Source organism: Bubalus kerabau, chromosome 1, assembly GCF_029407905.1.
Source record: "Bubalus kerabau isolate K-KA32 ecotype Philippines breed swamp buffalo chromosome 1, PCC_UOA_SB_1v2, whole genome shotgun sequence".
Taxonomy (NCBI): Eukaryota; Metazoa; Chordata; class Mammalia; order Artiodactyla; family Bovidae; genus Bubalus; species Bubalus kerabau.
In genome coordinates this window covers 99123589-99267767 of record NC_073624.1, presented here as the reverse complement: position 1 = coordinate 99267767, position 144179 = coordinate 99123589, and the positions used below count along the sequence as shown (strand labels likewise).

At 40.1% G+C, this 144179-nt stretch overlaps 3 protein-coding genes, 2 long non-coding RNA genes and 1 pseudogene across 11 annotated transcripts; 3 read left to right on the top strand and 3 right to left on the bottom strand.

Moving 5' to 3' along the window:
- Positions 1-32085: 32085 nt before the first annotated feature.
- Positions 32086-48395, top strand: NUDT4 (nudix hydrolase 4). Of its 2 annotated transcripts, none has more exons than XM_055585615.1 (5): positions 32086-32570; positions 42600-42710; positions 43542-43586; positions 45337-45424; positions 45610-48395. In XM_055585615.1, the coding sequence occupies exons 1-5, from the start codon at positions 32472-32474 to the stop codon at positions 45810-45812; spliced, it is 546 nt and encodes a 181-aa protein (XP_055441590.1). In that variant the 5' UTR covers positions 32086-32471; the 3' UTR covers positions 45813-48395. The 2 variants fall into 2 exon arrangements, with proteins under 2 accessions (XP_055441590.1, XP_055441597.1); XM_055585622.1 differs by having other exon boundaries at positions 32087-32570; positions 45340-45424.
- A 6195-nt stretch (positions 48396-54590) lies between these two features.
- UBE2N (ubiquitin conjugating enzyme E2 N) lies at positions 54591-96709 on the bottom strand. 3 transcript variants are annotated; one of them, XM_055585633.1, is made up of 4 exons: positions 96552-96709; positions 57485-57731; positions 57160-57300; positions 54591-56338 (listed from the first exon to the last, which is right to left on the bottom strand). In XM_055585633.1, the coding sequence occupies exons 1-4, from the start codon at positions 96579-96581 to the stop codon at positions 56298-56300; spliced, it is 459 nt and encodes a 152-aa protein (XP_055441608.1). In that variant the 5' UTR covers positions 96582-96709; the 3' UTR covers positions 54591-56297. The 3 variants fall into 3 exon arrangements, with proteins under 3 accessions (XP_055441608.1, XP_055441628.1, XP_055441618.1); XM_055585653.1 differs by lacking the exon at positions 96552-96709 and adding an exon at positions 58375-58401; XM_055585643.1 differs by lacking the exon at positions 96552-96709 and adding an exon at positions 57867-57911.
- On the top strand, positions 57265-58696 carry LOC129655355 (uncharacterized). Its single transcript, XR_008715918.1, has 2 exons — positions 57265-57391; positions 58424-58696. It is a non-coding gene; the product is annotated as an uncharacterized LOC129655355 (long non-coding RNA).
- On the bottom strand, positions 77747-79807 carry LOC129655325 (hsc70-interacting protein-like; annotated as a pseudogene).
- LOC129655349 (uncharacterized) lies at positions 81434-84540 on the bottom strand. The gene is made up of 3 exons (XR_008715914.1): positions 84438-84540; positions 83989-84083; positions 81434-83432 (listed from the first exon to the last, which is right to left on the bottom strand). It is a non-coding gene; the product is annotated as an uncharacterized LOC129655349 (long non-coding RNA).
- Positions 96710-111294: 14585 nt separating the features above from the next.
- MRPL42 (mitochondrial ribosomal protein L42) lies at positions 111295-139579 on the top strand. Of its 4 annotated transcripts, none has more exons than XM_055585577.1 (7): positions 111295-111394; positions 112130-112204; positions 112798-112957; positions 118278-118341; positions 119866-119950; positions 127183-127346; positions 139203-139579. In XM_055585577.1, exons 3-7 carry the CDS (start codon positions 112888-112890, stop codon positions 139246-139248), a joined length of 429 nt encoding a protein of 142 aa, XP_055441552.1. In that variant the 5' UTR covers positions 111295-111394; positions 112130-112204; positions 112798-112887; the 3' UTR covers positions 139249-139579. The 4 variants fall into 4 exon arrangements, with proteins under 4 accessions (XP_055441552.1, XP_055441569.1, XP_055441560.1 ...); XM_055585585.1 differs by having other exon boundaries at positions 111305-111394; positions 112127-112237; XM_055585567.1 differs by having other exon boundaries at positions 111306-111394; positions 112127-112204.
- Positions 139580-144179: the final 4600 nt, after the last annotated feature.

Genomic DNA, 144179 nt, shown 5'->3' with positions numbered 1-144179 from the left:
AACTCTGGTGGGAAATGTCAAATTGCATGAAATTTCCTGATTACACCATGTGACCCAAGCGCATCCCACTGAAAACGATTTGAATACTCAAAATCACTTACCCTAGACCCCAGCTGCCAGTTCTGTTCCCATGGCAGACAGATGGGTGGGCCTCCCCCACTTTGCAGGCAGTGTAGTGGGAGTTCTAGGAATAAGACAGACCAAAATAAAGAGTGGGAGAGGATTTGGAAGAAAGCTTGGGAATCTGATATTTCAGATTCTCTTTCATGGTACTGTGCACATCCCTAAGTTCTCTATAAGGGAAGGAAAGTAGCAAAGCTTTTAAAGAGAGGCATTTAAACTTCTCTGTCAATTAAGCAGCCTCTGAGTCAGCAAACTCATCTAATAACCTGAGTAATATTTGTGATAACATCAGAGGATTGAAAAAGTATGGGCAGAATCAAGAGCTAGGCTGGTTTATGATCTGAAGCAGAAAGCACAATGATATGACAAAAGCAACAATTAACATTTAAGTCACTATGTGCCAGGCCCTGAAGGAATTATTATTACCCGTCTTGCACAGATGAGAAAATTGAGGATTCCTAGAGGATTAAGTTAGGTCACAGAGCTAGAGAGTGGCACGGTTACAGACCAGTCCCATGGGTCTGTCAGAATGTAAGAAAGTGGTTGGTGAGAAAAGGTGAAGAGCTACAAGCTGCAAATGCCAGAACCTGAGCATGCCAGGTGCCTCCCTGTGGCATTTCTTCTGAACAGAGGACAGAGATAAGGCTGATAGAAGTGACTGCTTCATGAAGAAGGGAGCATTTGCCAAAGGCAATGCGGTATCCTACCTTGGATCTTGAAACAGAAAAAAGACGTGTCTGAAATATGAAAATGCCTGGGGTTTAGTTAATCGTCGTGTTCCAGTGTTGGCTTCTTTGTGGTGACAAATAAGTGAGATGCAGGTAAGGGATACAGGGGAATGCTCCATGCCATCTTGCAACTTCCCTATAAATCTGAAATTATCCTAAGATTAAAGGATTATTTTAATTTATTTTTTAGAAAGAAAAGAGTATTGGTGATAGATTCACAAACAGTCTTCAGAACAGTATCATTTAAAATGGAAATGGCCAGGACAGCAATGCATTTCTGGGGCTGGTTGTATTTCTCAGCAGACAAGATTATTACTAATGACAATCACAATGACTAATACTGTTGAGCAGTCATCACTCCAGCCTCCATCCAAAGGATGCCACACACAAGCCTGCATGTCATCTTCAAGACAACGCTTATAAATTAAGCAGGTGCTATTATTATCCCAAGCTACAGGTGAGAAAAACACTTAGGATAGTGCCCAGGATTTCTGGTAGGCACTATTTTTTATTAAATTATAGAAGCTAAGAAATCAGGTCAGCTTGTGAGCAACAGAGTAACTCTAAGTGTGTGAGTCGCTCAGTCGTGTCCTACTTTTTGTGACCCCACGGACTGTAGCCCACCAGGCTCCTCTGTCCATGGAATTCTCCAGGTGAGAATACTAGAGTGCGTTGCCATTCCCTTCTCCAGGGGATCTTTCCCACCCAGGGATGGAACCCCTATCTCCCGAATTGTAAGCAGATTCTTTACTGTCTGAGCCACCAGGGAAGTTCACTCAAACCAAACCCTAAAAGGTTTCCCTTTACTAACTCTATGACTTGGGCAAGTTTGAAAATCAAACCAAAGCTAATCCAGGGGAGTGAATTTTAAAGTTTGTTGAGAGTTGCATCATATCAACTTAAGTTTACAAAACAGTTAATGGCTTATTAAGTATCTCAAAATCAATGAGCTGAATTTAATTAAATGATTTGAAGATACCCAGGCTGTGTAGTGCTTTTATTGAGGTCAATAAAAGGGAGCTAAAAATTACCTTTCTCAAGAATCTTGAAATAAGAACCAAGTAAGGGCAAGCAGAGACAATAAGGAGACAGCCAGCCCCTAGGATCAATGGGACCCACTAGGAAAAGAGTTTCCAGATCTCCCTGGGTCAAATGACCACAGCTCACTGGACCAGGCAGATTCCCCTAGTGAGAAGCATTCCCTGAGAGGGGAAGCTGGAAGAGCAAATTAGGAAGACAGCATTCCTATGATTGACATGAAAATGACTGGGGGGAGAAGGTGGACGGCTGGTCAGCAGCCCTTGCTCATCCACTTTCAGTTCAACCCCACGCACCTTCATTTAGCATTTTCGTAGTGTTGGGGATGATGCTAAGCTCTGGGAAGCATGCAAAGTTGAAAAAAATAAAACAGTGCCTATCCTCCTGAGTTTACACCTGGCAGTGTGTTTCACCAGAAGAAAACCCAGTAACCATGTGGCACAGGGAATTCAAACCCTGAGTTTGAGTCTTCACTCCACTCCTCACGTGGTGCCTGGCCCGAGTTGTAGGCTCTCTCTGGACCTTCATAAGAATAATGGTGACTAATATTTGCCTGGGAAGATTGTTGTAAGGATGGAAAATGAGGTAAGTGTCTATAACAAATGTCTGACACAGAAAATGAAGAGGAGTCCATGATAAATCCATGTTGCTTTCCTTTACTTACCCCCAGCAAGAAACAGAAATCTCTTACTTACACCCTCAGTCTCCCACATCTTCATTTCAAACTAGACCTTGACCTCAACTATTACAGCAAAAGGGAGGTCACAGCAGAAAAGTTAAGAAGCAAATTTTTGCCTCCAGAAACTACAGAAGCCCAAGTCCAAAGAGTATAAAGACAACTTGGCATGTATAAAGTATAAAGACAACTTTCAGGATGGACATTAGAGGGACTTCCCTGGTGTTCCAGTGGCTAAGATTCGGTGCTCGCAAGGCAGGAAGCCCAAGTTCAATCCCTGGTCAGGAACTAGATCTCACAAGCCGCAAAGAAGAGTTCATGTGCCTCAACTAAAGATCCCAAGCACCACAACTAAGACCAAGTGTAGCCAAGTAAATGAATACGTTTTTTAAAAAGAAGAAGAGTGGACTTTAGAACCTGACCACATTCTTGTTATCCACCTGCCCCCAGCCTAGGGATAAAGATGGCAGTGCTGTAAAACAAGCACACTTGTTGACAGAAAGCTGCTTAGAGCCTGAAAAGGGAGATGCCCTTTTCTAATCCATCAGCCCAGATCTGGAGCCACTTCTAATTTGCACAAGAAATTAGGCCAGCAGCAGCTTTGTCCTTCCCCACCCCTGTGCTTAAAATGTGACACTGTTGCACTTCTAGCCCCAGTTTGAGAAAACAACAAAATCCTAAACCTGTAGTCACATAACTTATTCATTTATTCAGCAAGTATTTACTCAGCCCCTACTGTGTGCTCTGGAACATTTTCTACGCCTTGCATCCCCTGGGCTGCCTTTAATCTCTCTGTTCCACCCCTATGTGCCCTGCAAGCCTCTAGTCTACAATCTATTTACTGTTTCTTAGCCAGCATCCACCTCCTGACAAGCGGGTCTGCCATCCTTTTCCTCCAGGATAGAACATTTTTCTATACTTCCCTGTCCCCCAGGCTTTACCTCTTTCTTCATGGCTTAATTCGAAACCCTTCATCCTTTTAGGGCTCAGTTCCTCTTGCTTCCTTTCCCTCATTTCCCATATTCTATCACCAATATATGATCTCAACTCCTCACACAACAGCCTCTGGAGAGAAGAAAGGAGGTTGAAAGAAAGTAATTCATTTGCTGTGGTTACCCAATTCATGAGTAGTTCAATTCAACAAATTGTGTACAAATAGTAATGGTAATGATAATACCGTTATAATACTCACTTGAAACTGAGATGAGGGAAGGGTCACAGTTATTGATAGAGGACAAGTCTAAGGATTGACCATGGGAGTGAGTGCCATGAGGTGGGGTTGGGGCAGGGTCACGGGAGGAGACAATCCCACCCACCCCAAAAAAATAAGAAAAGATTTGAAAAAATAACCCATGAGGTTAAAACAGCCATCAGGAAGTTTGACAGGAGTGATGTGGGAAAGCGGGATCTGGAGCCATACGCTTAAGGAAGGAAAGTGTATGTATGAAGAAGGACATGGCAAAAGACAACCAAGTGGGAAACAGACGAATGGCTTGAGAGCGAGAGCTAGTGAGGAGAGCTGAGGGTGGGGTTAGAAATGGTCTGGAAGTAGTCCTGAGAATACCTCTGGTCTTAATCTGTTTAGGCTGCTATCACAAAACTGCCAGAGCCTGGGTGGCTTATAACAAAATTTGTTATAGAGTCTGAAAGTCCAAGATCCAGGAATCAGTGGATTTGGTGTCAGGTGAGAACTAGCTTCCTGGTTCATGGATGGCTATCTTCTCCTGTGTCCTCTTAAGGTGGAAGGGACAGAGGGAGCTCTCTGGGGTCTCTTTTATAAGGGCACTAACATCCATAAGGGCTCCACCCTTATGACCTAATCACCTCCCAAAGGCCCTAATACCATCACACTGGGGATTAGGTATTAATGTTAATTTGTGGGGGTCACATTCAGTCCACTGTATGTACCCTGCTTGTAGGCTCAAGTGAAAAGGCGCAGGACCCTGTGGTCTCTCCCTATCAAGGTCTTCCACCTGCCTTTTGTCTGTGGAAAAACTTCAAAGAATAAATTTAATCAGAGAAATGAGAAAATGCAGAAGCAAATAAAAATAGTCCAATAAGACTAAATAATAATAGTTTAGTCAGTAAGCAAAGTCCTTCTCTAAAGGAACCTTTAGTTCCTTCTCAAGGGCTATAGATAATATTCTGAGCCATATCCTGTGAGCTGTCTTATAGATACTGAAACTCCAACCAGGCGGAAGAAGTTAACTACACAATGACCAGACTGTTGTACTTAGTCATTCAAACATGTCTGGCTCTTTGAAGCCCCATGGACTGCAGCCAGCCAGGCTCCTCTGTCAATAGAGAGTCTCCAGGCAAGAAAACTGGAGTGGGTTGCCTTGCCTCCTCCAAGGAATCTTCCCAACTCAGGGATCAAACCCATGTCTCCTGCATTGCAGGCAGATTCTTTACTGACTAAGTTACCAGGGAAGCCCAAGAATACTGGAGTGGGTAGCCTACCCCTTCCCCAGGGGATCTTCCTGATCCAGGAATTAAACCGGGGTCTCCTGCATTGCAGGTGGATTCTTCACCAGCTGAGCTACCAAGGAAGAAGATTAGACTGTAGCCACGACATAAACTGCCACAATTCCGAAAACTGGCCTCAAATAAATGGAAACAAACTGACCTTGGAACTGAAGATTAACTGCACGTAAAACAATCAAGGTGTCACTGGTCAGACCACCAATGACCAGTTTCAAGATGACTGTCAGAGCTGACTGTGCTGTTTCTGCATGTAGCCCCTTCCCTCTTGCCCACTGATTGTCAGTTGGGAGAGTCAACCTTTGGACAGGGCCTGCCCTCCTCTACCCAGTTGCCAGCATCCACAGTAAAGCAAGCTTTCCTTTCCACCAACCTTGCCTCTTTATTAGTTTTTGAGTGGTGAGTAGCCAGACCCCACTTTTAGTTACACAAGGAGTGTTGGAGAGAAAACGGCCAACACCTGCAAAAGAACCAGTGTCCTGGGGAGAACCAGATCTCCAGTGTAGCAAGAAGGTGAAGAGAATATTCAGAGAAGTGAGGTATAGAGGGGATGTTGTGATGCTACCATGGAAGGGTTTCAAAAGTTGAGGAGGAGTGAGATATAGAGTCAGAAAATGGATAATGTGGCCATGTGGAGATCAGAGTCCGAAGGATGAGAGATGACTTGGGAGATCGGAGCTGACATAAATGGAGAGGAAGGCAAGGTGGATCAGTGCAGGACCCCAGGCAGATAGTAGTGGCGCAGCTGTGGATGGCGGGAGCCAGTGGGTGAGGGTTGGCCGGGAGCACTCAGAGTTCTTGCCCGTTGCAAATTTACAATCTGTTGGAGGAAACCCATATAAAGTGACAGAACAGTGCACCCCGGATTACCTTTGGGATTCAAAAACTGTGGAAGCCTATAGGAAGGTCACCCAACTCAAATAAGGAGAGCCAAAGAAAACTGAGGGGGGGCAGGGAGGGAAAGAGAGAGAGAATAGAAATAGAACTCCATGAAATTACTGACACTTCCAGAAAATAATTGAGATACTTCTACAGCAATGAATCTTTGTACTACACATGATCTTAGCCAAAAGGCCAAGTAGATATGAAGTGAGTCTTTGTACAAATGAACCATAAACTTAAAAAGTTGTGCAATACTTCATATTCACATTATTTGAATAGCCTTTGATGTTGCCAGAGTGAAATTTATTGCCTTTGGCTAGAGAACTTTTCAAGATTTACACAGCAAAGGGTGAGTATAATATAGTCTTTAATATAAGTTGTAAAATTCTAAATAGATATAAATTAGAGATTGTCTGAGTGTAAAACAATAGAAAACATTTTAAAAGCTAAGAGTTTAATACAACCCTCTCTATTACTTGAAATGTCTAAAATTATCTCTGGTATTTAGGGTGATGGTTATAAATAATCAAATTGATGGAAACTTCCTCAACTTCCCTATCTAAATTAGCTGTCCTCTTTCTATGTCAACATTTGTTGAGTGCTTAAATGTACCTTCTGTAATCCTCATAACAACCTGAAAGATAATAATTTCCATTTTTAGATAAAATAACCTGCCGTGTTCCACAGCTAGTGAACAGCTAAAGCAAATTCACAACTGTCTGTTAACACCCCTGCCTCTTCCCTTACACTGTGATGCAGTAACATTTTCAAGATTTTTTAATTGCAAAAAGCTATTCATGTTGTCCACACTAGTCAGTGATCCACTAACCACTTTCAGAAGTCTCAAGGAAAAATACTATTGATTAGATCCAAGAAGCTTTTTATATGACTGTTAATACATAAAGCAGAATAAAATATAATGGCAAGAATCTCCCTCTCAGGAACTCTGCAGATCACTGGCTAGTTTAGTGAAGTGAATCTGGTTGGGTTCAATAGAAGGAACACACTGGAGATAGGCTGACAAGGCTGGCCAGCAAGAAAACCCTAATGGGAACACTCATAATACCGTATCTACAGAGCTGGTGTTGAAAGTAGACTTAGTCTACAAAGCATCCTCGTAAAGCAAACAAACAAATAAAAAAGATATCTGTCAGCCCATAAAGATGGATTGCTAGTCTAATGTAGAACATTTATTCATCCTAAAATAAACCCATGAGATTATGTTTTATAAAGACAAAAAGTTTCAATCAGAGGTGACTTGAGACAGTGATGTATCAATCTTCATCAGCATCTATAAAGTTCAGACAAAATATTTGCAAAGCCCTAATTCATGTTAGATGATAAACCCCAAGGTTTTGTGCAACACAGTTTAAACAATTAAAATTATGTATTACTATCCTTTGCATGGCTGTTCTGTTATTTAAATAATTCCCTCTATGGGGGCATTTAATTAGTTTCTATTTTTCTCCAATGTATACAGTGTTATAATCAATGCCCTTTTACATTACATACATTTTGGCATAATTCTTTGTTTCTTTAGGATAAATTCCTAGAAATCTGGGTCAAAGCACAGACACTGTTCTGAAGCTTTTGATAGATAGATATTGCCAAAATGTCCTCTAAATATTCAAATACACAATGTTCAGATTTCTAGCTCAATGAAAGTTTCTAGGATTCTTCTAAGGAAGATATTAGATCCAGAATCATGGGTTTGAGCCCTATCTTTACTGTTTGAGCTGTGTCACCTGAGTCAAATTACTCAATTCTTCTGTTTCTGTTTCTTGATCTATAAATTGGTTGTGTGTGTGCACGCGCATGCTCAGTTGTGTCCAACTCTTTGCGACCCCATGGACTATAGCCCACCAGACTTCTCTATCCATAGAATTTTCCAGGCAAGAATACTGGAGCAGGTTGCCATGTCCTCTTCCAGGGGATCTCACCCACCCAAGGATTGAATCTCTTACGTCTCCTGCACTGGCACGCAGATTCTTTATCACTGTGCCACCTAGGAAGTCCATCTGAGAAACTTGGTTATAATATCAGTATTCAACTCATAGAGTTCCTTTATTGTTGTTCAGTTGCTAAGTCATGTCCGACTCTTCGCAGCTCCGTCAACTGCAGCATGCCAGGCTCCTCTGTCCTCCACTATCTCCTGGAGTTTGCTCAAATTCATATCCATTGAGTCAACCACACTATCTAACCACCTCATCCTCTGCTGCCCCCTTCTCCTTTTGTTTCACACTTTCCCAGCATCAGGATCTTTTCCAATGAGTAAGCTCTTTGAATCAGGTGGCCAAAGTACTGAAGCTTCAGCTTCAGAGTCAGTCCTTCCAATGAATAATCAGGGTTGATTTCCTTTAGGAATGCCTGGTTTGATCTCCTTGCTGTCCAAGGGGCTCTCAAGAGTCTTCTCCAGCACCATAGTTCAAAAGCATCAATTCTTTGGCACTTAGCCTTCTTTATGGTCCAACTCTCACAGCCAAACATGACTACTAGAAAAACCATAGCTTTGATGGTATGGACCCCTTTGACAGCAAAGTATTCACTATCTAGGTTTGTCATAGCTTTCCTTCCAAATAGCAAGCATCTTTTAATTTCAAGAATTAAATAAATCAATGTCTGTAAATCTCTTAGAACCAGGCCTAGTAAGAAGCCTTGCATAAGTGATTGCTATTATAATTACCCTTGGATCTTATATTTTTCTACTTCAAAACCAATTTTTAAAAAAGAATTAAGGGAATATGAATTTGCCTTTTTTTCACTTTTCCCAAATTAAAATATTTTTTAAAACCCACTACATAAACAGCACTTCATAGAAAAGATTATATTTTAATAACACTAAAATTTAGGAAGAACACAATGTCAGAATAAATGACTTTTATTCTTACATTTAACTTTAAGATGAAATTTTTATTTATACTTGTTTTTCTCATTTCTCCATGGAGCAGTGAATACGTTATTTGTTCACTGTGTTTGAGAACCACTAGACAGCCATATTTTCCAAAACCCCTACATTTCTATTTTTTTTTTACTAATTCATAGGTAAAGGTTTTAAACTTAAAAAAAAAGTGAATCATAGGATTTAAACAGTAACTTTTGTGAACTATGCAAATAGAAGATAGTAGAATCATAAGATCAGCTTTCTGACTTTGCAAGATGCAAATAATAGAGAAAAAAAACATTATTTTTATATGGTTGTAAGAGAAAATAAAAGTGAAGCTTAAACCCATTCTTTGGCCATGAAGCTTGACACTGCTACTTCTATTCTGAGAGGAATTCATATAAAGTTCTTGAAGTAGAAATGAAATTTCTGAGCACCTAAGAGCCAAATCATTTGTGAAAGATCCAGACCTTGAATTAACTCCAAGCAAGACCTAGAAAGGAACACAGAATTCTTAGGGAAACCACATGAACTAATGGCAGCAAAGACATTAACCACCGATGTCTCCATCCATAATTGTCTCCATCTTGAAAACAATTTGTCTGGGATGAAGGATGCTATTGCATGATTTGTCAATCAGTTTTCCAAGTCACTCACTAATTGTCAGGTACATATTTACCAAAGAGCTAATGGTAACAACTAGCATTTGATGAGCACACACTAGGTGTCCTGCAGTGCTCCTGGCCTCCTCTCCTTTTATCATCACGGCTATTCTCTATGACACAGCAATATTGTTCTCATTTCTATTTTAAAGGGGGCGGAACTGAAACTTGGAAGACATTAGAAACTTGGCTCAAAGTTTACACAGGTGGAACCAGATCACAAACCGCGACAGCTAACTCCATGGTCTTACTCTTAACCGTTGTGCCACACTATCTTTCCAGATCCTATCTTATTGTTTTTAAATCTTAAGGGGAAAGACAATAATACTTCCTCATCTCACAAGAAGAGAAAGCATGCACCAGTCATAAATGAGCATCCTGGAAACGACCTGAACTCAGTAAATCTTCCATCACAGGCCAGGCTCCCTACTTTGTTACCCTTGGCAGATCCCAGCCTTGGCGTTCTCAGTTCTCTCTTTTTAAAATGAGTGATGTCTGAACAAACAAGGAATTCATAGGGGCAAATGATTCAATCAATTTTTCTTTCCTTAAATTCAAAGTTGGCTCCTAGTTAACAATTTAGATGGGGGATAGTGTAGGAAAGGAAGAAGATGCTAAGATTCTTAAGTATTATTTTAGGAGATTGGCAATTATTTCATTTCTTTTATTAATTATACAGTTAGTAAGGCCATTGTTGCTGCTAAGTCACTTCAGTCGTGTCCGACTCTGTGCGATCCCATAGACGGCAGCCCACCAGGCTCCCGCATCCCTGGGATTCTCCAGGCAAGAACACTGGAGTGGGTTGCCATTTCCTTCTCCAAGTAAGGCCATAGACCCAATCAAAAAACGGACAGAAGACCTAGAAATACATTTCTCCAAAGAAGACATAGACGGCCAATAGGCACATGAAAAGATACTCAACATCGCTAATTATTAGAGAAATGCAAATCAAAACTACAATGAGGTACCACCTCACACCCGTCAGAATGGCCATCATTAAAAAATCTACAAATAACAAATCCTGGAGAGGGTGTGGAGAAAAGGGAACTGTCCTACATTGTTGGGAATGTAGGTGCTATAAAAATGTAGGCACTATAAAAAACAGTATGAAGAGTCCTCAAAAATCTAAAAATAGAATTGCCATATGCTCCAACAATTCCTCTCCTGGGCATATATCCAGACAAAACTATAATTCAAAAAGATACATGCACTTCAATGTTCACAGCAGCACTATTTACAATAACCAAGACATGGAAGGAACCTAATGTTTATTAAAAGGTGAGTGGATAAAGAAGATGTGATATATATATATAATGGAATACTACTCAGCCATAAAAAAGAATGAAATGATGCCATTTACAGTAACATGGATGGACATAGAGATTACCACACTAAGTGAAGTAAGTTAGAAAGAGAAAGACAAATACCATATATCACTTACGTGTGGAATCTAAAATATGACACAAATGAACATATCTATGAAACAGAAACAGACTCACAGACATAGAGACTTGTGATTTCCAAGCGGGAGGGAGAGTGGGGGAAGGGTGGATTGGTAGTTCAGGACTATCAGATGCAAACCATTATATGTAGAATGGATAAACAACAAGGTCCTACCATATAGCACAGGATATATCCAATATGCTATAATAAACCATAATGGAAAAGAAATTTTTAATTTTAATTAAAAAAATAGTAAGGTCATCAGAATGACAGGCACACATGAAGAAGAAATTTATTTATGAATTATGGTACTGACAGCCAAGGACTGTGGAGGTTCTGAGATTATGCCCTGCAAATTAACCTGTAAGCCTGCCATGGATTCATGAATGATGGTACAAACCATGATACTCCTGAGTAAGACACAAAAGAATTTACCACTCAGACCAATACCGCTAACCAAAGTATCAGCACATTCTTGCACTGGTTCCCAGAGTCCCACAGTTCCACAGGATGACAGGAAAGGGGCCAGATGCCATCTGCACAAGCACTGGTTTGCATGACAGGAGAGGAGCCCTGGCTCTTTCATACCTTTCATTACATTGTGTACTCTGTCATGTCAGACTCTTTCACGACCCCATGGACTATAGCCTGCCAGGCTCCTCTGTCCATGGGATTTCCCAGGCAAGAATACCGGAGTGGGTTGCCATTTCCTTCTCCAGGGGATCTTTCTGACACAGGAAGTGAACTCGTGTCTCCTGTATCCTCTGCATTGCAGGAAGATTTTTTACCTCTTGAGCCATTGGAGCTTCTAGAATCTTTCATAATTGGCAGCAAATAAACATGTTCCTTTGCTGCAGGAGGTAGTACTTCTATTTTTCAAGGCCATTTACTATACAAATATCTTTGAAAAGAGGTGCTGGAACCAGTACAATCAATGCCTCTGCTCACAAGACATGCAGAAATGTGAGCGACCCATGGGAAACTATCACCCAACAACCATTCTGCTTGTTACAAAAGTATATGTTTGAAGGCTGTATCTTGTTTAGACTCAAGGACTTTTCTAAATGCTGCAGCACCCAGAAATTATTTGCCAGGCTCTTGGACTATTCCTTTTCGAAAGGGTCTATTTTGCCACTACACTTGTATTTTATGCAGATCCTAATGAGTCAATGGATTCTAGAAATAAAATGTTCACATAAATGCAGTGTGGAAACTGATCCAGAGCATTCCAAGTTAACATGCTGTAAATGTACAGTGTAGGTGGTTATACCAAGAAGACTGTTGTATACAATATTCAATAGCAAAATGATCACAATAAACAGTGATGAGGCTCTTTTTTGGCCCCATGGTGTGGCTTGTGGGTTCTTAGTTCCCTGACCAGAGATTGAACCTGTGCCCCTTGCACAGGAAACATGGAGTCGTAACTACTGGACTGCCAGGAAAGTTCCCGTGAGGCTTTTTTAAAAAGTATGATTCTTAAAGTCCAGATTGGGGCATACTGAATCCCCATCTACTCATTATCTCTTTTGAAAGATCAACTAAAAACAAAAGGAGTATCCTCTCTTAAGACCAGTTTTCTTATAAGAATCTAAAATTTTGAGCTATGATATATATTGCCTACTCTACCCTTTATATGAACCAGAAATTAGACCTGCATTTTACAATCATTATGCATAATTATGAATAAGAACACTATAAACATATTGTTCCTTTATCATAGACCAAAGTATCACAGATCTATCTCATAGATGAGATTGCACAGATTTGTCCAAGTGAATAAAATAAATATTCTTTTCTTGAATTGTATCGACAGTCTCATTTATTTATTCAAGTCATACCACACAGCATGCAGGATCTTATTCACCAACCAGGGATCAAACTCACATCCCCTGCACTGGCAATACAGAGTCTTAACCACTCGACTGCCAGGAAAGCCCCAATAATGATGATTCTTAATTGCACTCAAGTCAAACTAAATTTTGGGCAAAATACATTCATGTTAAAATGACATGGAAAGGCAGATGGTGGTTGTCAGTGTCGGGCCATGGGGTGGGAGAGGTGAAGGTGGTCAAAGGGTGTAAAATTTCCGTCATGGGATAAATATATACATTACATTGGGATATAATGTACAGCATGGTGACTATAGTTAACTGTTTTACACATTTGAACGTTGCTAAGAGAGTGGATCTTAAAAGTTCTCCTTACAAGATAAAAATTATAACTGTTATTGTGGTAATCATTTTGCTATACACATATATCAAGTCATTATGTTGTACACCTACAACTAACACAGTGTTATATGTCAATTATATCTCAGTTTTTAAAAAAGAAAGAAATAGAATGTATAATGGTAATAATATACCAAAGCCTATCAGTCCCACTGGCATTTTTTCAGATTGACCACAATCCAGTAAAGGGCCTCACACATGGCTGAAGTAGATGGTTGTCAAACGAGGGAAAATATTGATATAAATGAACAAGCACTCCTCTCTGTCATTTATACCTTGTTTACTCCATTTCTTCCTAAGGAATATTGGTTTCTTTTCCTCTCACCCATCAACACGATCCTCACCCAGAAAACTGCACTAGTTCCTTCTTCCCAATGGCTCACATGATTGAGTCTCATAGAACCATCTTCCAGTACGTAAAAGCTTAGTATAATGAGTTTCAGAGATCTATATTCAGAACATTCCGTGTAAGTATTTCTTTTGCCTGCGGTAACTCTAGATAGCAGACCTGAATTACAAAAAGCAAAACAACCAATGAAGCTTGAAGGCAAACCATTCTGTTCCTCATATCCATAGGTTTATAGCTGAACTCCATGCAAGGCATTTTCATTGTCATATCTCTAAGTTTTTTGAATGTTGTTCTAAGTCTTATACTTTCCCATTGATTCCCACATGCCAATGCCCCACATCATTCATAAAATGAAACAGTAGCAAAGATTTGCTGCTTCAAAATGAGGACATACTGACTTTTCCGCAAATTCATTTTATCCAGGTATAAATACCCAAATACTGACAAAAAAAACATGGGAAAATGTGCCGTGATATAGAATTGCATCTCAAATATCATTTTTTGATGATGTTTGTCTGGCAGAGTCCTATATATCTGTGTTTCTATAGTTTGGGATACACAGCCCTACAAAATGTGAAATAGAATTGTCTCCCAATTTCAATAAGGCCTGCTTTGGCAAATTGTCAGAAATAAACCCAAAACGTGACTGAAAGACAATTTTTTGATGTTTTAAGAAATGTAACATTCAATGGAATCAGAGGTTGGTCTCAAAAGAGATGTCATTCTCCTTCTTCGAGTCTCATAAAACACAAACACACACAAACATAAATATACACCCTGGAGAATACTTACCAAGAGCTAAGCTCTAAAATTAAAGAATCTGTAGAAAATACAATGATGCACCTGAAAATATTGCTTCAGTATTTCAGTATTCAAAAGTTTTCATTCTCTCTTTTGTGTGAAATTCAGTTACACAGAAAGAAAACAAATGGAGTAACCAATAAAAATGGCATATGGGATTTTTTTCAATTACTATAAACTGCACTCTAAAATAAAAAGACCATTTATGTAGCAATTGCATCTAATGGTGTGCATTTTTCTCCTGTCAGGCTACCTTTGATTTTAAAAACACCTTCTTTGGAGCCTGAAAGCACTAAACCCAGCCATTAACTCCTTTATAACAACAAATTATTGCTCCCCGTAAATGCAAACAATAATAATCTTGCTCTAATCTTGACATTTCTGTCAAAAAAAAAAAAAAACTTTTTAAAACTTTGACATTTTACTAAGAAAGACTAAGGTATTTACATCTTTCTAGAAGTATTTCATCGAGCCCACTGTGAAGGATCTAAAACAGCAAAAAGGAAAAGTATGAATCTTATTGCTTTAACTTAATGTATTGCTTTAGAATAAGAAAAAAGAAGCTACTCTTATGTACAAATGCAACACTGATAAAAATATCAAAGCATACATCTATAAGATTAATCTTCTAGAAAATTAAAATACTAAAATTCTTCTTTAGATTCACTTAAATGGCAATATTTAGGAGATGACTCAAGAACAATTAAAATTTTGCTCCAGAAGATGAAAAAAAACTAATTTTACACATTTAGATAGAAACTCTACATAACTCTCTCCATATAAATATATATAACTATATATGTAACTCTATATTCTATGTGTATAGAGTACATGCAACTGTAATGATATATTTATATAAGCAACTATGCATTATATAAGTAACTATATATTTATATAAGTATAGATAATATATAAGTATATAGTCATAAAAGTATTTATATATATTTATATTATACATATAAATTAAATATATATCAGGGTTCGATCCCTGGGTTGGGAAGACCCCCTGAAGAAGGGAATATCCACTCCAGTATTCTGCCCTGGAGAATTCCATGGACTTTCCATGGGGTACCAAAGAGTCAGACACAACTGAGCGACTTTCACTTTCAAGAATATATATATGTATATATATTCACTGTCTAACTTATGTCATTTGAGCTTGAACTGGTAAGGTTATCAAAACACTTACAATAGATGCCCCACTCTCCCCCCCAAAATTTCACATTTTAATAGGAAACAGTCCTTTGAGTCAAAAAGAACTTAAATATCGATGACAAGCTAGTGGTGACATTTGAAACTCTTCTGCCACATGGAAAGCAGACTCTAGCACCCACCTTCTCCCACACCTCAGTACAGTACTACGTACCTGCAAAAGTTTTGGAGTTCCACCCATATACACCTGACACGATGGGGCAGTCAGATAACAGATGTCACTACCTGCCAGTCCTCCTCCTGGAGATCATGCAATGTGGTACAAAGAGCAATGGGCTCTGGAGGCCACAAACCTGGAATCCAATCCTTTTGCTAATGTTGAATCTTGGACTGTTAGTTCAGTTTAGATGCTCAGTCGTGTCTGACTCTTTGTGACCCCGTGAACCGCAGCATGCCAGGCCTCCTTGTCCATCACCAATACATCATCACCTTGTCCATCCCAGAGTTTACCCAAACTCATGCCCACATCCAGCCATCTCATCCTCTGTCGTCCCCTTCTCCTCCTGCCCCCAATCCCTCCCAGCATCAGAGTCTTTTCCAATGAGTCAACTCTTCGCATGAGGTGGCCAAAGTACTGGAGTTTCAGCTTCCATCAGTCCTTCCAATGAACACCCAGGACTGATCTCCCTTAGGATGGACTGGTTGGATCTCCTTGCAGTCCAAAGGACTCTCAAGAGTCTTCTCCAACACCGCAGCTCAAAAGCATCAATTCTTCGGTGCTCAGCTTTCTTCCCAGTCCAACTCTCACATCCATACATGACCACTGGAAAAAACCATAGCCTTGACTAGACGCACCTTTGTTGGCAAAGTAATGTCTCTGCTTTTTAATATGCTGTCTGGGTTGGTCATAACTTTCCTTCCAAGGAGTAAGCGTCTTTTAATTTCATGGCTGCAGTCACCATCTGCAGTGATTTTGGAGCCCCCAAAAATAAAGTCAGCCACTGTTTCGACTGTTTCCCCATCTATTTGCCATGAAGTGATGGGACCAGATGCCATGATCTTAGTTTTCTGAATGTTGAGCTTTAAGCCAACTTTTTCACTCTCCTCTTTCACTTTCATCAAGAGGCTCTTTAGTTCTTCTTCACTTTCTGCTGTAAGGGTGGTGTCATCTGCATATCTGAGGTTATTGATATTTCTCCCAGCAATCTTGATTCCAGCTTGTGCTTCCTCCAGCCCAGCATTTCTCATGATGTACTCTGCACATAAGTTAAGTAAGCAGGGTGACAATATACAGCCTTGACATACTCCTTTACCTATTTGGAACCAGTCTGTTGTTCTTAGATACCACCAATTCAAGAGGGTGGGTTAGTTAGAAAGAAGAACCTGCAAAGGAGTAGAGAAAGATTTCTATTAATATAACCTTCCAGATAGAGTGAGGGAATCAGACTTATTTTATATTTGATAATATGAATAACCAATCTAAAAGTATCAAATATAAATTAGAATAGAATGATGAATGATAAAGTGATGTTTATTCTGTTTGATTCTATACATTCCTGATTGTGTTGATTGTGGTGATGATGATAGAAAATAATAGAAATTACCATATCCTGTGTCTTTCCTATGTGTCAGGAAATGATTTAAGTGCTTAGTATTTACCTTTCACAACAACCCATGAAATAGACAGTATTATACCCCACTTTAAAAATGAGCAAATGTAGAAACTGAGAGGATAAGGAACTAGCTGAAGGTCACACAGATAGTAAGTGATGAAGCTGGGTTTCAGACCCAGAACTGCCTACAACTCCAGAAACTTCACTCTTTCTTACTGAGTATATGCTAACCGGATTTCTAAATGGCTCTGTGGACATTCCAAAAAACAAGAACTTAACAAAGTGCTATTAACTAATCTTTATTATCACATAAATATTACTAACATTACTATGAATGTGATAAATTTCTATATATATATTAAGAGCTTTAGGTCTCAAAGTGACCTTTGAGGTAAATTTAATCAACCCTCAAATCTACAAACAAGGATCTGAGCTATCTCAAGTTTCATTAAACAATAACAAAACCACCAGTGGTTCTCATTAGTGCTAGACAAAGTGAAACTCTTTGTTTATATTTGTTGATAATGATGATAATTACAGTTTGAAATAAAATGACAATGCACTAACAGGATAGTATCTGCTTACTCTAGGATTTGACACAAAAGGTTGAAAAGTTTTCAAACCTCATTAACTAACTTTGTTGCTGAACAGTATGACAAAAATCAAGGGGCTTCCTGGACAAAGGCTATTTGGCTCTCTCTTAATCATTCTGGAATTATCAAAGGTATGTTCTGGTTTAAATTATCCTTGAGTTCAGTTCAGTTCAGTTGCTCAGTCGTGTCCGACTCTTTGCGACCCCATGAATTGCAGAATGCCAGGTCTCCCTGTCCATCACCACCTCCCGGAGATCACTCAGACTCACGTCCATCGAGTCAGTGATGCCATCCAGCCATCTCATCCTCTGTTGTCCCCTTCTCCTCCTGCCCCCAATCCCTCCCAGATTCAGAGTCTTTTCCAATGAGTCAACTCTTCACATGAGGTGGCCAAAGTACTGGAGTTTCAGCTTTAGCATCAGTCCTTCCAAAGAACACCCAGGACTGATCTCCTTTAGAATGGACTAGTTGGATCTCCTTGCAGTCCAAGGGACTCTCAAGAGTCTTCTCCAACACCACAGTTCAAAAGCATCAATTCATTGGCGCTCAGCTTTCTTCCCAGTCCAACTCTCACATCCATACATGACCACTGGAAAACCCATAGTCTTGACTAGACGGACCTTTGTTAATTTTTATTAAGAAATCTGGTTGTCCAAAATTGAATTTATTTTTCTCTCAAGTAAAGTGTTTCTAAAAGTAATTGAAAATAAAAGCATTATTGAAAAAGCAAAAACTAATCAAAATCAATTACAGAATAAGGCCAATATCAATCATTTTAGAATAAGATCATTGGCTAAGAGAGAAAATTTGACTCAGTTCAGTTCAGTTTAGTCGCTCAGTCATGTCCGACTCTGTGACCCCATGAATCGTAGCACGCCAGGGTTTCCCGTCCATCACCAACTCCCAGAGTTCACTCAAACTCACGTCCATCAAGTCAGTGATGCCATCCAGCCATCTCATCCTCTGTCGTCCCCTTCTCCTCCTGCCCCCAATCCCTCCCAGCATCAGAGTCTTTTCCAATGAGTCAACTCTTCACATGAGGTGGCCAAAGTACTGGAGTTTCAGCTTTAGCATCAGTCCTTCCAAAGAACACCCAGGACAGATCTCCTTTAGAATGGACTGGTTGGATCTCCTTGCAGTCCAAGGGACTCTCAAGAGTCTTCTCCAACATCACAGTTCAAAAGCATCAATTCTTCGGCGCTCAGCTTTCTTCCCAGGCCAACTCTCACATCCATACATGACCACTGGAAAAAACCATAGCCTTGACTAGAAGGACCTTTGTTGGCAAAGTAATGTCTCTGCTTTTGAATATGCTATCTAGGTTGGTCATAACTTTCCTTCCAAGGAGTAAGCGTCTTTTAATTTCATGGCTGCAATCACCATCTGCAGTGATTTTGGAGCCCTGAAAAATAAAGTCTGACACTGTTTTCACTGTTTCCTCACCTATTTCCCATGAAGTGATGGGACCAGATGCCATGATCTTCGTTTTCTGAATGTTGAGCTTTAAGCCAACTCTTTCACTCTCCTCTTTCACTTTCATCAAGAGGCTCTTTAGTTCCTTTTCACTTAGTGGCTTTTTAAAATTATTATTGATTTGTTTTTTAATCCCTCCATCTTTAATAGGATAATTTTTTTCCCATAACCAGTTTACTAGTTATTTGGAAAATGTATTTTTTAAGAAAAAATTTACTATCACTATAAAATGACAAAATTAAATCCCCAGAAGTTTTCAACCTCATTAATAATAATAAAAGACTAAAATGAGATACCATGTTTATGCTGTGAAATTGACAGTGATAAAAGACTCCCCCCCCACCCCAAATTCTTTATGTTGGTCAGGGTGTGAGAAAAGAAGTTTATGTGTTTTAATAATACTAGGAAATAAACTAAGGCAGTCTTTCTGGACTCCATTTGGCAATATTCCTTACAGTGTGTTTTTTCAAAAATATGTACTTTATACAACAATTCCACTTCTAGGAATGTGATCTCATGTTGCCTTGTGTGCAAAGTCTTGCTTATAGTGAGAGTAATATCTGGGGTGTTCATTATAGCAAGAAAGAAGGAAGGAGGGGAGGCAAAGAGGGAGGAAGAAAGGAAGGAAGAGAATTTAAAAAATCAAAATACTCATCAGTAGGAACTGCTTAAATAAATAAATATAGTGCAGTGCATTCATAAAAAATCCACATTATTTTTCTATTAAAAGTGATATTGTGGATAAATATTATTGAAATAGAAATGACTCACCTATGTTACTATTTTTAAAAAAATACAAAACTCAATGTAACTGTATGCTTCCATTTATATGAATTTCAAGAACAGGCAAAACCAGTCTGTAGCAATAGATATCAGAAGAGTGTTTGCCTAGGAAAGTGGAGAGCAGGTGAAGAAAGCAGACTTATTTGCAAAGAGGTAAGTGAACTTTCTGGATTGGTGGAAATGTTCCAACCTCGGAATATAGCTGGAGAGGGAGGAAGAGGAACAGGGTAAGTACATATGGCTTAAGACTCATCAAAAGGTATGATGATTTGGAGAGGACTTTTGGGTGGTGGAATTATGTTTGTTTAGCTTCCTTTTTTTTCCAAGCTTGTCAACCAGCATTTTAATAGTTAAAATAAACACAAATATACAAATGTATTCAAATAAGCATCAATGACCCTGAAAAGAGAAAGTGTTAGTCACCCAGGCGTGTCTGACTCTGTGTGACCTTATAGACTCTAGCCTGCCAGGCTCCTCTGTTCCTGGAATTCTCCAGGCAAGAATAGTAGAGTGGGGAGTCATTCCCTTCTCCAGGGGATCTTCTGTCGCCCTTAACCCAGATATACCTTCCCACCATCTCAACGGGTACTATGTAGATTACCCAAAGCATCAAGGAGCTACTTGAGGTTCGCAGAGCCCTACGTTTCTGTGGAGGGATACCACTGAGTATACCTGCTGGGTGGAGGTCCTTCCTGGTTTGCACTCGCCAGTCATTTGTTTCATCTTCCAGATAGCTTCACACGCCCAAGTCACATAAGAATTTGGTCATTTTGAGGCATGCTTTAAGTAGATCTTATTAATAGAACCCAAACTCCTCTTAGGTCCAGAGGAGAAACCTTCAAATTACTGAAGGCAATGCAAATGCTTTATGGCCCAGAGAAATTCTTTCACAGGTGTCCTACAAGCTTCTAAGTATGATTTTGCCATTAGTTTCAGCACCATGAACAGCTGAGCCTGAGCTCCAGCCCCTCCAGTAGAGGGGCCTATTACAGACAAATTAGCCCATCTTTACCAGACAGGGAAGCCTTCTGTGCCAGATGTGTTCAAGGCCAAGGCTGGGTGTCTGCCACTTCTTGCTGGCAGACGTGTTCACATGCAGCCCACAACTCTCAGCCTGGGCTGCTGGGTGGTTAACCATGCAGTCACAACTGCCTCCTAGCAATAATAGCACAAACAACCTTGGGGACAGGTGGAAGAGGGAGGGAATAGTCACAAGAAGATGAAACGTGATTGCATTCCTCCTCCTTAAAACCTCTACAGGATGGATACAAATTGAGAACTGAGGTATGTAGAGACAAGTGAGAATGGAAGTCTAGCGTCTCCTTGGGATACAGCCAAGGAAGCTGGTGAACAGACAGAATTAAGAGAAGCTTGGGCTCAACAGTGTGGCTTGGATCTGGATCAGGATGTCCACAGGATCTATCTCACTAGCCCGCTAGACATCTTGCCCACAGGACCTTAGACTTCCCTGGTCTCAAATTGAACATCCCTGCATTGCCTCTGCCCTGCTACTTCCTTTGCAAAGCCATCTCAGTGAATGATACCCTAATCTACCACTTTATCAGAGAAAGAACCTAGAAGCCATTTTAGACTTCCTCCCTCATCTTCCACACCTGATCAGTTACCAAGTCCTATAGATTCTATCTTCTAAATAATCTTTTTGACCAGCCTTTCCTTCCAGTTTGTGCCACCAGCTGTCACAAAACTTGTTCTCTAATGTATGCCTAACCTTATTAAATTACAAATTGGATCATGCCATTGTCCTAGTCCAGTCTTTCCATGGCTCTCTATCATCTACCTAGAGGTTTCTTGAGACAATGCCTTCTGCTGCTGCTGCTAAGTCGCTTCAGTCGTGTCTGACTGTGTGTGACCCCATAGACGGCAGCCCACCAGGCTCCTCACTGCCAGGTATTTAAATGTGCAAAGTTAATGATATGATATAGCCAAATAGGACGCAGTATGGACCTGGAAAAGACCTATCCCACTTAGAGGCATTCAAGCCTAAAGCTAGTTTACAACAGCTGCGCTGGCCCAGTAAAACTCTTTCTGAGGTCATTTTGATACTCCTGTCTATACAACAGAGTCCAAACTCCTTAAGCTCCCTGCATTTAGCTCTGTGAGGTAGCTAGTATCTGCTTCTTCAGCCTTGTCTTCAGCTATTCTCAGCAAGTAGCTTTCATTTTCCTAAAGATTCTTTTGCACACAGCAGTGCCTTTGAACATGATCTTCCCTTATCCTGGGCCCCTCTTCTTCCCCTATCTTGCCTGGAAACTCTCATTTTAAGACCTCTGCTGCTGGCCTTCTGGAGTCCCAGAGGGGATAGTACTCTGGACATACATCTGTTATTGTTCTTCTTTCTCAACTTACAAATATTTATTTTTATTCCCTACTAGACAGTACTTAGGGGACTTGTCTAAATTGCACAAATTATATGTTACAAAATAAACAGCAAAGGCAAAATTTTCTAGAGACAGTTTTCCTCCACAATATTTTAAAGGTTGAAAAAATATTGCTTGAATATCACAGAACACTTTTATTTATTTATTTATTTGGTGTTAATTTTGACTATATTTAGAGAGTTAATGGAGAATTTAAGGGGCTTCTGAATATGCACTACTCTATGACTTCAGACAGTCTCTGCCCACAAAACTTTATTGAATATGATATTGCAACAATCTCTTTCTTAAACTTACTACTTTGTACCCAGGTATAGCCGATTAACAATGTTGTGATTGTTTCAGGTGGACAACAAAGGGACTCAGTCAGACCATATGCATGTATCCATTCTCCCCCAAACTCCCCTCCCATCCAGACTGCCACATAACATTAGATATTGCAAAAATCTTATGCCAGAAAAGCTGCTTTAGGCCTTGATCAGTTTCACAAAATGTTAACAGGATAATATTAATTATTATTGTGAATTTTTAGTGTTCAAAAGAAAGAGAGGAAGAAAGAAACTGTTACAAGTTCCAGTGCCTTTTAAAAAGTTACTTGAAGAAATAAAAGGGAACTCAACTCCACTCCCACAACTGGGTCACAAGCTCCATTGGCAGAAGTAGTTGAGTGCTCAGTCACATGAAATAGTTCTATTTCTCAGAACTTGTCCAAAGGGACTTCTCCTGCCTGCAGAGATAGAAGTAAGGAAAAAAGAATCTTTCCCATACCTTTAAGTTTGACCTGCTTCATTTTTTTCCCTCCCTTCCTGCCCATTGATTTAAGTCATTGGAGAGACATGGAAATAAAATGGGAAGTTGGAAAGGAAAGATATAGTGAAGGATGAAGTGGGGGGCAGTAATGGGGTCTTTCGAGGTATCCATGCCTGCAGTGGCTGAGGTTAAATGAAGTCTATCACAAAGCTACAGTAACCTCGCCACTTCCTACCTTGCACATAACAGACTGAGCTCTAGCACTGACTTAAAGGTGAATGGTCTGGAGTGAACTCATTCATTCATTGTTCACCAAATCCTCCCAGAATTCTTTTTTAATAATTATTGTTAAGATTATACATGATTTTATTCTTATTAACCAATGTGAAAGTGATTAAGATTTGGCTGGGAAAAAAATACAAAGGCATTCTATTCTAATATAAACATGCTAACGAAAGAAAATTGGGAAAATATAGAAAAGCATGCAGGAAAAAAACCCACCTATATTCAAGGATCTGTATATAATTATGACTGTATTATATGTACTTCATACACTTTAACTTTGTTACAAGTTCTTGCCTTGTTTTTAGAAACTACTTAGTTTTTTAAAAAATAGTTACATAGTAAAAAAAAATAGTTACATAGTAAATTTTGAAGTGGATATTGTAATTTATATAACCATTTACAGACATTTGTTTTTTTCAAAGATTCTGGAATAGCAATATGGATTTAACCCTTTTAAAAGCTCTCAGTACCAGCAATGGGTAAATAAGAATGCCTCCAAGATGGTGTAGGCAGCAGTAGGAGAAAGATTTAGAAAGTTTTTAGCCATTGGTTTCTTTTACCCAAGAAAAACAGGTACAATATCATGAATTACAGACAAAAGCAGGAAATACTCTGAAATTTCCTCAAGAAAAATGTACTTAAGTCTTTATTGACTTGAAGTTCCCACCTCTAGCAAGGCTTTGGGGGAAGAGAGGAATGTTAAACAAGGAGTACAGATAAATGAGAGGTGGTGTAAAGATATGAAGTTGGGAAAAAGAAAACACAGGCTCTTAAGTGACACCCTGAAGAGTTTTTCTCCCATTGCTGCCTTGGATGGTGACTAGACTATCTGATAAGCTTGCCACAAATCCTTAGGTGGAACCCTTTCTTAAAGAACTTTAACAACCATTTGTTAACAGTAATCTCCTTTCTACCCTAAGTGTCTTTTCTCCAAATCATTCATCTTTTCCCACGCTCTTTATACTTTACTAGCAACAGAGTAAGGGGCAGATGTTTCACAGAATGCATGTGGCTGGAATCACCACTGTGGGAAAGAATGCTTTGAAAGTAATAGAGAATTTAGAGTCTCCCTAAACAGAATTTTCCTGGACTTTTGTAGCAGTCTGGGGGAAACATGCGACTATTGTTATACTTTCATTTGATTTTCACTTAAATCAAATTTTTTCTTAGTTATCTTAAGGGACTTCCCTGGGAGTCCAGTGGTTAAGAATCCGCCTTCCAATGCAGGGGATGTGGATTCAGTTCCTGGCTGCGGGACTAAGACCCCACATGCTGCGGAGCCTGTGCACCACAACTAGAAAGAAGGCTACACACCGCGATGAAAGGCCCACCTGCCACAACTAAGACCCAGCGCAACCAAAGATAAATAAATATTTTTTAAAAGAAGTTTATCTCCAAATTTTGAACTCATTCTGTTTTGCCAAAAGTGTTTTTAATTATTATCGCAGTTTGTCCTCATGAAACTCTGAGAGATGGGTGGGCAGGTATTAATACTTCCACTTCAAAAGGAAAACAGTTGACGATAATAAAGGAACTGCCATCAGAACCCAGAGAGCTTGTCTTTCAGCCCAGTGTGCCGTTCCCTATAGACTAGACTGTCACAGTGGCTTTGGCAAATGGCATTGTTAGAAAACCTATGGACAAATGGCTCGTGCTTCTGTGATCAGGTATCTCACAATTTTGTACTACAGTTTCAAACCTAACATAAACCCTGAGAATTGTTCTCAAGTACATATTGATGTATTCTGTCTTAAAACCTCCCTGTGCACATGTACTACATCAGTTCAGTTGTGTCCAACTCTGTGCAAACCTATGGACTGTAGCCCGCCCGGCTCCTCTGTCCGCGGGATTCTCCAGGCAAGAATACTGGAGTGGGTTGCCATGCCCTCCTCCTGGCACTCTTGCCCACCCAGGAATCAAACCTGCATCTCTTAAGTCTCCTGCATTGGCAGGAGGTTCTTTACCACTAGCGCCACCTGAGGAGCCCCAAACCTCCCCTAGTTTCTTCAAATATGAATTTTAAAAATCTCTTATCTAATGAACCCACATATAAGTAGAAACCAAAGATAATTTTATCATTAATTTTTCCAAAAAGTTAAAAGAGATAAAGACAAGTCTTCACATATAGTACCATATTTGAAAAACTATGGTTGAGATTTAAATGGTAAGCAAAGCTATGAAATGCAATTGTGTCTCTTAAATGCCGAAAAACTACACTATGTGTGGCTTAAATAAATAGTTATCCTGACATTACCTGACTCTGTCAAATAAAGTAGAACAATACTTTTTTTCGATGATTAGATATATAAATGTTCAGCCTGATATTTGCCTTTTAAACTAATGTGACTTGATAAAACACTGGAATACAGAAGACCCCTGAAGAATATAAAACTGAAATAGAAGATGTCTTCTAACACAATACTTTAATGTATTACTAATTTTCTTTTCAAAAATTAAACTGATAATGAAAGCTACCTTCACTAGAGATAGGGGGAATCTGTGTATGCATGTGTGTATGCATATGTGTGTTATTGTCAAACAGCAATTTTCAAGAGCCCTCAGCTAGCCTCTGAATATGGTTGTAATTTAGCACCTGACTACCCTGAATTAAATGCTGTACTCTATATGGAAATACTACTTTGTACTGTTTCATGTTTCCTGAAAAGACTGCAAGTGTCTTCAGGTTAAGAACTCGGTCTTCTATTTCTTTTGTATCCTCCACAAAAGTATTGAATTTAAAGAAATAAATTCATCCAGTGTTCCATCAACCAGTCCAACTAACCATCCAATCTTTGAAATAAGTTATTCTCATTCTCTAAGCTACAAAACCCAAACCAAATGCTATCATTATTATTTTGTGGAACATCTTGACCCTACAGTAATCTGCATTTGTAAGATATGGTTTCAAGTATGATGATGATGGTGATGATGACTTTTCTATGGTCACTCCCTAAAGGTTTTAAAGCCTCAGACATATTTGTAAATGTAATGAAGGTGGTAAGGCAGTAACTGAAAGCAGGGAGTCCATCATCCTTGAATCTCTTGTAAGTTGTTCACAGCATGTGGAGAGACCTCTTAGGAAGGAGAGTTGGAATAATCACATAGTTATCTGGGAGCTCAGCCACATTAACTCATATTGACCTATAAGTATTACTGGAAAAATTCTTGTCTTACCCAAATCTAAAATCAATTCCTTTTCATGTGACAGGTATTTACTAAAACTGCCTTTGCTGTGTTCTATCTGGTTCTAGACAATTTCTGTCCCTACAATCTGAATTTTTATTTACAAGCTTATGAGCAACTCATGACTGTAATATCTTATTATTGAACCCCACATCTGGACTGACAGTGTCACCTGATTCCAACTTTGACTCTAGCTTCCTAATAAAAAATTCAGACTCCTTTTGCTCTTGTCTGGGACTTATAGGTGGGTCTGCTTCAGGTAGTGGTCCTTAATCTTTTTGAGGGGTTCCCTGAAAATATATGAAAACTGTGAACTCATCTCCTCTAAAAAAGATATATATGTTCACAAACACACAGAGATTTGCATACAATTCCAAGAGGTTCATGATCCTTTAGAGGCTCCTTATACAGAACATCTACTGGTAGTAACCTACAGTGTGAAAGAAAAAAACCAAACCCTACAAAAGCAATGCACATCTGTATAATCTAGGATTGGTTTTTATATCTATCAATGAATAACTTCCTTTCGACTTACAGATATAAGGGAGAAAGAGATAAACTCAGCTATGCAGAACCAAATTAATGAACTTACATGGATCTGACCTACAAGTTTTTAAACAGCCAGAAAAGGTCAAAGACCTCCTCTGTTTTAGTCACTACAGATACAATTAACCTTTGCTGGAGTTTGATAAAAGCTAGTTCTTGTCTTTATGACTTCCAAGATTTTCCTCCTAAAAAAGTCACCAACGTGATATATGTATGTTGTAGAAATGTTGGAAAGTGAGGAAAAGCATAAATAAGAATTTTTTAAATCCCTCACGATCCCAGCAATAAAGACACCGAACTGTCAGTATTTTAATGTACTAATTTTCAGTCTTTTTTATTTATATGTTAGAGTTTCACAACCTCCTTCCTTCAAATTCTCCTTCACTTTTATATAAGAACCTGTTGTGCATTCAAAGACTTAGTTCAACCTTCAGGCATATACAAAACTTCCAGGTGGCCTAGGACTTGTCCCAGGCTGCACACTTTTGAGCTCTGAGTGCAAAGTCACCTCCCAGTTATCTGTATCTAAACAAAGCATGGTCTCTAGCAGAAGGTTAGGCATCCATAAGAGACTGCTATTGTGTCTTCTGTTTATCAGCTCTGCATCAATGTTTGTCACTGTGATGATAATTACAGTTCTGAGATCCTGAGTTCAACTCTTGTGTCCACTGCCATCTTCCAGTTTTGTGAACCAGATAAATTACTTAGCTCATCTGTACTTAAATATTCTCGTCTGTAAATGAGCACCTGGAAAGTGTGTAGAGCAGACTCGCCAGGAAGCACTCGGCGGATGCTCGCTGTCACTGCTGTCATTCATGCACTGGTGCTGTCTCCATTCCTCTGTGATGTGTTCTGTGCTGTGTTAGTCCTGCTCTCACTTTTGATCAAAGAGGTAAAGACTCCCCTTTTTAAACATGATCATGGCCCCCAAAGTAACAGTAATTACTTAGTATCATAAAATATTCAGTGTTCACACTTCCTAATTGTCTTCTAAATGTCTTTTGTTGTTTGACTCTAGAGCAAAACAAGGTCTGTATATTGCAACTGATTAACATGGATTCTCTTATGAGCAGACATCCTTTTTTTGCCTTTATTCCCAAACAAAATTGTAAAATTGTTGGGTAGCAAAAACAACCCTCCTCAAATGAAGCAGAAGTTCAAAATGCTGTCCTGGAGGAGTAGGTGAAAATGTCAAGTCATTGCCTTTGCCGAGGAGATAAGCACTCGGTGTATACCTTTCTCTGAGTGATAAAGACGGAAAGGAGGAAGTGTGCTTCCCAGTAAACTTTTTTATTAGCCACAGAGAACTGCATTACAAACATGATGCTCATGAAACAAAGTGCTCCACAGTAAGCAGGAATTGAGGAAATAGAAAATGGATTGCAAATCTGGAAACCATTCCTTTATTTCAGTGAAAGAGAAGATTCTAAATGGTCAAAACAGTCTACTTTTAAAGTTCTGCAAATGGGGGTTGGATTGATGAATCCTGCTGCTGCTGCTAAGTCACTTGAGTCGTGTCCGACTCTGTGCGACCCCATAGACGGCAGCCCACCAGGCTCCCCCATCCCCGGGATTCTCCAGGCAAGAATAGTGGAGTGGGCTGCCTAGGATTTTTAACCCTAAAGCTCGAACCTATTAAGGCTTTTCCATTTTCAAACTTTTCTCACTCCATTCTAGTCTGTCTTTGGTAAAAGAAAAAAAAATCACTTTAGGTGACAGGAAATTAATCCAAGAGTTCCACTTTCATTGTTAAGACTGTCTCTTCCAGATTCCACCTTAAACAAAGCTCCCTTTTCATTTTAAAACAGAAAGAAACTCCAGTGTTAGAACACAACACACACGAAATAATTATCATGTAATAGAAGCAAGATAAGCACACAGTAATATAGTGCAGGGGTTAAGAAGCTGGACTGCAAAGACAGAACACTGCCCTCTGTTTCTTTGCCTGTAAAATGGGGACAATAAATAGGAATTGCTTCATAGAAGAGCTGCTGCTGGTGTCTCTTACATGAGATCACGAGAAGCACCCAGCACTGGCTAACACTCAGTAAAGACTGGCTGTTCTTATGATGAGAAAGACTCAGGAAGGGATCTTTTGTCATGACTGGTTTTATCACAGAAGGAGTTTACTTCATGGTAACATTGTGAGTCAGTTACCACAGAAGGCAGCAAGCTCCCTGCACAGACATTGTTAAAAGAACCCAGGTCAAAGAAGTATTCCATACAGGCAGTGTTAAACTGTTTCCCTCTCTGGGGTTCCAAACATTTGAAAATAGTACAAGAAGAGGCTCTGTGTATAATAAGTTCTAGGTAAGACAATACTGTGGTAAGTGAACTAAACAGCGATTAACTTGAAATTGGACTCTGATCCCAAAGGGAACCAGCCAGAGTAGCCCAGTCCTAACTGGCCCTGAGGAGGAAAAACAAGCTTGCATCTATCTCAACTATGATCTGGCTAGATATGATCTAAGCTTTGAACAGTGCCTTTCAGGTGGATAATACACATTAGACAACACTAAGGAGGGAGCTTTGAGCTGGGGTGTGAGGAACCGACACAGGGAAATGAAGACCTAACATATGTCACACAAGTTTCCTTTTCTGTTAGGTTTCTCTCAAATAATTGCAATAATGTATTGAGTTAATCAGTTAACAAAAAGGGGTGGCAGTTGCTATTCACAGTATCAAAGCATTCATTTTCAATGATTTGTTGCAGAATTCCTCTTAAATCAAGTTCCCTCCCTAATAATGCAAAAACCCAGAGCCCTTCCCAAGGCCCTCTCCATTACTCCTCAAATCCCTGAGGAAAGGGGGGAGAAAGAGATCTTCAATGAAAATTTCCTTATTAATACCTTAATCTCGTTTCTTTAAATGCTTTCCAGTTTTAAAGGACTTTTGGATCCACGCTTGTAGCTTAGTTAAGCTCTGTACAAGATAGTATAAATACTACATTTGAGAGGTGAGGAAAAGCTACCTATTGTAGTTAGGCACGTGTGAGACTTGAACTCTAGATGTTTTCAACCAAGTCCTACAGTCTGGAGCCAGAAGCATGTAACCCTGTGCTCACACTCACTAGTTTTGTGCTGCTGCCTTTCTTGCCTTTGGTGAGCTGGTTCCGTGCATCTTCCTCTTTCCTCCCCAATTAATCTTGATTGGTGTTTCACCTCACATAATTACTACATAGGAAGGACTTGAGGGAACCAACATTCACCCAACCAGCATTTATTGAAAGCCAGCTAGAAGCCAGACCTTTGAAGAGTTTTAAGCAGAGAGAAACTTAGTCTTCCTTGTCACTTAAAAAGACTACAGTGAGATTAATCACTGTATCAATTTGAACCAATGATTTAAAAATAATATTTGCATGTTAGCTGAACTGGGGTCCCTACCTAGCTGTGCTCTGTCCCTGTTTGTAAATCTGGAAATAAACTTCAAGTGGCTTCTCTAAGAAAGTTAAGGCCTAGAAAATGTCTCTGCACAGCCTTGATAAGGTTTCCAATTGTGTCTTGGTAAAACCTAATTTCTCCTTATTCAACATTAAGTCATTGTACAATCTTGCACCTGCTAGGTTCTGAGGGCAAGATGATGAGTTACACGCAGTAGTTCTTAAACTAAAAGAGGTCAAGGCCTAGAAAAACAAGACTAATGCCCGCTCTGAGCTCTCCAAAGCCCTCCCCCTCCTCTGAATGGTCAATCCGCAGTTCCCTGGGCCAGAAGGGGAACCCACCTCCCCGAACCCGTCTGCAGGCACACTAGTCTTTTTCTTTCATTTCTGAGGACTCTCCTCACTACCCCCTCTTTGTTCTTCTCGTAAGTCCCAGTTCCCTCCGCCTTGAAAATGCTCCCGGTCTACTTAGCTCCTCCTCCTCCTTCAGCCTCAGCTCTTGGCCTGCTGCTTTTTCTGACTTGCGGATCTGGTCAAATCTCCCCATAAAACCCTCTATCACCTGAGACCTAGTCACATTTGTCATTTTACATGTTCTTGGGTGATTGCTTAATATTTGTCTGCTCTCAGGTGCCTACGCTCCGGGCAGGGCAGGGGCTGGTTTGAGATGCCAGGGTCTGGCACTCAGGAGGCCCTCCAGGAATGAAAACTGAACTGTCAGCTGGGGCTGGACCTAGGCGGCCCGGGCCCTGTGGAGGTGACAGGATGGAGCGGGGTGAGGGGCTCCCCTGGGCGTCCTTACCAACCTCCTTAACATTAAGGTAGGTCTCCTGGCTCCTATCCTGGCGCTTGTGTGAAAACACAAAAATCGTTTGTCCCAAGTCCCGGAGAGACTGAGCGCCCCTAGATAGTAGACATTCCATTCTATTTGGTGATGGCGGCCCCAACACCTGGCCATGTCTGTTACTTAGCAAGAGATACACTCAGAAGATATTAGCCGTAGCCAGCATTGATGAGTGCATTCTGGAGGGCAGGATAAAATGGGAGCCGTTATCCAGGGCTTCTAACAAACGTCTAAGCTTGAGTTGACTCTTTAAAGAATACAAGCGACGCTACCCCCAACCAAAGATTAAAAAATAAAAAGGAAATGTGCTTTCTCCCTTCCCCTGGAAAACAAAAACAATAAAACGTCTTCATCAACGTCTTCACCTTTCCAGGCCTCACTCGTCCGCCTCGCACTTGACGGGCGCTCTCTGGCCGTCTACACAGTTACTACAGAGGCTGCCAGCGCAACGGGGCCTCCAGACGTTTTCTGACCAGGAGCGATTTTGCCGAGGAGGAATGTGGCTAGGCCCTGCTCGTGGAGAGGCTATTTAAGGTCCTCGCAGGTAATATTACGGGACTTATAAACACGGGGGGAGACGTCTTTGCTTCTTTCCATTCGCTGGCACCTACCTAGCAGCCCGGTTCTCCCGCGCTGGGGCGGAGCACCAGCCCGCCCGCCCCGGCGAAATCCTGCCGCCTGAAGGCTGAGGCCCCGCCCCCGCTGCAACGGTTCCGGGCGCGCAGGCGCGCAGGGCGGTGCGCCGGGAGGGGGGGGGAGGGGGGCGGGGCGTGCCCGGCCCCTTAAATACGGCGAAGGGGGCGGTGCGAAGCTGCCGCGGCGCTGCTGCCCAGTCGGCGCCAGTTCCTGCAACTGTCTCCTCGTGGCGCGAGCCTGGAGCCTCGCTTTCTCCGGCAGCGAAGGCGGCAGCAGGAGGGAGCGGAGGCGAGCGTGCGGCGGGCTCCATGGAGAGCGGCGGACGCCCGAGCAGAGGCGGCGCTTCCACCCCGGCACCCGGGCTCCAGTGACCGACGCTCGCGCTCTGCCCGGCGTCGCTGCGGTCGTCTGCTCCGGGACTGACCCGGCCTCGCTGCCCTTCCCCGCGCCGCCTCCTCGCTTCCCTGCGTCCCGATTCGCCCTCGACCCCACTGCCCGGCGGGGTGGCGGCGGCCGGGGCAGCAGCGGCAGCAAGAACCCGCCTCTATGATGAAGTTCAAGCCCAACCAGACGCGGACCTATGACCGCGAGGGCTTCAAGAAGCGGGCGGCGTGCCTGTGCTTCCGGAGCGAGCAGGAGGACGAGGTGAGGGCGGCCGGCGCGCTTGGTCCCCTCCGCTAGGGCGCCGGGGCGGGGTTGGTGTGGGAGTCCGGGCTGGCCGGGATGGGAGGTCTTTGCCCTTGCCCTTCCCTGTCTCCATCCCCTTCCCAGCAGACCCTCCGTCTAGCCTCAGGGCTGGAAGGGATTAGCCCCCTCCCTCCTTCCCTCCCGCCCTCCCTCTCTCTTTCCTTCCTTTCTCTGGGTTGATTGTGGAAACAAAGGGGCTCGCCCAGCCCTGCGCTCTCCCACCGGGTCGTGGTTAGGACGGGAGGCCGAGACGCCTCCTGGCCCCCTGGAGGGTCCCGGGCCATCTTGGTCCCGCCTGGCGGGAGTCACCACTTTAACCTGCAAATGGAGCGTGAAACCAAATAAAACCTTGAGTGCTAACAGAGAGTAGAAATGGCGTGAATGCTGCAGCCCCAGCCCTTCTGCCTCTTATTATATTTTCCTCTCCCCTGAAATAGCAGTTTGTGGCTTCAGATGAATGTAGGCATGATTATGGAATATCCAGACAGTCCCCGTGCTTTAAAATAAAAACCCATTCGGTCTGGTTCTGTCAGTTCCACTTTTCGGTGGATCCTTTAGTTTACAAGCACTTGGCGTATTTATACTGGATTAAAAAAAAAACCCCTCCTCTTTTAAAGTTTTTTGACTATAGAATGATGGGTAGTGAAAAACGTGGAATCACCGGAAGGGAGAAGGGGGACTAGAGGTGGGCAAAGTTGCCATTTTCCGACGGTAGTCTCTACCTCTGCATATTTATCAGAGCTTTTTTGCTATGTTTTTCTTGACATCTGGCGAGAAGCAGTCTTTCTTGTTCTAAGAGGAAGCAGCAGTCTTCTGTTAATTCACTCATCAGCATTGGGTTGATAGTAAGGCCGTTGAGGTTTTTCTGGAGAACAGTTTATACTTGCTTCTGTTTCGCTTATTTAATTTAAAAATGGTTCAGTAGTTTTATTTTGCGTGGAGCAATAGTAGTAGTCGATTGGTAGCTGATAAAATCTTGTAGCATTGCCACTTCTAAATGGTTAGACAGGAAAAGCATTGAATTCTGCTTCCATATCCAATTATGTCCAATAAAATATTAAGCTAAAGCTGGAGGTGGGAATTTAATGGCTTCCTTATTGCTAGTCCCTGTAGTTAGGATGAGTATGACATAGTGTACTCTCAGCGGCTTATATTGTCATGCTAACAAAAATCAAAGTACCTCAGAATGGTGCTTTTCAGACTCTTTATTTTTTGAAAAGAAACCTAGCCTTTTAGTGCTGATCCCTTGCTCAGTTGGGGGTCTCTATTGGAATTTAAACTTAAATTCCAAAGGAGTTTTCTAGAGAAGTTGATGTTTTGGGGCTGGGCCTGTTTAGGAGAGCCAGAAAGTAGAGAATGGCTTTTAGCATTTACAAAGTCAAAGGGCTTTTTAAGTGCATTCTGTTAAAAAGATTAGAAGGTCCTTGAGGGAAGGACCACTGTTTAGCACAAAGCAAACTTTAAATATAAAATAATACACTTACCAGAAGTGATCAAGATAGGTCAAGAATCTTATCTGATTGGCTCACTATTGTGTAATTATTTTCTTAGTTGAGTGCTTACTAGGTGCTTGGCACTGCCTGAAGACTTTTAAGTTTGTTACATTTACTCTTCTTACTGCAGGTGTATAGGTGAGGAGACAGTTGCAGAGCAGAAGTACTTTGCCCAAATGAGGTAATTAGGAAATGGTAGAGTCGGAATTCAGCATCTGGTCCCTGCTGATGCTGGGCTCTGGGCACAGGGCTAGGCCCAGAGCAGTTGGGTACACAAGATTTGCTGAATGAGTGAGATCGTCCGAGGCTGAGTTTGGAAGACTTTTCAAAGTAGTGACTTTGAAGTCTTGCCATAATGTGAACGTGGAATTCAGGCTTTGTAAAAAACGAAGGTTCCCAGGGGAAAATATGGGAAATGGAAGGAAATTGAAACGGTCTGTATTGTGTGAATGGTAAAGCAAGAGTCTGAGGATAGCATCAGATGTTGATCGTAGCAGATAAATGAGTTGGTTTTCTGCTTTGAAATTGTTTTTACAGTAATAACGGAGAAGGCAATGGCACCCCACTCCAGTACTCTTGCCTGGAGAATTCCAGGGACGGGGGAGCCTGGTAGGCTGCCGTCTATGGGGTCGCACAGAGTCGGACACGACTGAAATGACTTAGCATTAGCAGCTACTGTAATAAATGCTAGACTCCTAGCCTCTAGTGGAATCAAGAGACCAGTGCCATTATAAAATAAAGAGCAAGATTTGAAGAATTTATTAGATAAGCTTATTACGTAAAACTTTGTAAATCTGATAACCTGGAGGTTGCGAAACCAAGTCAATCAGTTTGTTAGAGAATATGCTCTGAGGGAAGGCTCTGGAATTCTTTAAATAATTCACAGCCAACTTTAACGTCTGGTTTAGATCTTCAGGATCTTCGTTTCTGTAGTTGTGTTTATAGAGTGTAAAGTGAAATAAAATAGTAATTGCTTTTTGACCCTCAAGCTGTGCAGTGTTCCAGTCTGGCTCTCTACTTAAGGGGTTCTAAGTAGACTTTAGAATAGGTTTTTGTAGGACGGAAGGGTGTCCTCACAGCAGTTTTTATTCTTTGGGGTGTGGTTTTATGTATTTTCCCATTGCATCTCTTTCTTCCCTGAGTTAGATAATAAACATTAGCATCTGTAAAGGAAGAAATTAGGCAATGGAACTTGTCTCAAGGTCACAGAAGCTGGCAGATCATTTTGAACCCAGGCCCTTTATTTCTAAATCTCTTGTTCATTTGATCCTCTCCAACTAGTTATTTCTATGGGGAACCACCCTAACTTTTGACAGCTGGGCTTCCAGTCAAGACAACAAATAAGAATTCCATAGAGGAGCTGGGATCTCTGCCTTTGCAGTGAAAGTGGGCAGTACATTCACAAAAGGGAACCTGAAATGGATTCCATTGAATGTATTTGCATATATGATGGTTGGAACCAGGCTGCAAGATGACAAGTGTCGGCTCCTAAGGAACATGCTCTGTATAGCAGGAGGTTAGACAGATGACTGATACAAAAAGAAAAAAAGGTCGTATCCGACGCTTTGCAACCCCATGGACTGTAGCCCTCCAGGCTCCACAAAAAATTCTCTAGGCAAGAGTACTGGAGTGGGATGCTGCTATTCCCTTTTCCAGGGGATCTTCCAGACCCAGGGATCGAACCCGGGTCTCCTGCATTGCACACAGACTCGTTACCCTCTGACCCATCAGGGAGGCCCATAAAAGGTAATAAAGTGCTGGTGAAGTACTGTCGGACTTCCCATCTGGTGCTAGCGGTAAAGAACCCACTTGCCAGTGCAGGAGACAAAAAGACATGGATTAGATCCCTGGGTCAGGAATATCCACTGGAGTAGGAAAGGGCAAAATTAGTATTCTAGTATTCTTGTATTGCTAGTACTCTAGTATTCCTGCCTGGAGAATCCCATGAACAGAAGAGCCAAGAGCACTACAGTCCACAGGGTTGCAAAGAGTCAGACATGACTGAGCAACTTAGCATGCAGGCAAAAGTACCGTGAGGTGCTCCAGAGTTAAGATGCAGAATGAGTCATTCGGAGTTGGATTTCAGTGAGTGGGTAAGGAAGGACCAAACATCATAAACAGAGCAAGACTTGGGGCTGTGGTCTAATTGAACTGTAGCTTTAGGAGAGCAGAGAAAAAATAGTGGCTGAAAAACGAAGAGCACCTTCAGTGTAAGATTAAGGAGTTGCTTGCTGTATTTCAATTTTAGATGTATTCAAGTTTGGGGATGATCTGGCAGCAAAATAGGATAGAATTCTAAAGAGAGAAACAGAATGACTTGATCCTGGGTGGAATCCAGGCACAGTTGCAAGTGAGAAACATACAGTCTTAAGAACTTGCATTTGGACTTTTTGTTGTAATTGGCTTGTGAGCTCGCTGAGCCAGTCGTCTTGAAACCTGTGGAACTCTAAACCAGAGCTCTAATAAACAAAAACTAAGCCTTCCCTGTAGCTCAGATGGTAAAGAATCTATCTGCAATGCAGGAGACCCAGGTTCCATCCTCGAGTCAGGAAGATCCCCTGGAGAAGGGAGTGGTAAATGACTCGAGTATTCTTCCTTGGAGAATCCCATGGACAGAGGAGCCTGACAGGCTGTAGTCCACGGGGTTGCAAAGAGTTGGACACAACTGAGCAACTAACACTACTACTAAGAAATATTACGGCTTCTCTCTACTAGTACTTTAACCCCTAGAATCAATAAGCCTTTTCAGACATGTATGAAGAGCGTTGAGTCCCTAAAGGTTCTTACTTCAAATAGAAACCACTTTCATCAGAATTAACTATCCAAAGGTGGCCTTTTCTAACTGCAGGGAGATGTCACCAGCCTCCTTCATCTGTGCCTGCAGCTTTCCTAGACCTAGAGAAGGGCTGCTTAGCCTACCCAATCAGCCACTTCTTCAAGGGAAGGCCCTCATGTACGATTTGCATCCGTTTTTATTCTTATAAAAATTTTGGTATATCACCAAGGCTTTCTCCAGTTTTGTGAAAGTTTATCCCATCACTTCAGAACATTAACATGCTGGGAGAAAAAAGTCATGGTCAACCCAGCTTACCATGATCTACCAATCCATATAATCTGGGTTAAATATGTTTTCACAGAATGTGTCTTTATTTCTGATCTGACAGCACTCTGCCTCTGTAGCCCAAAAAGTAGTACCAGTTTGCTGAGTAATAGAACTTGGTAGTGGCTAGTGGATATATTAACTATTATTGTAACTTACTACCTTTTAAAATGTATGTGTGCGTAGTGGATGTTCCTAATATACTGCTGCACTAATTTTGGCCAAATGCCTATGAAACCGTTAAGTACAATCGAGATAGTTTTAACCATTCATGTTGTTCTTGTTAGTGATAATGTGGGAGAGAAAGACCAACAACCCCAAAACAGCTTCCAAATATACAGATACAATTTGCAAAATAAAATTCTTTATTCTTATATTTAGGGATCACTTAAGGGGTTCTCTGAATAACTTTGTTTTTTCTGAGAAAGATGTGGTAATTTATAGTGACTACTTGTTCACTTCCCTGGTGGCTCAGATGGTAAAGAATGCACCTTCAATGTGGGAGACTTGAGTTCCATCCCTGCGCTGGGAAGATCCCCTGGAAAAGGGAACGGCTGCCACTCCAGTATTCTAGTCTGGAGAATTCCATGGACAGAGGAGCCTGGTATGCTAGAGTCCATGGATTGCAAAGAGTCGGACAGGACTGAGCAGCTTTCACTTTCTCTTGTTCCTGGAGGCAGGCTGTGACCAAGAGCCACTGTAAGGGTAAAAGCTGAACCACGAAGGGCAATTTGGGGCCCCTTGGTGTAGGAAACCAACAGTCCCATGTACCTCCCGCCTCTGAGGGCATGGCTGTATTATGTAGACATCGAACAGCATATCCTAGTTTACACGCTTTTACACATCCCTCAGTGAGGAGGACTTGGGTGATATAGAGTAATATTATAGAATATTATTGGAATATTATTCCAATTTACAGACAAACCTTTGTCCAGCAAAATTCAGGGCTGGTTCCAAGTTGACTATCACTATACTATTGCTACTAAAAGTGAGAAATACCTCTATTCCAAATCTTGAAACATTGGGTATCTAAGAAAAACACATATGAAAAATAACTTCTCAACAATGCCAAGTGAATAGTATTTTATTCTGATAATTGACCAATACATGAAAAGAGGGATAAGCTCTGATAGTGTAGTAGGAGGAATCCTGATATGAAGGTGGCCAGGTCCAATTGGGTAAGAAGTGTCTTCACTTTTCACCACTCTAATGCCATTGGCGTTGGGGTTTGAATGTGATTCAAGTCTAATTCTGCAACTTGGTGGGTTGACTAGCCTCCTTTTTATAAATCTTTCCTTTGGTCTCAGCTCTGGCTTATCTGGAAAGTTAAGTGTCTACTTCCGTCTTTGTCATCTTGTCAGACGCACAAAATCTAATAGGTCTAGAAAAGTAGTTGAAAGAGAATTTAAAACCTATGAATGACAATGTATGGACCTGTCAGCTGTTAGTGTATCCTCTTATTGAAAGAGTTTTTGTAACCTATCTTTTGTTACTGCAGTAGTACCATTTATTTTAAAGCTTTGGTCATTTCTTTCATAAATAACAGTACTATTGGGGTTGGAAGGAAAGCTATGACAAACCTAGACAGCATATTAAAAAGCAGAGGCATCATTTTGCCGACAAAGGTCCATATAGTTAAAGCTATGCTTTTCCAGTAGTCATGTACAAATGTGAAATTCGGACCATAAAGAAGGCTGAGTACCGAAGAATTGATGCTTTCGAACTGTGGTTCTGGAGAACATACTGGAGAGTCTCTTAGACTGCAGGGAGATCAAACCAGTCAATCCTAAAGGAAATCAACCCTGAATATTCATTGAAAAACTGATGCTGAAGCTCCAATACTTTGTCCACCTGATGTGAAGAGCTGACTCATTGGAAAAGACCCTGATGCTGGGAAAGATTGAAGGCAGGAGGAGAAGCGGGCAACAGAGGATGAGATGGTTAGATAGTATCATTGACTCAATGGACCTGAATTTGAGCAAACTGGGAGATAGTGGAGGACAGAGGAGCCTGGTGTTCTGCAGTCCCTGGGGTTGCAAAGAGTCAGTCATGATTTAGCAACTGAACGACAACAAATACTGGCCAGAAGTATTTTGTTTGGATTTTTACGTACCATCTTATGGAAAAATCTGAATGAACTTTTTTTCCAACCTAAAACATAAATATATTCTTTCGCATATATATATATATTTAGTGGCAGATATCAATAGACTTACCTCATAGCAGCTGCACACCTTTTGTCTTGCACAACTTCCAGCAGATTTCACCACTTTCTCTCAGATTTTGCATCACAGACATCTAAGAGCCAACCTAGCACTGTGAAGCCAGTAAAATTATGGATACTTTTTAGTTGTCTGAGAGTAGAAAGAAGTCTGTAAAGGTTAATGCAGCTATAGAATTTAAAAATTGTGATAAGCATTATTTTGAGACAAAAGTGTGGATAGTCTGAGAACCCTCCTCTAGAAGTTTTTGTTTTTAGAAACACCTTTCTTAGAGCATTAGTTTGTATCCTAAAGCTGCATTGTAGATCTAGCACACGGGGGTTGTTACAGAATGTTAAGATGGCTTTGCAGGAATTGAGAGGGAGATACTGAGTAATAATACTCTGTGGTGTGGGTTTAGATTCTTCCAGTCTATAGTAGGGGTTTTAACTGTCCTTGTCTCTGCTTATACTGTTCAGATTTCTTTTCTTAATCCCACCCACCCCCTTCCCCTACCACACAGCCTTGACCTCATCTGCACTCCCAGGTACTCAAGATGAGTAGGCAAGTACTTAATAACATACCAGTTTCCAAATCTGTACCATCACCAAAGGCTCATTATCAGATCTCTTAAGCTAGTTGTTTAGATACTGATCATCTAAACATTTGGATGCTATACCTTAGGTATTACTCATTTAAAATTGATCATTTGGGGAAAGATACATTTGGAGTTAATGGCTTGATAAAATTTAATCACTTTGGAATGTCAGAGGACTCTTGCAGCACAATTTCTTGGTTTCTCAGCTAAATCATTTGGAAGAGAAGTTCAGTCATATGACAGTGATATCCTGTAGATAAAGATTTGGTTTTAAATTGGAAGCTTAAGTGTTAGTTCAAAAACAGACACAGACTGTACTAATGGTTTTTCAACATTATTAACCTTATGTAATTTAGCTCTTAAAGACTGTTGTGGTCAAATAGGAACATATTAGTCATTGACCTAGATACATGACACTGAATTTCATTTTTTTTTTCAGAACTCAAACGTTATGAATATTGATGGTTTTGAAACTCCCTGTTTACTCATTGAAGATGTACTTTTCTGATGGCTAGTTCCCTGCACCACCCTGTTCCATTATGAAGGTGATCAAGGAGGTTCCTTTTTGAGCATAGAATTAGGCAGTAAGAATTTTATCCAGATACTAGAAACCAGTTTATCCCTAACTCATGCCTAGGAACCAGGAAAAGAAGCCTCCAGCTCTGTGGTCAGAACTGGTGGTTACCATTTACTTTTTCCATAATACAGGATATAACACTTTTGTACCTAAACATTTTTTGTTTTAACTTAAAAACATATTCATTTGCCAGTCTTGATACAGGGTCAAAGCCTTTGAATACCGTAGACAATTGGCAAGTATACTTTTTGAATAAAATCCAAAGGCAAAATCTGATTTGCAGTTCACTTTGTATAAAGTAGGATTTTAACTTTCTAGATTTAAAAAATTTCCTTCTTCCAGTCTTTTTTTTTTTTAAGTAATCTTAGCCATACTTAATTTGATAGCAACTTTTAACAACCCATCTTTAATGGATTTTTGCAGAGCCTTTTTGATAACTACTTCCTGCCCTTGTTTTATCATTAACATTCAGTGATTACAAAAACAAGTGCAACTGGCAAAATCTGGGGAACAAGCTTGTCTTGACAGATGAATCCAACTCAGTTGGTGGGAAAGCAGAAGATCCAGCTGTGATGGCCAGCAGTACTCACTGTAGTGAGTACAGGGAGGCCAAGTGTGCTTGGCCTACTCAGGTAGGCTAGGGTCTGAGGTATGTTATACTCCTTAACACTCAACAGCCTTGCAAGGATAGTTACTTCTTTTTACAGAGGAGGACATTGTAACTAAGAAAGCTTAAATTTAAGGCGGTCTTACATTTCACTTTACCAGAATTTCTATATTTGGACTTGGTGCCCTCAGTGTCAGCCATTAGTACTTGGGGTGCTCAGTCAGGTCTGATTTCTTTGTGACTCCATGGACTGTAGCCCACCAGGCTCCTCTGGCCATGGGATTTTCCCCAAAAGAATACTGGAGTGGGTTGCCATTTCCTCCTCCAGGGTATCTTCCTGACCCAGAGAGCGAACCTGTGTCTCCTGCATTGGCAGGTGGATTCTTTACCAGTGAGCCATCTGGGAAACCCCATTAGTACTTTAGCTAAGGCTTTGTCAATTGTTAATTTACAGTGCTTTCTCTGGACTTGCCTCTTTTCTGCCTGTTATATACTTGGAGGAGTGTTGTAGTAAAGGCCTGTCCAGATCAGAATTGAGAGAAACAGTGCTCAGGTCCCTTGAGCGTTAGTTGATCCACCACTATGGGGTGATGCTATGTCTATAGCCAAGGCGTGCTGCCGCTTTTCAGATTGAGGGGAGTTATGCACTTGAAGTTATTCCCTCATCTCCCAACCCAATTTTCTTGAGGTTTGGGGGAAAGGTGGGACTTGTAAACTGGTGTCAGCCTGGAAGTTTCCGTTTGGGCAGATTGGGTTCTGAAGCTTACTCTTGTAGGTGAACCCTGGGCTGGCTATAAATTCCCAAGGGCCAGCCCTTTATCTGGCAGTAGGGACAAAGCTGGGCAGTCAGTTGGCACAGTGTCAGAAAACCAGAATCTGCACTGAGGATCAAGCTTTGCTCTCAGCTGATTAATTTCTGGAGAGAACTGTTTGCGTTTGCTTGAAGGCAATATACTAAGTAATTTTGCAGACATTTCTGTTCAAGTTGGTCAAGACGCCTGCACTTTCATAAACATCATTTGGTTATTTATCATAGTCTTTCCCCACCCCCGTCCTCTCAACTTGGGTAAATTCCAACCTAACCTAGTGCACAAATTTTCACTTATAGGATGGATGTTTACTTCTTGTTTCAGATACTGTTAAAAAGTGAACTGGCAGGATACTACTCTGTATTAATACAGTATATGGGGTTTTTCGTTTGTTTTATAACTGTGTGCACATTTCAAGCTTAATGCTGTTCTTGACCTGGATTTTCAGGGTTTCCTATAAAGGCCAAACAGTATTTTAGGCTTTGTGGGCCATACAGTTTCTGTTGAAATTGCCCAACTCTGCTGCTGTAGCATGAACAAATAAATGTGAATGTCCGTAGTACTTCTGGGGCTGGGGTTTACAGTTATGGTCGGGCTTGCAGGTCCTGTTGGTGAGCAGCAGTCGGTATCCAGACCAGTGGATTGTCCCAGGAGGAGGAATGGAGCCTGAGGAAGAGCCTGATGGCGCTGCTGTGAGGGAGGTTTACGAAGAGGTAAGACGGAGAGTTGTGCATCCTGGGTAAGGTTCACAAACGAGGCAGTCTGCTAAGTACACCGAGGAAGAGGCATGAGGACAGGCAGGTCACACAGTGCTGTTTGGTTGTCTAACTCAATATTTTCAAGCGTGTGACTACAGCTAGCACTTTGGTAAGCAGATTATTTTTTTCTACCTGGTAAAATAGTTAAAAATCAATGTGGAAATCCCCCAGAGCTGAATAACACACAGTTACATAACAGTTAGTCTCATCAGTGATCAATATATAACGTGATGGCCTTGCCCCAAAGCAAGGTCAGTGTTAACCGAGCAAAAATGCAGAGAAAAAAATTCATCATGTGCATCAATTCATTTTCAGACATACATACAGGAAGCCAGTAGCTCTTATTTTACTAGCTTTGTCTTAAAGTTCAGTGAAATGAGGGCACACACATGCACAGATGCACACTTGACCTGCTTGTCTTCTCACAGCTGAGAGGAGATGGAACTTGCTTTTACTCAGGAGCAAAACAGCATAGATCAAGTGCCATAAAAACTTCTTGAACAGCAGTTAGGGCATAATGAGAAGTGAGTGATGAGGTTCTCACTGGGTGTTGGTGTGTAATTGAAAAGGTTTTCTAGAGACGAGTCTTAAGGGATAAGCATTCTCAGAGAAAGCACGTGCCAGCCTGTTAGTTTTCATTCTGGGTTTGTGGCGCACACTGAAGTTCCAGTCTGTCACAGCACCAGGTAAAAGGAACAGAACTGTGCAGTGGAAGGGTAACAGAGAAAACAACTTGCATATAAATTTTGTTACATAAAAATTTTATATTTTGTCTTTTTTTAATAGGCTGGAGTAAAAGGAAAATTGGGCAGACTCCTGGGCATATTTGAGGTGAGTTACAAAAGTAATCCTCATCTTGCTGATAGAATTAATGACTTCTTCCTTCCTAACAGGCCAGGTAATCTGGCAGCAGCCTGAACTAGATATTCCTCTGAAGCTACCAGTAGGCAAGGAAATCATAAGGATTTAGGAGGGAGGGAAGTGGAAGCTGCTTGACTTTCATATACCATTACTACAATATTCTCAGGATCACCTAAGGGCTTAGGTCTCTCATGGATACTGCCTGGAAATGAACCCTTTGCCTTCAGCATGTAACACTGGATGATATGCATAACAACTTTATCCTAAAAGGACACCGTGAGGATGCAAAACTCAGATGCACAGACTAGACACTAGAAGCACAGAATTCTCTGCTATAATTTGTTACTGCTGGAGGCAGAATGGAATTTGTGCAGAGGAAATTTGAAAGTAACAAGTATTCCATGGAAGGTGGGGAGAAATGAGGTCAGGTCATGAGACCCAAGCTGTTCTCAAATATATTTTCATATAAGATTCAGACCTAGATACATGGTATATCAGACACATTGTGATTTTTTTTTCTCCAAGATACCCTTTAAGCCTGCTGATAGGACTATAAATATACAGTCCTTAAAGATTTTATCTTTTAGCCTTTTTCAGAAATCAGAAAAAATTCTGATTGTACAGCACCTGGTAGAATTGATGACTCCCAGAATACAGTACCTGTAAAGAGTAAAGTTCATAATTTTCCAGAATTCACCACTTGCTTTACCCAGTTAAATAGCACCATCTCCTGGTTAAACTGAAAAACATTGTGAGTTTTCTGTAACTGAGTAACCATGGTACACATAATAGTACATATGTGAATATGCTGACAAGATTTTTAAAGAAAACTTCTCATGTTTGTGTAACATGGGAAGGCAACAGTAATAAGTGCTTTACAAATACTATTTAAATTTCATAGAATCTGAACAGAAAATGGTAATCAGTGTACCTTTCCCTTTAGAAAACTATAAGGGAAAATTAGAATGTTCCTGCCTAGTTACCAGGGTGATTTTGATTAATTTGTGAACATAGCAAATAAGTGTATTGATTTTCCAGGCATAGAGTTAAGATGACAGATCCTTAAGCATAATGTTTTAAGTGAGAGAGGCCTCTATTTTATTCCTGTTCTCTTTCATTCCCAAAGACATAAGATACTGAATGAGTGAATTACTCTGGAGATTTGTGGTAAAAAACAATTAGGGCAGTTGTCTGACATCTTAGACTATAGCAAACAAGGTTACCTTTAATCAAGGTGAAGGTGAGCCCCTTCCTTTAAGGCCAGCTTGTGTTTGATTTTGAACCTAAACACAAGGCTAGGTGGCAGTTTTAATAGGAGTAAAAACTGAGTTGGCGCATATAGGACATGGCATTCTAGAAATGCACTATCCTTGTACTGTTCTCAACTTCCGCTGTGCATAGTTCACCAGGAAGCTTTTACGTACTCAGGCCTCCTCTCAGACTAACTGAATCAGTGTCTCTTAAAAAAAAAAAAAGAAACCAACTGCATCCTGGGTGATGAAATAGATGGTCAAGGTTGAGGGGCCCTGGTCTAGGTTAGTAAGTCTGTTCATGTTTCGTCTTACATAAATTCATGCGGCTGCTGAGGGTTGTAGGACTGAGTACACTTGGCTGTGTTGGCAGGTAAACCATGCTGATATACACCGCGCTGAATTCTTCACTCGAAACGTGTACATGACTAGCTCTTGTAGATTAAAATGCTTTTCTCTTTATATTCAAGCAGAACCAAGACCGAAAGCACAGAACATACGTTTATGTTCTTACTGTCACTGAAATATTAGAAGACTGGGAAGATTCTGTTAATATAGGTAAATTCCCTTTCCTTTTGCTATCTGCATTCTTTAAATTCATACTACATATGTATATTCAGTTTGCATCTTATTTTTTGGCTGCTTTTTAGAGAAGATCAATATACCTCTCCCAATTTGAGTTATCTTACAATTGTAAGTTAACTTCATTTATTTTTATTTTTATTTCATTTGGTGTTTTTTAGGAAGGAAGAGAGAGTGGTTCAAAGTAGAAGATGCCATCAAAGTTCTCCAGTGCCATAAGCCTGTACATGCAGAGTATCTGGAAAAACTAAAGCTGGGTTGTTCTCCCACCAATGGAAACTCTACAGTCCCTTCCCTTGCAGACAGTAACACCTTGTTTGTAACTGCTGCACAGACCTCTGGGCTGCCGTCTAGTGTAAGATAGAGAGAATTGCAAAGACCTCTTCCACCCTGTGCAGTCTTGTGGGCAGAGGCTTCTTTATTATCCTTGACAAACATCTGAATGACGCTTGCAAACTGTCTGAATTTGCCATGCAGGATTTTCAAACAATTTGCATGTTTTTCAGATGCTTTCAAATCTTCTTTAAAAAAAAAAAAAAAAAAATAGTGTAAAATATTTTAATAAGCCAAAGCCATGTGGAATTTTTTTTAGATGCCTTAACTGTACCCCCCTTACTCCAGTCCACCCACCCACCATGTTATTTTGGTTGGCATTTCACAGCATTTTGTTCTTCCGTGTTTGTCCATTTGCTATCAGTCTGTGGGTTTTGTCACATCAACTTATTTGTGGGTATGTTTTCCCCCCTCAAATTGTTTTGTCATTTACAAAACACACACACACACAAAATCATTTTCACATACTCAACAAATCCTTCTGTTTTGGGAATTTATGACAATAATTCTTGATATTAAAGCAGTCCATGAACCCAAAACTTATTTCATAGGATCACAATTTTAATTCATAGATCCCAGATTTGGACTGTTTTTTCTATATGACCCTATTTTCAGGAATTTGTCAAACTTGTCTCAATTTTCACAAGTGGTATTACATCACCTGATAGGGCCAATTCCCGTAAAGGGACTCAACAGTCACTTTAAGACAAAGTTGGACTCTATTGAGCTAGTGATTGTTAAGCAGGTACTATAAGCAAATTGCATGTAGTAGATAACATCTTATCATGAAAACTGTACTCCTAGAATTTGAGTTAACATGCTCCATGGCCAGTTCCCTTTATCCATAATCTCTCTTCACACAGAATACATGAGAACTATACATCCCTCAGTGTAAACTAATTTTAAAAACATTTGGTTTTCTAATTTAGTGACATCAGTTAAACTTGCTGGTAAAGGCCAGTCGATGCTGACTGCATCACAGTTGAGTGAAATGGCCTTGTTCAGCTGTTACAGACCTAGATTGTTAAGGCACCTTAGAACATCTCATCTTTTATAGCTGGTCAGTAGGTATTATATAACTAAATACTGGGGCTCTGGAACATACCTGGACTAAGAATTTGTCTTACACTTGTCTTTATATTCACTTAAATCCAAGAATCCCACCTAACAGAAACACATGAATACCTTGTCTGTACTTTGCTGACCAAGCGAGAAATGAGGTGGGGTAAAGTGAAAGATGATTCCATATGTAGACATTAGCTTTTTGTAAACATCATAACTGGTGAATATAAAGTAGAAAGTAAGCATAGTTACACATTTGTTCTCTAAATTGTCAACCTTTAAAACATAATTGCTGCTAAAAATAGAATACTGTTACACTTAAGGAAAATTGGTGCCACTGTTTTGAAAATGAGATCTTGTGCCGTAGATGCAGCTGAACTAAATATAAATATTAGTTCACAAATGAATGCTGTCAAAGGAATGAGTAAAGTAAAAAAACTTAACCAATGACATTTCATCCTAAATTATGTAATGTGATCAAACATGATCATCCAGAATTTTTATATTTTTCTTTGTACAGAGGTTATGTATTCTAGGTGTTTTGTTTTTTTTTTAAAGGAAACATTTTAAATCCCACAGATTGACACTTTGTGGTTTTTTCTCAGTAATCTCTGAAGTTTCTTTAAATTATATACTTAACGCAGCAGAGAGAACTGGATTGTTTTTGTATATAAGACTTGTGTCCACCTGAAATGTCAGAAGTACTGGGGGAGGGGGGCTGGGTATCTTGTATATGATATTAGAGGTAATAATGCATGAACTTATTTTATAAACTCTTGGACTATGTATTTGACATGTAAAATATGTACAGTATTAATGTCAGCCATTTCTTAAAAGTGAGCCTATAAATATTGTTGTATAATTTTCTTTGGTCAGAAACATTTGGAGTAAGTAGTACCACTGGGTCAGGATTTTCTTCAGTGCTGTTTAGCAGACCACCTGTCTTTAGTCTGTGCAACTAGGAAAAATTTGTATAATGCATCAAAATACTTCAGTTGTCACACTTTAAATTTCACACTTGACTATTCTTTTGGAACCCAGCCTAGCAAAATTTCCTAGAGGAAAGGCCCTAAGGAGACTTATTTCTGTTAAGAGAAAAAGCCGACTTTTGCAGACTCAAGAGCTGACCCTACTGGAGATAAAGAATAGTGTCTACTAGCTCAACTCTCCAGAGTTTTCAGTGTTGGAACTCTCACCTATGCTTTCTGTGGGGTAGCAAGATAAATTTGGGCAGCTAAAATTTTCAGTTCATTGTGCCTCCTGATTAAAAAAGTTTATAAAGTAACTTGTAGACACAAAGTAGCAACTGGCTTGCATGTTTGTTGCTGGGTTGTTGGTGGTTGTTTTTTTTTTTTTTTTGTAAACTGGTGAAATTTTTCAACCAGGCATATGCCATTCAATTTTCTGTCAATCACACAGAACTGAAGGGGAAATGATTGTTGTATACACTTTGCTTTGCATGGTCTCATTTGAGATAATTGGTGTAAGAATCTTGACTTTTTTTATATTTGGAAACATCAAATAAAAAATGGAAATGAGTTTTTTTAACACAGCTTAGCACTGTCAAAGTGAAAACTTGTCTGGTGTTCCACAGTAACAGCTTTACTTACTGTCTTCCCATTGATGGCCATATAATTTTCTGCTAGTCATTTATTTATACACTTCCTTTTTATGATTCTTACTAGTGGAATTAACTAACGTAAAAGGGCTCACCAGTAAGGTGTTGCCATTACTCTCCCATTCTGTTTTCCATCTTGTACAGGACATCAGTCATGCCACTGTGGTTCTCTTATTTATTGCTATTCTCCTTTCCTAATGGAGTTTGTGTTAAATTGTTAATTTTCAAGGGGCTTGGCTTATCCTGAGTACTTTGGTGTAGAACGTTGCAGATACTTTCTACAGTATGGTCACGTTAATTATTACAGCTGTTTGAAAAAGGTGACGGGTGAGGCCATTTTATTTACCCAAAATAACTGTTTACGTAAGATGAACTTTCGAATCCTCACATAAAAGTCCTACTCAGATCTCATTTGGTTTTGATTAAGATTGTTAAGTTGGAAGAAAAGAGAAAGCTTGGCATTTTCTAATGTCTTCACATTGGAATACAAGAATTTTCTACAGATCTCTTACACAGAACTAGTTAAAGACTAGTTGAGTTTATTAAAGTATGATTTGTGACAGATACGTTACAGCTGGAATGTTGTAGCTGATGGTCCTCAAATGAAGTTTCCATCCAGTACAGTACCTTGTTTCATAAATTCTTAATGCAACATTCACCGTTAGCTGCACAGTGGTCCGCATTTGCTTTATGCCCAGCGTTAGTGCCACAGCATAGAAAAGTTCCTACCCTCAAGGAGCTTATGTTCTAGTAAGGCATAGAGATGAGTTATTTATACATCAGAAAATGTCCTTGAAGATGTAAGCTCTATTTTTTAAGACATGTACCATTTTCAAAAACAAAAATCTTTATTTGAAAATGTGATTCCCCATCAAATACTTTCATACATTTTATATGGAACTATAGGACAAAATTCAGGTTGAAAAGTGATCTCATCCCTGGTGCTGCTCCTCGCCTTAACTTTTAGTACCTTCCTGACTAATTCCCATGCGGCTCAGCTGGTGAAGAATCCGCCTACAATGTGGGAAACTTGGGTTTGATCCCTGAGTCGGCAAGATCCCCTGGAGAAGGGAAAGGCAACCCACTCCAGTATTTTGTAATTCCATGGTCTGTAGAGTCCATGGGTTCGCCAAGAGCCAAACACAACTGAGCAACTTTCACTTTTACTTGACTAGTTCCCTTGGCTAAATTCGAGCAGTAAGATGGGAAGGCCCCCAAGTGTTATCTTGGCACTGCATTATGGCAAAGACCCTAATTTACTCAGAAACTAGTCTTATATTTCTCTACTTTGATGTGATTTCAACTGATTATGATCCCAGAAGTTGTTCTTCCCAATATGTGGAGTACTACCCTCTGGACATCATGTTATCTGGTTCTAAACAGTAGTGCCAGACATAATAGTACTGTATATCTTCCTGCTTTTCTCAGTTTTTACTCAAATTCATTCCATAGTCAGTGAAATAAAAAATACTTTATTTGGCTATTACTGTATAGTAAGAGGTATGTGTAATCAAACATACCTTTTGACCAAGTTAATACACCAGGAATCTAAAGGAATGCGGACACAAATGTACCTACCAAGGTAAGGGAACCAAACTGGTGAGGCATGGAAATAAAATGCCCAGGCCCAAAGGCCTAATGGTTAACTAGTAAATGTGTCCACAGGGTGGAATATTATACAGACAAAAACGGTATTCAGGTTAAGGATGCCAGAATAAACTGGTGTGGCAATGTAGCACCACTATTAAATTTTAAATGCAGGCTTCCCTGGTGGCTCAGTGGTGAAGAATCCACCTGCCAGTGCAAGAGACACAGGTTCAATCCCTGATCCAGGAAGTTCCCCACGTGCCATGGAGCAGCTAAGCGCATGTACGGTTACTAAGCCAGTGCTTTAGAGCCCGGGAGCTGCAACTTCTGAAGCCCACGTGCCCTAAAGCCCACGTGCTCAGCAACAAGAAAAGCCACCACAATGATGGCCCATGCTCCCCAGTTAGAAAGTCTGTATCAACGAAGGCCTGACACAGCCAAAAATTAAAAAAAAAAAATGCATATAACTCTCACCTACTTCTGGGAACCTAGTCAACAAAAATCAAAATATGGTCAAAGGTGTGTACTGCATTATTTATAAAACTCGCATCAACTTAAATGTACAGATTGGGTGGGGTTGAGTTACAGTCATCTATTTGATAGATAGCAAAGAAATGTGCTGCCAGAGACAGAGTTCCTTTCAGTAATCGCTAATTGAAAAACACTACACAGAATTTCCTGTCAAAGGTCACTTTTAAAGAAGTCTCTACAGATTTTCTTTAAAAATCAAATCCTGTATAATTTTGAACATTCGGAGTTCAAAGTTCATTCCTGTGAACATTGAGAAATTTGGTATGAAAATATATCACAGATGAAAAAAACAGGGCTTGATAAATGCCCAATCTGTATAACTTGTCAAAGTATGTTAATATCAAAGCAGAAAAGTGGCACCTGCACAAATCATTCCTGTTCCAGTTAACATACCACTTTCTAAAGGCTTCCCTGATGGAGCTGGTGGTAAAGAACCTGCCTGCCAATGCAGCTAAGAGATACAGGTTCAATCCCCGGGTTGGGAAGATCCCCTGGTGGAAGAAATGGCAACCCACCCAGTGTTCTTGCCTGGAGAATCACTATGGTCAGAGGAGCCTGGTGGGCTACGGCCCATGGAGTCGCGAAGAGCTGGACACGACTGGAGCAACTTAACATGCACACATCACTTTTTAAAAGCGGGGGAGACATATCCTGCTTATAACACAAGAGCAAGTAATCAGGCACTGTCAAGTAGGCAGGGGTTAACAGCCTGGTGCACGCGTGCTCAGCTGTGTCTGACTTCGGGACCCTATGGACCAGCTCGCCAGGCTCCTCTGTCCATGGGATTTTCCAGGCAAGAAGCAAGAATACTGGAGTGGGTTGCCATTTCCTTCTCCTACAAGTCAAATGGAGACCCCAGCCTGTTTTTGTGTATTCCACAAACTTGGAATGCTTTTCACATTTTCAGTAGTTGGGGGGAAAATACTCTGACATGAAAACTAAAGTTCTGTCTGAGCAGAGAACAGCATGCCCATTTGTTTGTAACTGTCTATGGATGTCTTCTCACCACACTGGCAGAGCTGAGTAACTTGAGACAGACCCATGGCCTGGAAAGCCCAAAATATTTACTGCTTCAGAATGAAAAAAACACGGATTGCAACCATTTGGTCCTACTCCTTTGGTTACTCACAGTTATATTACTTCCTGCCAAAACATAAGGAAAACAGCACCAACTTGAAATCTGGTGCAATCAACCTATCACGTCTAAGCTGCTTGACAGATCTAAGTAAGTCTTCTTGAGTAGTCTACTCTTAGAACATAAACCAGTATACTTTGTGAATTTATTAGATTATAATGAAACTTATAGAGCTATTGGAATTTACTAATGACACGCAAATTCATGAAGTGTTCCATTTTTATGAGATGGTTGGATGGCATCATCAACTCAATGGACATGAGTTTGAGACTACAGGAAATAGCGAGGGACAGGGAAGCCTGGCGTGCCTGGGGTCCATGGGGTCGCAAAGAGACATGACTGAGAGACTGAACCACAACAATCTAGGTCATGAACTATTTATTTCAATAGGAGTCACATGGTGGGTGAGTATGCATCAGGAATATATAAAATGGAAATGCGCTGGTTATTCTACAATAGGGAACCTGAGCTATCAAGTCTCTCATATTTCTAAAGCTTTTTTGTCCCATAGGTAAAACTGATCAGCAGAAAATGTTAAAGCTCATTAAAGAGCACCATGAAATAAACTTTTACAAGATCATAGGATTCAGTTGTTGCTCTACTACAAGAGACAGTAAGGTCTAAATATCCAGGCACTTACCATACGCTTCTCCAACCAATCAGAAACTACATCAAGTCCACAGATGCTCAGCTTGGTTATCAGCAAGTCTGCATTCATACACTTGAAATGCTACAACTGGCACATGTCAAATCAGCTAACGGGTAGCAAAGATGAAATTGCCAGGAGGAGGAAGGACCCAGACTCTTCAGGTTGAGTTCTATACTTAACAAGGAAAATTTTAGTCCAAATCCCAGTTTTGCAGCCAATAGGGAACTTGTCCAATTTGTAACATAAAGATGTAGCAAAACCAACTCTTGGAACAAATCCTCCCGATTTCTGACCTCAATGATAAAAAAATGGAAATTAATGCAGGGGGTGGAAGATACAGTTAAGAAAACAAAGTATCATCAGTCTGGGTGGTGGTGTACAGATTTTTATTCTTAATATTCCAAGTTATTACATTCAACATGTTTTTGTGATCTTATTAAGTCATTTAAAAATAACCCCCAATATAATTTCTTAAACTAAGCGCATGCTGCACGGTTAAATGAAATGTTGCCCCCAGTTCCAAAATACATTATTCCAATGAAATTACATTTTTTAAAATAGATTGTTGAATTAGCTGCCCTATAATCATGGCATTTTACCTTTTTCTTTTGGCCAGCTTTTGTAGATAAGGCTGTTATTTTTAAACCTTTGCAACTGCAACTAACAAAAAGTTGATATGGCTAGAGTTAAGTAGCCAATTCCTATTATTCCCATACCATTTAGTTCCATTTAGCTAAAACTGTTAATGTTTTACAGGATTTCCCACCCCATACTCTCCTTTACTAGTGCTAAACCATAGCACCTATGGCTTTTTAGGTATTGTGTTTATTTTTAAATGCTTCTGAAATTTTGTGTTAAAGTATGTTCTTGGTCTACAGCAGGGTTTAAGTTATACATATCTCAAATCTAAGATCTCATTAGGCAGCTTCTGAGCAGACCAACACTAACTAGCATGGAAGCGAATCACAGCAAAGGAGACAACAAAATTTAAAAATCACATGAAAAACATAAGGCTCATATCAACCCCTCCAGATTTCAGAAAAGCTTCTGAATGGGCAGTTGATGTTCAAGAAGCCATTTATCAATATACTCAGATTCTTCTCTGCTCCCAGGGCTCTGCACAAGCTGGTCCCCTGCATGGAGGTATTGAATCCAGAAGAGCAGTCCCTCCCAAGCGCTTACTTCCCCTCTCCATCAGAGCTGCCACTGCTCTTTGTCCATATGCCTCAGGCCGCATCCCTCATTAGATGAGGAGGTCCACGAGGGAACATCCTATGCCAGTCCCATTCAGGTACCTAATCACCCCTGACAAGTAGGAGTGCATCCATAAGCTAAGGAGTGACAAAGTCAAGGGAAAAGGATTACAGAGAGGAGCAGGTGGGCTGGGAGGGGATTCTAACCAGCCTGAGAATCACTTAGTACAAGAATGACAAGCTCATCTTAGGAAGGCTACTACTCAGCTCCTCCCAACAGGTGCCTTGCATAAGGCAGGTCACATCTTCCTGTTGTCAGAACTTTAGATCATTCAAGTTACCAGAATTCTAGATTCTCACGCGATTCTCCCAATTTTTCTAAAATGTCAGCATTGAATTCAAAATGTTTTAACCAACCATGCTGTGTGGGCCAAGGAAAACAAGCCCCAAAGCCCGATGTTGCTACCAGTTTTCAAACTCTATCTTGGCCTCTCCCAGAGCCCCTTAAATTCTAAGAGAGCCCAGCCAACACACTGGCTCTTGTTTCATCCCACTGGTTGGGGAAGCAAGTATTATCAAAACAATGGGGGCTCTTATCAAAATTACAAAGGAAAAAACCATGTTGCCGTGAAATTAGGAATTCACATATTTGTACTTCTATAACTCAAAAACTCAGTAGACATCAGAGTCCTGTTTTAGATACATTTTTGTGGATCAATAGATTTAAATCTGGAATTTTATAACTTATAAATCACTGTCATCCTAGCTATCATCTGAGCAATGCCACCTGAATAAATAAAACTGATCTCTATTAACTGCTTGAGTGTTCACTCATTTTGGCCCCAGAATGAGATTCAGTTCCCTTAGTTGTAAGACAACTCTAAAGAGACCAATAATTGTTACAAATGACAATTGCTGTTAAGCTTTTAAATTTATAATATTTGGGTTATGAACAATTTTACTCTGAATTAAACTAATATTTGTTTCCAAGCAACGCATTTATTGAAGGATACCAGTTACCAGTCATCAAAAACTTTTGTATGTTGAAAATGTAATTTTAATAGATATTCTTCATCTTACATAGGAGCACAATAAAATACACCACATTCTGAAGAAACTCCAGAAGGTATGAGAATAAGAGTGGGGGAAATTCAGATGGGCTACAATATCCATTACCTTAAACTGCAAGAGACAAAGGTTCCAACCCACAGGTTAACATTTACATACTTATTTATGACTGACTACATTAATGTCTTAAAATAACAAGACTTGGGAATTAGATATGGAAAGGTGGGAAAGAACAGCTTTGTGGTGGGGAAGAACTCTGTCAATGCAGATAATTGCAGATTATCAAATTAAAGAATAAAAGGAGCTCCCGCACCAAATATTACAAGGATGACAGTAAGAATCATTAACTGAGGATCTGATGCCCTCTAAGGAAGAAACCTTTCTGATGATGCTTATGCAAGCTCACTGCTTGAGATCTGCTAGCACGTCTGCAAGAAAAACTGATAAATGCCTCAGCAAACCCCAAATGATTACGAGATTGCTGTTTTCTAGTAACAGTGGTCACACACGAAGTTTTGAGACAAGAACTAAGAGCAAGGTCATAACTCAAATGCTAGACACAACTGGGGCACAAGTAGAAGTCTCACACAAAGTCCGTCACTGGTGTGGCTGTGCTGTGACTCTCCTGAACAGTAATTTCCAAACACTGTGGCAAGACACCGATGGTCGCCTAACTAATCAGACAATACACACACATTTATTTCAAATTTCTAGGAGGTAAAAAAAAATGTCACATACTGATGTTTTAGGCATGCTCAGGGCCAGCTTATAAATACTTCATTCAGTGATATATCTTAACACAAATCTGCATCAGTGAAAAGAAACTGGCAAAATCTACCTCTCGCCATTCAATTTGTCAGATGGTGAAGATCAAAACAGAATGTTCCATCAGTTTTAATTTTTAAATACGATTGTCACATTGGGAAAATGAAATAAACACAGTAAAAGAAACTGTACAAAGGCAAAGTAGAATAACAAAAAATATTTTACTAAAACATAAGATTTACAGGAGTTTCCAGACAAGCCATACAAAATGGTCACAAGCTTTTTCTTGAAGGGAGGATTCTACACTTGACAGCAAGGTCACAATGTTATTAGTGAGGGCTGTGATGTCTGTTTAATGTTCCCGTTTTGGTTCCAACAATCGAGCTTGTCCATCTACAGCGTCTAAATAAAGTTAGACTTGGCTAGAGAGCATATTCTAAAGAACTGGTTAGCTGCTTTTAACCAATGCAATTAGATCACCATAAAAAGGGGGAAAGGAGCCCATAAAATTAAAATAAAACTACCTTCCCCCCCACCAAAAAAAAAATAATAATAATAAAATAAAGAAAAACACCCACACCCCTGCAGCTAACCCTGACAACTACCTTCATTCACAGTGCTTTATAATTAAACCATGATGAGGGAAATGAATAAAAGCAGAGAGGGGCCACTGCTTTTAAACGTTTCGCAACAATCCAGATGATACTTCTAGCCTCTGCTCATGCTTTACAACAGTGAATCAGGACAAGACATAGATTTGCTAATGTGCATTTAATCACCAAAGGATTGAAGATGTCTGGGTTTTTATTCTGTAATGTTTCTAAGACTGTGTCCATTAAATGCAAACAAAAAAGGAAGAAGTCTTGGCAGAACAGGAGAAGTGATGCACACTTGACGATCGAATCGATTTAAATATTATTCATGGCATATAGCCTAGTCCATGCTCTAGCTGTGGACAAAAACAAACATGATTATTACTTTACTTAAGTTCAATACGTTCCTTTCCAAACTCTATACAAAGTAAACAAACAGAATTAAGTTAATTATGAAAAGAGCATGCTACAATTTCTTAAATTCATGTCATTTTCTATAATCTAGGTCAGGGCAAAAAGACTGTCTATACATCTAATTACCAAAACATTACAATGGAATTCAAAAGTTCTACAAAATTCTAAAGGATGAAAAGAGTTGTCTCCTTCCTTTCTCATATGATGCTCCTCATTAATTGTTAAAATTTGTAGCAAGAAGCTTATTGCTTTCAAACTCTCTAACTATAAATGGGCACATAGTTTAATCAAACAGATTGCAAAAACAGCTCAAGGAAGTTTAAAGGTCTTCCATTATCTTCACATACAGCTAAATGAATGGCAGGCACTCAGACATTTGTTAAATCATTTATAGAACAGTCCAAGACCTCCCAACTACTGCTCCTCTTTAAATCGGGGAGTCATGCAGTAGACCCTAAGATGGAGTCTGAAAATCTTTTGGTAAGAGGTTATTTACATACTATTAAGAGAGATCTGATCTTCTTTTAACAAATCTTTTCTTCTCCCAGTTAAAACTAAGTTTTTGAAAAGGTGATACACAGGAATTCCCTGGCAGTTCAGCAATTAGGACTTGACACTTTCACTGCCATGGCCTGGGTTTGATCTCTGAACCGGGACCTAAGACTCCTCAAGCAGAGCAAGACACGACCCAAAAAAACCAAAATTGTGGTACAGATTGTTTTTTAAAGTGGAAGTGGTGTGAAGGAGAATGAATATTAAATACCTGTTTCTATGGCTTGGGCTTCATTGGTCTTCCATTGCTCCGCTACATCATTTGCTAATGGATCATCTGGATTGGGAGCACTTAACAAAGCCTGGATCGATAGCAGAACTGTGCGGATCTGCAGTGCTGGGGACCACTTATCTACAAAGGCAACAGGCCCAGAATGACCATGCATGAAAACAACCCAGAACTGCTGTGTTTCCCTCCCATACTTCTGCGGTCTTCATATAAGGTAAGATTATAATATTCAGATTCTCAAAATGGAATGTTTACGAGAAAAAAGGAAAAATTCTTAACAGCATATGATAATAAAGATAACACTTACCTTTCAAAATATCTAAACATATTCTTCCCAACTTGTCTACATTAGGATGATAAATTTTGGTCATGAAACGTACTTTAGGGGCTGCCATTGGGTATTCTTCTGGAAGGAATAGTTCAAGTTTAAAAGTCCCTCCCTCAAAGGGGGAATCCTGAGGGCCGGCAATGACCACATGAAAATAACGGGCGTTGCTCTCATCTGGTTCTGCTTTAATGCCGGGAACTGGTTCTGCCAGCAAACGCTGGGTTTCCTACAACAGAAAAACATAACACACTTGTGAAACAAATACCGTTTTACTAAACACCAAGATAAAAATTAGAGAAATTTACTCTTTGGAACTGGATATAAAAGAACCTCTCCAATCTCTCAAAGGGTTTCTATTTACCTTACAAAATGTAAAGTTCAAAGAAAACATAAATCATCATAAGCAGCTGAAAGCAACCACCAGCAAATACTGATGACATCATGTACAACTGCAGCTACAAATGTCCACAAATGCGTGGAGGATAAGATTAGACTAATGAGACTGATCTTATACCCATGGGAAAGAAAAGGGGGAAAAAGAAAATAACAATAGGATTACTACATAGGTAAGGTCCTGCTCTGCTTAAACTTAACCAAAACCAAGCTGTTTAAAAAGCAAAACTAGTTTTTAAAGTCACTGAAAATCTCCCCTCTGAAAAATCTAATGGAACAAAGGAAATACAAGTGCCGAGGCACTTAAACAGGGCTGGAGATTGGCTAGTCTCCAAGCTGATTAGTCTCTAAAATCGAAAATGAACCAAGCTCAAATGGACCCTTACTGCTCCCCCAACAATATCATGAGTTCTCTTTGCCATCTTTCTCCCTCTCCTAATTAACTGAACATTCTTTCTCCTGTCAACCTCCAATACCTCCATCCACATCTTCACTTTTGGCTGACAACTCTGTTTTGTACTACAGGAGAAAACAGAAACCCCTCCTGAAGTTCTCACTGTCGCATCTGCACACCAACCGGCACCTGTGGGCCCAGGTGCTCTGCACCTTTTCTTCTGTTACTAAGGGTGAAAGGACTGTCACTCTGGACTAAGACCAACCTCTCCTTTAGATCTTAACTCCTCACCTCCTCAAGGACATTGTTCTACCATCGCCTTCCTCTCTTGAATCACCGTTTCCCCTCTATTGTATTTTCCCCAACTGTACAAACCTAATGTAATTTCTCAAAAAAAAAAAGAAGAGGGGGAAGGAAATGCCCCTGACTTGACTCGATGCCCCCCCGGCCCCGCTGCTTCCCCATTGCTTTACTCCTCTTTGAAAGTCATCTAAACTTGCATGTCTCCAACCTCCCTCCTCTGCTCTGGTCTTGAACACAACTCTCGAAGCAGGCTTTAGCTGCCAGCTTGCTTGTTGAGGTCATCAATGAGTCCCACATGGTTAAATCAAATCTAACGTTGAACCTTCATCTTAACTGACTTAAAAGCACCATCTTACCCAGCTGGTTTGTGCTCTCCTTGCAAGGCTTTATCCAGCTTCTTTCAGCCACTCTCTCCTGGCTTTCTTCCTAGATGCACGGTATCAACCTCATGCCAACACTACACTATAGAAGGCACCAGGGCTCTGTCTGAGGTCTTCTACTCTGCCTACACACTCCAAAGTGATCTCATCTACTCTGGTGAATTTAAATAATCAATCCACTCCATGTATGAAGCCTCCCCAAATGCATATTCTGCAGAGATTTCTCCCTGAATCATCCTCCTATTCATAACCCTGTGCTCGACAGCTACTCGTGAATCTCTAGTAACCATCCCAAACTTAGAATGACCTTTCCCACCCTTAACCTGCTCCTCCTCAGAGCATTCATTGAGTCAATCAGAAGTCCATCCTTCCAACTGATCCAATTCTTCCTTCATACCTCACCCATCCAATCTGATCAGCAAATCTTGTTGGCTTAAACTTCAGAATCTACCCATGACTGGACACTGCTATACTTCTGATTATCACTCCATTGCTAGACTTCTGATCCAAGCCACCACCATTTCTTACCCAGCAGGCTGCAACAGCCAGCTAACTTATTCTGCCTGCTTCCGACCTTGAGTCCCCCAGCCCCTACCTAGTCTGTATTCCACAGACCTTTTAAAAATCAAAGTCCTTATAACCTCCCCCTCAAAAGAATGCATTTATTCCACCTACCTCTTAGTCATCTTCAGCTACGCTTCCCAACCCTCACCGCCCTCCTCATCTGCTTTGTTAAAGCAAGGCTAGCTGCTTTGTGCTTCTTCAACCTGTCATGCATACTCCTCCCTCAGGGGCTTTGCTTTCCTTTTCCCCTAAGTGGAATGGCAAACCACTTCAGTATTCTTACCTTGAGAACCCCATGAACAGAATGAAAAGGCAAAAAGATAAGAGGACCCTGAAAGATGAACTCCCCAGGTCGGTAGGTGCCCAATATGGTTCTGGAGATCAGTGGAGAAATAACTCCAGAAAGAATGAAGGGATGCAGCCAAGGCAAAAACACCACCCTGCTGTGGATGTGACTGGTGACAGAAGCAAGGTCCGATGCTGTAAAGAGCAATGTTGCATAGGAACCTGGAATGTTAGGTCCATGAATCAAGGCAAGTTGGAAGTGGTCAAACAGGAGATGGCAAGAGTAAACGTCAACATTCTAGGAATCAGCGAACTAAAATGGACTGCAATGAGTGAATTTAACTCAGACCATTATATCTACTACTGTGGGCAGGAATCCCTTGGAAGAAATGGAGTAGCCCTCATTGTCAACGAAAGAGTCTGAAATGAAGTACCTGGATGCAATCTCAAAAACAACAGAATGATCTCGGCTTCCAAGGCAAACCATTCAATATCACGGTAATCCAAGTCTACGCCATGACCAGTAATGCTGAAGAAGCTGAGGTTGAACGGTTCTATAAAGACCTACAAGACTTTCTACAACTAATACCCAATAAAGATGTCCTTTTCATTATAGGGGACTGGAATGCAAAAGTAGGAAGTCAAGAAACACCTGGATTAACAGGCAAATTTGGCCTTGGAGTACAGAATGAAGCAGGGCAAAGGCTCATAGAGTTTTGCCAAGAGAACGCACTGGTCATAGCAAACACCCTCTTCCAACAACACAAGAGAAGACTCTACACATGGACATCACCAGATGGTCAATACCAACATCAGACTGATTATATTCTTTGCAGCCAAAAATACAGAAGCTCTATACAGTCAGCAAAAACAAAGACTGGGAGCTGACTGTGGCTCAGATCATGAACTCCTTATTGCCAAATTCAGACTTATATTGAAGAAAGTAGGGAAAACCAATAGACCATTCAGGTATGACCTAAATCAAATCCCTTATGATTATACAGAGGAAGTAAGAAACAGATTCAAGGGATTAGATCTGATAGACAGAGTGCCTGATGAACTATGGACGGAGGTTCCTGACACTGTACAGGAGACAGGGAGCAAGACCTTCCCCAAGAAAAAGAAATGCAAAAAAGCAAAATGGCTGACTGAGGAGGCCTTACATATACCTGTGCAAAGAAGAAAAGCGAAAAGCAAAGGAGAAAAGGAAAAACACACCCATTTGAATGCAGAGTTCCAAAGAATAGCAAGGAGAAGTAAGAGAGCCTTCCTCAGTGATCAGCGCAAAGAAATAGAGGAAAACAATAGAAGGTGAAAGACTAGAGATCTCTTCAAGAAAATCAGAGATACCAAGGGAAAACTTCATGCAAAAATGGGCTCAATAAAGGACAGAAATGGTATGGACCTAACAGAAGCAGAAGATATTAAGAGGTGGCAAGAATACACAGAAGATCTGTACAAATAAGATCTTCACGACCCAGATAATCACAATGGTATGATCACTCACCTAGAGCCAGACATCCTGGAATGTGAAGTCAAGTGGGCCTTAGGAAGCATCACTACAAACAAAAGCTAGTGGACTTGATGGAATTCCAGTTGAGCTATTTGAAATCCTAAAAGATGATGCTGCAGAAGTGCTGCACTCAATATGCCACAAAATTTGGAAAACGCAGCAGTGGCCACAGGACTGGAAAAGGTCAGTTTTTATTTCAATCCCAAAGAAAGGCAATGCCAAAGAATACTCAAACTACCGCACAATTGCACTCATCTCACACGCTAGTAAAGTAATGCTCAAAATTCTCCAAGCCAGGCTTCAACAGTATGTGAACCGTGAACTTCCAGATGTTCAAGCTGGTTTTAGAAAAGGCAGAGGAACCAGAGATCAAATTGCCAACATCCGCTGGATCATCTAAAAAGCAACAGAGTTCCAGAAAAACATTTATTTCTGCTTTATTGACTATGCCAAAGCCTTTGACTGTGTGGATCACAATAAACTGTGGAAAATTCTGAAAGAGATGGGAATCCCAGACCACCTGACCTGCCTCTTGAGAAATCTGTATGCAGGTCAGGAAGCCACAGTTAGAACTGGACATGGAACAACAGACTGGTTCCAAATCAGGAAAGGAGTATGTCAAGGCTGTATATTGTCACCCTGCTTATTTAACTTATATGCAGAGCACATCATGAGATGCGCTGGGCTGGAGGAAGCACAAGCTAGAATCAAGATTGTTGGGAGAAATATCAATAACCTCAGATATGCAGATGACAACACCCTTATGGCAGAAAGCAAAGAAGAACTAAAGAGCCTCTTGATGAAAGTGAAAGAGGAGAGTGAAAAAGTTGGCTTAAAGCTCAACATTCAGAAAACTAAGATCATGGCATCCGGTCCCATCACTTCATGGCAAATAGATAGGGAAACAGTAGCTGACTTTATTTTTGGGGGCTCCAAAATCACTGCAGATAGTGATTGCAGCCATGAAATTAAAAGACGCTTACTCTTTAGAAGGAAAGTTATGACCAACCTAGATAGCATATTAAAAAGCAGAGACATTACTTTGCCAACAAAGGTCCATCTAATCAAGGCTATGATTTTTCCAGCAGTCATGTATGGATGTGAGAGTTGGACTGTGAAGAAAGCTGAGCGCCAAAGAATTGATGCTTCTCAACTGTGGTGTTGGAGAAGACTCTTGAGAGTCCCTTGGGCTGCAAGGAGATCCAACCAGTCCATCCTAAAGGAAATCAGTCCTGAATATTCATTGGAAGGATTGATGTTGAAGCTGAAACTCCATTACTTTGGCCACCTGATGGGGAGAACTGACTCATTGTAAAAGACCCTGTTGCTGGGAAAGATTGAAGGTGGGAGGAGAAGGGGACGACAGAGGATGAGATGGTTGGATGGCATTACTGACTCAATGGACATGACTTTCCGTAAACTCCAGGAGTTGGTGATGGAGAGGGAGGCCTGGTGTGCTGCAGCCCATGGAGTTGCAAAGAGTTGGACATGACTGACCAACTGAACTGAACTCCACTGTTAATTTCGTCAGATCCCAAGATCTCCATTCAGATGTGCTTTCTCAGTGAAGCCTCCATAATTGAATCTGCAAACACCTTTCCACCCTATCCCACACCGTCCCTCTAGCCCGGCTCCTTCTCACCCCCTACATAGTTTCTCTCTAGCGCTCTAAACATACTATATCTCTCTTATTTTGTTCGGAAGGGGGGATTTGTGTTTGTTGCATTTATTGCTGAATCCTCAGCTTTGGAACAGTGTGCAGTACTATAGATGTTCCATAAACACTTGCTGAATCATGAATCTATTCAATGATACAAAGAACAAGGAATAAACCATCAGAAATTCCATCTTTAACATTAAAGCAGTTTTTATTCAAAGCAGGATGCACACAACACAAGAAAAAGAATCCACTCAGGTACTAGGAGAAATAATCTATATTTATAAATATTTAGTCAGAAAAATGTTAATATTCAATACACAAACTGACAATAGTATGTATAGTTTTATATATTAGCTCATTATTGACCAGGGAATTTTTGCAGAAACTAACGCCTATGACTGGCGATTTTTCTCTTGGCTGGCCAAAAATTAATTATTTCACTGACACTATGCAGGTTATTACATTCAATAGTTACAACTGACACAGATGAAAAGTCTTATAATTTTCACAAAATTTCTTCAGTCCACTCTTCCATATAAGCAAAAGAGCTCACTCCAGCAATGCGAGTTTCATTTTCACTTTTTGTATCAGAATCAATCACTAAGGTTTTCTTTTTGTTGGTCTCATATTCGTATCTTAATGAGAACTATATTCTGAAGAACGATCATCTTCTGAGACATTAGTATACATGTCACTAGGCTGACAAGAAAAACATCTACATAAAATTCACTAGAAAACTCTTTACTCAAAATTTTGTGATGCATCATTTTTGAAAATTTTATAATATATATACAAGGTTGGAACAAAACCCTAACAGAATAAACTGTGAATGATAACAACGACCAGAAGTTGATCAAGTTTAAGCTCTAACAACTTCCCATGGTAATGTTAATTGTATCACCCTCTAAAAACGTACTGATGTATCTCCAGTCAATTACGCATGAGTAGTACATTTTCGGCGCTTTCCTGGTGGCTCAGTGGTAAAGAATCTACCTGCCAATGGAGGAGATGCAGAGTTCAGTCCCTGGGTTGGGAAGATCCCTTGGAGAGGGGAATGGCTTCAGTAGCCTTGCCTGCAGAATCCCTTGGACAGAAGAGCCTGGCCAGCTACAATCCACAGGGTCGCAGAAAGTCGGACACGACTGAGCAACTGAGTGCACAATACATTTTCAACATTTTGAATATGTATGTGTAGTCAAAAACACTTAGAACACTGCAGTATTTAAGCTTCTAGATATGAAAAACAATGAATGAGAATACTATACTGATTTCATTTGAGAAAAATTATACACCTTACACTACTTCATTCTACAGCCTGTAATGCATATACTAGAAAAGAGTTCTCTGTCAGTACAGTTATATACTGGAATAGTCATAAGATGCAGGTATAAAATCAAATTCTTTTCCAAAATGTGTTAAACTCATGGCCATTTAGAGTAATGCTTCAAGACTAGCTTGCTTGATTTTAATCATTCCAATGCCAGGGCAAATAAAAAACTGAAATGCTATAAACTACTTTCAGCAAAATATTCTTTAGATTCAAACAAAGTCAAACATTTTTGGAGCATTAAAAATCTCAAGAGGCAATAAAGAAGCCTCCCATCTTAGGAAATTTTCCAAAATGTAACTAGAACAGGAGTCTGGTCTTCACTTTTAGGAGGAAAAGTAAAGATATTAGGATGAATATCAGGCATAAGGGAATGAGAAAAGTGATGGTAAAATTCCTTGAATTTGGACTCCTCACCTCCATCCTCCTTTTGTTTTATCCCAATTCTTCATATTTTTAGAAAGTCATCAAGAGAGAGGCTGGGGAAAAAAAGCTGGGGTCCAAGAGTCCCAAAACACCACTCCCTGGTTACACAAAATAGTGGCAGCTCTATTCAAAGCTATAAAAAGCTGCCAGAAAAGCCTCCAAGATCACATCCGAAAATAGGTTCAAAGTCACTCAGTACAATCGTCACAGACAGATGGAGCTTCACTTCCTCATCTTCAGTTCACCCGCAAATCAGACACTCTTTCTTAAGAACATACATATTAAATGTATCATGTGAGCTGATCATGTATCACATTTAATCGGAACACATTCTAGAATAAGCTCTTGGATATGCAAAACTTTTTGAAATAGTTTTTATGTGCTCTCAAGTTCTAATGGATTTTGAGATAATGAATACCCGTGCATAATTATTTGACTACACAGCACTGATTTCCCAAACCCACAGCATAAATTACAGGAGGAAAAAAAGAATAAAACCCAAACCAAATGGAACAACTCTCCCCCACAGAAATTGTTGATTTTTTTTCCCTAAAAAGGCAAAAACTGGGTAGGAACTAAAATCCTTCTGCTACTGCTCACACACAGTTAACTTGAGACACATCCTAGTTTTATACTATCCTTTGGCAGAAAGACAGCGAAGTATTCTTCAAGTCTTAGAAACAACAGGTTCAAATTATTACTGCCTCACTTAACTACATTTCTGCAGAAATTTACAGTGCTCTGAGCTTCAGCTTCCTCAGCTATATAGTTAACATTACCTCTTACGTAGAATTGCTATGAGATAACATTGTAAAATGACTTGACAAATGAAGTCACATAAGAAGGCCAGTCCACACATAACCAACTCAAAAATAATACAGGGTAAGAACAAAGCACAGAAACAAGTCTCAAGATTTATTAAATAACAGTATTCATTTTTAAAGAAAACAAGAGTAACTTTTAGTTGCATTTTGTGATCCTATCTGTTTAAAAGCAATCCTGGGACTGAATCTCAAGTATAACTCAAGTTAGGCCGTGCAAAATAGAAAGTAATGTAGACTATGTTTAGAAAACTGGTTACTAAAAAATAGAAAGGGAAGTACATAAAAGCAGAATATGAATTTAAGTGGCAACAAGATTACGTCTCAAGGAAAATATCTCATTTTACCGAAGACATACAGCAGTTCATGCTACAAATACTTTCAAAGGAATTAAATAACATCAAACTGATCTGATTATCAATAGCTCTTTTGGGACTCAAAGAGCTAATTCCAGAATGACACCACTGTAAATAATAACACTAAACTCCATTAATTAGGACTTCTCCTGTTTTTAGATTCAATAATAATGTGTGTACACTTCCCTGGTGGCTCAGCTGGTAAAGAATCTGCCTGCATTGCGGGAGACCTGGGTTCAATCCTTGGATTAGGAAGATTCCCTGGAGAAAGTACAGCTACCCACTCCAGTATTCTGGCCTGGAGAATTCCATGGACAGAGGAGTCTGGCAGGCGACAGTCCATGGGGTTGCAGAGTTGGACACGACTGAGCAACTTTCACTTCACTATGAAATAGTATAAGGTCTCACACATTCTATGGTAATGAATTATGTACGGTAAAATTTTAGATAACAGTATTTTTAGAAACAGTGGTAATCTGCATGTGTGAAAAGTTGCCCCATTTATTAACTATTCATATATACACCTCCTAAGGGCTCAGACGGTAAAGAATCTGCCTGCGATGCAGGAGATCCAGGGTTCAATCCCTGGGTGGGGAAGATCCCCTACAGAAGGGAATGGCTACCCTCTCCAGTATTCTTGCCTGGAGAACCCAATGGACAGAAGAGCCTTGCCGGCTGCAGTCCATGGGGTTGCAAAGAGTCCGACACAACTGAGAAACTAACACACTTTGCATGTAAACCCCCACATGTTATACCTACAGCAATTAGATTTTCCCCCTTTTAGAATATTCTCTGAAACACAAAACTGCAATTGTGAATCTTTTAACTCATCTAAGATCTGAGTATACTAAATAACTCATCAACTTCTTATCATAAGTCATGAAATGAGAAATGCCTCAGTGATGCCTACTCTGTCTACTGCAACCTGTCACTGTATCTTTAAATGACTCTAAACTATTAACAGGGAATTCTTTTGGGTGATTATCAATAAAGCAAAGATCAATTTTTCATTATAAACACAATTGTAAATTACTTGAGAGCATCTGCAAGTTCACCCTTGACATTTAAGTGGGCATTTAAAAAACATAACCAATGTTTTTTGAGTATTATGTCCCTAACATCTTATCCATGAGCCCTATGATTTTTACCATATGATTTTGCTTATTAACACAATAAATTTTAGAAACATGTATGTCTCATTATAGAAGTGACCATATGTATTCTAGCTGCCTTAGGAACAAAACCAAAGTTGTGCTCAACTTCCTCATTGTGTTACTTCCTTACAAATCATAATGCCAGGCAGAGGTACAAAAATGGGTCAGTGAATGCTTTTCTCCATAGCAGTGCTGTTGACAAGAACTATGAGTCACATGTGTAATTTAAAACTTTCTAGTAGCCACATTAAAGAGTAATGTGGTAAAAAGATAAAATTAATTTTAATGTTTTATTTCACCCAATATATTCAAAATAGCATTTCAACATACAACCAATGTAAAACTTACTGACATAGTTTATAATCTTTTTTCATACTTAGTCTTCAAAATCCAGTGTGTGGTTTATACTTACAGCACATATCAATTTGAACTAGCCACCTTTCAACTACAATGTGCACATGAAGCTAGTAGCTACCATACAGGACAGTGAAACAGAAGACAATCCTGTTATATAATAATTTTACTTACAGGTCATAAAGAATAACTTACTTTATTTCATATAATGAGTAAAATTTGGTAGAGAAACTTTAAAGGATCCCTGTGTGTGCTCAGTCAATCAGTCGTGTCCAACTCTTTATGACCTCATGGACTGTAGCCCGCCAGGATCCTCTGTCCATGGCAATTCTCCAGGCAAGAATACTGGAGTGGGTTCCCATGCCCTCCTCCAGGGGATCTTCCCAACCCAGGGATCAAACCCAGGTCTCCCACATTGCAGGTGGATTCCTTAGCGTCTGAGCCACTAGGGAAGCCCTATTTTCCCCTCAGAAAATTCTTCACAAACAAGTAATGTCAGGGTAATTCCTTGGTGCTTCAGTGGTTAACACTGGGTGCTTTTACTCCAAAGGACAGAGGTTAGATCCCTGGTCAGGGAACTAGGATCCCACAAGCCAGAGGGTACAGACAAAAAAAACGAAAAAGAGTAAAGTCACAACATCTCAATCACTAGAGACAGGAATGTGTGTTACTATTTGTTACAGTCATAAGACTGTATTTGAAAATGATGACTTACAGCAATTAAAAAACACTTCATGGAGAAAAATTGATTCAAACAAGGCAAATTCATGATGAAACAGGTTAATCAGTGAGAAATAATTTTAATTTTTATGGCTCACACTACCCCCTAGTGGATATAAGACATAATCTACTTTTAATTCCTTTTCCTTGGTAAATGAAAAATCTGACGATCATAAAAATTAATCATGTTATCCTAACTCACCGTTTTTTAAAAACGGCTTATTCTAAACTTAGATGAGAATGATGATTCTCAAGGCACACCCTCTTCTTCCTCCTTTTTCTCCCTTTTTCTACTCCCACATACTTGTTTTTAGGTGGTATATTCAGAAAAGGAAAAATGGAGGTAACTGTTTCAAAGGCTCTGGATACTAAGGGCTAAATCTTAGATTTTAGACCAAGGTATTATACTTTGTTGAAAAACTTTACTTCCTGTCAGACTGCTAAGTAACTGTTAGGAAAGTAATACCCATTCTACTTGGAGTAATACCCAAGAGATGGGATGGGATGAGTTGCACAAGAAATCTGTTTTAATTTTTCTCCTCTATCCAAGACCAGATCGATACTTTGGTGTTAAGTTCAGTGAAAAGGAATGGAGACTTAGGAGCCAAAGAAGGACTTTTCAAAGGCTAAGTATATCCAATCAACTTATTCCTCAGGTCTGATTAGCCTGGAAGCATCTCCCCTGTACTCCCAGTTTCCTGTGCATTAATTACCTCCACTCCCCTTATTATAACTAGCACAATAATCTGGTTAACTTAGTTGGACCCTACACTATTTGAAGATGGGCATTCCAGCTACCAAATGGTAGTTTTAAGTGCTAAATACAGGTTTCTTCCAGGAATAAAAGCAAGCACACTCAGGTTCCACACAGAGCTGATGAGAAGGATTACCATACCTGCTGTGTTAGTAACTTCCACCCTAGGAACGGCATGTACAATTATTCCTATCACTGACAGTGGACAAAAATCTGAAAATTCTTACGAACAAACTGTGCATCCACCAAGGAAAGCTGTTAGGCTGAACTCCTTGATTCCCTCGTCTACTGTCCCCCACTAAACGCACGAGGACATGCTGCAGTCTGTCTTATATTCCCCACCACTAGTCGGTAAACTCCACAAGATCGGGGCTCCATGCAATTATCAAGCAAACTTCCCTGACTCACAGAGAATAGAAAAGTTCAAGTAATAAAAACAAACTAGGTCAAATCCTGATGTTTGAAATGTATCATTAACTCATTTAATCCTCAGACCCATTCTACACATGAGGAAAATGATGAACTAAGAGTGACCACTGACAGGGACTTCCCTGGTGGTCCAGTGGCTAAAAGACTCTGAGCTCCCAAAGTGGGGGTCCTGGGGTTCGATCTCTGCTCAGATCATGCAGACCTGAAATCTCTGCTCAAATCAGATCTCTGATCATGCACACAGCAACGAAGATTTCCCTCTCTGCAACTAAGACCTGGAACAGCCAAAATAAAATTAAAAAAGAAAAAGAGTAACCATTACAGTGTAACAACAGTAAATCTCAAATGTTTGTCATGACAATAAAATAGCACAGAAGTTAAGGAAAGGCTTCACGATGATGTAGAAGTGCTTCATGAAAAAAGGAAATTAAACCATGTCACCTTTATTTTTCTTTTGGGACTGTCAACTGAAAAAGTATATAGTCTTATTAAAATAAATAAGGTAAAAAAAGTATGTGATATTTGATTTAAAACCTGACATATATAATTTTGGCTTCCCTGATAGCTTAGTTGGTAAAGAATCCGCCTACAAGGCAGGAGGCCCCGGTTCAATTCCTAGGTTGGGAAGATCCGCTGGAGAAGAGATAGGCTACCCACTCCAGTATTCTTGGGCTTCCCTGGTGACTCAGCTGGTAAAGAATCCGCCTGCAATGTGGGAGACTGGGTTCGATCCCTGGGTTGGGAAGATACCCTGGAGACGGAAAGGCATACATAATTTTGACCTCAAACTATCTGTTATATGGTAAGCCATTTTATCTCTCATACCGCACAAATCATTGTGCTCTGAAATGTTCCTGTGACTCTGAAATACAAACTTACTAACAAATGTATTAATTCCTTATTTTGCTCATAGTATTACTGTATCAACTAACTCTGAATAAGAGAGTTCATTGCCTCCTCCCACCCCAGGAATTCATTTCAACATGAGTATAAAGCATACACTGTTCTTGACTTAAATTTTCATAAAGTATACATAAGTCAGTCTTTTAAAGATGCATTTTAGAATGGGAATGTCAAGGTCTTGGAGTAGGTACAGGTTTGAGTTAGAGACACTATATGAACAACAGGACTAGATCAGGGCATATTTTTTCTTGGCTGTTTCTAAAGACACTTTGTTTTCTGGAAACTTTACATCTCCATCTTTTTTTTCCCTTCGTTTTTTTCCATAAGATTTGTAAATACTGACATCACAGTTAAAGATGATATCAACTACTCCTTCATGTAACACTCATGAAATTCTTGGTGATAAAAATGTCCTTTGAATACCCAGCACTGTAATTAGACATGAGTAGACTCATAGAAGCTATTTCTCCATTTCTCCTGATTTCTTATTTGATGGATGCCGTAAACTTCATGGCCTGAACTGACTGTAGCACAAAAAATAAAAATAAGCCTTTAATGATTTGAAAAACGTAACTGTTTTAATGAATTCTGTCTTCGGAATGGTATCTTGGAACTCTGAATGAAGGGAGGGCTGAAAAACAGTAAAAACCTCATCACTGGGGTTGCTATTGTGCCAAGGCACTTAAGGCACTGTTAATAAACTGTAAACAAAAAAAACCTCGCATATTTAAGATTCTGTGAGGGGACGTGTAAGGATGTCTTCTGAATTCATCTGGAACAGAAATAGGGAAAATTTTTGAATGCCTGTTCCTGTATGGTGAACACTAATTATGAGTGATGCTACACCAGCAAAAACCAGTGAACTTCTAACATTTCAAAAAATTCAGGCAAGTTAAAAATGATCTAGACTATGGGTTTCTTTCTTCAAGCTTTAACTCATTGTTTGAAGTTGGAAATTCATTTTAAAGCCCATATGTGTAAGCTTAGCCATTTATCTATAAATTGGTCCACTATTAAGCAATGATAAAAATTCCCCATTTGTTCATACCTTCCCCTCCTGCTCCTTAGTGCAGTGTTCAGATTGAGAGCTTGAGAAGAATGCAAAAATTTGAAGTAACTGTTACAGGAAAAAAAAAATTATCTATGGTCACACATAGGCCTGCCTGGCACCATAAGGCAAAAGGAGATTCACAGAAGACATTCATCATTCCTTTACCTGAAAGCTATGTCATTCCTTTACCCAACAGCTAGAACACCCATATATTTGGAGATTACACTCCCCAACCTTCATAGATCTTCACCTGCCTCAACAGAAGCTTTAGTCTTATTTCCTAACTCTCTTGCAACCCAGCATGTGAGACCCAGGCGCATTCAAAACCTGTGCTTCAGAAACTAAAGATACGAAATAAGAACCCCTTCTGGAACGAACAGCAGGAGTTACCCATAGATAGCCAAGTGCAGCATCAGCAACCACACTGCAGTGTGTGATGCACGCAACGTCCGCAGTGAAGTCAGTGATGTGAGTCCGAGCCTTGTTCCTAGCTGCCTCTCCCTTTGGCGCTCCTAAAGGCTGTGTTAGATATATCATAACCCAGTAAATACTACTGCGGATTAAAACAGCCAAAGCTGGCTTTCACTGCTTGCTAAAAATAAAGTCTAAATTAGAAAAGAAAGTGAAGGTTAAGAGCTAATGGCCTGGGTGGGGGGTGAAGAGGTTAAGAAGCAGCTATCTTTGCGAATTAAGCAGGGTCAGAGGAGGAGAGCACTGAAGCTGGCTAATCTCTTTATCAAAGAACTTCTACCAAGTTTAAGGCCTTTAAAGAGGGAGCTAACTTCACATTAGACAGCTAACTTCGACTAGGCAGCCTGGTGTACCTCCTAGGGAAAAAATTTTAGAGCTAAGAATCTGAATTTAATTCCAGTTCTAATTGTATAAAACCATACAAATTCATTTACCTCCTCCACCTACTAAAACGTGGTCCCTTAGACATTTCCAAGGTTCTCTCTAGCACTAAACTTGGCTGAACATTTTATTATTGGAATGGGTTAAAAATTACTGCTGTATGCTTCCTTCTACTGGAAAGTCTCCTTCTGTAATACTCTTTAACCTTGTAATCACTGTTCAATACTCAATATTTCATCTTTTCTGTTGAGAAAAGGGATATTATGCATACAGTATTATATCCCCAGCATCTATGCCAATGCTTAAATATCTAAATAAGGAAGAAATGTGTTGCTTATGGTACCTGCTTTCCCCCCAAGATTATTTCACCTGTTCATTAAAAGAAAAAAAAAAAAAGGAATCTTAAAATTGCCATACTCCTAATAACCAAAATCTGGTTAATATTCCAGTACATATTTGTTCTGATAAAGACAAAAGTCCTTAGAAACAGTTTAATACGTTTACACTTTTTGATTTATTATGTCACTGCATGGTGCTTTCCTGTTTGCTTTATAGATAATGAATATTCTTTGCAAACCAAATGACATAAACAGGCACTCCCCCGGCTGGCCTACCAGCTAGCAGCTACACCTCTACCACTACTAGACATCATCTAGTCAATCCTTTTCCTTGATTACTAGTTACTTCAGGTTTCAAACACGGCAATCGCAGGGAAATTCAAGTGCTAAAAGCTTGAGGACTCCACTAATAGGAAAGGCCTCTGTTGATATTAACAATAAGACAGATGGAGGCAGAGCAGCTGAAATTTTCAGTGAGGCAAACAAAAACAAGTTACAGTTGCTCCAGATTTGCCCTCTCAATCCAACTGTCTCACTGACACAATTTTGTCTGAAATCCAAACCACCAGAAAGGAAAAATTAAGTTTTTTTTCACACTGTGCATGCAACTGTATGATAAATGAGGAAACAATCAGATGTTGAGAGTTCTGCCTCCTCCGAATAAACATCCTGTAACAAGTTGTGCCACACTGCACAACTCCAAGAACGTGCCGCTCAGTCTGCATGAGGGGCACCCCGTGAAGTTATGCAGCGCGAGATCCTAAACACTCTGGGTTAAAGAATAAAACTTCAGTTTAGCATTTGTAAAAATAGTTTAGTACTGTCTAACACACGCAAAATTAACTCTTCTTCTCTCTCTCTCTCTATATATATACATATATAATTCTAATAAAATCAAAATATATGATTATCCCAAACATCCCATTTTCCTACCGACTGTTGACAAATGAACATTTGTTCTACTTTAAAAATCTATGCCCCACTTCAGAGAGCTATGTTTAATATCATCTATTTTGTTGAACATGAAATGACAATCATAGCTTTCCCACACAAAAGATGTTCATTCTTTTCAGACTTACAGAGAGGCAGTATCTTTGCAAAATCAGAAAATAGTAATCCGCAATATTAAATAAGGCTCAGAATTACATTAGGCTCTGTTTTCTGCACTCCAACCCTCCCCACCACCCTAGATCAAGATTAGTATATTTAAGCAGATAAAGAAGCAGAGAGGTCAAGTGAGGATGTCCAAGCTAGTATCTGGCAGGGCTAGAGATCAAGTGCAGAGAGACTGGCCCCAGACTCTATACTCCTACCACACGTCTCCACATAGACAAAATCCTTTAGCTCCTGAGAATTAGGAAGTAGATCTAAGCCATAAGACACTATTCTGCCCACAAAGCAGCATTCCTACCATTTTGAAAATCAATTGTCACATAACAGGGAAGCAACTGACTAAATGCTACTTAATATTGCTGCAAAGCAGGGGTGTGCCTCCTCCAGAAGGGCACCCCTGGCACGCCCTGCCACCCTACTGCCAGTCTCCAAGCCACACCAGCTCCTACAGGTCAAGGCCCAGGTCTAAGGTTTATAGACTTCCCAGGTGAAGCTAGTGGTAAAGAACCTGCCTGCCAATGCAGGAGACATAGGAGACGCAGGTTCAATCTCCACCTGGGTAAGATTCCCTGGAGGAGGGCATGGCAACCCACTCCAGTATTCCTGCCTGGAGAATCCCTTGGACAGAGAAGCCAGGTGGGCTACAGTCCACAGGGTCACAAAAAGTTGGACATGACTGAAGCGACTGAGTACATACGCACTAAGGTTTACAGTCCCAAGGCTGAGCACCACAGCGTCTTACATTCCAAATGAATGAACAGATCTAAGTTTCAAAAATGGTAGGCTCAAGGCTTTAATGAGCCAGACACCGGCTGTACACGGCTGGAGTACGCAGAAAGAAGACTGTTTAAAACTTCAAACCCAATCTTCACACACTATCTCAAACTTCTGCTAAAAAGTTCTGGCCTTGATACCCTCTTACAGGTGGTGCACTTAAAAGGACCAAATACTAATAAGCACCGGAGGAAGCAGGCTTGTTTCTCTTGTCCCTTTAGCAACCATGAGGCTCCAATAGTTACGTTCCTCAACTTTAATAATGATAATTTGCTCAATACTAACTTGCTGACATATTAAAGATTCCATCCTCTACCTCAAGATTTTTGGCAGAATTTGAAATAAAATTGCTCAAGAAACCAAATTAACATGAAGTTAAAGATTTCAATATTTCACAGATTATCAATTTGGTTGTAAGTTAAATAATCTTAAGAGATCCAACTGGAGTATAACTCAGTACATATAATTTTTTTTATTCTTCTGTGATTTCAGATTTTATTTTGTCCTGTGCTATTTAGCCAGAGGAGAAAACGACCACAACTACTCCGATTTTAATATAACTGAAATAGGCACAAATTTACACACTAAGGCCGAAGTATTATTTGATAGAGCAACCATGTACAGTAATACTGGGTCAAATTCATCCACTTCATCCAGACAGCCTGAGTCTCTAAAACAATGTGATCAAACATTTAAAGAATATAAATGCTGGAATGAGGGCCTGCTGGCAACGTGAGCTATTATGAGTAATATATTATGACTAATATATTATGAGTAATATATTATGTAGAAATACATCTGAACCAAAAAAATGTTACAAAATCATAAAATAACTGATTTAAATTGTCCAAGTAAACCACGGCTTCTTTGAGAAAAGGAATTTGCTGACTGGGACACAGAGGTCGTGGACACTTCTCAAGGAGGACCCCTTTGTTGGATTTTGTAACGTGCAAGTACTACTTATCAAAAACAAAAAACAAGAAACTAAATAAAATCACCTAAAGAAACTGAATGTGCATTTTGAATAACCCTATTTTCAAAGTAATAATGTCTCATCAAGACAATCCTTAATTAAAATTCAGAACAAAGATTAAATCACAGCAAAGCCTATGGGGAAAAAGATGCTATAAATCTAACAGTGTAGAAAAATACTCCTTCTATATAAACTGAAAACATACTTCAAAACAGTATGATCTTTTAATTAAGTGTTCTGCTGGGGTAATGGAATGTTCTGAATCTTAACTTAGATGGTGGTTTCATAGCTGTACACATTTGTCAAAACTCAAGCTGTACACTTAAAATGAGTGCATGTAATTGTATGTAAATTTAAAGTTGATTTAAAAGAAAAAAGTATAGTATGTGTCATGAGCTTACTAGAGGGAAGGAAACGGGTCTTAATTTAGGGAAACAGGGTTCTTTATTCTAAGCCTGAGTGAGTAATTGCTAGGATTTGGGGGCAGGAGCAACACAATTTGACCAGACACGAGAGAATCTAAGCAGTGGAGCAATGCAAGAGAAATAAGAAAAGAGGGGAAAAACCAAGAACCAACAAGGTAGGGCACACCATTTGCTGCTAAACTCCTAACTCAACAAAAATCACAAAACATGCAAAATGCTTGCAACTAAAAGACCTTGTCTGGGTTATAGCATGTACAATGCCAGAACCACATACACAAAAGGAAACCTCAAGACCTTAAACTACTAATAAATGGCCAAACTTTGGGCAGGACATTAACTTTCAGAGCCTAAAGGACTGAATAGCTAGATGCATTTAGTTAGAACTCTAAGGTGCAGGAATTGACAACTGGATTAATCCTTAAAATTGACCTGGATGTTCACATACTATACTGTTTCATTTAATCCTCAGAAATGTGCACAGAAACCTATCAAGTGGCAGAACACAGACCAAAAGGCCACTCTATAGTCAAGAGCTCTTCTCATACATCACAGTTAAGAGTCTGGAATCCTCAGCATCCAGCAGAGCTTCACACCTCTGCATTCACGTTAGGTGAATAAATATGTCTCTTAATTTGCTCTGGTAGTATACATGAAGCAGCGTCCGTAAGGCTGATGCAGGGTCAAAGACAGGCGACCTTGTATCCCTTGGCATACTCTCTCTCTAATCCCCACTTGAAGGCATGCAGTTCCGTCTTTCCTGAGATTTGAGGGCTGACTAAACAAAGTGGGGGATTTAACGATATGGAACAAAGAGTACATAATGCTTTCAAAAAAAAGACAATCAAAAGAAATACACACACATTTTAAAAACCTGTATAAATTCCTACCTCTGCAGGACTCAAGTCAAGCCAAATATCGCCACATCTCAGGGACTCCTGCTCTTCCCTATCAAGGGCCGGACCAGAAAGTTAGACAGTTTCTGTCTTTAAAACCTCTACACTGGAAAATTTTTATCTGTGCCAGATTAAATATCTTTCAACTGAAATAAATTCTATACTTATGATTCTGGGGGTGGGACTTTGCAAACCATATTTTTCCTCTTACAGGGGCTCGCTGTTAACCTCTGTACACAGGTGGGTGCTAAAACTGCAAGAAAGGACTTGCCTCTTCCAGGCTTCTAGCCCACCTGAAGTGCCTGTAGGCATCACCCAATATCCCAGCAGCACATTCATCTAATCTGCAGCTTACTCCACACTGAGAACCAGTTTGGTTTTTTTTTTGTGGAAATATGAAACATTTTAGATATCAGACAAGAACAGAGCTAAGTAATCCAATTTTACTGAAGCATTATAAAAACCTTGCCTTCACCACAGTGTAAGATTTAAACGCATGTGCACAAGAGGACATGTGATATAAGATGTCGTAAGACGGCTGCTGCCCTGCCAAATACTTCCCTCCCCAGGTCCTACTGCAACACTGGTGGCCCCAAGGGTTACAGAAGTAAATCATTTAAAATAACAACAACAAAGCAATTAAAAGACAAATCAAAATGCCTCAGTAACTGTATGTCCAACTCAGACTTTATCTATTTAAATGCTGTGTTAGCCTCCCACTAACAAATCTTTATTTCACTCAAACTTGGAACAACAAATCTTCCATACTGATGTATCTTCCTTGCCTAATCAATTCAGAGGAAAAAATCAAAATGACGAGTAAAGAAAAATGTAGGGGTTAATACACCTTTTTAATTTTAAATATTTTTAAGGTTTAAAAATTGCTTCAAGTTTTTAATTTCTAGTCAGAAAACATTATCTGAATGAATACCCTAATGGCAAACCGCTGTAAAATGTTTTTAGCTGCATTTGGGGCAAAGGGGAAGGGATTATCTTCAAAGCACCCCAGCTTTCTTTATAAGGTCAGCGGTACACTGGTTTGTATCACTGCAACATCTATTAAGTGATCTAAGTTGCTCTTCCTCCAGCAGGGGCTTTATGTCAGAAGGGCATTATGCTTGACCTCCAAATTTGGCCAACAATTTACTGATGAGATTCCTAACCTTTGGGTTGCTCTGGTATTTTGATGTATTTGCCGGGTTCTGGGTCACATCCTGGAAGGCCACCATAACTTCTGGATCCTGCACAGCTGCAAGGACCTCTGAATCACTAAGAATTTCATTGAGCCTAGGCTTTCCCGGCATTCCAGGCATGCCCCCTCCCATTCCAGGCATTTCTCCAGGAAAATAACCAGGCATTCCCCCAGGAAAGCCACCTGGAAAACAGCCATACTGAGAACCTGATTGTCGTCTGGCTTCTTCCTCCCTCTGGGCTCTCTCATGTTCTTCCCGAGCCTTCTTAACCCTTTCTACTCTTTCTCTGATCTTGGGCTCTTCACGTTTTCGCTCATACTTTCTCCGATGTTCAGCAATTTTCTGGGCCCTTGGTTGAACTTTCTTCAGCACTGCACTAGCATCTTCATCATAATCCAGCTTACAGGCAAGGGCAAGATCATGGGCAGCTTCTTCCCAATGGCCCACAAGTCTGCGTGCTTTCCCCTGCCACTTACTTGTATGGCTGAGCTGAATCAGGATTTATTTCAATAGCTGTCATAGTCTCAGATGGCAGCATTTGACTTCTTAATTTGATGAAGACATTGGCTCGCTTGGCATACAAAATTGCCAAACCAGGATTTAGCTTGATGGCATCTGTGAACAAGTCAATGGATTTCTGGAGTTCACCATCATTTAGGGCATCAATGGCAGCCAATTTTTTATCATTTGCCTGATCCATCATCTCCTCAGTCATCTCTACATTTTCATCTCCCATTTCCCAAGAGGCATCAGCGTCTGGTTCAATCACCTTCATTGTCAATTTCTAGATCACTTTCCTCACTTGATGGGTTTGTCTGTCTTTTTGTTTTCCTCCACCTTCTTATTATCTGTTTTTTCTTCCTTGGTATTTTCTTCCGATTTAGTTTTATGAGCAGCAGGTAGTATTTTACCCCCAATGCTCTCCACCTACTCCCCCAGGACACGCATTTTCTTGGTGTGCAGAACGCTCTGGTCCTGCTTACACATTTTCACGACGGCTCGAAGCTCACTCACTTTGCGTGGGTCCATGGTCAAGAGGCAGCTGGCGCGGCCCGATTCCAGGTCCGGGCAGCGTGATCACATAAAGCTGCCATGAGGCAGAACAGACTAGAACCTCCCCGGCACTGGCTCCGCCAGCCCAACAATCCCATGACCCCGGGTCCTTCGTCTGCTCATTCCTACTCCCTCTACCACTGCCCTGCGCACTGCTTAGAAACTTCTAGAAATGTGGCTGTTCGTGCGGCTGCCTGCCTCTCCATCCACGCATTCTTATATTAACTCAGAACTGGTGCTCTAGAGGGACCATCCTCCTATCCGGTGCTTTCAAGGAGGCAGGAGCTGTTAGCCTCTGCGGGGAGTCTTTTAGAAAAGAATATTCTCTTGAGTGTGGCCATTAAATAGAACATGTCAGAATGGCTGCGATCCAAAAGTCTACAAGCAGTGAATGCTGGAGAGGGTGTGGAGAAAAGGGAACCCTCTTACACTGTTGGTGGGAATGCAAACTAGTACAGCCACTATGGAAAACAGTGTGGAGATTCCTTAAAAAACTGGAAAAAGAACTGCCTTATGACCCAGCAATCCCACTGCTGGGCATACACACTAAGGAAACCAGAATTGAAAGAGACACGTGTACCCCAATGTTCATCGCAGCACTGTTTATAATAGCCAGGACATGGAAGCAACCTAGACGTCCATCAGCAGATGAATGGATAAGAAAGCTGTGGTACATATACACAATGAAGTATTACTCAGCCATTAAAAAGAATACATTTGAATCAGTTCTAATGAGGTGGATGAAACTGGAGCCTATTATACAGAGTGAAGTAAGCCAGAAAGAAAAACACCAATACAGTATACTAACGCATATATATGGAATTTAGAAAGATGATAACAATAACCCTGTATACGAGACAGCAAAAGAGACACAGATTATAGAACAGTCTTTTGGACTCTGTGGGAGAGGGAGAGGGTGGGATGATTTGGGAGAATGGCATTGAAATACGTATAATATCATATATGGAACAAGTCACCAGTCCAGGTTCGATGCACGATACTGGATGCTTGTGGCTGGTGCACTGGGACGACCCAGAGGGATGGTATGGGGAGGGAGGAGGGAGGAGGGTTCAGGATGGGGAGCACATGTATACCTGTGGCGGATTCATTTCGATGTTTGGCAAAACCAATACAACATTGTAAAGTTTAAAAATAAAATAAAATTAAAAAAAAAAAAAAAACACCTGGAAAAAGAACTGCCTTATGACCCAGCAATCCCACTGCTGGGCATACACACCAAGGAAACCAGAATTGAAAGAGACACATGTACCCCAATGTTCATCGCAGCACTGTTTATAATAGCCAGGACATGGAAGCAACCTAGATGTCCATCAGCAGATGAATGGATAAGAAAGCTGTGGTACATATACACAATGGAGTATTACTCAGCCATTAAAAAGAATACATTTGAAACAGTTCTAATGAGGTGGATGAAACTGGAGCCTATTATACAGAGTGAAGTAAGCCAGAAAGAAAAACACCAGTACAGTATACTAACGCATATATATGGAATTTAGAAAGATGGTAACGATAACCCTGTATGCAAGACAGCAAAAGAGACACAGATGTATAGAACAGTCTTTTGGACTCTGTGGGAGAGGGAGAGGGTGGGATGATTTGGGAGAATGGCATTGAAACATGTATAATATCATATAAGAAACAAATCGCCAGTCCAGGTTCGATGCAGGATGCTTGGGGCTGGTGCACTGGGATGACCCAGAGGGATGGTACAGGGAAGGAGTGGGAAGGGGGTTCAGGATGGGGAGCACGTGTACACCCATGGCGGATTCATGTTGATGTATGGCAAAACCAATACCATATTGTAAAGTAATTAGCCTCCAATTAAAATAAATAAATTTAAATTAAAAAAAAAAAAAAAAAAACATGATCCCTGACGCCATGAAGATGGCCCTCCAGCCCAAAGAACCAGTTTGATTGTCAGAGCATCCCCCTGGAACCCACATCAGAGGGCTAGACTCTCTTCAGAGTTCTGGATCCCAGCTGGGGGTCCTTCTCTCAGTGGCTAAATTTTAATAACCTGATCTTCTTTGTTTTTGACCCCAGACTTAGGAGAATGACAAGGAGTTTATAACTAAAAGGTGTGATGATGATGATGATTTAGTAGATAAGTCATGTCCAACTCTTGCGACTCCATGGACTATGGCCCACCAGGCTCCTCTGTCCATGGAATTCTCCAGGCAAGAACACTGGAGTGGGGTGTCATTTCCTTCTCAGGTATCAGAGCTACAAACAGAAAATATACCTTCAATTTGCTCTAGCACAGTGTGTGCGTCCTATAGCTGCTACATCCACAGTCCCCTGAAGTTCTCTTTATCCTTTAGCCACCTAAGAAACAACGTGACACGTGTGACAGCTTGCAGGTGGCCACAGAACTGCCAGGGGACGGACAAGCCCAGCCTGCACACTGCCTGGTGCCACTCCACCCCTCTGACCCTCCACACTCAGCAAGACACAAAGGACAGCCAAGAAGCAGGAGGGCAGCTGTGCCAGTTAAGGAAATGCCAAGTGTAGAGCTGCCCACACAAGCACCTCAGTCCCCAGGTGTCTGGGAGCCCCTCCACTTGACACTGGCGGAAGCCATAGTCCCCATATCCAATAAGTAGAAAATAATCAAACTCAGGACTCAAAAGTGATTTATTGGTATCAAAGTGAGTTTCACAGAAGTCAGGACCAACCCTGTACCAACTAAGACCCACCCTTCCTCACCTTTCAAAGCAGAGGACCTCAGCTAGATGCTCTTTAGAAAACAATCTGATAATATGCTCAAAGTAAGCCACACCCAAGTGTGAAATGACCCAAACAAAATTTCACAATCATGGGAGAACTCCCAACGACTATACAGCCAGCTTCTCCCCAGCCAGGTAACCTCCAGTACCCTGATTAAAGATTTAGGGTCCAGCAATTCTGTACACAGCTTGGTAATACTTTGAGGTAACAACTTCACACATTTGGGCGTCAAAAATAATCTAAAGAAAAAAGCATGCTGCACACATCAATATTAAGGAAGGTGATTTTCCTGCCAGTGGATACAAATATCCTGTCTCAATCTTTCTCACTTTCACTATAAATCATTTTCAGTAGATGTGAGAACAATAAGCCTCTTGATACTGAGCAAAATGGGCAACATTTCTGTAGTTCACAATCACATTTTTTTCAAGACACCTGTTTTCCAACAGAAGTTGTATGGTTAACTCTATAATATAAATGACAGAATAAATAGTATGATAATGTAAAACACCTACAATTTTATAATTATAACGTGAATCTTTGGACTTGGATTGCAACGTGTATCCAAGGGGGCTTTAAAAGACACAATCTTTGGGACTTGCTGGTAGTCCAGTGGTTGAGACTCCACACCTCTACCACTGGGGGTGTGGGTTGCAACCCTGGTCTGGGAACTAATCCCACATGCCACATGGAGAGGCCCAAAAATTAAATAAAAAATAGGTGTGTGTTGGGGGTGGGGGGGGAGGACACGATCTTTTTATAAAAATGAATGTTAGTGTGTTTATATACTAAAATCAAATATTTTAATTAAAACATTCTGACTACACATGCCAGCTAACAGCAAAATGAAGTAGCTGATATGTACCAAGCAGAAAAAGTTATCTCAAGTATTTGTTTTAATCTGCCATAAACAACAGAGATACCTGTCAACAATCAGTATAAGGAACACAGTTGATACTCAGCATACTAATACTCTTAATGTTTAAAATATTAACATACACTGGTCATAATTTACATAAATATGTAACCCTAATTGGCCTGATGATCCAAATGAACTAATCAAGTAAACACTTTCCAGTAAAGGAGTATATGTGTGCACTCTTAAAAATTAAAATTGTTATAAAAGAGGAAACACGTGCAAGTTCTATTTTCTTCTTTCATTATATGTGTGCGTGTGTGTATATGTGCGTGCACACATGTGCTCAGTCACTTCCAACCCATGTGACTCCCATGGACTGTAGCCCGTCAGGCTCATCTGTCCATGAGATTTTCCAGGCAGAGATACTGGAGCAGGTTGCCATTTCCTACTCCAAGGGACCTTTCTGACCCAGGGAGCAAACCCTTGTCTCTGGCGTCTCTAGCATTGGTAGGTGGATTCTTTAGCACTTCGCCACCTCGGAAGATGGTAAACCTCAACACCTGCATTGTAAAGTCCTATCTGAGGGGCTTAAGGAGCGAAAGCCTGCTCACGGATGAGGACTAGCTTCCTGGCTATCCAAGCCCCACTGCATACTAATACAGTAGAGACCTGCTGGTGCAATCCCTGCAACAACGGGCGGCGACGCTGGGCTTCTGCACCGCCTGCTTATGGCCCGGTTACAACTAACCCACTATTACCAATTAAGCAGTAGAAAACCAAAGGCTAGTGTATCTGTGCAGGAACCATGAGGGCAAGCATTTTCAGAAGTATATATGGGGAACTTTTCTGGTGGTCCGGTGTTTAAGACTCCAAGCTTCCACTGCAGAGGACACAGGTTCAATCCCTGGTTGGAAACAAGCTGCATGGTGTAGCCAAAAAAAGAATGTAAAATAAAACAAAACATAAGCATATAAAAGGCACTCAAAACCCTGACCCAAGTAGTGTCAAATACTGTATTTGTCTGATTACAGAGAACAAATTAAAGTATCTTTTCACCAGTTATAAAAAAGAAAGAAATCTTGCCATTTCTAACAATGTGGATGAACCCAGGGATACAATGCTAAGTGTGATAAGCCAGACACAGAAAGGCATGGTGTCACTTGTGTGCAGAATCTTAAAAAAATTTTGTTTAAAGTAAAACTTGTAACAGATTAGAAAGGAGGTTATCAGAGTCTGAGAGGAGGAGGGAAAGAGAAGATATGATCAAAGGATATAAACTTTCAGAAGATAAGTTCTTGTGACCTAATGTACAACAGCTGACTATAGTTAATACACTGTACACTTGAAATTTGCTAATAAGTATTCTGACCACCAGAACAAAAACAACAAAGGTAAGGACAGATGTTAGCTTGTGGTAATCATTTCACAATGTATACATACATCAAAACATCACCTCATACACTTTAAATACTTACAATTTTTATTTGTCAAAAGTTAAAAAAAATTTTTTTCACTACGATGACTCAATTAACAATAGGACATTTGTTTCCTAGAGTGCCTTTATAGGATCCTAGAAAATAAAGCAAACGACTTCAATTAATGCCTGATTTTCTTTTCATTTGGAAAATAGTATGCTAGTTTCTAAACCACAATATACTGGATGCTAGGAATATAACCAAGATGACTACAGTCAAGATTCTCTAAGAAGAGATGAAAGAAAATAACCCAAACTCAACCAACACAGAATACTGGGCAGTAACACTTCATACGAAGGATGTTCTCCTGCCAAGGTGGCATAATTCAAAAGTTACAAAATATATCATTTTAACTTGTAAATACCATCAGTATCAGAAGTTGTATGGGAGAGGGGAGACAAGGAAAGAAATGCCAATGAAGAAAAGACCAAGTTGTGAAAAAGCCTTACCTGCCAAGTCAAGGAATATGACTCGAGCCTAAGTTCACCATGATCACACTGGGTGTTTTTAGAATAATGTGGCAAGGTGGAAAATGAAGAGAGTAAGAGAGAGAGTATGCACACGTGTGTGTGTAAGTGAAGATAGATGAGTTCTCTGATTAATGCAAAAAAAAAAAAAAGTACAGGAGCGGGTAAGAGCCCACATACAAAGATAACTGAAAGGATGAGCAACAGGAATAGATTAGAAGCAGAGGAATTTCTGCGGTTCAATCCACTGGCTTAGTAACAAACTGAATGTCTAAGGGGGTGGGGAGAGAAGTAAATGGCAGGCAACTCAGTTAATGTTAATGTAATTAATAAAGAAAAGAAACACTGGAAGTACTGATGCAAGGGAGGGGTGACAGCAAAATGAATATATTCCACTGTAAAATAAAAACTGATTTTAAAACATCTTCAAGATATCTAAGTAGACTTGGTAGGCAACTGGAGACACCTGAAACCCAGGACAAAGGCCTTCTTATTAATTATACTAGAAAGCTATATAAAATTTCAGAATACTGCTACTACTCAGCAGTTGTGCCCCCTTTTTTTTTTTTTTTGGAGAACTGCTTAAGGACCAATTTAAAAGCCAAAAAGGAAAACCAGTTCCAGGATTAAATGATCATAGCTTCTTCTCAATGAAAAGTTTTAAAAAAGGAATCAGATATAATGGAGGCCCAGAGAAACTGACTCAGCCAAGGTCACATAGTTTCTTAATCCTTGAGACAAAAATAAAAGTCAATGCTGGTTCTTACTCATTATTTACCAGAATTGGCTCAAATTTCTCAGTATCCAGCGATAAAATCCAATCTTTTTTTTTTTTTTTTTTTTTCTGGCTTCTCTGCTAGGCTTACAGGATCTTAATTCCCTGACCAAGGGCTGAATCCAGGCAGTGGATTCCAGCCACTCAGCAGTGAAAGTGCTGAGTCTTAACCCCTGGACCACCACCGAATTCCCAAAATTCAGTCTTTAAAATAAAAATTTACTGCCCACCGACAATTTAAAAATAATAATGGCTCACAAGGCTAAAGAAATTTCTTAAATTTTCTAGAGCAATGCAGATTTCAAATGTGATTAGTTTTATGGAAACCAACAGATTTAAAACTTCTGCTTTGCTTCATTCAACATTTAATTTCTTTAAAGTATTTATTTAGAAAAACAGCCCCCAAAAAAAGTTTTTAAGGGAATAAAGTATTGATACATACTACAATATGGATTAACCTTGAAAACATGCTCAGACACCAAAACCATATTATGTGATTCCATGTATATGAAATGCCCAGAATACGTGAATACATAGAGACAGAAAGTGGCTAAGTGGTGGCCAGGGGCTGAGGGAGTAAGGAGAGAGAAGAACTGCTGAAGATGGAGGGTTTCTTTTTTCAGGTGATGAAAAAGTTCTGTAGTTAGATAGTGTTGATAGCTGCACAACTTTGTGAATATGTTAAAAACACAGAATTATACATTTTAAAAGAATGAATTTTATGATATGTGATTTGTACATCAAAAAATGGGAGCATTTGGTTTCCTTTCATATTCAGTAAGTTTTCATATTCATATTCACTTTTATCTACAAAGTGGAAATCACAATAGTAAAAGAAAGTAAAGGGGAAAAAATTATCCATGTTACTTGATTATTTTTAGTATGTAATATTCTGTATTACTATATTAATTGGATTTTTAGTAAATGACTATAAATCCATGAACTATACTTCCAAAGGAAAAAAAAAACTTCAAATTAAAAGACTGCATATGAAGTGTCTGTGGGCCAGGCGAGTAAGTGCTGACTCACGTTACGGTTTTAGCACTGCTCAAGTGTCTTCCTAGAGTTTGGTATATCTAACCTGGAATAACATTCTTCTCCCCACACTCCACTTTTACCTTTCAAAATTCAGCTCCAATGTCACCCCCCTAAAAACCTCTTTCCCTATACCAACCTGGAGGGGTCTCAGAATGTCAGTCTTCAACGTCCTCACTGAAGCCTGTTTTCTATATATGAGAAGGTAGCTTTACATGTGATTTTAATTCCACCACATTCTACCTATCTTTGCACTGAAGCCAAGCACATGCAAGGCCACTGTTTCTGCAAGGTACACCCTACAACATCATCTGGAGAGCTTAAGACAAAACATAACAAAAAAAACAAGCTGGGGCTGACAACTGTTTAATTTATAAATGCCCAAATAGTTCTGATGCACAACCATAAACTAACTGCTCAGATTATAAACAAGTCTTCACAGAAAATATCTTCTAGTTCCTACCACTCAATACATCAGCAACCCGCCCAGTTAAACGGGAAAAAGATTCTGATAAGAAATAGACAAGGTTTGGCCAAATGTTCTGATTTCTAATCACAGTCAGTGGCAGGAACCTGAATTGAGATTGCAACACTTTTAGTTTAACCCTTATCTGAACCACAACAATAAAGACAGGGTAGACAGTACTTCACAGGGGGTGGGGGGTGGGGGGGGCGGTTATCACCTAATGGGGATAGCTCTTTTATAACTAAAGGTAAAAGACTTCAAAAGCTTTATGGCTGTGAATCACTGTGTCATCCACTATGAAAACAAATGACTTCTTTAAAGCCAAAGCAAGAATAACAGTATGTGCAAGTGCCGGGGGAGTTTTACTGGAAAGTACTTTTCTTTAGTCTCTCTGAGGCAGTGAGGAAATTAAGTAGGTACATACCCTCCCTTGAGTGGAAAACACAAAATTCAATTCAATATGTAAATGAGTATAAGATAATCTATTTTTAGGCTTACTGAATGAAAAACATCTTGTTTCAAACACACTGGAGAGGTTATGGTCTGAGGCAGTGACACCTCAAATGTATTTCCCCATCTGCTCTGTAGTTCCTTCTCACTGGAACCCCAGACGCCCCCAGATCCAGGGGCCCAGGAGAGCAGGAGAGGACCTGCCGCCCCAGAGAGGCATTCCATCTCGAGGCAAACTACAGTACTGAACAGGACTCACGCAAAGGCCCCTAACTAAACTATGTAGGGCACTACCCACCACCCACACTGGACTTCTGCAATCTATTGCGCACTCGTCCTGTCTCTCCCCTTCCAGTATTCGTATTTGCTATTCCCTGCGTCCACTCTCTCCCTCCTCCTCTTCACGTTTAAAAGCATTCCTCAGCAGATGCCTTTCCTCTGACCATGGTATACTCCAGGTTTTCCTTCTTTCATAACACACCTCACAGTAATTTCTTGTTTCACAACTGTTTCACCAGATAGGGATACCTGTCTTGTTTACCTGGTTTAGTGAATACATACTATGCAGTCAATAAACGTCCATTTAATTGAACTTAATGTTTAAATTTAATGTTTTATGAATGGATAACAAAAATGCAGACAAATCACAATGTTATAGAAGACTGAACTTTGGCCTTGGGCTCTTTCTAGCTTACTACAGCCACTTTTGCCACTGTCCAATGGTAAGGGGTATCTCTAATTTTCTTTCTTTCTTTTTTTTTTTTTAATTTTTATTTTATTTTTAAACCTGAAACACTGTATTAGTTTTGCCAAACATCAAAACTAATTTTCTTGAAGAGCTCTCTAGTCTTTTCCATCCTATTGTTTTCCTCTGCTTCTTTGCACTGTTCATTTAAGAAGGCTCTCTTATCTCTCCTTGCTGTTCTTTGGAACTCTGCATTCAGATGGGTGTATCTTTCCTTTTCTCTTTCGCCATTCATTTCTCTTCTTTTCTCAGCTATTCGTAAGGCCTCCTCAGACAACCATTCTGCCTTTTTACATTTCGTTTTCTTGGGGATGGTTTTGATCACCGCCTCCTGTACAACATTACGAACCTCCATCCACAGTTCTTCAGGCACTCTATCAGATCTAATCCCTTGAATCTATTTGTCACTTCCAGTGTATAAGGGATTTGATTTAGGCCACACTTGAATGGCCAAGCGGTTTTCCCTACTTTTTTCCAATTTAAGTCTGAATTTTGCATTATGAAGCTCAAGCTGGAATCCAGATTGCTGGAAGAAATATCAATAACCTCGGATATGCTGATGACACCACTCTAACGGCAGAAAGCAAAGAGGAACGAAAGAGCCTCTTGATGAAGGTGAAAGAGCTGGCTTAAAACCCAACATTCAAAAAACTAAGATTATGGCATCCGGTCCCATCACCTCATGGCAAACAGATGGGGAAAAAAATGGAAACAGTGACAGAGTTTATTTTCCTGGGCTCCAAAATCACTGCAGATGGTGACTGCAGCCATGAAATTAAAAGATACTTGCTCCTTAGAAAAAAAGCTATGACAAACCTAGACAGCATATTAAAAGTACAGGCATTACTTTGCCGACATAAACAAAGGTCCATATAACCAAAGCTATGATTTTTCCAGTAGTCACATACGGATGTGAGAGTTGGGACCATAAAGAAGGCTGAGTGAAAAGAACTGATGCTTTCCAACTGCAGTGCTGGAGAGACTCTTTAGAGTCCCTTGGACAGGAAGGAGATCAAACCAGTTAATCCGAAAGGAAATCAACCCTGAATATTCATCAGGACTGAAGCTGAAGCTCCAATACTTTGGCCACCTAATGCAAAGAGCCAACTTCTTGGAAAAGACCCTGATGCTGGGAAAGATTGAGGGCAGAAGAGGGTAAGAGAGGATGAGATGGGTGGATGGTATCATCGACTCAACGGACATGAGTCTGAGCAAACTCGAGGAGATCGTGAAGGAAAGGGAAGCCTGGCATGCTGCAATCCATGGGGTTGCAAAAGTCAGACACGACAGAGCAACTGAACAACATGGTGACTGAACAACAGGGTAAGAGGGTAAAGGGAATGGTAATCCCAATGACCCTTAAAGGTCACTAAAAACACACTGACTTTACAGCAACAACACTTTCCTTAGTGTAAACTACAAAGGAATCTTAGAAAGCTATGAAGAAATAAAAAGCACCCATAGTCTCCAGACACAAAGATAACATTTATTGCCTTTCTTGCTAGTATTTTTCTAGACTACAGAGCCTTCAATCACTGGATTGTAAGACTCTTAAAAACAAAAACCGATTTGCCCAAAGCAGACCAAGCCTCTGACACTGGCACACCGTGACAGCACTGAAAACTAGCGCTGTCCCGGCAAGTCGCGCCAGCCAGGCCTGACTGCGGCCTATGGACTGTCGCCCGCCAGGCTCCTCCGCCCATGGGATTTCCCAGGCAAGACTACTACTAAAGGAGTTTGAAAATATGAAGACAAAGAGTCAATTAAAAAAAAAAAGGCAAAATATGTCAACATTAGATTCTGAAATCAGTACCTAAATGTACTTCAAATTACAGCCAAATCCTAATTATTCAGAAACATCTGAGTTACAGGCAACTCCAAATTATAAAAATGTCTATTCCTAAGTATCCTCAGGGGATTTTACAATAGCTACATCCAGAATTTTAACAAACATACAACACCCTGAATGGTGTGGTGCAGCTCTTGAAAAACTAGATAATGAATTCTTTCTGTAGATTCCCAGTTCCCCAGTTCTTCCAAGCACACGTTTAATAGTTTCTGTCACCAGAAATGCCAGAGCCACAGATCTCACTCTCTTAGTCTGTGGTGATCCTACATCCTACGTAATCTACAAATCAAAGATGACTACTTAATATTAAAAAGACCAAAAACAAAAAAACTTCACCTGGGAAGCATATTAAAAAGCTGCTAAGATTTTAACTGAAGTTAACTGAATCCCTATTTTTCATCTCCTAATTTGTAAATCCACACTGATGTCCTATATTACATTTGCAAATAAACCAAGAAGAAATCTTTAATACGGGGGGAAAAAAGAACCCTTATTTCTTAATGTAACACTGCTACATACACTATGCCTTTCAGATCCACTTTGGTTTTCGCAAGTAAAATCATGTAACATTAAGCAGCCACATCAGAACCGGGTTGACTAGAACTGTAATGTCCAAAGCCCCTGCTGAATGCCATCCTCATTTCCTTGGTTCTGCTATGTATTCCTACACTGTTTATGCATCCATAACTCAGACTCAAATGGCTGTTCAGAATCCATACTACTTGAATCCAAGGCAGGAAAGTTATTTTCTTCTTAAATCCATTTACACACAGGTAAAACAAATCACTAGAGACAGCACAGGGAAAAAAGTAAAAATACTAACTTGCCAGCCAGGAATCTTAGTCATCCAACTTCTTTGGCCTACAGTCTACTCATCAGAGAAGTAGAAGGATAATGTTCTCTACTATATATAGCTGGAAGCCATCACAAGTGTGGAAAAAACTCAGAACCTCTACAAAGCAAATGAGAAATATTTCTGATACAATTATTTAGAATGCTGGTTACTCAGGAAGTACTTAATAATTTGACAAAACTCAATTTCTGTTGTGTGAGAGCTGATCAATCTGGGCTGAACAAAGTGCATGACAAAGAGGAGCTTAAAAAAAACTCAACTGACTGCTATTTTTAACCTACTTTCAATTATGCCTACATTCCATAATCAAAACATCAGGTAGTATATTAAACAATATCCATACAGCCTGAAAGCTTAATCATTACCAAAAGCAGTTCAGGGACTCCAACCTGGAATCCATGGAGCCTGAGGGAGTTCACAAATAAGCTTGTCAAGAACCTGAATCCCCAGAAGTCATATGCAAAAAATACACCTGATTCTTAAATTGGAACCACCACCACAAGAGCTAAAAACCACACTGTTTCTACTCATATTTTTACTATATGGGGTTATATGCTTCCTAAAAATGTTTTTATTACAATTTATAACAAGTGCAGGTTCAGATCATGGTTAAGTTTTTCATGCCTTTTTTTTTTCTTAAATGGGAAAAAAACACAGTATCAGCCAAAGATTTTCGGGGCTTAAAAAAGGGGTTGGTTTTCTGAATTCTTTTCTTACTAAAAACTACCTTATGTACTAAAATACATATCAAATGATATTAAAATATGTATCACTTTTAGTGACCAAAAAACCCTATTTTTTCAAAATAAAAATTATTAAAATAAAAAACAGAACTCAAGACTCAGTACATCAGATTACATTTTTAAGAAATCTGATGTTGTACTGAGTCTTGAGTTCTGTTTAGTTTCAAATTACATTTTTAAGAATTTGAAACTAAACCTCATGAAACAGAAAAACAAATTGTAGGAAAAACTGATTAAACTCTAATCTCAGAAGGTTGGTTAGCTAGGTTTCAATCAAATAAGTCAACTCCTTGAGTAAGTTAGTAACTATTTGCTTAGGCTATATTTTATTGATTTCATGATTAATTTTGAGAAGAAAATTAAAGGAATATCATTCTGTCAATGTAACATGTAAAACACATAAATTTGTTTTTAACCAAGTCGCAACTACAGATCTCTTTTATCTGTTCCCAACTCTGCTTCTTTATGACAGACAGATTAAGGAGGACCTTTTATTTTAGGGAGCTTTCACCCTATGTGACTTTAAGCTTTAATTGCTCTGTCATTTTTATATAGACTAAAAGACGTTTAGCCCAGGAAAAAAAGAGGAAAGAAAAACAAATTCTATAATTCAAGCTAAACACGTAACTGCCAAGATTTAGTGTAACTCATATATTTGCAAAATATCACTGTGTAAGACTACATCACAGCAGTCTGTATAGCAAAAGACAGGGAACAATCTAGAAGTTATCAATAGGCAATTAGTAAAATTAAGGTCTAACCACAAGGTTTCACAAAGCAGTCCTTTACAAAAACTAGTCACCTCAAAGATCTATTTAGGGGCAAAGGGAGGAATTAAGATATAGTATTTACTTGATGTGTGTGTGCTAAGTCACTTCAGTTGTGTCAGACTCTGCAATCCTATTGTACGTAGCCTGCCAGGCTCCTCTGTCCATGGAATTCTCCAAGCAAGAATACTGAAGTGGGTTGTCATGACCTCCTCTTGGCAGGCGGGTTCTTTACCAATAGTGCCACCTGGGAAGCCCATTTGTTTGGGGAGGAGGGGAACAGGCCTAACATAGACTCGCTAAGTCTCTCTGGTCTTTCAGGAAAAACATACAATAAAAGTTGTGGTTGTCTGGGGAGGGAAACTAGAATGCTGAATAACAGATGAGTCTTAATCTTCCTCTACGTATCCTTCAGAACTTTTCAAAAGTGCTCCATGTATTTCCTAGTCAACAAAAGACTGATTTATTTTGTTTTTAATGACTCTTATGGGTAGAATTAGAAACTTTCAGCTCAGACATCAATTCAGATAGAATCTACTAGGCAGTAACAATAAATTATATAGAATAACTCTCCTAAAGTTTTCTTCCAAAGAGATTGAATAGCATTCATTCAATCAGTATTTCAAAGTCTAGGCATTAGAACTGTAGATATGTTGGAGGGATCTGAGCAAACTCCTGCCTTCATGGAGTTTCATGGAGACGGAGAAGGCAATGGCACCCCACTCCAGTACTCTTGCCTGGAAAATCCCACGGACGGAGGAGCCTGGTAGGCTGCAGTCCATGGGGCCGCTAAGAGTCGGACACGACTGAGCGACTTTACTTTCACTTTTCACTTTCATGCATTGGAGAAGGAAATGGCAACCCACTCCAGTGTTCTTGCCTGGAGAATCCCAGGGACAGGGGAGCCTGGTGGGCTGCCGTCTATGGGGCCGCACAGAGTTGGACACCACTGAAGCGACTTAGCAGCAGCCGAAGAAACAAAGAGGAAGCAATGTAACTTTGAGTAATGATGAGTGCTACACAAGAGAGAGGGAAACGGGATAAAGAGCAATTACCGGGGAGGAAATGGCACCCCACTCCAGTACTCTTGCCTGGAAAATCCCATGGATGGAGGAGCCTGGTAGGCTGTAGTCCATGGGGTCGCTAAGAGTCGGACACTACTGAGTGACTTCACTTTCCCTTTTCACTTTAATGCATTGGAGAAGGAAATGGCAACCCACTCCAGTGTTCTTGCCTGGAGAATCCCAGGGACGGGGGAGCCTGGTGGGCTTCCATCTATGGGGTCGCACAGAGTTGGACATGACTGAAATGACTCAGCAGCAGCAGCAGCACGGGGGAGGAGGGAGGACCCTGTTTTAGGACAGTTTAGGTAAACCTCTCTGAGGACAGGACATGTAAGTCAAGAACTGAGTAATACGGCAAAGTAAGCAATGGGATAAACAGAAGGAAAGCCCTGTGACTGAACATGCAGAGCCTATAGCAAAGCAGCAGGATGGCTGCAATGAGGCGACCCAAGGAGAGAAATGAGGGACATGGTCTCAGAGGGAGGTAGATCCCAGATGCATGGAGAGCCTTGTAGCTAGGAGGAAATGCAATGAAAAACCTCTGTGGAGTTCTGAGTGGGAGAATGACTAGATTTATATTTTTAAAAGTAACACTAGCTGCTGTTTAAAAGATCAATACAGTAGGCCAGGCAACAAATGATGGAACTGAATAGTGGTTTCAGAGAGAGGAAAACATATCTGATTCAGGGGTGGGTGTGGGTGTGGGTGTGTATGTGTGTGTTAGTCACTCAGTCATGTCCAACTCTTTGCAATCCCATGGACTGTAGCCCACCAGGCTCCTCCGTCCATGGCGTTTTCCAGGCAAGAATACTGGAGTGGGTTGCCATTTCCTTCTCCAGTGGATCTTCCCAACCCAAGGATCAAACCCAGGTCTCCCACATTGCAGACAGACTCTTTACTATCTGAGATTTGAAAAATAGAGCCTACAGAATTTGCTGCTGGATTCGAAATGGGAATTTAACTGCAATAGCAACTGGGTGAAGAGTAATTTAAAAAATCATCTTTATGTGTATAGTTACAGTTGTTAAGGTACTTTTACATGTATTATGTCATTTCACAATAACAAGAGGCAGGGGAAGGTCACCCTGGGTCAAGATCCAAGTTCTGCCTCCTCTGCCAGCTTTGAAAAGCCCTACGAAAAGTCCTTTGAATGGGTTTCTAGGCCCTAAAACGGTATCGTTCACTTCACAAGATTTCTGCAGGTACCAAGTGGTTGAAGTCTTTTGCAAATGTAAATAATGCCCTTTTTGAGGCAGAAAGCATCACACTGGCCAATGAGACACTATGTTCCCACCATTCAGGACAGCAGTGCTAGCCCACTGCCACCACCATTATATTCCACATAGAACCCTGTATTGTAGTTGCCAGAAAACAGGCAAACTTCTTAATTTTGATATAAAAAATAAAAGCCTACATAATATAAGCATGGGCATTGGGGAAAAAAAATTGTATAATCTTTCAATCCATCCTAGAAACAGGAGAAAACAGTTCCTTTTGCTATAAATGGCACTGAAGTAAAACCACCTCTTGCAAGATAAAATCCAAACCAAGGAAACTTTCACTAGAGATGTTATCACCAAGCCTTCAACTTATTGCTTCAAGTCCTATCTGTAAGTTCATATACTAAGTCCCACAGAATTGATTTTTCCCATCCAAGGCTTTCATATTATTGCAGAATATATCCAACCTTAAGCAAAAATGGAAAAATATATGTAAAGTATTTAGTTCATTATGTATTTTTGAGAGTTATCTTGAATGTCAATGTGTACCGTGTACCTAGTCGATAACCTGAATAACAGTAAATAAAAATCCAAGGATATTTGGTGTATAACCCTATCCTCCATCCCTCATATTCAACTGGAGCCTCCATAAACATGACCATTGCGGCCATGCGATTATATTACATGTAAAACCACATCGTAAGTACCCTCCAAGCACACAGCCATTAAACTGCCTTGGACAGAGTCGAAGACAAATCCTTAACACAACAAATGAAGGTTTGTTTTATGCAACACTACGAAGGGTCATATCATTCAGACTCCAGAGCACAATGACAATCCGTCCTACTTCTGTACTTTCTATTAAGACTTTCTACCTTACAAAACACGTCGTATTTCTCTAAATCAAGAACCTTTAGGTCAGAGACACCGCATCTCAGATATATTTCACTGCAACTGCAGGAACACTACACAATACATCATCCTTCAACAGGCCTATCACTCACTTAGCTTGCATCTTCCCCCAAACTCTAACGACAAGTTAAATACACGTTCACCAGGTTATAGCCAGCAAATGTTTTTGCAATTTAGGCACTTGAACTCGCATAGTGAGCAACACAGAGGTTCAACTAATTTCCTTCATTAAAAATGACCAAAAATTTTCAAGGTTTTGTCTTCGTGGACTTCAAGGAACATTTCACATCTGAGCATTTGATGTTTCTGTAAAGAACTTACAAAACCAAGATGAATTTTCTATGGTTCTATTCTTACTTGTCAAAGTATATATTCATAAGAAACCAGAAAACGATTTTTAAAAAGTGAAGGAAATCCAGAGGCCAAAATTTCACAAGGTCCCCCATACCCCTCTCCCCCAATTCCCGCCCGGTCTCGCGTTAAAACTATTTCCTCCAAACAGAAACAGCTCTAGAAGAGTTTGCCAAGCAGAGTAAAATCACTTCGCTGAGATAACGAACGGAAACGCATTTAAAGCAGAGGAGATCGCGGAAGCGAGGGCGGCGGGGCGCGGAGCCCCCACGTCCCTGGACCCCAGCAGCAAGGGGCGAGCCTGTGCCGGGCGCTGCAGGACTCGCGGCCCTCCCGGAGCCGCCTCCTGAGGCACAGGGCCCCGCCCGGCCTCACCCTCCCGGTTCATTCATTCTGAACCTGCGACTACCGCACCCCTGCACTCCCGCCCCGGCCGAGACTGGGCTCCGAGGCCGAGTGACGGCGTCGGGCCACAACCCCTGCCCGGAGTCCGGGCCCCGCCGCGATTCCCGCGCGCCCGCGGCCTCTATTCTGGGGTGGTCCGAGAGGCCGCGGAGGCCCGCGCCCAAAACCAGAGTCCCGCAACACCGTAGCCCCACCCTCCGCCTAGGCGCGGGCCAGGCCTTCCCCGCTCGCGGGGGAGCCTCCTGGGGGCCCCCGATCGCCGCCACCCGGCTGCCCCACTGCGGCCGGAAGTCTCCCCGGCGCCCCCTCCCCAGCACTCGACTTCCCTCGCCGCCGCATCCAAACCCTCTCCGCGCTGCCTCGGGCCTCCTGCCGCGGGCCGCGGGCCGGAGAAAGCGAGAGGCCGCGCTGCCCGGTACGCCGACAGGGCAAGAGCAGAGCCGGGAGGCCCAGGCGGTTACCTTGATAATCCTGCGGGGCAGCCCGGCCATCTTGTCAGATCCCGAGTTCGGCCTCTGGTCTCGTCTCCGGCTCCGCTCGCCTCACGCACGAGTGGAAGTCCCAGGCTCCACTTCCGGGGGACGTTGCCGCGCCCGCCTCCGCTGCCGCCGCCGCCAAGGCCCCTCGGGAAATGTAGTTCCTGCTCGGGCGCGGACGGGCTTCCCTCGGACCTGGCCCCCTCCCCCGCGTTCCCCGCCCCAACCCGGCCTCTGGGTGGCGGAAGTGACGCGCCGCGGTGGGGCAGGGACTTGGGGGAGGTGGCACGGGGCGGCGAGGAGCTCCGGCGCTCGTGGCCGAGCCTCCCGCACGCTGGTGGCACTGAGTGGTCCGCGCCCCGCAGGCCTCTTATCCGCGGCCATGCCCGCGCCACTGGGCGACGTAACAGAGGCCTGGCCGCCGACGTAGCCCATTCATCCATTCGTTGGCTCATTCAACGTTACTGCAATGCGCGCGGTCTGGGCTGGCGGTGGGCAAAAGACAGGTCAAATTGATCGCGAGCTCCTTCCTCAAAGGGAAGCGAAACACCGAAACTCCCAAGAAGGGTCTCTAAAGTTTTCCAGTAAAACTCTGGCCAGAATTTTGGTGCCTAAATTTTGCATAAGTCGAGCCTTTTCGATACACCCCTTAGTCCTAGGAAAGCTAAAAGAAAAGGATTTGGAGAGAGTTGGGGGCGGGGAATAAGAATGGTTTCTGAATGCCTGGCCCTAGCGGTTGACTTGCCGATTGAATCGCTGGAGGAATGACCTAGGAGAGGAGGATTAGAGAGTAATCCCTAAAAGAAGGATTACCCTTAGAGTGCCGGGGTGCTAAAGGATTAAACTGAGGGTACCCGAAAATCGGATTGTTGGGGAACCATTTCGTAACACCCTGATGATTGATTGCTTGCTATGTGATGGACTTCATGCGGTATTATTTTACTTTCTCATCATAGCAACCTTAACCTCCACTTTACAAATGAGGCTCAGAGTCATTCACTTTTCCCCAGGTTGTGTGGGAAGTTTCGTTCTGAGGCAGATCTGCCAAAACATGGACCCCTTAACTACTTAGCTACGGAATTTCCTCGCCCAGTAGCACAGACAGTAGACGGTGACTAAAAAAGTGCCCGGTGCTGTGTTAGTGGATGAGGATACAAAGAGTCTGCCTTCCAAGAACTGAAGAGTACAGTGGAGAATATAGAGAAGTCAACAATTACAATTCAGTGTGTTAAGGGCCATAGTAGAGGTTCCTTCAAGATGTTATTTGAACACAGAGAGGCGTTAATTGCTTAAGAAGTCAGAGAAGGCTCCTCAAAGGAGAAGTGGCATCCTTAAGGATGAAGAAGAATCTGACTTGGTCAGGGGAGCATGCCAGGCCTAGAAAGCCTGCGAATTGCATTGAGCTATAAGAAAAAAAAATTAGTGCATTAAAGAATAGAGAATATGAATGCAAGAAACCTAGCAAGAATAATAGAAGAAAATGTCATTAGAGTGATGCTAAATGATTACATGGACTATCTCATTTAATGATAAAGTGTATAAGGTAGGCTGTCTTATTACTGTTGTTTTTTAGATGAGAAACCAAGCTTCAGAGGCAGTAATGAGAACTTTGAATAGCTAGAACTCTGAAATGAGTAGTTCTGTCATTAGAAGAATTTGGGAAAGTAAATGACACTGGACAGAGATACTGACAGAATATTTCAGAGAGGTCCAGGAACCCACCTTGATAGGAAGAAAGGCAGAGTGAATATGGGATTAGAAGGGTTCTAGTCCAGTTATCTAGTGCATAAAAAATCAGCTTCAATTTAGTGCTGAAAAGGACGATAATCATTTATTTAGTTCTTGAATCTGCAATTTGGGCAGGGCTTGGCAAGGAAGGCACATCTCTCTACATGCTGTGTCAGCTTGGGTAGTTTAACTGAACCAGAAGCACTTCCAGGGTGGCTCACACAGCAGGCAAGTTGGTACGAGCTGTTAGTCCTGCTCCAAGTGGGCCTCTCCCTGGAACAACCTGGGCTTCCTCACTGCCTGGTGGCTGGGTTCCAAGAACGAGTGTTCTAGCAGGCAAAAGTGGAAGCTGAATCGCCTTTTTTTTTTTATCTAGCCTTGGAAATCAGGTAGCATCACTCCCACCATAATCTACTCGTTGACTTCTCGTCATAAAAACCCACCCAGTTTGAAAGCTAGGGGACATGGTCCCCCTCTCTTCAAAGAAGAATGGCATATTCTAGAAAATAGCAGGGTATACATATGATAGAAAATATGATTGTGACCAACTTTGAGAAACACAAACTGCCACAGGTACATTTGTCACAACGTGTTTACAAGCCACCTGCCTTAGAATCATCCACAACGCTGGTTAAAATAGCATTCCGGGAGCCCTTTTCCAGAGATGCTAATTTTCTAGGTCAGTGCTGAGGCCTGAAACTCTACATGTAAACATCATGGGTAATGTTGATAGATCCTAAAATTTGCGAATGAAAGATTTTGAATAAACAGCAAAAATGTTGCCAGTGCCTTCTTTTGGCTATTCTGTATCAGAATGGATAATGAGAGTCATGGAGGTTAAGAGTGAGGGCACTGAAGCCCCACCTAGATTTGAAAACAATTTGCTTATCTGATCTTTTCTTCACCTAGAAGGTGTACTTCATGTGCTTATTGTGAAAGTTCAGTGATATACAAATATACATATTAAGTACTTAGGACACTTCATAACATATAGGGCTATTATTTTTGTAGTCTTGATGAGGACCGTGTATAGTTTTTCATAGGAAAGCAGGTTTTTTTGTAAAGCACTTTAAGCAACTAGCTCTTTTGTATTTTTGGCTGTGCTGGGTCTTCACGGCTGCGTGCAGCCTTTCTCTAGTTGCGTTGCTTGGGCTTCTCATTGCCATGGCTTCTCTTGTTGCTTTGACGCAGGTTCTAGACACAGGCTCAGTATTTGTGATGCACCGACTTAGTTGCCCAGCAGCATGTGGGATCTTAATTCTCAAACCAGGGTTCAAACCCGTGTCCAGATTCCTAACCACTGGACCACCAGGGTAGCCCAGGAAACCAGATCTTTTAAACCTTGTCAGTATAGCTTGTTTGGCCAAGATCGGTTTGATGGCATGAAATTCTCTTAGCTAAATATTATATATATAAAATATAATATATTCCCCAGTGGCTCAGCAGTAAAGAATCTGCCTGCAATGCAAGAGACATAGGAGACAACCCCTGGGTCTGAAAGATTCCCTGGAGAGGGCATGGCAAATGGCAACCCACTCCAGTATTCTTGCCTGGAGAATCCCATGTACAGAGGAGCATGGTGGGCTACAGTCCATAGGGTCACAAAGAGTTGGACACGACTGAAGCTTCTTAGCATGTATATATATATATATATATAAATGTCTTTACCCTTTTTTTTCCCCTTTGAGAACAGCTCACACTATACTTATCTGGAAAATAAAATCCAAACTTCTGATTTATGTAAGTCCTGTAGAATAGGATATATTTTAGAAGGACAGGTTGCCACGGGGCTGAGATGCAGTGTTTATTCTCAGCTTAGAAAGCTGGTTAAGAATCTTACTATATCCATAAAATACAGAAAAAATAAGGATATCCGCAAAACAGCCGGAGAACAGTAGTAAAACAGACTTTTACTCTATAATAGACAGGGAAGCCTGGCATGCTGTATTCCACGAGGTTGCAAAGAGTTGGACATGACTGAGCGACTGAACTGAACTAAACTGAACCTTTGGATTTTGAATGTGTTACCTTATTCCAAACATAAAATAATCCAATTCACTAATTTCAAGAGTCTAAAAGGTGTTCAAAGTTCTTCACATGCTGTCCAAGAATGATATCATAGGGACTTCCCAGCTGGTTCAGTGGTTGAGAAGCTGCCTTGCAATGCAGGGGACACAGGTTCCATCCCTGCTTGCAGAACTAAGATCCTATATGCCAAGGAGCAACTAAGCCCATGTGCCACAACTAATGAGCCCCTGAGCCACAACTAGAGAGACTAGCTGTGTGTCGCAGCGAAGTATCCCACATGGTGCAACAAATATCTTTCATGCTGCAGCTAAGACCTGATATAGCCAAATAAATACATACATAAAAAAGAATGATATACAGCTAAAGGAAAAAAAGGAAAAACACTAATTTTAAAAAAAGAAAGAGAAAGAATGATATCATGTACTCAAAATTCAAAAAATGCCAGTCCATGGTATTGAATAAATAAGAGCAACCAAATAGCCTCACTAAAGCGAACAGTGCTAGGCAGAACTCTTAGCTAGTTAATCTTTCTTTGGCTCTTCATCAGACCTTCTTGTCCAGGTTTTTTTTTTTTTTGTATTTTTTTTTCCGCAGGCTCTGCTCCTTTCAGAACTCAAACTCCAAGGGCCTTTGCACTATAATACAGGGAAGAGGGCCCGAGAATGCTGTGTTGGAGAATTTAGAGGAGTCCTGTTCTATGCAATTCTTACTCCTCAAAATACTATTTTAGTGCTTCCTGTTCCTTCCCCACCCCCTCCCACAGATATTTCAGATGTTCACTGCATGCCTGCTATGTCAGTCATGTCTGACTCTTTGTGACCCATGGACTGTAGCTCACCAGATTCCTCTGTCCATGGAATTTTTCGGGCAAGAATACTGAAGTGGGTTGCCATAATAGCAGAAACATATGTACTATCTACCCTGCAGGTAATATCTTAGGACATTTATACCTGAGCTCCTCAGAGTCATGGATCTTCTCTATCTTGGGCATCTCTGGATCCCTGGGACCTAGCTCAGGGCTAGATCTGCATCAGACCTCCCAAAAGGAACTGGTCAAGGAAATTAATCGATGAGTTCAGGCTGAAGATAAGCACCTGTTTGAGAACAGCTGCCTAAATTTCTCATCCATAAGTAATTGCTTACAGAAAACACAGGATGTTGATGTTCATCCCTAAACTTTTCAAGTTGACTTCCTGGAGGACAACAGAGTTGTTTTGTTTTGTTTTTTCTTTCACAAACTGTCTCATGCTTTTTAAAGACAGAGTAGATCAGTTTGGAAAATGATAGATCGGTCACCTTTAATAGAGGTCCTGTTTCCATTATGAGCAATAGTCTTCATGCAGAAGTATTTGTTGGCAATACACTTTTTGTTTCTTAACGAATAAGAAAACTGTTTCGTGGGCGATCAAGACAGAAGTATTTGTGAGAAGAGAGTTCATGAACACTGACTGGGGGAGGAAGTGGGTGGGGGAGAAAGAAATGGCTGCACACTGATTTTAGAAAAGAAAAAAAAAAAAAAAAACCCTGCTGGTTCATATTCGTGACTTCAACATAAATAGCTGAGCGCTTACAAAGTGTCAGCCCACACAATGCCAGCCTGTGAGAAGGAACCCAGTGAGGTCATCCAGGGTCATAGGAGCACTATCTCAAGGTGAAAAGACTCTGGAAAGATGAGACCTAAGAGGATCAGGGTAATAAGACTGGCCTTTTTTCACCACCTGATGCTTTACCAAGCATTTTTGAATGCCATCTTACCCACAGGAAGCTTTAAGTGCATGCATCCCTGGAGACATTAGCCCCTCATTAATTCGGGATGAAGGAGGGTATTCCTCTCTTTGGGCCAGTTCCCAGTGGAAACTAGATTCCAGAGGATGGTGACTCGAGGGTTGGCCAGAAGCCTGACTGGAACAGGAGTTCTGAGAGCAAGGCTTTTCCCCGGGCCTCCGTGTGTCACTCTTCCAGGTTCCCCAGAGAACAGTTGCCCAAGATGACTCCACCTGTGAGCGCTTACTCAGCCTACCCAGCCTAAGCTCTTTCCCCACATCTTCTCCCCTTGTGTGCCCTGCCCAGGCTTCTTGTCAGAACACTCCCATCACCTTTCTTCCTCCACCCATCACTGATCTCTCTCCAGTCCTACTGAGGTCTCAAACGCTTCTCACTTGTGTCTCTCTCTTTCTGCAGAAAACTGCCGGCCTGCTTCCAGCATGATTAGAAGTGTTTTGGAAACTTTGTTGTGCTTTCCAGTACAATGATTTGGGCTGTAATATACTCTGAAGCAGAGGTTTTCAAACTTTAGAGTGCTAATCACCTCAGGGGCTGGTGAAACACACAGGTGCAGGAGCCCTGCCCAAGATCTTGAGTGCAAGTCACAGGCGCCTGTGATTTTAACAAGCTCCCTGGGTACCACTGAGAGGTCCAAAGCTGTCCAATATTATCTGATCTGCTCCAGAAAACAAAACAGTTATAAGACCAACCTTGATTTATACTTCTCTTGTTCCTGTTTTTCTAATTCCTTTTGGCCCAATACCCATATCTTTCCTCTTATCTGTTCTAATTCACTTGGTTCAAGTGTTAGATATTCCAGATTGTTGGGGTTTTAAGTTGGTCCAGGTGTTCAGTAGTCCAGATTGTTGGGTTTTGAGGAAGCCAATAAATAAAACTTAACTTGGGTTCCTGAAATTATAACCCGTTGAAAGAGATGGAGACCAAAACATTGCCTTCATTACTAGTAAAGCTAATGGAAGAAAACAACTCTAAGTCTGCAGTACTTTGAGCTTATTAATAGTTCCCCAACCTGCTTCCCACTTGCAGGCGTAGCCATCCAATTGTTTAGCACGGTCAGGCGACTGCAGGCCCCTTAAACCAAGACAGAGGAGGTGGGCAGGCATAAGAACAGAAGACAGGCTGGGGGAAAGAAAGGAAGAAGAGAAAGAAAGGAGGAAGAAAGAGCGGAGAAAGGAAAACAGAAGGGAAAGGGAGGGAGGTAGAGAAAGAGAAGCGGGAAAGAGACAGCTGAGAGGACCCAGTTCTTTATTTTAAATTCACCAGGTAGAAAACTTACTCCTGTTACCTTCTAATCACAAAACCAACTGACATTTTCTTAACCTCCTGCTTGCTTTCTATCTCAGCTCCCCAAAGGCAACCTCAGCCCACAGTCTGGACAATCTCATCATCACTCTGAAAATCCCATGAGCCATCATACCTATGTTCTCTCTATCATTTTCACACCTTGTTGCCTTGTCACTGATGTCATGTTGCCTTTTTACCCACCCACATTCTTACTTGCTATGTGTCTAGCAGCACGTATCACCTCTTCCTGCTTTCCTTCATTCTCTACCTATTACGACGTATTAGGTCCACCCTAGGAACAGTTGTTGTTGTTGTTGTTGTTGTTTTAATGAGCAAGATAGAGGACTTGCCTGGCGGGCCAGTGGTTAAGCCTCTGTGCTTCCACTGAGATGGTGCGTGTTCAATCCCTGGTTGGGGCACTAAGATCCCACGTGCCCAGGGTTTCTGGGTGCAGGCATAGAAATTGACTCCAACTAACAGATAAGGAATTTATTGGGAGGACATCTGGTGGTTCATATGGTCACAGGGAAGGCTGCAGACCAGGCTCAAAATACAAAGGGTGCTGACATTCCGGAGCTGCACAAGGATGGGAACCTGGGGACTCACTCACCAGTTTCCTGTTGGGTGCTTCTCCCGTGCCCTCCTCCGCGTATGGTGCTCCTGAGTCCAGTGCTTCTCAGATTCAGATGCCCATTTCTGACCAGGGTGGGCTGATGTGTATGGGAGACTTGGATCTAATTGCACCTTATACTGACTTCCAAATATTATCAGCATTCAGCCCTTTCCTCACCCCCTCTTCCTGAATAGGTGTTGACACCAATTGTTTGAGACTTGGTCTGCTCAATCAGGTGCCATTCTTGCATCTCTTGCCATTCACCTCTGTTCTTGTTGTCGTTTGAGTATAATTTCGGAAAGTAGAGGACAAAAACATCTTTATACCAATAAGAGCATTTTTGGTGTTTTTGAGGTAGCTTTACTGCACAAGGAGATTATCCATAGATTAGTTTAAGTAGCATTGTTTTAATTAACATTCAATTTACTGAAATGAGAGTAAAGTCTAGTTTTTCCTTAAGTTCAATTTACAAATATTATTCTGCTTATTAGAGTAGCAACTAAAATAAAACTCTTTTAAGGAAACTTTCCATAAAAGAAAATTAAATACATGCATTTGAACTTTTAAGTTGCACCTGTAAATTTAACATACTCAATTTTCTTGTGCAGCCCTTCAATTTTTGGATAGGTAATTATGGGGTCGCAAAGAGTCGGCGGACACGACTGAGTGACTGATCTGATCTGATCTGAAACATTCCCAAACATCTAAATAATTCTTATAAATGAAAAACAATTTAAATACAGCGAATCATCTATTAAGTATTCTAACACTGCTTCCAAACAATATAATTATTTCACCCTTTTCAACATAGAATCATAAGCCTAGATCAGTCACCTAATGAAAAGTTCAAATTGGAATCACAATTTACAGAAAACACAAGAGACTTGGAAACATGTTAAAAGTTTGCCCCAAGATGTACTCACCAAAACCCAGATTGTGGGAATCTCTACCAGACAAACATTTTGTTTCTTTACCATAGAAGTGCAAGGAAAAAAGACAAAGACAAATGGGGAAGGAACTCTTAAATGAAAGGGACTTAAAACCTGATATTAAGCAATTGAAAAGTGTGGATCTAATTCGGATCTGATCAAACAAGCAAACTCAATAGAAAATATGACATTCATGAACCATTTGGAAAGTTGCATGTTGAACCCACCTGCCAATGCAGGAGACAGAAGAGATGTGGGTTCGATCCCTGGAGGTAGGGAAGATCCCTTGGAGGGAAGATTCCCTGGAGGAGGGCATGGCAATCCACTCCAGTGTTCTTGCCTGGAGAATCTCATGGACAGAGGAGCCCAGCAGGCTACAGTCCATAGGGTCACAAAGAGTGGGACACAGCTGAAGTGACTTAGTAAACAGATGCACTGAGATATTTATAGATGAAATAATAGGCTACTTGAGATTTGCTTCAAAATAATGTAGGGAAAGGTACATGGTGGGAGCATAGATGAAACAAAATTGCCCATGAGCTGATAATTGTTGAAGCCAAATGAGGGGTGTGTGGTGGTTTGTTATACTTCTATTTCTAATTTTGTATGTGTTTGAAATTTTCTGTAATAAAAAGTTTTTAAAAATTAGAATCAAAACTAATTTATCAGGTCACAAAGCAAATTTAATAGTCCAAATTCTCTTATATATTCTAAATACTTTAATATAAACACAGAAGATACTTGTTTGTGAATGTATTATGTTCTCAACCCTAACTGGAAAATAATACTACATGGTGGGTTTGATTCATGTATTTAATTATTTTTGGTTGTGCTAGGTCTTCGTTTCATGGGCTTTCTCTAGTTGCAATGAGCGGGGACTCCTTTCCGTTGTGGTGCACAGGCTTCTCATCGCAATGACTCCTCTTGTGGAACACAGGCTCTAGGGCATGCAAGCTCAGACCCTGTGGTGCTCGGGTTTAGTTGCTCAGTGGCATGTGGGATCCTCCCGGACCAGGGATCGAACCCTTGTCCGCTGCATTGGCAGGCAGATTCCTATCCACTGTACCACCAGGGAAATCCATAGGTGTGTTTGATTTATGTCATCATTTCTACACTTCATTCCAAATTCTCTGAGGAGCTAAAAGTCACTCAAAAACTGAAGGAAACAAGTAACCCCCAAGTACCTTGGGGTAACCTACACAAGCAATTTGAGATGCCTTCTAGGCTGATTGTGAGGGTGAGGTCTGGAAGTGCAGTCTTCCAGGATCTTCTTCCACACGACCTGGAAGGAGAAGCAGAGCCCCCTCTTATGGTTGCCACCCATACCCTCCAAATGGAGTGTTACCTGAATTCATGTTACACATATTACCTAATTTATCAGTGTGATGTGAGCCGCCAATCTCCTACCCAAGTTGTTTCACTTATTTGATTTATCAACATATTCAATGAAAGTATTACTGCTCAAAGCTATTCAGAATTCTTCTCCTGTTCCATTAAAACTGGAGGATCATACTGTTTATATTTAAATAACATTAAATTGGATTACCAATCTCTGGCTTTACAGTCAGAGCACCAAAAACATGCCAAGGACACTTACTCTGACATGGTGCCAAGAACTTCCCTTTCACTTTTCCAAATCCACTCTTCCCCTCATCCACTCTGTTCTCCTGGAAGTTAACCTGATTAGACGACACTGCATGGAGGGGGTTCTTTCATCTCTGGTTTCTGTTTGGTTTGGGTCAATGACAAGCCCTTGCAAGAGACTGGAGAGGGAAAGGATAGAGAAGTCAGAGTAATTATTACCCTGGATTGTTCCTGGCAAGGTCACATCAGGCTGGCGATGCCCTTCAACAGCTGACAACTCTCCTCCAGGTAGCCAACTACAGGATTCTCTCCTGGAGTCTAGGAACTGCTCCCCCTGTTTATTCCTTCTGATCTGGAAGGAACAGCCAATAGTACCAAGCCCGGGTTATACTACTACTGCTCTGAGTGATTCCACTCACACCTCCTTAAAGAATTCCTCTGTAAATAAACTGCTCGGAATGATACCGGCTGAATATGTCATTTGCTTTCTTCTGAGACTAAGTGATATACCAACTTAAAGCTAGAAATCATTATTTTCCATTTTAGACTAAGTCATTTTCTAAATTTTAATTGCATTCATTGGATTATTCCTGACAGTCAAAAGGGAAGGATTACATTTCAATGTCTAAGAAGTAGGTAATCTCTTTGGGTAAGATATTCATAAAAATTTATTACATAAGTATTTATTAACCACCTACAAGGTAAAATTGTTGCTAGTACTGATTGAGTGCTTTACTATGTGTCAGGTACTTTGCAAAGCATTTGGGAAGACCCAAAGGAAATGGCAACCCACTCCAGTGTTCTTGCCTGGAGAATCCCAGGGATGGGGCACCCTGGTGGGCTGCCGTCTCTGGGGTCGCACAGAGTCAGACACGACTGAAGCGACTTAGCAGCTGCAGCAGCAGCAGCAGCGGCACATTTGCTTACATCTCATTGTTATTGTTCAGTTGCTCATGTATTCGACGCTTTTCGACCCCACAGACTGTATGTAGCACGTCAGGTTTCCCTGTCCTTCACCATCTCCTGGAGCTTGCTCAAACTCATGTCCATTGAGCCAGTGATGCCATACAACTATCTCATCCTCTGTCGACCCCTTCTCCTCCTGCCCTCAATCTTTCCCGGCATCAGGGTTTTTCCCAGTGAGTCAGCTCTTAGCATCAGGTGGCCAAAGTATTGGAGTTTCAGCTTCAGCATCAGTCCTTCCACTGAATATTCAGGACTGATTTCCTTTAGGGTTGACTGGTTTGATCTTCTTGCAGTCCAAGGGACTCCCAAGAGTCTTCTCCGACACCACAGTTTGAAAGCATCAGTTCTTTGGTGCTCAGCCTTCTTTATGGTCCAACTCTCACATCCATACATGACTACTGGAAAAACCATAGCTTTGGCTAGACAGACCTTTGTCAGCAAAGTACTGCCTCTGCTTTTCAATATGCTGTCTAGGTTTGTCATAGCTTTTCTTCTAAGGAGCAAGCGTCTTTTAATTCCATAGCTGCAGTCACCATGCACAGTGATTTTGGAGCCCAAAAAAATAAAGTCTGTCACTGTTTACATTGTTTCCACATCTATTTGCCATGAAGTGATGGGACCAGATGCCATGATCTTAGATTTTTGAATGTTGAGTTTAAGCCAGCTTTTTCACTCTCCTTTTTCACTTTCTTCAAGAGGCTCTTTAGTTCTTCTTCACTTTCTGCCACAAGGGTGGTGTCATCTGCATATCTGAGGTTATTGATATTTGTCCCAGAAATCTTGGTTCCAGCTTGTGCTTCATCCAGATGGACATTTCTCATGATGTACTCTGCATATAAATCAAATAAGCAGGGTGACAATACACAGCCTTGATGTACTCCTTTCCCAATTTGGAACCAGTCTGTTGTTCCATGTCCAGTTCTAACTGTTGCTTCTTGACCTGTGTACATATGTCTCAGGAGGCAGGTCAGGTGGTCTGGTATTCCCATCTCTTGAAGAATTTTCCAGTTTGTTGTGAGCCACAGTCAAAGATCATAGCCAATGAAGTAGATGTTTTTCTGGAATTCTCTTGCTTTTCAATGATGCAATGGATTTTGGCAATTTGACCTCTGGTTTGTCTGCCTTTTCTAAATTCAACTTGTACATCTGGAAGGTTTCAGTTCATGTACTGTTGAAGACTAGCTTGAAGGATTTTGAACATTACCTGGTCAGCATTTGAAATGAGAGCAGTTCTATGGTAGTTTGAACATTGTTAGGCATTGCCTTTCTTTGGGATTGGAGTGAAAACTGACATTTTCCAGTCCTGTGGCCACTGCCGAATTTTTCAAATTTTCTGGCATATTGAGTGCAACACTTCAACAGCATCATCTTTTAGGAGTTGAAATAGCTCAGCTGGAATTCCATAACCTCCATTAGCCTTGTTGATACATAGTGATGCTTCCTTCCTAAGGCCCACTTGACCGTGCACTCCAGGATGTCTGGCTGTAGGTGAGTGATCACACCATCATGGTTGTCTGGGTCATGAAGATCTTTTTTGTATAGTTCTTCTGTGTATCCTTGCTACCTCTTAATATCTTCTGCTTCTGTTCGGTCCATATATCTCATTGGCCAGCACTTAAGTCACATGACCACTCCTATGTTTGAAAGGGAGGCTAGGAAATGTAGATTTTAAAATTCAGAATAGATGTATACTCAGTCAAAGATTAGGGGTTCTATTAATATGGAGGAAAGGGAGAAAGAACTTAACAGTTTTTGGTGTAAATTTCTTATGGTTTCTGGTGGGATCATTTATCAATGCTATTAAACGTATGTAATTTATTTTAACAAGGCAAGGAAACACTTCTTAAGGAGAATACTCAATGTGTACTAGAAAAACAAGGTCTTATTTTTTGGTTAAGTTCAAATATATGTGTTCTTTTAGAAAGTTTTTTTTATATATTACCTGCCAAGAGTGAAATACTTCTCAAAAATATAAAATAGATCTGCCTTTGTCGCCAGCTTCATCACTTTTGTTGGCACTCTGTATTCTAGTCACATTGAGCTCAGTTTTGTTTCTTGAAAGGATCTTGTACTGCTCCCTACCATAAGGCCCTTAATCAAGGCTGTTCTCTCTTGTATTCTTCATCTTCACGACTTCTACCCTTCCTTCACATTTCTGCTTACATTTATATCCACAGGGGAAACTTTCCTAACCATAACAGACTAGTCAGACACCAATATGATCATAACCAATAGTTATATGGTTCATAGCATTTTTTCCAAGGCACTCAAGACAATGATAATAAATTACTTATACAATTATACATTTACTTTCTGCAGTTCCCACTTGATGTGAAATCTCTAAATACATAGACTGTTATTCAGGTGTTTGGTACATCTAATAAGTGCTCAGTAAATATTTGTAGAATGAATGAGTGCAGTAGAATTAATTTAAAATTTAGGAGTTGCATAAAAGCAACTAATAATGAAAAAGCTTTATACTGTGAGAATCTCTGATCATCTAAATAAGTCCTGATGATCTCCAGGAGGCTTGCAGTTTGAAACTGACAATATTTAAGGTGTTTGTAGGAAAGACTTTCATGATACACAGGTAAGTGGAATAAAGGTATATTAGAAAAGATAGTCTAGGGTGCATGTATGTGTGTTTATTGATATATGTATGAATATATTAACAGTAATAAAAGAAAAACTAAACATAATGTGTTTGTGTGAAAGAGAGGGAGACTGAAGAAGAATCAGGCTGGCAGGTTCATGTCTCAGCTCCATTACTGGCCACAGGACTTTAAAACAGTACACATAATGTGTCTGATAACTGTTAGCTACTATCATAGTACAAATACACAAAAAGGCAAAAAGTGCAAGATTACACATCAAAATGTTAGCATGTTGGAAATTAGTTTTAAAACTGCTGACACTGAACTCCACATTTATGAAACTCTTCCTGACACTCTAAGACTGTGTCTTCTTGGTTTTCACACTGCCTCTCTCCGGATGCTTCTGAGAGGCCCTCGCTGGCTGTCCTCCTCCACCGGACCGCTAAACGTTGGAATTTCCTGGCTAGGTTCTGGGTACTTTTCTTTTTTTTTCTACACTCACTCCTTATGTGCACAGGCCCATGGCTGGTTTCTTTTCTTGTCTCAGCTTTGTGAACCTTTCTTCGCCCCACTGAGCCTCCCTGTTGGTCATTGGTTCCCACTCGGCTCACAGCCATCGAGATGTGTCCTGTGGAATCCTCTTTGATCCGTCTCTCTTCAGCTCTGCGCAGTGAATGTTTGACGAGTCCATTGATCGTTCCTTCCAATCTGTTTCTCCTCCCTGTCTTCCCCTACAGCATAGTCCGCAAAGACATTATAGAGTGGCCTTTTCTTCCCTCTAAGATCCAAGGCAACGTTCAGGATTCAGCACATGTCTTCCTCTCATAATAAATAACCAGCACCGTTCTCAAAACATAATGCTGGGCTTTTAGGTTGAAGGGTTGCCCCGCTTCCCCATGTCAAACGCTAAATCCAACGCCACTACTCCTTCAATGCTTCTCTGAAATGTCTCTTTCCGTAGGAAACCTAATTCATCCGAGGATGGATCTCAAGTTGCTCCGATTATGGTATAAACTTAAAAAAGATAGTGTTTGTTACTTTCTTAAGGATATGACTGGGGAACAGTGAATTTGTTTTTGGAGATAGTGCTAGTAAACTTGCTGGCGAACTGCTGCAACTAAACCCGGGAGCAGGTTGGATGAATCCCCGCTCCGCAGCCCCCCGCCGCCGCGCACCCCCAACCCCGGCACCTTGGGTTCCTTCCGGGGGAGACTACATTTCCCAGAGTGCCCCGCGGGCCAGGAAGGCGCGTGGAGTTGTGCCGCCTAGAGCCGGGACGGAGGCAAGATGGCGGCTTCGCGGTGAGCAGCAGTTCAGGTAACCGCTGCCCTCTCCTTTTCCCGTCTAGGGGTCCCTAGAAGCTCGGGGGGCCCAGAGGCTTATTGGCAAGTGTTGAGGTCTCCTATCTCCCATCCTACGGCAGGATAAAGCCTCTGGCATTACCAGACTCAGTCTGTCTTGCAGAAGGGCCGGCGTGTGTCCTCTCGCTTCCTGGGGGAGCTACGCTCCAGGTGCAAGGTGCTAGTTCTGAAAGCCTATTTTTCAAACCTCAGCCCCTCTCAGGCTTCCCGCAACCCTGTATTCTTCAGAGTTGAACTCCAAGCCAAGGGATATACCCTCTGAATTCTCTTTTTGAGGTGAATAATCTGATCCCTGGGTTTCAGACAGAATGTCGTTTAAAACGTTCTGTTCCTCAGTTCGTAGTTAGAAATAGGGGTTTGCGTTTCCTCCATTCCACCTATTAAGCAGCGGTCAAGTGGGCGGACAAACCATTTGACTTCTCTGAGCCTAGGTTCTTAGTTTTTCAAGTGGAGATGCCTAACTTCTACACTTGTGAAAGAGCATATAATGTATAGGAAAATGGGTTATAAACTGTAGAAAGGAACTCAGGGATGTCAGTGCTAATGTACTGACAGAGCAAGGAGTCAGCTGCATAGTTTAGCAACCAAGACTGATAAAATACGATTTTATCACTGCAGGGATGGGGGTGTGGGGAATAGTCATCGAATAGTCAGTTGCAAACGAGTGATATATATCATTTCTTCACAGCAGCCTGGAGTTGTTTCCCCGCGTTTTACCGTGGAAGGAACAGGGAGGATTGCTTAATGACTCGCCCAGACTTTCCCGGTTTGTAAATGATTGACTCTGAAGCTCTTGGAAGCAAGTTATTTAAATTTTGTACTTTGATTAAATCATGAATCAAAATAAAGATACTTCCCATGATTAATATGAGAGTAAGATGAATGGTAGTGAAAGCACCTTGGAAAGCTAGAAATCTCATACACGGGGCTTTAGCATAGGATGTTTATGTGTGTTTCTCTAAGTCAGTATTTAATAAGCCACGGCTGGGTCATCTTGTTTAATATGTCATTTAATCAGAAACAATACCATTGTAAGAGATGTAATAAGATCTTGTCTTTGGTACCTGGGAAGTTGTACACTGACTCATTAGCTTTATGAAAGGAATATGCTCTGTGTACGTGTGACTGACTGTTTCTAAGAGTAATTACACATTGGCTGTGCAGTCATTGAATAGTAATAACTATAACATCTGATGATGTTGCTCTTTGTCCTATATTGCCTGGAAACGGAAAGTTGTTTAAAAAGTTTTGCATTAGTGTCTATGGTTTTAGGTAGTGATCTTATTTTGTGGTGTTCAGTGTGTTGTGTCGCTTCAGTTTATCATAGGTAGCACTGATTTTTCTTTATCTCTCATGCAGGGGTGAAGATTGTTATATCTAGAAGCAGATTTTAAAAGCAGTTTCTCTTCAAATCATCTTTATACCACCTGATAAGCATTTTGATTCACCATGGCATTGGCAGCAGTAAAATGGGCAATATCAAGCAGAAGTATCTTGAAACATTTATTTCCAGTTCAAAGTAAGTTGGGTGTTGTTTTTTTTTAATGTTAAGAGATTTTAAACTTTTTCAAATATTATAATATCATAATATGTGTTCACTGAAGAAAATTTACAGTGTTTAGTTATTGTATATGCTTGATATTATATAGGAGGCATATGTATTCCACATATTGTATAATGTGGAAAGATCCTTGTATAGAAAGGGGTGTATGTCAGACAGTATCTATTTTATGATCTAATTTGTGCATTTGAAAGATGATTGACCCGTATATGTATATCAACATTTATAAATGAAGAGTTAAAGATGTGGACCAAGTAAGTTATCTTTGTAGACCACAAGTGGGATTTAACTGAGGCCAAGGGAAGGACTAATAAAGAGGAACTTTTTCTGGTTTGAATTACTTATGTTTTCACATACTGCTTTTTTTTTTAAAAGTATTTCTTTATTTACGTATTTATTTGGCTCTGCTGGGTCTTTGTTGCTGCTCAGGCTTTTTCTCTAGTTGCAGAGACCAGGGGCTACTCTTTGTTCGGTGCTCAGGCTTCTTCTTGAGGTGGCTTTTCTTGTTGTGGAGCAAGGGCTCTAGGGCACTCGGGCTTCAGTAGTTGAAGCTCCTGGGCTCTAGAACACAGGCTCAGTAGTTGTGGTGCTAGGGTTTAGTTGCTCCCTGGCAGGTGGGATCTTCCGCAACAAGGGATTGAACCCATGTCTCCTGTATTGGCAGGCAGATTTTTTATCACTGAGCCACCATGGAAGTCCTCATATACTACTTTTTTGGCAGTTCTTAAAATTAGCAAATAAGGGCCAAATGTACAATTCCATCTTACAAATATGATTATTGTTAATATTTTGGTGTATTTGTATTTTTTCTATGTAATTTTTTTTTAATGTAATGTCTTCCTTTTCTGAAGAAACAGTGTAATACTTTATTCAAAGCCTAGTAATACATGTTTGATAGTCAAAACATTGACCTATATAAATAAACAGGCAATTAAAAGCTTATTTCCCAACCAACCTTCTTTTCTCTTCCCTTTTCCTCTGTTTGTGAAATGCATTCTCCAATTTCTAAAGCAGACATGGTTAGAATGCTACAGTAGGTTTTCTTTTTCATGTTTAGCTAGTCAGCCAACATTTTTACTCATCTCTGCCCAATCTTAATCTCTTTGTTCATGTTTCCTGTTGACTACCATTTGTAATTGAACATTTCTATTGGAAGGACTGATACTAAAGCTGAAACTCCAATACTTTGGCTACCTCATGTGAAGAGTTAACTCATTGGAAAAGACTCTGATACTGGGAGGGATTGGGGGCAGGAGGAGAAGGGGACGACAAAGGATGAGATGGCTGGATGGCATCACCGACTTGATGGACATGAGTTTGAGTGAACTCCGGGAGTTGATGATGGACAGGGAGACCTGGTGTGCTGCGATTCATGGGGTCGCAAAGAGTCGGACACGACCAAGCAAGTGAGCTGAACTGATTGAGTTAAGAGGAAAAGAGTTATTTGAAGACTAGTGGGTTAAAAACTATATAAATAAAAGTACAATTAAGTAAACAGAGGATGAGATTGCTAAGAGTCTTTAGATACACACTAAAATCAGTGAAAACAAAACTGCAGTCAGCCCTTGATTACCTAGGAGCATTTGTTGTTGAGAACCTGGGGAGAGAGCTCTGCTGCAATTAGTCTCTCTTTTGCCCTGATAGGAACTCAGCCCCAGGGCTGATGGGAAATCAGGCCTAATCAATTTTTACCTAGTCCATGTCCTGAAACAGCAGTTTGTCCTCACTCAGGTTAATCTGAAAACCAGTTAATCTGCCCATGGCAAAGTTAAAAATGTCTATGTAGACTTCACCAGTTGGGCTATCCCAGAAAATAACTCCATCATCACTCAGTCATCCTAATAATCATGGACTACCTAACCTCTTGCATCCTGAAGCCCCTTATTCTACACAATTTGTATTATTACTAGTGAAGGTAAAATATTATTATTACTGTTGCTATTGATATTTTAAACAAAAGGGAAGGATGTTAAAAGATTAGAGGCAAAGCAAACAGTTATTGGAAAATTCAACAAGCACAAATAAAAAGGCCTTCCTGTACTCTGAAAGGAACATTTAAAACCTTTTGAAATATATAGCCACTCTGAAAAATTTTCAACTTTTAAGCACCTTAAGTCTTTTGATGTTTACAGCTTTGAATTTTACAATAATTTACTTATCATGTGGTGATATTCTCTTTCTGAAGATGAAGGAGCGTGAGTTCTCTGGCCCTCAGAAACTCAACCAAATTGCATATCTGATAAATTAGAGCTAAGGTCAAAACTGTGTCTTTTCAATATACTTTCTGCTATACTGTCTGTGTTGAAGTAATTTAAGATAATAAAGCATTTGAAAATGAATAGGACTATCAGCTTTTACAGATCATATCATAATGCAATTAAACTGTGTGTGTGTATAAATATATACATAAAACAGGAAAAGTCTTTGAGATGTGGAGAACTGACTCTCATGGGAGATTCTTTTTGGCATATTGAGTTGCTTTGGATTGATTGACGTTAACTTTGCCATCAGTCCTAATTATGCCTTTAGAACTTCTGATACTTAACCATATCTAGAATTTTTCTCTTGCTAAAATGTCAAATAAGTTTTTTTGAGTATTAATTATACAGAAATTAACATTTCAGAGGCAGTTTAGCAGTCTCTTCTTTTTTATTAAGCATGATAGGGGGCACAGTAATAAGCAGGATGTTCATTTAAGAATTTATTTAGACTCGTAGTTAAAATAGACAACTATGGAAACAATACCTGGAATAGAAGGTAGAATGTATGTGTCATGAGGGTACAAACAAATGTCTGTAAGTGCAGAGGAGAAATTTTGCAGTTTCTGTTGAACTGAAAGTCTTGTTGTCTTGAGTTTTCCCTCTTGCCTACCTAAAAATGGTAAATTCTCTCTGTCCTTCCTCTGCCACCCAACCCTCTTTTCTTTCAGCAAGCATGTAGATCACTTAGCTAGTTTGTATTCAGAGAATACAAATGACTTTTAATACTAATCCATACATAGTTAAGAAGATCCCCAACAGTGTCAAACAAGAAAATAAAATATGTATAAATGATTTTTATGTTACCCTCTGATTTGTATTAATGAGTACACTTCTGTATTAGCACAAATAATGAAAATTAATAAATCTTTTGAAAGATGAGGTTATATTTCTAATTCTTCGTATTTTTGTTATCTTTACATCAATGGAATTGTGGGGTCAACATTTTGCTGAAGAATCTTGTGAGTTTTGTTAAGGTACTTTTTAATGTATTCGAGTAAGGATTTATATTTAGAACTCTTGCTGCTGCTGCTGCTGCTAAGTCACTTCAGTCGTGTCCGACTCTGTGACCCCATAGACGGCAGCCCACCAGGCTTCCCTGTCCCTGGGATTCTCCAGGCAAGAGTACTGGAGTGGGTTGCCATTTCCTTCTCCAATGCATGAAAGTGAAAAGTGGAAGTGAAGTCACTCGGTCGTGTCCAACTCTAGTGACCCCCTGGACTGCAGCCTACCAGGCTCCTCCGTCCATGGAATTTTCCAGGCGAGAGTACTGGAGTGGGGTGCCATTGCCACTCTTAAGTATATACAGTCCTTGGGGAAAGGAGAGGTATACAAAGATGGAAAATGCAACTTTGTTTAGACATCTCTGATACATGTAAATAACTGGTGCATTGAAAAAAAAGACCACAGAGATGGTATAGCAATGTTGTATGGAGCGTTGGTTGTGGAGTATGCAGAATAGACAGCTCTTCTGTGATGGGGGTTGTTGGGCAGGGAAAAGGGAAAAAGAATTTCATGGAAGAGTAGCATTTGACTTTTGAAAGATGAGTGGTATTTGAACCAAGTTGGGATGGCATTCCATACCGAGGAGCAAGAGACTAGTTGAGAGAAGTTGATCTCTACAGAAGATTTATTCAGAATTTTTTTTAACCATACTGAACTACATTTTTCCTTTATATTTAAAAGAATTATCATTACTCTGGATGTAGAGAAACCTTTTACAAACCGTTAAAAAAATATGGCTTTTGAATTTGCTGCTGCTGCAGCTAAGTCAGTTCAGTCGTGTCCAACTCTGTGCAACCCAATAGACGGCAGCCCGCCAGGCTCCCCCGTCCCTGGGATTCTCCAGGTAAGAACACTGGAGTGGGTTGCCATTTCCTTCTCCAATGCATGAAAGTGAAAAGTGAAAGTGAAGTCGCTCAGTCATGTCCAACTCTTAGCGACCCCATGGACTGTAGCCCACCAGGCTCCTCCATCCATGGGATTTTCCAGGCAAGAGGACTGGAGTGGGGTGCCATTGCCTTCTGTGTTTGAATTTGCAGGTATTCTTAAAAAAAGGAAATGTCAGCATTTTGATTAAGAAAAGTTGATTTTGAAGTTTATTTTGTATTTTGTCACTTAAACACTCCCCTTTTATGGACCGTGCACTCCAGTTGCACTAAAGTTTTTATTTATTTATTTGACTGTGCTCCGTGGCTTGAAGGATCTTAATTCCCTGACTAGGGATCAAACCCAGCCCCTGGCAGTGAATGCACCAAGTCCTAAACACTGGACCGCCAGGGAATTCCCAACACCAAAGTTTTATGTTCTTTCTTTCCTTTGATTGTTGGCACTTTTTATTACCTCTCTAAGGAACTTTGTCGGAGAAGGCCAATGGCACCCCACTCCAGTCCTCTTGCCTGTAAAATCTCCATGGAAGGAGGATCCTGGTGGGCTGCAGTCCATGGGGTCGCTAAGAGTTGGACGCGACTGAGCAACTTCACTTTCACTTTTCACTGTCATGCATTGGAGAAGGACATGGCAACCCACTCCAGTGTTCTTGCCTGGAGAATCCCAGGGATGGGGGAGCCTGGTGGGCTGCCGTCTATGGGGTCGCACAGAGTCAGACATGACTGAAGTGACATAGCAGCAGCAAGGAACGTTGTACTTATCCATTAATAACTCCAGTTTACTGCTTCATCCTTCAGAACACCCTAAAGATCATCTGCACTGGAAAAGTGTTCTTGAGCCCATACTCCTGTTTTGTGACTTGTTGGTGTGCCCCTTCGACTTCCAGTTCTTCTGTGCTAACAGGGCTTATCTTTGTATTGGAGTTGTTCGTTTACGTGTCCCTCTCTTGCCGGGTTTGAACCTTTTTTGAGGGCAGGATCTTAACTTGCTGAATCCTTAGCTCCAAGTACAGCCCTACTTCGTAGTGAATATAGTGAATATTGGTTGAATGGGTAAAACTAACTTTACATTTGTGTGAGAACATATGCTCAAATGAACTAAATCCATTTTACTGTTTGGGGTTTTTGCAGACGGAGCCTTATATTGTGTTGGTCACAAATCTACGTATTCTTCTCTTCCAGATGACTATAATTGGTATGTATTGAAATCCAATTGGGAAAAAAAAAAATGAGTCTCTTAGCTCTATCTGAAATGATTGTTTTATTTCTTGTTTTGGTATTTCTGCTTTCTTTTCTGACTGTTCTTTCTTTAATTTTGTTTTTAAAAAATATTTCAGTGATCTTATTTACCCAGTGTCTGGACTTATAAATGTTTTAAATAAAAATCATTTATCATTGTGTTTCAGTGAATACTTCATTTGTTCTAAGACAGATGTGCTGATAGAAATGCTGTCTTTTCTTCCTGAAGCATTCTTTAGTTTTTTTGAAAAGTTAATTACTTTTATGATTTTCTCTTAGAGTTCTTATCCATTAGCTTAAACAATTATTTATCTTATGTTTTGTTGATGTTGAATAATCTTAAATTGTAAATATTTAATTTAACCACAAATTATTTGGTACTTATTCAGTTCTAGTCAGTATTCTAAGAGCTAGGAGTAGCATATGAATGGAATGTTATCCTTTATAGCAGAGTCCTATGTGCAGAAGCTACAACATTTTTTTTCCTTAAGTTACTTTTTTTAAAAAAATAATTTTATTATTTATTTTTGGCTATGCTGGGTCTTTGTTGATTTGCCTGGGCATTCTTGAGTTGCAGTGAGCAGGGGCTTCATTGCTGTGTGCCGGCTTCTCATCTTGATGGCTTCTCTTGTGGAGCACGGGCTCTAGGCACGGGGGTCACAGTAGTTGGAGCTACGGGGCTCTAGAGCATGTGGGCTTCTGTAGTTGTGGCGCAGTGGGCTTAGTTGCTTCGTGGTATCTGGGATCCTCCCGGACCAAGGATCAAACCCCCGTCACCTGCATTGGCAGGCAGATTTATTTTATCACTTAAGAAACCAGGAAAGCCCCACGAAGTTGTTTTATTGTGAATTTTAGTAAAAATATATTTTCTTATCTCTTGACACCAGTTTTAATTGTAAATTTAGTAAGTATTAGGATAGTGATGCAATAAGACTAGATAATAGGTGGCACTTTTTGAACCTGAAAAGATTGAATCTTACATGTTCTGCATTATGCCGAGGGCGCTTGGAGAAATGCTGATCTAGAAAAAGTGTTCAGCTACAGTCTTTATGATTGGAAATTCAGGTGATCCTTTACCTGGAAGATTATGTATTTTGCTGATCTTCAGCTTTACTAATTCAAGTAATCTTACAGCTTTTTGAAGGTAGCTTTTAGATAAGGAAAGGAAGTTCTATTAATAGTGATGAGTGAACATGAAGATCTCTTCCAAAGATTTGGAGAACAAACTAACAAAACAAGTAATTCAAAGGATAATAGATAAAATCATGGGTAATGGGGTTATTGTGGTAGTTAAATTGGCATATTTTGTGGGATGGTCTGAATTGTCTCCTGTGATACGGGTACCTCCTTTGCCAGTCCAGGGACACGGCGTTTATTCTTCAGGGATTGGTGATTAACAGATTTGAGCTCTAATACTCATTTTGCCTTGAATACAGTATAAATCTGTCTCTGAAACGTTCATTCTTCTTTTTTTTTTAAGCAAAGTAGAGCTTGCTCTGACATCTGATGCCAGGACAATAGTATGCTACCACCCTTCTGTGGACATTCCATATGAACACACAAAAGTATGTATAAGCAGATCTCTTATGATTTTTAATTTGCTGTTGAAAATACACTTCTTTACAGTGTCCAAAGAGAAGGGAATTGTTTGATTTTCTTTATTTGGTGTTGATCGTCTTTTGGCTTTTTTATTTTACTGTTTTGATTTTTCTCTTCCTCTTTCTCTAAAGATTTTTTTCAATACACAAAGTGAACTATTTAAACACAATTATGGCATCGATTTTCTTGCCTAAAATTTGGCAGATTACTGACTAGGGATCAAACACACTTAGTATAAATTTTAAAAACACAGTGCGCCATGCTACTGTATACTGCAGTCTAATAAATTATGAGAAGTTTGTATTTTAGAGTGCTGTTTCATAACTTTTATATTGTGTTGGTTCTGATCATCCTTTAATGTTTGGTGAATTTCTTCCTGTTTTTGGTTAATTTTGTCTAATGGGCCAACAAGGGCGTAATTTTAAGTGGCCTAGTTTAATTAATGTTTTCCATATTTCTTCAAAAGCGAAGCACTAGATAAAGGAGGCTTTGTTTTTACTTTAATACAATTTATTTAACTTGACCCAAGTCTTTATTTATTATTTTATGTATGAATTGCTTTCTCTTTTTTCTTTAAGCCTTCTTCTACTATATTTGGTAATGTTTGATTTGCTTTTTGAGGAAAAAATACTTAAGTAATTCATCACATGATGCATCTAGTGGTAGCTGTTTTTAAAAATCATGATTAAGTCTAGAGTACTGATTTGATAGAAAAAATTAATTTTAGTTTGCTATTTTGTATTCTCTCTTTAATTTTGTCATTTTGTCTGCCTACCTTCTATTCTAGCTAGATATCATAGGCAGTAATTTTGTACCTTTTCTGTTTCATTTCTTTGAACAGTTTTTAGAAAACAGGTGTAAGTCACTGGCTTTTGGCCTGTAACCTCTAGCTCGTACTGTACTGTGTCTTTTCCCATTTTTATTTTGTATTATTTTTCTGGTTATGTGCTTTATTCCTGTGTTAGCAGTTATACTAAAAAGCCCAAGATTGTGTGGTCTTTTCTCACTATCCAGGTTCTCATCTCCATATAGCTCTTCGCATCCCTGCATCTGACACTTTTCCTGTCCTTCCCAACTCTTAAAACATCTGCATTCTATTAAAACTTGCTATCTTTATAAAGTCTCTCAGAACCTTAACTACTAGAACATTGCTTTCGCCTTCTGACTCTTAAAAGAAACTTGGCTGTGCCCTGGCCCCATTGCTTCCTTAGCACTCTTAAGTAGTTATGCTTTCTCTCCTAAACCCTTTTACTACTGAGCCTAGAGATAGAACAGATGTCCCTGTGGCTCTTCACTGTCATATCCAGATCATCTTTCCTCCTCCCTAACGGTTTCTAGCTTGCTTTGTAGTTTGGATCATTAAATCATGCTGTCTCCTTAACTTTTTTTTTTTTGCTGTCATCCTGTAGTTCACTTTTCATCCTCCCTTCCCCATCCCTCCACTCTTCTTTGAAGATTTTAAATGTACTTTCATACTCAGCAACACTGTTTGTATCCTAATTCTTTGTTATTTCAGTGTCCGTGTAGATGATCGGTCTCCTACCCCAGCCTCTGACTTCTTGACCTTTTATCCCTATAGCAGCCCCCACTCCCATGGTTGTTCCTGCCACTGTGCTGTGCTTAGTTGCTCAGTGGTGTTCGATTCTTTGCGACCCCATGGACTGTAGCCTGCCAGGTCTTCTGTCCATAGGGATTCTTCAGGCAAGAATATTAGAGTGGGTTGGCCGTTCTCTTCTCCAAGGGGTCTTCCCAACCCAGGGATCAGACCCAGGTCTCCCGTATTACAGGTGGATTCTCTATCGTCTAAGCCTCCAGGGAAGCCCATGGTAGTTTTCTAGAGAGGTTTTAATCACAAATAATTCTTCCTCCCAATCTAGATGTTTAAGAATTCCATTAGTGTGCTACCAGCTCCTCCTAGTTTCCCAGCTCCAAGAATAATTTATTCCCTCATTAAGACCTCCATCGATTGATGGAACCATGTTTTTGCAGTCCTTTTCATATCTCATACATTCTCCTTACCTGGGATCGATTCCATGGTCGTCATCGTCATCACTCCCTTGCATACATACCCGTCTCTGTTTCTTTTTTTGTTGCCCTTCCTTTGCTGTATCAGTTGTCTCCTTTCCGGTGTCCTCAGTATCCCTCTCTCTAGTCTAGGAGATCACTCCTGTGAGGTCACACATAATCCCTCTACACAGTGGATTCTCTGCTGTTCTTTAAGGTAGATACTTAGGAAGCTCCTGCCTCAGGGCCCATGTAGTTACTGCTTCCTCTGCCTTAATGCTGTAGTTTATTACCTCTCCTTGAGATCTTTCCTTATTTGTTACCTAGAGAGACCTTCCTTGGCCACTGCATTTAAAGTAGTACCCCTGCCCCTGGAGTCCCTGTTGTCCTTCTTTGCTTTGCTTTTCTCAATAGCATTTGTCATTTCTGGCACAATGGATGTTTTCCTGCTATTCTCTGCGTCTCCCTTCATTAAAATGTAAGCTCCATGAGGACAGGGCCTTGTCTGTTTTGTTGTATTTTTTGCCATATCATCAGCACCTGGAAAACCTTTGTACTTGGTTGGTGCACAATAAATATTTGTTGGTCAACTAAATAAATTGGGTCCTCTCCATGATTTTCTGTTTTAAAGCTAAGAGATACAAATTTGTAGAAGCTTGGAAATTTTTTGTTTCTCAAGTAATTACAGATTGGACTTTATTTACAATAGGAAACATTCTTGAAAATACATTGTTAAAATATGTTCTTTTTGAATCTAGATTTACAGATTTCACAAAGTATATAGCATTAAATAACTGTATTTAAACATGACTTATCATTTAGATTTGATTTTCTTTTCTCAAGGAAGTAGCTGCAACTCTGTTCTGTTCTGTGCTTAGTTGTGTCCAACTCTTTGTGACCCCAAGGACTAACTGTAGCCTGCTAGGCTCCTCTCTGTCCATGGGGATTCTCTAGGCAAGAATACTGAAGTGGGTTACCATGCCCTTTCTCCAGGGGCTCTTCCCAACCCAGGAATCAAATCGGGGTCTCCTGCATTGCAGGCGGATTCTTTACCATCTGAGCTACCAGGGAAGCCCAGCTGCAACTCTAGTGGACCCTTTAATTCTCTAGGCCCTAGAAAGCATATTGCATACAAAGATCTTGTTCATATGTAGAAATCCCTACTGACACTGACTTTAAGAAAATTAAAATGATTTATATGATTGGTTTTCTGGTAACTTGCATTTGCATCTAGATGTTGATTATATTCCAAATATCCAGGTAAAAAGATCCTTCTTTCTGTTTCGCCCAGGTATAAGTCTTATTAAAACTAAAAATGTTTTTCTAGAATTTATGATTTCTAGTTTAGGAAAATAAAGATTTTAAACCAGGGACAAAAAAATAATGATTTGGAAAAATAAAGTAAAAATGTAAGTATTAGGCAATTCTTTTTAGTGGTTGATTTAGTGGAAAATTTTAAAAGTCAAATTTTAAAAATTCTTAAGAAAAATAAGGAAAATTCAAGATGACAGTTCTAAATGTTTTTTTAAAGGTGACATACAGTTTTAGTTTTTCCTTTTTACTGAAATATTCATGTACCCTTTCTTTGAAATTTGATCAGGGAGATCAAGTGCAACCTAAAAGTCAGTTCTAAGTCTGTAGAGGCTTTTGGTTTAGACTTCGAGGAAGCCATTAATTCTAATGTCTTTTTTCTGTGTGCCTGGGAAAGAAAATGTTTTTAATTATACAAAGCAGAAAGAATTTGTGATATATTAGAATTGAGCCTGTTTGGGAATAGGAAGAGAGACAATGAACATTTATTAACTTGAAAATAGCGGATAATATTTAAAACATTTGATCTTTAGTAACAAGTATAGTAACCTAAGGGGCTTCTCAGATGGCTCAGTGGTAAAGAATCCACCTGCTAAGCAGGAGACTCAGCTTTATCCCTAGGTTGGGAAGATCTCTCTGAAGAAGGAAATGGTAATTCATTCCAGTATTGCCTGGGGAGTTCTATGACTGAGGAGCCTGGCAGGCTACAGTCCGTGGGGTCACAACAAGTCAGGAATGACTAGCGACTAAAAACAATAACAACACAATAACCTAAAGGAGAGAAAACTGTAGGCTCTAATCTAGTGTTTGCTGGTATCCTTCAGAGTCTGATAGTAACTTGCAAAGACATATATTAATATTTCACTCTATATGTAAGAGATGACCTTATAAAATTACTTTAAATGTTTAAGGGACACCTCTTTAAAAAAAAAAAATTAATAATTTTTTCCTGTTTGAGGCCTTAAAAGAAACATTAGTAGCTTGTTCAGTCACTCAGTCGTGTCTGACTCTTTGCAACCCCGTGAACTGCAGCATGCCAGGCTTCCTTCCCTGTCCTTCACTATCTCCTGGGGTTTGCTTAGTTTCATGTCCATTGAGTCAGTAATGCTGTCTAACCATCTCATCCTCTGCCGCTCCCTTCTCCTTTTGCCTTCAATCTTTCCCAGCATAAGGGTCTTTTCCAGTGAGTCAGTTCTTCGAGTCAGGTGGCCAAAGTATTGGAGCTTCAGCTTCAGCATCAGTCCTTCCGATGAATATTCAGGGTTGATTTCCTTTAGGATTGATTGGTTTGATTTCCTTGCAGTCCAAGGGACTCTCAGGAGTCTTCTCTAGCACCACAGTTTGAAAGCATCAATTCTTCGGCTCATAGACTTCTCTATGGTCCCAACTCTCACATCAAACCTATATTAAGTAGGTAATTACTCCTCAGATTTTACAGAAAGGAAATTAAGAGCTTAAATAACTTTTCCAAGGTCACAGAGTTAGTAGTTATTGACCAAAGCCCAAATTCTTAACCTCTTCATTACACTTTCTCCTTATTCCCTCCCACACTAAGGAAGTGGTTCCTTATTTCTACTTATGTCAAATTGTTGTACTTAGTGCTCAGTGGTTAAGTGATGTCTGACGGTTTGCAACCCCATGAACTATGGATTGCCATGCTCCTCTGTCCGTGGGATTTCCCAGGCAGGAATACTGGAGTGGGTTGTCATTTCCTTCTCCAGAGGATTTTCTTGACCCAGGGATCGAACCGGCATCTCCCGCATTTTAGACAGATCCTTTACCACTGAACCACGAAAATTGAAACTCTGAAAACTTTTTATAATCTTAATTTTTCAGGGTCCCTTTTTTAAGATTACCTGTTTATTGTGATTTTACCTACTTTGCTTTACTTGTAATGTTTTTTATTCCTTGTAGAACTCATTCTGCATTCTATGACAAGGCTCTAACTTGGCTCCTGTTTTATGTTTCACTGATGTCTTTGTTACTTTGCATTTCTGTAGTAGTCAGTTGTGCCACCATCATGTACTTACAGATTGCCTTTTAAAATGGCTTTATTTTTTCATGTGCATAAGCTAAATAAATATGAATATATGCTCTAACATTTAATACAGTGGTAGAATGTAGTAGTTGTCATTAATAGTGTATGAATGTAAGAAGACGTCTGTGTTTGAATTGTTTCATTTGTAAATTCAAGGTTTCATTGTGTTGTAATACATATATAAGGTGTTTGTAAAGCTTATATATGTTTTCAGTTCATTCTCTTAGTCGTGTCTGACTCTTTGTGACCCCATGGACCGCAGCACACCAGGCTTCCTTGTCCATCACCAACTCCTGAGCTTGCTCAAACTCATGTCCATCGAGTCAGTGATGCCATCCAACCATCTCATCCTCTGTCATCCCCTTCTCCTCCTGCCTTCAATCTTTCCCAATATCAGGGTCTTTTCAAATGAGTCAGTTCTTCGCATCAGGTGGCCAAAATATTGGAGTTTCAGCTTCAGCATCAGTCCTTCCAGTGAATATTCAGCACTGATCTCCTTTAGGATGGATTGGTTAGATCTCCTTGCAGTCCAAGGGACTCTAAGGAGTCTTTTCCAACACCACAGTTCAAAAGCATCAATTCTTCGGTGCTCGGCTTTCTTTATAGTCCAACTCTCACATCCGTACATGACTGCTGGAAAAACCATAGCTTTGACTAGATGGACCTTTGTCAGCGAAGTAATGTCTCTGCTTTTCAGTATACTGTCTACGTTGGTCATGGCTTTTCTTCCAAGGAGCAAGCGTCTTTTATATATGTTATATATTAATATATATACGTCTTATATATGATATATATGTAACGTACATATATGTTATTTTATATATGTTATATTTTTTATAAAACTAATATAATGTTACAATCTTGTGTTACATGTCATATCTCTTAATATTTACAATATAGGTAAGCTGACTTTCCAAGGCACTGATTTTTAAGAGCTTTAGTCAGCCACTGTTGCTGATGGGCGTATGCTACCTTACTAGTGTTGGGGAGAAATGAGATATTTTTTTTTTAGTAATTGATGTCTTTGGGGAAAGAAACTACTCAAATTATCATAAAGCATCATTTAATTCCAGTGCAGTCACCTAAAATGAAAATACTGAAAAATTTTCCTTTTGGATATAAAAATGTCATTTTCAAATAAAGGTTTTTCGTTGTATCTCACTTTAATGTTAGAGACGGTAGACAATGTAATTTTTTTTGGATATAAAAATGTCATTTTCAAATAAAGGTTTTTCATTGTATCTCACTTTAATGTTAGAGACTGTAGACACTGTAATTTTTTTTTTGTTTTGCATGAGCCATGTAATATGTGGGATCTCAGCTCCCTGACCAGGGATCAAACTCGAGCCCCTTGCAGTGGAAGCATCGAATTTTAACCACTGGACCATCAGGGAAGTCCTGAGACTGTAAACTTCTAAGTTAAAAAGTAAAATGGGTACGATTTATAGTTTTGAGAAATAGAGAGTAAAGTCATAAGTACTTTATTATTGGGGGAAGATAAATTTAAATAATAACTTTATTATTGGAAAGGAAACCCAGAACTTGATATGAGAAGAAAAATATTTCTGGGGACTTCCCTGAAGGTCCAGTGATAAGGGCTTTGTACTTCCACTGCAGAGGGCACAGCTTCAATCCCTAGTTGGAGAACTAAGATCCCACATGCCATGACTGGTGCAGCCAAAAATAAATTCTGATACGCTAACTGACAGTGCGACGCAGTGAAACCGTTCTGGTTACTTACCTACCCACCTTGAGATACTGTGGTGGTGATTATTTTACCGTCAACTCAATCAGATGCTGGCTAACATTCCTACACGTTGGTGTTCACTGCTGTTTACTTTGTAGCCTATCCCTCTGCCAGATCCAGTGCATAACAATGAAGAAACACATGAAATAGTACTGAAAACCAGATTAGAAGAAAAAAGTGAACACTTAGAGCAAGGACCCATGATAGAACAACTCAGCAAAATGTTCTTTACTACCAAGCACCGTTGGTATCCTCGTGGACAGTAAGTGTTTTCTTTTCTTCTTCATCTCTCACTGAACACTAAAGAAATAACACAGCTTTGTTTCTGTTAACAGCCTTCTGAGGTTGTACTTTGCCTGAAGGAGTTTTTTAACACCCAGTATGTTCACCTACTGAACTGTGCTTTTAAATCTACATAAAGTGTAGCTAAAATGAAAGTATACTTCTTTTCTTCCTTTATTTTAGTGGGAGGGTTTAATCAAAGCTTTCAGGGAATCTTGCAGTGGTTCTTAAAATTTTTTCTATTTTGTGATATAGTCATTTAAAGTATTGTTTTTATTCATTGTCCTTAGAATATTTCTAACTAGATATCTGTGCAAAGTTTTAAATTCATTATAACAAAGCACAGCTCTTCTTTTCCACTTAAAAAAAGCTTCTCTCTCCCTTAATAATCTTTCTGTAATAAAATGATATTTGTGCATCAGTTTCCAAGGAAAAAAAAATCCATGATTTTTTTTTTGCCACTGTAGTGTCTATTTTAAGTTAAAACAATATTTGTTTTTAATTTGTTGAAGTATAATTGGCCTACAATGTTATATTAGTTTGAGGTGTACCTCAAACTAGTGATTCAGTATTTTTATAGGTTTTACCCCATTTAAAATTAATACAAAATAATGGGTATATTTTCCTGTGCTGTGCAATATATCCATGTTGCTTGTTTATTTTATACATAGTAATTTGTGTTTCTTAATCTCACACTCCTACCTTGCATCTCTCCCTTCTCCCCACTGGTTACCACTAGTTTGTTCTCTGAGTCGGTTTCTGTTTTGTTACATATGTGTGCATGCTGAGTCACTTCAGTCGTGACCAACTCTTTGCAACCCCATGGACTGTAGCCCGCCAGGCTCCTGTGTCCTCCAGGGGATTCTCCAGGCAAGAATACTGGCGTGGGTTGCCATGCCCTCCTCCAGGGAATCTTCCTGACCCAGGGATCAAACCTGCATCTCTTAGGTCTCCTGCATTGGCAGCCGGATTCTTTACCACTAGTACCACCTGGGAAGCCCGTTTTGTTATATACATTTGTTTTATTTTTTAGATTCCACATATAGGTGATAACATAGAGTATTTGTCTTTCTCTGTCTGACATATATTAAGTAAACCTAATACTGGAAATTTCCTGGTTGTCCAGTGGTTAGGACTCTGTGCTTTCACTGCCGAGGACATGCATTCAATCCCTGATTGGGAACTGAGATCCCACAAGCTGCTGTGTGTAGCAAATAAATATATTACATCTTCTTTATCCATTTATCTCTTGGCTACCATGCTGCTGCTAAGTCGCTTCAGTCGTGTCTGACTCAGTGCGACCCCATAGATGGCAGCCCACCAGGCTTCCCCGTCCCTGGGATTCTCCAGGCAAGAACACTGGAGTGGGTCGCCATTTCCTTCTCCAATGCATGAAAGTGAAAAGTGAAAGTGAAGTCGCTCAGTCGTGTCCGACTTTAGCGACCCCATGGACTGCAGCCTTCCAGGCTCCTCCATCCATGGGATTTTCCAGGCAAGAGTACTGGAGTGGGGTGCCATTGCCTTCTCTGCTTGGCTACCATAGCGTCTTTCAATTCCTTCACCTATTTTACGTACCCTTCCTTGATTTTTCTTTCTTACTCAGTACCGACTTAGTTTATACATGCAGTCTGTTTTTCCCTCTTCGTAAATTATAGGAAAACAGGTTAGCAAGCCATTTATATAGCCCCATATCTCAGTCACTGCTGTATTCTAAGATTTCTTTCTATGATTCATACCATTGCTCATGTTTATCATTTATTTCTTTCCCATCATCGAGATATTTTAGTTCAAGCCCCATCTTAAAATTTTTTTTATAATGGCTTTCAGTACTTGTTTCCTGCATGTTTCATATTGCTGCAGTTTTCTTGTGATCTTTTGTTCATAACCAAATTGCTGAAGTTATAAAAGCTCTGTGTTGGTTTGTAATTTGAAGAGGAAAGACCGAAGGCAAGAAGACCATTAGGGAGTCTTAAAACCAAATGTGTAATCTTCAGACTTTTCTGTCTAGTACCCCACCTATGTTTGATCTTATTACTGCTAATTAGCTTTGACTGCTAATTAATTTAATCTCCTGGTATGTCTTCTCCCTTCAGGATTACTAGGCATTTTCAGTTCTAAGCAGACTTTAATTAGATGCAGTTGATTATCCCAATATCTCTTCTAATAAAGAGTTCAACAGAAAAACTCCAGATGCTAGCTTATGTGTACAAAGAAAAGTTTTACTAGTAGGCATTGCCATTGTGATGCATCATCTTTCACAATTTTAATGTGTGATTACTGATACTTAACAAATACTTATTTGGTATATATATATATAGATAGTTTGGTTTAATGGGAGCCATTTTCAAGTGTTGGTTTCTAGATGTTAGAGAACATTTCTTAACTATCAGATGGGATATACAAGGGTATTTTACTAAATATTCCACAGTTTTAAAGTTATAATAGTTAAAAGAAAGGGACCCATTATGAGTTTACTACTTGGGGCTATATAACATCTTTTTAAATAAGTTATTGAAAGGTATAAAATACTTGTTTTTAAAGTATTTTAAAACAATTCAGAAGCATTTAAAGTATAAAATAAAAATCTTCTTTATACCTACAAATGCTGTATTCCCCGTAGATGAACACTGTTAAACTCTCCCTATATGAATAACCTGATCTCATATTATACTCAGTTCTGTGCTTTTTGAACTCCAATAAAGTAGAACCTTTTCTGAGAGTATAACTGTGTTAAAGAGGCTAGACTGACTTAAATCATCTTATCTCTGCTACTTACTAGCTAGTTATTCAATCTTGTTATCTATTGAAGAAAGTAGAAATAATAATGCTTAATTTGCTTGGTGGTTTTGAGATAAAATATAATCAAACACCTGGCATACAGTATATGTACAGTGGTAGTGATAATGATAATTAATATTATCTCATTATCTCCCACTCACAGTTTTTCTCTTACTCTTTTTGAAGCATCTTTCTTTTTTTTGACTATGCCATGCAGCTTGTAGGATCTCAGTTCCCTAACCAAGGACTGAACCCAGGCCAGGGCAGTGAAAGCACCAAATCTGACGACTAGGCCCCCAGAGAGCTCCCTGAAGCATCTTTTCTTAAATAGGCTCTTTTGAGGTATAGTTTGCATACTTCAAGTTTACCAGTTTTAAGTTTACAACTTCGTGATTTTTGACAAATGTTTTAGGTGAAATATTCACTAGTTCAAGTGTGTAAATGTATACATTGTAACAAATGTATACTGCTAGTGGTAAAGAGCCCACCTGCTTGTAGGAGATGTTGAGACAAGAGTTGGGTTTCTGGGTGGGGAAGATCCCCTGGAGAAGTGAATGGCAATCCACTCCAATATTCTTGCCTGGAGAATCCCCTGGACAGAGCAGCCTGATGGGCTACAATCCACAGGGTTGTAAAGGGTCACATAGGGTCAACTTACAACAATCAAGATGACGCTGATCAGACCACCAGTGACCAATTTCAAGACAACTGTCAGAGCTGACTGTACTGTTTTCTGCATGAAGCCCCCTCCCTCTGTCTATAAAAGCCCTTGCCCACCAACTGTCAGTTGGGAGAGTCAGCCTTTGAACAGACAGCAGTACCTACTCACCCTGGGAGCCAGTCTCCAAAATAAAGCAAACTTTCCTTTCCACCAGCCTTGCCTACTTACCAGCTTTTGAGACGCAAGTAGCTGAACACCCACTTTGGATAACAGTTATACAGCTGTCTTGTGTAGTTATTACATGCTGTACATGCTGAGTATAATATTTAGCATATCATTATTGTTATTCTATTGTTATTCTGACAACTGTTGTTATTTAGTCTTGTTGGACTGTTTTCCTTTGTTTCTACTTTTTCTCACTTCTCTGATTAAACTTATTCATTGGCTAATGTTTTCCGCAGACAAAAAGCAAGCTGAGGATATGTGGGGAGGGTGGTCAAGGGCCTTAAGGTCCTGCTTTGTTTGCTAATACTACCACGATCATAATATAGACTGCTTTCATAACTCCAGGAAGTTCTCCTATGCTTTTTTGCATTCTGATCCCTCCCTATAATCCTCACCCTTGGCAATTACTTGTCTGCTTTTTATTACTTTCTAGCATTTCACACAAATGGGATTATACAGTACATAACCTTTCGTGTCTGACTTATTTCACTAAGTACAGTGCTTTTGAGATTCATCCATATTGTTGTATATACCAATAGTTTGTCCTTTTTTATTTCTGTATAATATTTCCTTGTATGGATAGACCACAGTTTATCTGTTAACCAGTTGGACATTTTGGTTTCTTTCCAGTATTTTGGCCGTTTTATTTTTTTAATTAATTTGGGCTGTGCTGGGTCTTCAACACTGCCCAGGCTTTTCTCTAGTTGTGGCAAGTGGAGGTGACTCTTGTTGGGGTGCACAGGCTTCTCATTGCGTTAGTTTCTCTTGTTGCCGAGCACGGGCTCTAGAGCCTGCGAACTTCAGTGGTTGTGGCACAGGGGCTCAGCAGTTGCAGCTCCTGGACTCCAGAGCACAGGCTCAGCATTGTGAGCATGGGCTTAGTTGTTCCGTGGTGTATGGGATCTTCCTGGATCAGAGATCAAACCTGTGGCCCCTGCATTAGCAGGAGGATTCTTATCCACTGCATCACGAGGGAAGTCCTATTTAAGTTTTAAAAATTTTTATTGGAGTATAGTTGACTTACAGTGTGTTTCAGGTGTACAGCAGAGTGAATTAGTGTGTGTGTGTAAGTGTATCTCCATTCTTTTTCAGGTTCTTTTCCTGTACAGGTTATTACAGAATATTGAGTAGAGTTTCCTGTGCTCTATAGTAGGTCCTTGTTAATTATCTATTTTATATATAGTAGTGTGTATGTGTTAATCTCAGTCTTCTAATTTATCATTTCCCTCTACCTTTCTCCTTTGGTAACCCTAAGTTTGATCTCAGGATCTGTGAGTCTGTTTGTTTTGTAAATTAATTCATTTGTATCATTTTGTTGTTGTTGTTGTTGGATTCCACATGTAAGTGACCCCATATGATACTTATCTTTCTTTGTCTGACTTACTTCACTTAGCATGGTAATCTCTTGGTCCATTCATGTTGCTGCAAATGACATTATTTCCTTCTTTTTTATTGCTGAGTAAAATCTCATTGTATTGTATATATGTACTGCATCTTGTTTATCTGTTCCTCTGTTGATGGACATTTAGGTTCCTTCTGTGTCTTGGCTATTATATTTATGCTGCAGTGAACACTGGGGTGCATGCATCTTTTTGAATTACGGTTTTCCCTGAATATATACTCAGGAGTAGGATTGCTGGATCATATGGTAGTTTTGTTCTTAGTTCTTAAAGGAACATTCATACTGTTCTCCATAATGGTCGTACCAGTTTACCTTCCCACCAACAGTATAGGCAAGTTTCCTTTTCTTCATACCCTCTCCAGCATTTATTGTTTGCAGACTTTTTAGTAATGGCCATTCTGACTGGGGTGACATAATGCCTCATTGTAGTTTTTTGTTTGTTTTTAATTAATTTATTTTTTAATATTTTGACTACACTGGGTCTTTGTTGTGGCATGTGGGCTTTTTGTTGTGGTTTGAAGGCTTTCTTTTGCTGAACTGCGTAGGCTTCTCTTATTGTGGAGCATAGGCTTAGTTGCTCCTCTCCCTGACCAGGGATCAGACCCGTGTCCCTTGTATTCGAAGGTGGATTCTTAGCCACTGGACCATTGGGTAAGTCCCCCTTATAGTTTTGATTTGCATTTCTCTAATAATTAGTAGTGTTGAGCATCTTTTCATGTGCTTTTTGGCCATCTGTCTGTCTTTGGAGAAATGTCTGTTTAGATCTTCTGCTCCCCCTTTTTTTTCTTCTTTTTTTGGCTGCACCATGAGGCATGCCAGGTCTTAGTTCCCCAACCAGGAATGAAACCTTGTCCCTTGTATTGGGAGCATGGAGTTTTAACACAATGGACCACCAGAGAAGTCCCTGCCCATTTACTGATTGGGTTGTTTATTCTTTTGATATTGAGCAGCATGAACTGTCTGTATATTTTGGAGATGAATCCTTTGTTAGTTGCATTGCTTGCAAATATTTTCTCCCATTCTCTGGGTTGTTCATTCATTTTGTTTATAGTTCTATTTGCTGTGCAAAATTTTCTATAAAGTTTGAAGGTTTTTTTTTGTTTGTTCGTTTATGCCAAGTTGCAGCATATAACCCTGATCAGGGATTGAACTGGTGAATCAGAAGCATGAACTTAACCACTGGACCACCACAGAAGTCCCCAAAAGTGGGGTTTTAAAATGAAATATAGTTGTCTTTTGTTTTTTTATCCAGTCTCACTTCTGAGTTTGGTATCAAGCCATCTTAAGTGCTTTTTCTTTTGATTTTCAGTACTTGCACTCTTCTTCTGCCATTTGCCCTTAGCCTACTTTTTTCATGAAATTTGATTATAGTCACTTCGAATAGCTACCACCTCTAAATTATTTTAACTGTAATTTATTAGATACTCATTAACATTATATTTGTGGGTAATTTTTTTGGTTTCATCTTTTGCTGTCATTCTGTCTTCATCAGGAATGCAACTTCTGTTTTGTAGTTTCCTGGAAGACCTCTAAATACAGTATCTTTAATATGATGTCTTTATACTAAGTCAGTGTCTGATGGGATATTATCTTACCTAATTATCCTTCCAGTTTCTTTAAGGTGTTGTTTTTCTTTGAAGCTGTACTTTATGGTAGTCTTTGAGTTGGTGCATTGGTAAATTTCCCAACTGGTAAAATCACCAATCCATTGGTGATTCTTGGAAGTTTTATTTTCAGAGTTGAGCTGTTAAGTCATGAGGATTTGTTTAATTTCCATTTTATCTAGGTAGGTCACCTGTGCATTAAGATGTTCTTTATTATCAGATTCTGAATCAAGGTCAGCAAAGGCTTTATGATCCCAGGGTGTTGCCTACCTCATTCAGTCCTGAACTGCTGCTGCTGCTAAGTCATGTCAGTCGTGTCCGACTCTGTGTGACCCCATAGATGGCAGCCCACCAGGCTCCCCCGTCCCTGGGATTCTCCGGGCAAGAACACTGGAGTGAGTTGCCATTTCCTTCTCCAATGCATGAAAGTGAAAAGTGAAAGTGAAGTTGCTCAGTCGTGTCCGACTTTAGCGACCCCATGGACTGCAGCCTTCCAGGCTCCTCCATCCATGGGATTTTCCAGGCAAGAGAACTGGAGTGGGGTGCCATTGCCTTCTCCAAATCCTGAACCTACCTGCATTTAATTATTGACCTCACCCACAGTGGGGTGGACCAGAAGCATAGGTAGTATGACTGTACAGAATTGATGCTGAAATAGTCCAGTAGATAATAAACACTGGGGGTTAGGTTATCTCACATATGGAGATCCACTGTTAGAATTGTTACCACTAAATTTATGAACTGGATATTACTGTTTCCTAATCCCAATGATCTTACTTACTTTAGGATGGCAATTCAAAGAGTCCTCTTAGATTTGGGCTTTATATGAGACTGGGTATAGAACTGTTTGAATTTTCAGGGTGAGAATGAGTGATGAGGAAATTTGGGCCGAGGGTTTGGGATTAAATTGAAGTTTTGGTTCCCTCCCCTCTGCCTTTTGCCTATTTTTATATGCAGTTGTGCAAAGATTGATTTTTAAAAAATACAGCATATGTAACCATGAGGCTCCTGCTGCTTCCTATTTGATGATATTATAGGTGATGAAAACAAATTACCCTAGCTAAATCACTACGTTATAATTTACCTGATGTAGTGGGACTTTGAATATATTCTGTGAAAGGTACTCCTTCTACAAATCAATTTCTTTGTACTCCCTATAGTTTGCATTAAATAGCTCCTCTGTATACAGGTGTTGAGGACCTGATTGTGAGTCATTTTGCTCTTCTCTACAGCCCCTGAGGTGTCTCTTCTTGACCTTTAATGTCGCCAGTACTCAAGAAGCAGGACATATCAGTGTCCTAAGTTGCCAGCATCTGTGTCCAAGCTCTTCTTCCTGTCTTTAGTCTTCCTCAGTTGCCGTGAAAAAAATAAAGTCAGTGGAGCATTCCTTTCATTATGGTTCTTTGCAGAACACATCATTTTAGCAATATTGCAGAGTTCCTAGTGCTTCTGTTTGAGTTTTCTGTTATTTTTCTCATTAATTCAACCTTAATAAGTTTGCTGAAACTCTTTTTTACATTTTTTACATATCCAGAGTTCATATACTATTAATATCTTGGTTTCTCTTGCTGATTCCTTTTCATTTCCCTTATGTCTAAATTTTGGAGTTCCCCAAGGATTAGTCCTTGGTTCTCTCATCTTTTCTGTCCATTCCCTAAGACAGTGATCTCATCCAGTCTTATGGGTTTAAATACCATTTACACTGGCTCCCAAATCTATCTCTTCCTGTCCCTTGACCTGTATTTCCAGGGGCCTACTTGACTTGTCTAATGGATATCCTTAACTTAATGTGTCTCTAACTGAGCTTCTCATGGTCCCTCACAAACCAGCTTCTCCTGCAGGTTTCCCTGTCTCAGTTAATGCCAGTTCCATTCTTCTAGCTGCTTGGGCCAGAAATCTTGTTGCCATTCTTAACTTTTCTATTTGTCTCACCCTCAACATCTAGTCTATCAGCAGATCCTGTTGCCTCTATCTCCAAAATTATCAATTTGACCGTTTATCACCATTCCCTGTCATCATCCCTTCTGTGCCACCATCTTTTGCCTGATGAAGAAGCTTTCTAACTGGTCTCCCTCCTTCAGCCTTGGCTTTCCTGCAGTCTGTTCTGAGCACACAGCCAGAATTCTGTTAGTTATTATAAATTTTCTGTTGAAAAACCTCCAGCACCTTTCCATTTCAGAGAAAACAATAGGCCTTACCTATTATCTACAAGAATTTACGTGATCTGATCCTCTGTTACCTTTCTACTCTCATTTCCAATTTTTCTCTTCCATCTTCAGGCTGTTGCAACCTCATGACCTCTTTGCTATTCCTTCAACATGCCCTTCCTTCCACCTCAGACCCATTATTTTTGTTGTTGTTCAGTCTCTCAGTTGTGTCTGACTCTTTGCAACCCCGTGGACTGCAGCACGTCAGGCTTCCCTGTCCTTCACCGTCTCTTGGAGCTTGCTCAAACTCATGTCCATTGAGCTGGTGATGCCGTCCAACCATCTCATTCTCTGTCGTCCCCTTCTCCTCCTGCCCTCAATCTTTCCCAGCATCAGGGTCTTTTCCAGTGAGTCAGCTCTTTGCATCAGGTGGCCAAAGTATTGGAGTTTCAGCTTCAACAGCAGTCCTGCCAATGAACACCCAGGACTGATCTCCTTTAGGATGGATTGGTTGGATCTCCTGGCAGTCCAAGGGACTCTCAAGAGTCTTCTCCAACACTACAGTTCAAAAACATCAATTCTTCGGCGCTCAGCCTTCTTTATAGTCCAACTCTCACATCCATACGTGACTACTGGAAAAACCATAGCCTTGACTAGATGTACCTTTGTTGGCAAAGTAATGTCTCTGCTTTTTAATATGCTATCTAGATTGGTCATAACTTTCCTTCCAAGGAGTAAGCGTCTTTTAATATCATGGCTGCAATCACCATCTTCAGTGATCTTGGAGCCCAGAAAAATAAAGTCAGCCACTGTTTCCACTGTTTCCCCATCTATTTCCCATGAAGTGATGGGACCAGATGCCATGATCTTAGTTTTCTGAATTTTGAGCTTTAAGCCAACTTTTTCACTCTCCTCTTTCACTTTCATCAAGAGGCTCTTTAGTTCTTCACTTTCTGCCATAAGGGTTATGTCATCTGCATATCTAAAGTTATTGATATTTCTCCCAGCAATCTTGATTCCAGCTTGTGCTTTCTCCAGCCCAGCGTTTCTCATGATGTACTCTGCATAGAAGTTAAATAAGCAGGGTGACAATATACAACCTTGATGTACTCCTTTTCCTGTTTGGAACCAGTCTGTTGTTCCATGTCCAGTTCTGTAAGGGCACCTTAAAATTCAGGTGTTTGCTTCTGAGTGTTGACATTCATGCTTGATAAAAAATCTGTAAATGCTATTTAACATTTATTGAGCATATTTTAGAATTTGACTTTGTTAGATTCAGGGCTATCAAGATCTCAAAGTGTTTTCGGGTCTTAAGCATCTTGAGTAGTGAAAATGTTTGAGCATTGTAAGCTGAATCACACTCGTGTAGGACAGTGCTTAGATTTTTAGAACCACAAACTTCATTGAGAATCCAATGAAACCTATTAATCCACTTCCCAGGAAAATAAATACATGTTCAAAATTTTAATAAATAATTTCAGGAAGTTGTAACTTCCCAAACCCCTATTCTGTGGCTCACAACTTTTACAGAACATCTTTCAGGAATACAATTGTGCTAGTAAAACCTTGATTATATGGCACATAGCTGGAGCCCTTAAGAAAACCATAATCTTCTCAATGCCAATATAAGTATATGTAGACATGTTTAGGTAGTGATAATATGTTATATGTGTTATCCTACAACTTAGTATTCCGTGTTAGTATATATAGATGAACTTCATTTATTTAACTTAATTTCTATATTTTGCAGTTTATCAAAAGCAGTGTATGGGAAAGTTGCCTGTATGAAACCTTTAAGATAAGCAAAAAATACTTGAGATCATCTTAATCACAACAACTGAAGGACATAAGATACATGCCTTGTCACTCATTGGTATAGATATCTTTACATTGAACTTCCACACTACAAAAAAGTTAAAAATTAGCTCAGATCAATTTGCCACAGTCTCGCCTTAAGGGAATTTTTGAAGAGAACTCATCACTGAAAGCACATGTACTCTGTGCAGAAATTTTGACTCAATAAAGAAAGAGTTCTTTATTGAAAAAAGAATTGAAAAGAGCAGTTGAAAAAAGAAAAAAGAATTCTGCATGGTGAAAACACTTCAGTCACTGGTACCACTGCATTTTATTTCTCTCTTTCTTTCTATACATAAGTTTTAATAGTTTGCCTATTTTTACATGGTTTTAATCATACTGTGTATATAAATTTGAATCTTGTATCATCCATCCCTTCCCCCTTTAATATTTAAAATTATATATTTAATATTTTCAAATTAAGATAGTTAATATTTTAGCTACTTACTTATTGCTTTAGGATAGATTTCCAGAGAGGAATTATTAGATCAAAAGTATGATTAATAAAAAAATTTTTTGATAGTGCCACACTGGTTTTCAAATGTTATACTGATGCATACTTTAAGCAGTTCGGTCTGATATTGCTTAGTTCACCATACCTATACTTGGATTGTGCATTATAATTTAAGAATTATTTGTGATTGGAAAAACAAGGGAAAAGATTTCTCACTGTTTTAATTTGTAATTCTTCCATTTTTTGTGATACTGCACATTTTCCATATACATACTACTAATTATATTGTTTATTAAAACATGATTTTGCAGCTCAAGAGGCTTCCATTTAGAACTGATCATCCCTTTTTAAATAAAACTTCAGTAGCGTGTATCCTTCATATTCATAGTGTGGTGTTTGTTTACTTCAAAGACAATCATTACATTTACGTTAAGGAACAGTCATCTAGGTTACCACATTGAAACTACCTCAAGATGTGAAAAAAGACTTTCCAAATGCTTAATTAAAAGAAAACAATTTTCACAGCAGGGAAATGTGGCTTATTATTAAGAACTATCTACTTGAGGTATGTCTTGTGTATGTATTATGTTTCATTGATTTTTTTTTTTTGAGTGCCAATAAACACCAAGCTAATAGAAATTTAATATTTCCATCAGGAACAGTTAACTTTTATTAAAATAATCTTATTTTAAATGTTTTCTTCTTTTCAAGGTATCATAGACGTCGTAGGAAACTGAATCCTCCAAAAGACAGATGATATTGATGTTTTCAGGAATCAAAGAGGAATGTTATCCTGGATCTCATTTGCCTTTTGAGAAGATACAATTGGGTGTATTCACTAATACATTATATAGTAAAATAATAATAAAACATATTTTCATATTAGAATGTGTATTTCTTTATATATAGTAAGTAATTCTGAATTTGACAATTCAAATTTTAAAGAGCCTATATTATAGTATTTTCCTGTTGAGTTATTTAAGTCTAGTATTTATTTTTATGTGCCTAGTATGATTAAGTACTTTTATCAACCAAATACTGTTAGTAGTATAAATATGATTAATAAAAATGTGCATGGTTCTTCTGAAGATTTTTAAATTGCTTTTGCAAAGAAACTCATGCTGTTCACACAGAAAAAGATGTTATAATGTTTCCTTTCTTGTGGCTCTAAGGAATAATTAGTTACATTTTAATCAGTTTCTACTATCTGCTAGGTCCTTTGTTTACAATATTATTAAATTCTCAAAATAATCCTCTGAAGAAACAGCATCTTTCCCATTTTACAGATAAAGCTAAGTGACTTGAACTCTGCCTACCTAGCAAGTGGCAGAGCCAGGATCCACACTGTCAGGCTCCAGAGCTTTTTAACAATGCATCACTATGACAAGAGGTGTTTTCTTTCACCCAAGAATTTTTACTTTCCTAGAAAGAATATATTACTCGTTTTGACATTTTTTTCTGGCTATCTTAAAAATTTTGTTTGCTTCAGAGCACATGCAACTCTGATTAGAATATTAATATTACTAAACTAAACTGGCATTATAAGAATCAGTTCTGTTCAGTCACTCAGTTGTGTCCAACTCTTTGCAACCCCATGGACTGCAGCACGCCAGGCTTCCCTGTCTGTCACCAACTCCTGGATCTTGCTCAAACTCACGTCCATCAAGTCGGTGATGCCATCCAACCATCTCATCCTCTGTCATCCCCTTCTGCTCCTGCCTTCAATCTTTTCCAGCATCAGGATCTTTTCCAATGAGTCAGTTCTTTGCATCATGTGGTTATAAGTATTGGAGTTTCAGCTTCAGCATCAGTCCTTCCAATGAATGAATATTCAGGACTGATTTCCTTTAGGATGGACTGGTTGGCTCTCATTGCAGTCTAAGAGACTCTCAAGAGTCTTCTCCAACACCACAATTCAAAAGCATCAATTCTTCGGTGCTCAGCTTTCTTTATAGTCCAACTCTCACATCCATACGTGCCTACTGGAAAAACCAGAGCTTTGATTAGACAGACCGTTGTTGGCAAAGTAATGTCTCTGCTTTTTAACATGCCATCTAGGTTGCTCATAGTTTTTCTTCCAAGGAGTAAGCGTCTTTTAATTTCATGGCTGCGGTCACCATCTGCGGTGATTTTGGAGCCCAAGAAAATAAAGTCTGCCACTGTTTCCCCATCTATTTGCCATGAAGTGATGGGGCCGGATGCCATAATTTTAGTTTTTTGAATGTTGAGTTTTAAGCCAACTTTTTCACTCTCCTCTTTTCACTTTTGTTAGGAGGCTCTTTAGTTCTTCGCTTTCTGTTACAAGGGTGGTGTCATCTGTGTGTCTGAGGTTATTGATATTTCTCCCAGCAGTCTTGATTCCAGCTTGTGCTTCATCCAGCGTGGCATTTCACATGATGTACTCTGCATATATACTCTGCTTCCCTGGGGGCTCAGAGGTTAAAGCGTCTGCTGCAATGCGGGAGACCTGGGTTTGATCCCTGGGTCGGGAAGATCCCCTGGAGAAGGAAATGGCAACCCACTCCAGTATTCTTGCCTGGAGAATCCCATGGATGGAGGAGCCTGGTGGGCTACAGTCCATGGGGTCGCAAAGAGTCAGACACGACTGAGCAACTTTACTCTGCATATAAGTTGAATAAGCAGGGTGACGATGCACAGCCTTGACATACTCCTTTCCCCATTGGAACCCGTCTGTTGTTCAACGTCCAGTTCTAACTGTTGCTTCTTGACCTGCATACAGATTTCTCAGGAGGCAGGTCAGGTGGTCTGGTGTTCCCCTCTCTTGAAGAATTTTCCACAGTTTGTTGTGATCCACACAAAGGCTTTGGCATAGTCAATAAAGCAGCAGTAGATGTTTTTCTGAAACTCTTACTTTTTCTATGATCCCATGGATGTTGGCAATTTGATCTCTGATTTCTCTGCAATTTGATCTCTGGTTCCTCTTATAAGAATGTTAATAGTTTATTCTGTTGATTATCACTACCAGCTTATATATGATCAGCATTGCTGCCTCTGTGATTTCTCCTTAGGAAGTGAGGAGTCTTTTAAGAAGATGGAAAGTTAATTTATTATGCAACATTTGTGGTATTTTAAAATTGGATGTGAAAAATGATTTCACATTCTATTGCTTAATCTAGTTCTTTTCATAAAGGAAGGTGAAGGTTCAAGTGTTCAGTAAAATGTAGGAATAATAGAAAAGTATAAAGAAAATAAAACTATGTTACTCATTTGGGGGAAAAGTAAAAGACAATAGAATTTGATAATTGAAATATTAATGACTTATATTTGGTGACGTATCTTCAAAAATGGTTGTTTCAGGTTGTTATATCCAAAAGATTGAGATATACCATGTTATGAAAGTAGTAAGAATAAAAACTAAAATAAAATTTCTTCTAAATGCAAGGATCTAGTAAATACAGATTGTCCGGTTGTGAGATGTCCAAAGTGCACATATACACGTAAGTGCTTTGGAGAATTAGTTTTATTTGTACTGGAAGTATCATACATTGTAGTTTGTAGTTCCTGGAATTGTGGTTTTCATGAGTTGCTGAATAAGTACATATTTCATCACCACCTTCACCTCCACTCCATTACACCTCAGAGGTGTAACCTATTATCTGCCATCACTAACATTTCATGGAAGATTAGTTTGTCTTTTCAGAAATTTAAAATATATGTAAGGTCTGATGACTCTTTAAATGGAATAAATTTAGCTTCATGCAAATACCACTACCAAGTCCTTATTCTCATATTTCCTTCCATTGGTGAGGTGGATTGTTGTTGGGGCTTCCCTGGTGGCTCAGATGGTAGAGTCCACCTGCAAGGCAGGAGACCTGGGTTCGATCCCTGGGTGGGGACGATCCCCTGGAGGAAGGAATGGATTGTTGTTCAGTTCAGTTCAGTTGCTCAGTCTTGTCCGACTCTGGGACCCCATGAATCGCAGCACACCAGGCCTCCATACTTCAAACTGAAAAAAGCAGTGTCGGTGAAACCACCAGAGGGCACTCTCACATAGGGTTCGGTTTGAGCACTCCTCACCCAAAGGGTAGTGACTTAATGTACTTAATTTAGCAGATACTATTTGGGTATTCTGTAGGTAAGAATGATAAGTAGAGTAAGTAAAGGCAGTGAAATTAATTAAAGCCATCATTCATTCTGTTGATCTAGTCATTTGTTGTACCCCTACTACTATGAAGAGGCATTGTACTTTTTACCAGGCCAATAACAAAAAATGGACCCTTAAGGAACATAGTTGTCTACTTAACTAGGATCTACTGAGCTACTTAGTTTTTCTAATGATGTTGCTTTTTAACCATGAATATAATGTATCATTATTTTTTTTTAATTAGAGATTAAAGAGAAAATAAAATTATCTATAATTGTCCCATCTAAAGAGAACACTAACATTTTTGCTACCTTTCTTTCCTGGGTTATTTTGCTACATAAATATATTTCCAAAAATAATTGTATTTATTATGCATATTGTTTTATAACTTGCTTTTTCACTTAGTATCATGCATATTTTGCTGTATCAGTACTCTCATTTAATGGATGCATATTATTTTATAAACTGGAATGTAATTTTAATTAACCCCATACCATTAGACATGGGCTTCCCAGGTGGTGCTAATGGTAAAGAACCTGCCTGCCAATGCAGGAGACGTAGAGATGCAGATTCGATCCCTGGGTTGGGAAGATCCCCTGGAGGAGAGCATGGCAACCCATTCCAGTATTCTTGCCTGGAGAATCCCATGGACAGAGGAGCCTGGGTGGCTACAGTCCATAGGGTCACACACAGTTGGACACTACTGAAGCGACTTAGCATGCACGCATATGATTAGACATAATCATTATTTCTATTTGTTCCCTATTATAAAGAATGCTGTTACTTCATCCTGGTCAATAGTTTTTTTTAAGACTATTATTTTTTTAAAAAATTTTATTCTAATATGGTTGATTTCCAGTGTGTCAGTTTCAACTGTACAGCAAAGTGAATCAGTTATATATATTTTCTTTTTCAGATTCTTATATTGGTTATTACAGAATATTGAGTACAGTTCCCTGTGTTACACAGTAGGTCTTTGTTATCTATTTTATGTATAGTATGTATATGTTAATTCCCTTCTCCTGATTTATCACTTCCCCTCACATTTCTCCTTTGATAACCATAAGTCTGATTTCAAGATCTGTGAGGGAATTCCCTGGTGGTCCAGTGGTTAAGAATTCACCTTTCAGTGCTGAGGGTGGGAGTTAGATTCCTTGTTCAGGGAGGTAAGATTCCACAGGAGGCATGACCAGAAAACCAAAACATAAAACAGAAGCAATACTGTAACAAATTCAATAAAGACTTTAAAAATGGTCCACATCAAGAGAAAAAAAAAAAATCTGTGAGTTTGTTTCTGTTTTGTATGTAAGTTCATTTGTATCATTTTAAAAAATTAGATTCCATGTGTAAGTGATATCATATGATACTTATCTTGGTCTGACTTCACTTAGTATAATAATCTCTAGGTCCACCCATGTTGCTGCTGATGGTATTATTTCATTCTTTTTTATGACTAAAATTCCACTGTATGTACCACATCTTCATCCATTCCTCTGTTGATGAACATTTAGGTTGCTTCCATGTCCTGGTTATTGTAAATAGTGTGTAGTGGTGTCTTGTTTTATTTGTATTTCTCTGATGAC

Coding starts and splice junctions, on each gene's coding strand:
- MRPL42 (XM_055585577.1), top strand. CDS start 112,888: ATGGCATTGGCAGCAGTAAAATGGGCAATATCAAGCAGAAGTATCTTG. Junction 112,958..118,277: donor ACATTTATTTCCAGTTCAAA/GTAAGTTGGGTG, acceptor GGGTTTTTGCAG/ACGGAGCCTTATATTGTGTT. Junction 118,342..119,865: donor CTTCCAGATGACTATAATTG/GTATGTATTGAA, acceptor TTTTTTTTTAAG/CAAAGTAGAGCTTGCTCTGA.
- UBE2N (XM_055585633.1), bottom strand. CDS start 96,581: ATGGCCGGGCTGCCCCGCAGGATTATCAAG. Junction 57,301..57,484: donor ATGTTTAGATATTTTGAAAG/GTAAGTGTTATC, acceptor TTGCCTTTGTAG/ATAAGTGGTCCCCAGCACTG. Junction 56,339..57,159: donor AGCCCAAGCCATAGAAACAG/GTATTTAATATT, acceptor TTTTGTCCACAG/CTAGAGCATGGACTAGGCTA.
- NUDT4 (XM_055585615.1), top strand. CDS start 32,472: ATGATGAAGTTCAAGCCCAACCAGACGCGGACCTATGACCGCGAGGGC. Junction 32,571..42,599: donor GGAGCGAGCAGGAGGACGAG/GTGAGGGCGGCC, acceptor TCGGGCTTGCAG/GTCCTGTTGGTGAGCAGCAG. Junction 42,711..43,541: donor TGAGGGAGGTTTACGAAGAG/GTAAGACGGAGA, acceptor TTTTTTTAATAG/GCTGGAGTAAAAGGAAAATT.